Below are 144,179 nucleotides of genomic sequence, written 5' to 3' on the forward strand. Positions count from 1 at the left end.
GTATGACTGATGGTTGACCTAATGTGTCATAGGTTAGTTTTTTCGGAGGATATCTTTGTCGAAAAGGATATTGTCTTGGTGGCTCGTCTGCTTCATCAGATGATGACTCCCGCTCAGAGTTTATCCCGTCTGGGTCATCAGAATTCTCTTGCTCCACCTCTGCCTGCCCATTATCCTCCCATCCTTTCTCCAACCTCATCTGGACAATCCTCTTCCTCACTGCCTTGAATCAGTTCCCTTCGAGCTGCTTGTGGCTGAAATTCCTCAGCATCCACTCTCAGTTGACTTTGGGTCTGTTCAGACAGGTCTGTTGGTTGTGTACTGATGAATATCCAGTTACTCTCATCTTCTGAACTGCTGTCAGGCTCCCTTTCCTTCTGTTTTACCTGACTTTTCCTCTCTCTGTCTCTGTTTTGCTTCCTCTGGTCAGTTTTCTTCTCCTCCTGTTCCTCTCTTTCCACAGGCAGGAAGTCACAGGGCAGCAGAAGGTTCCTATGGAGTGTTTTAGGTTTTCCTGGGCCTGTCTCTGGTTGTACTACGTAGACAGGACTGTCATTGTGCTTCCTTTCAATTACAATGTAGACTCGTTCTTCACAATAAGACCGAAGCTTCCCAGGTCCTCCTCTGTCCCTGAAGTTCCGCACAAGTACTCTGCACCCTGGTTGTAGTTCAGCTCCATAAGTCTTCTGGTCATACTGCCTCTTCGCTCTCTATTGCTCGTTTTGAGATGTCTGTGATGCTAACCTGTATGCTTCCTTCTTCCGTTTTCACCACTTACTGGCAAAGTCACTGTGAGACGCGCTCTGATCACTTGGTGCGAGACCAAACATAATGTCAACAGGCAGCCGGGGATTCCTACCATAGAGGACGTAGTATGGGGCAAATCCTGTCGCTTCACTGCGTGTACAGTTATACGCGTGCACCACTTTGGCTAAGGAGCTCTTCCAATCCGACTTGGCATCCTCTGTCAGATTTCTGAGCATTGACAGGAGCGTTCGATTAAATCTCTCAGCCTGACCGTTTCCAGCCGGATGGTAAGGTGTTGTGCGCAAACCTTGAATGCCACAGTACTTTTCCAGCTTGGAAAACAGCCTATTCTTGAACTCCTTTCCTTGATCGTGGTGCAGCTTTGCCGGAAATCCAAACTTGAGCACAAAGTCTCCGAAGATCTTTTCTGCTGCAGCCTTTGCTGACTTATTGGTGCATGCGTATGCCTGAGCAAATCGCGTAAAATGGTCAATAACGACCAGTATATACTCATATCCTCCTTTACAGCTTTCCAGATGCAAGAAATCTGTTGACACCATCTCAAACGGATATGTGGTTACCACATTCACCAATGGTGCTCTAGTTGGCTTGCTTGGGCGTTTCCGTTTCAGGCAACTACACACCTTGGTCACATAATGATCCACATTTCTCTGCATATGGGGCCAAAAGAATCGATCACGGATCAGACTGAGTGTTCTCTCCGCTCCAAGGTGTCCCATTTCCTCATGAAGCTCCTTGTAGATCAAGTGATGGAACGCCAAAGGTAGCACAAGTTGAGCTCGAGCCACTGACTTCCTATACAGGATACCATCATCTTTGATATACAATTTGTTTCTTTCTCTTGCTAGAATACTGGTATCGTCACGCCAACATTTTCCTCTTAGCTGAGGCCACTGTCCTGTTATGATGTACTCTCGTACCTTGCCCAGGACTGGATCATCCTCTTGCGCTTTCTTTAAGTCCTCATTAGAGATTACTGCCACTGGGGACGTTACCCGTTCCAGTTCATGTTCAGTACATGCTGCAGCGATGGTAGCTGGGCACATCCAGGGTTCATGCACCTCAGATTTGAGTTGGAGTGTCTGTGTGACTGTTGTTATTGTCTCAGGCTCCATTTCCTGTGAACATGTGTGCATGTACTTCTCCATGTCCAGCGGCATTCGGGACAAGCCATCAGCATCTCCATTGACTCTCCCAGGACGATACTTTATTGAAAACTTAAAGTCAGCCAATTCAGCAATCCAACGGTGTGTTGTGGCAATGAGCTTGGCCGTGGTCAAAACATAGGTTAAAGGGTTATTGTCTGTATAGACAGAAATGAGGGGGCGTAGTACAAGTACTCACGAAATCTTTCACAAATTGCCCATTTCATCGCCAAAAACTCCAACTTTCCAGAGTGCAGGTGATAGTTAGCTTCTGGAGCAGTTAGCGTCCTCGACCCATAACCAATGACCACCAGCTTACCTTGTTGTCTTTGATACATTATTGCGCCCAGCCCCTCCTGTGAGGCATCACAATGCAGCACAAACGGTTTCTCAAAGTCAGGGTAACCCAAGATTGGTGGATGCAGCAGATACTCAATGAGCTGGCAGAGCACTTGTCTGTGTTTTTCTGTCCAGGTAATCTTGTGGCTTGAAGATAGCTGATCCGACTTCTTAATTTTCCCTTGCTCTTACTTATTCTTGCCGTTTGGACTTTACTACCAGGAGTCTTTTCTGTGGTGAGTAGACTATACAGGGGCCTGGCAATGCGTACATACCAAAAAAGTTTGGTATGTACTGTCGGTAGTATGACAGGAACCCAATCATTTTCCGCAGGTCTCCTACAGTCTCAGGGTTGCGGCCTTTCAGAGCTTGTACAGGTGCTATTTCTGCAGGGTCCATGCAATAGCCATCCTTGGATACAATTTTGCCCAGAAACTTAACTTTGTCCTTGAACACTTCACACTTTTTGGCAGTCAGTTTTACTCCATGTGCCTGATAACGACGTAACACTTCCCTCAGATCACGCAGATGGTCCTCAAAAGACTTGCTGTGGACAAGATTGTCATCCAAGTAAGGCTGTGAAGTTTCATCTCGCACTCCTGCGAGACACTCTTCCATGCTGCGCTGAAACTCTGCTGGGGCCGAGGACAGGCCAAAGGGGATCCTTACCCACTCATATAAGCCCCAAGGTGTGATAAAGGCTGTGAGTGGTCGGCTACCTTCCTCAAGGAAACCCTGATGGTATGCCTTGCCTTGGTCCAGCACCGAGAACCATGCACTACCACTCAGGCTGTTCAGCATATCCTGCACTCGAGGGATTGGGTGGCGGTCGGAAATGGATTTTTGGTTGAGCTCCCGATAGTCCACACATAGTCGTAAACTTCCATCCTTCTTACGCACACAGACTATTGGTGAAGAGTATGGAGACCGGGACTTTTGAATCCATCCCCTATTCAGGAGGTCCTCCAAATACTCCTTCACCTCCTTGTGGAGAGGCTTGGGTACAGAGATGTAGGTGTGCCTTACTGGGGTTGTGTCACTCAGTCTAATCTTTAACTGAAGCGATGGAATACATCCCACATCACTGTCATCTTTTGAAAACGCAGCACATTCTTCTCTTAGCATTTGCTTTACTTGTATCTGCTGGTCCGGGGTCAGGTGATCAACTGACACTGGAGGTTCCCATAAGTCAGGTGTGCATGTGTCTGACTGGCTTCCCTTTTTATGGTGTTTAGGAGCGCTGGCTGTGCAGACTCGGCCTCCACTAGTGTTGTCTGGCTTTGATGTGTGTTCACTAGCACCGGCTGGTCTCACATCTACAGGGTAAATTGACTTGACCTGCTGTAGTTGACCCAACACTTTGCGTGGGGTGAGAGTAATGTCGTGGTTGCTCTCATTGGTTACTGGAATATTTATTCTCGACCAATTTCCCTTCTGTAGACCAATGACAGTTTCGGCGAGGTTAAGCCCCTCTGGCCCCTTTCGTATCTCATCTGGTTCGAAAAGAACGTCCTGTGTTTTGGAACGTGGACCTGTTCTCACTGTACATTTAACCTCTCTGGTCTGGCCCGCAGAAACCACAGTCTTTAGCCTCCCCACTTTCACTACGCCCTCTTTATCATTCTGATCACGGCTCTGTACTATGTGAATTAACACATCTGCCTTTTTGCAATCGATGGAGAAAGCTTCTCTTACCACTGTAGGTGTAACGTCTGGGTGTTGCTCCATTCCAGTCATCACCAGGTGCTCAATCACATTGTAGCCGATGATTGGTGGTTCTGCTACTCCTGGCTGACTAGAAACAAGCACTGGTACATCAAGCTCTGGCTTTGAGCCCCCTTTTGAGCTCAGCTTGAACTTGAGCTGGACCCAACCCACAAAGGGTATTGGTGTCTGGTTTGCTGCTTTACCAACAAGAGTTTCATCTTCACCCAGATATTCATCAATGCTCCGCAGTCTGATGTGTGGAACGTTAGAATTCCTCCAACTTTCATTGATAATTGTGACTTGCGAGCCTGTGTCCCACAGTGCTTGTGTTGCCACATCCTCAAAGAAACAGTCCACCATACATTTTTTTCCAATGAGTGCTCTCAGCTTGGCTTGGCGATGTAAGGAAAGATGGCTAGAATATGTGGCGCCCACAGTCTGTTCAGCCATCCCCTTCCTCTCTAACCCCACCTCCAGCTGTCTGATACGGTTACAGAGAAGCTCATGCACCTCATCATCTGGTTCTGCCTGGTTTGGAGCTAATGGTTTTGGGGGTGTGACAGTCTGGATTGTGACATTCATGCCATCTGACTTCCCAGTCAGCCCCTTTTGTACTCTAGAGCCTCTTGAAAAGTGTCCAGACTGACCACACTTGAAGCAGTGTTGACATTGCTCACCTGTTCCCTGCTCCTGACATGTTTTACATCCTCTTCTCACACCCATCCGAGCATGACGGGGAGGAGCTGGGGTGTTGGCTATGCTTCTTCTGAGTTCGGCCATTTCTTCTCTCAGCAACCTGACTGTTTCATAAAGTTCTGAATCATTTGAACTGGTGACAGCAGGTGTTTTACGGTTCTTGTGCATCATAACCTCTGCTGACTGTTCTTGAACCCGAATTATGTCTTCACCCGCCCCACGACCCTGCTGACTGGTCTGCATTTCCATCTGTAATTCATTTACTTTTGGGGTTTTATTGTAGACATTTTTCTTTTGCTTGGTTTGTCGTTCTGATTCCACACTAGCGGCCTCGTTCATCCTGTCAATTAGTATTTCATCTGTCACTCTCAGATCATCAAGATACGGCTTAAGCTGAAACTTAATATGGTCACTTGTCAGCCCAGTAGCAATTGACCTCAAGAATTTCTTCAGGACTGTACTGTTCATCTGATTTGCCTTCTCTTGAAGCAAGTAACAGTCTCTCTTTTATTTCAATTGCTCTAAAGAGGAAGTTTTGTGGAGACTCACGACTATCTTGTGTCATATTAACAAGCCTGTGGTATAAGTCGATTGAACTGTCCTCTTTGAAATGTCCTTTTAATATAATCTTCAACTGGGGAAGGGTGAGATCACTTTTTATCTCCAGCATATCACGAATGCTCAAACCTGGGCAGATTGACTTGACCACTGCTTCGGTCACTTCGGCCTCACTATGTCCTTTACTCAGGCCCCTGTCAATTTGATGCATGAGATTTGTGTACGAGAGTCTGTCCTTCTGCCCTCTTTCCCCAATCTGACCACATATCTTGAATTCTCTTCTTATTGTCACTTCAGGAAGCATGTTCACAGCTGTAGGCATCATACTGCCTGGTGGCACAGCTGGATTATTTGAAGGTGTGCTGTTCACTTTTTCACTCAGCCTCTTAACCTCATCATACAGAGCTTGGCTGTTAAGCTGCAGCAATGAGTGTTTTTCTGATAAGCTCATTTCTGTAATGTCTTGTGTTGTGTTTACTGATATTTCTTCGCTAGTCCTTCTCCCAACATTTTCTATTATTTCTTCGACTCTTTTCAGCATAGTTCCTGAATAAAACTTTGAAACTTCATCTTCTTCATAATTTATTACATTGTCCACAGAGTCGGTTATTAGTCTGATTAACGTTCGCCTTGATGAGGCATTTCCATATGGAATTTTCACATCATCACACACCTCTTTAAGCTGATTCAGCTGCAAAAGCCATAGTCTCTGAGACACGGTCTCTGCCAGCTCCTCCAGATCCTGCGTGGGTGATGCAGTCGCGCCCCCGCTGTGCACTCCCGACGTCATCACTCTGGATATGCCGTCCGCTTTTTTTCCACACTGAATGCGACGTTAATCATCCCCGTACGGGCCACCAATTTTGTTGCACACTTGAGCACAAAGGAAGACTCTCAGGCGTGCATAAGTTTAAAATCCTTTACTTCGACTTCCGGTTGCGCAATGGTGGAGTGAGACGTGATTGCGATAGCTCTGACATATTTGTCTTTATTATAACACAAAAGTATGTAAATCCGCTCTAAAGATCCTCGGAACGACGGAAAGAAACACACACAAGAGGAACACTGAGACCGACATAGACAACGATGTCGAAAAAAGGAAGAAATAAGAAATACGGCGAACAAGAACTAGGCCCTGCTCAGTCCTCGGATTTGAGTGACACAGCCCAGCCAACCGATGATATGAATGACGAAGCTGACCCTCCAAACCGTACGGTGCTTGCCGCTATTGCTGCCTTACGAAGTGAAGTTGCCCAGATTAAGGAGGATATATGTACGTCCATAGATGCACGAATACAAACTGTCTGCACTGAACTAAGAGGTGAGCTAGCTACAACTAAAAAAGAGCTTCAGACTTCTGTTACAGAACTTGAAGGGATCACAACCTCGCACGAAAAAACTATTAAAGACCTAGAGAGATCAGCCACATCCCAGTCCGACGATATTACTACTCTTCAGCGTCAAGTAACACGGTTGAATTCTGAAGTGGAGAAATTAGTCAGTAATTGTGAGGACTTAGAAGGGAGGTCAAGACGACATAATATTAGAATTATCGGAATCCCAGAAGGGGCAGAAGGATCATCCACCCCACGCGACTTTGTCGCTAGCCTTCTACAAGAAGTGCTAGCTCTGGAGGCTAAGCCACTTATTGACCGGGCACACAGGACCCTCCGCCGAAGACCTGACCCACAAGAGCCTCCAAGACCCATCGTTCTGAGACTTCACTACTATCATGTGCTAGAAGGCATAATGCGGAAAGCCATTGCGGCAAAACAACTTTTCTATGAAGGCAAAAGAATCCAAATCTTTCCCGACTACCCCCCAGCCATAGCTAAGCGCAGGGCGCTATTCAATCGCGCCAGGGGGCTGCTGCGAGACAAGCCCGGTGTCAAATATGGTCTACTATACCCTGCAAGACTACTGGTTACGGTCAACGGAAGACAAGCTTCCTTCACAGACCCCAAAAAAGCCGAAGACTACGCCGAAGGACTCTTTGCTTCAGGACCGTTGACATCGGCAGAGGATAATATGACATCGCAGGAATAGTTTTCGTCCTGTCGCTGGCTGATGGCTTAGTGGCTAGTGCACAATTGCTTTCCAGACTTGATTAACGTTAGCCTACATGATGGTAAGACTGCACATTTCTAAATTCTACACTCCAAGAAGGGTTCTGCGCCATTTGTAAACTTACAGAAAGACTGTACTTTTTAAATCTGGTGAGAACCTATATGCTAACATAAACGTCATTGTGTTACTTTCTAGTACTTGTTGTGTGTGAGTGCTAGCCTACCTTGTTCCGTTTTGGTTATTGTAAGAAGGCCTTGACTAGGATATTTTCTGTTTAAATCTAAATTGTCATAATATCTTCTTTTGTTCTAAACAAATATGATAAGGAGGGGAGTTTCAGTAATATACCAAGATCTGAATGTTCCTAAATCAGACTCTGTCTAAATGTGTTCCTATGGAAAGTTCTGTTAATTTTGATTGAAATTAATGTTATGTGAATACAGCATACAAATATTTTATGTTTGATTTTGAATCCACGATGGCTTTGGTTCAGAGCAAATAGGTTAATAGACTTGAAACAGAAGAAAATATGTTTAAGTTTATATGCAACCTCTAATAATATATACCCCCCAATTGATTAGCTAATTAGGTGCAGGGAAGTTACACTTGCCTTAATGTTCGTTTGTTTCCCTTTTTCCAAACAAGTTCATTTGGATTAACTCTCAGAGCTATTAGAAGTTAGGTCATGTACACGGAAGCAAGCATGATATACAGTATTTGTTATTTTTTCCTGTTTTATTTTATTTCTGTATTTTTTGTATTATTTGGCTGTGCTAAGACTCGCGCCACTCACTTTGACTTGGCTAGAGCAACTTGGTTTGACTTTTTTTTTATTATTATTATTGTGTGGTTCTGGTTGACATGGGAAGGGAGGGTTGGGATGGGGGAGGTAGCTTCAGTGGCTATTGGATACCGTGGTGTTGGGGGGTGGGAGGGATATGAAGACCCTACAAATAGATTTCAGAGGAAACCAGTACTGCTATGTGTTCAAAATCAAGTAAACAGTGCTTATGCAAGATACTATGAATGACAACACTAGGGCATTAAGAAATCTTAGGTTTTCTAGCTGGAATGTGCGTGGATTGAATCACCCTGTCAAAAGAGGGAAGATTTTATCTCATCTCAAGACGCTTACCTCAGATATTATGTTTCTGCAAGAAACACATTTGACTAATAACTCACACAATAGACTTAGGGCAAAGTGGATAGGAGAGATTTTTCATTCTACATTTCCAAGCAAAGCAAGAGGTGCAGCCATTTTAATTAGAAAGGGTGTACCCTTCTTACATGGGAAAACAGTGTCTGATAAAGAGGGCCGCTTTATCATAGTGATTGGAGAAATTTACAACATCTCACTCACCCTGGTCAATATATATGCTCCTAACATAGACAACCCAGCATTCTTCCAGAAAGTATTTTCACTAATACCGGATATTTCACAAACAAATTTGATTATCGGAGGGGATTTTAACACTGTCCTAGATGCGCATCTTGATCGATCTTCCACAAGAAATTCCCCCAAGAACGCCTGTAGTGAATTTCTAAACTCTTATATAAATAATGCAAATATTTTAGACATATGGAGGATAATGAATCCCTCAGGTAGAGATTACTCATTCTACTCACCTGTGCATAATTCATACAGTAGGATTGACTTCTTTCTAGTGGATGGTAGACTTGCACCTTTTGTACTGGATATACAATATCACAGTATTGTGATTTCAGACCACAGCCCTGTTTCCTTTTCTTTGCATTTAGACAACATGGATAAACCGCATTCCTCTTGGAGGCTAAATCCCCAACTTTTTACAGATAAAAATTTTCGCCAATATCTAAAAGAACAAATCTCCTTGTATTTTGAGAAGAACGACACCCCTGATATCTCCCCTTCCACCCTCTGGGAGGCATTTAAAGCTTTTATTAGGGGTAGCATAATTTCATTTGAGGCAGCAAGGAAAAAAGAAAACATGACCAAATTAAAAGATTTGGAAGAGCAGATCAAGACCTTGGATAATATAAATGCTCACTCCCCGTCTATAGTCCTTCATAGAGAAATAGCAACACTAAAATACAAATACAACCAAATTATGTCTGAGAAAATAAGCCGGGCTTTTTTGTATGCCAGACAGAGGTTCTTTGAATTTGGTGATAAGCCGCATAGACTTTTAGCTCGACAGCTCCGAAAAATGGAAAATGATAAGACTATACACAAAATAAAAGCGAAAGATAACACAATACTTACAAAACCTAAAGATGTTAATAACAGGTTCCTTGAATTTTACACTGATCTGTATACTTCCAAATCCACCTCAAACCCGAGAACAGTTAATGATTTTTTGGATAAGTGCAAACTCCCCAGATTAAATAGTAGAGATTGTGAGTTGTTGAACGATGAGCTTACAGTGGAAGAGGTTCAGGTAGCCATCTCTTCGCTAAAAGGCTGTAAATCTCCGGGCCCTGACGGACTCTCTGGAGAGTTATATAAAGCGTTTAGTGAAGAATTGTCTCCTTATTTACTGAGAGTATTTGAACATGCCCAGACAACAGGTGCTTTGCCCCCAACTCTGACTGAAGCGGTGATCACAGTAATACATAAAAAAGGGAAAGATCCAGAGGAGGCTGGTGCATACCGTCCTATTTCACTCCTCAATGTCGATGGGAAATTATTTGCTAAAATACTAGCTAACAGACTCAATCCCCTACTAGAGAAACTAATTCATTCAGATCAGACCGGTTTTATACCTAAAGGAAACTCCACCTTTAATCTTTGGCGTCTCTTTAATATTCTATACACAAAGAGAGAATTAACCTCTGATCTTGTTGTACTTGCGCTGGATGCCGAAAAAGCGTTCGATCAGATCGAATGGCACTACCTATTTGAAGTCCTTAGAAGATTCAATCTTGGGAACAGATTTCTGTCATTAATTAAACTCCTTTACCAAAACCCCACAGCCAAAATCCTAACCAATCGGACGTTATCTTCCCCAATGAAACTGGACAGGGGGACAAGGCAGGGATGCCCTCTGTCGCCCCTAATTTTTGCCCTTGCTATTGAGCCGCTGGCTCAAAGTATTAGACTTGACCCCCAGGTACATGGATACACAACCAGAGACACAACTAGTAAAATATCACTGTATGCAGATGATATTCTCCTCTACATAACACGCCCACAAATCACTATACCGCTACTTCTGGACAAAATCAGTTTCTTTGGAACCTTCTCAGGCTACCGAATTAACTGGACTAAGAGTGTTTTAATGCCAGTCAACATGAATGATCTGTCACCCCTGAGCAATTTCCCCTTTAAAATTGCCTCAGAAAAATTCACTTATCTGGGGATAGAAGTAACAAAACAATGCACCTCTCTCTTTGAAGAAAACTTTCTCCCTCTCATAGAAAGACTACGCTCCAAATTACTTTTTTGGAATTCTCTTCCAATATCTTTGATTGGGAGAATTAATGCTATAAAGATGGTGTTTCTGCCGCAATTGTTATATCTTCTCCAAAATATTCCAATCTTTCTTAAAAAGTCATTTTTTAAACGGCTGAATTCTTTGATTACTCCTTTTTTGTGGGAGCACAAAATCCCTAGAATAGGCTTGAAATATCTTTGCAAACCTAAACATCTAGGAGGATTAGCACTCCCAAATTTTTTATTCTATTACTGGGCCTCAGCAATTAAGACGTTCACTTTCTCTCTTAATACCTCAACACACCCACCTAATTGGCTACTGATGGAACAGGAGGACTGTCATCCTTATTCATTGTCTGCAATCCTGCTGGCCCCAACTAATATAAGTAAATTATTATACAATAACAATCCTATTATTCACAACATGATCCGTATCTGGAAACAAATCAGATCCCACTTTAGGCTCAAACCTATTTCTCAGGCCTTGGCCATAGATAGAAATCCCACTTTTACCCCTTCCAGAATGGGCGGAGCATTCTCTGTCTGGAGTCAGAAAGGTATTAAATTTGTTGGAGATCTATATATACAAGGTGTTTTTGCCTCATTTTCACAACTACAGCAGAAATACGAATTAGGAAATAACAATTTTTTTCAATATTTGCAAATCAGGGATTATATACGAAAACATGTAAAGGAGTTTCAGATAGAGTCGAGAACATCAATAGATGATTGTTTGAAACTATCATCAAGACTACCAAAATTGATTACACACATTTATCATACTCTCTTATCATTAAGCTCCCCCTCTCCCAACATACATAGATGCAAATGGGAAAAAGAACTTGGTGAACCAATTACAAATGAGCTATGGAACAGCGCCTTGGAAAAGATTAATACCTGCTCTTTCAGTGCAAGACACTGTCTCATTCAATTTAAAGTTATCTATAAGTTACACTTTTCAAAGGAAAAACTACATAACATATACCCAGAAATATCACCTATGTGTGATAAATGCAACTCCTCTGTTGCAACTCACCTTCATAGTTATGCTTTGTGCCCAAAAATTTATTCTTTTTGGTGTGATGTTTTCGGTATAATGTCTGACGTCATGGGAACAATGATTGAGCCAGATCCTATACTCATTGTTCTTGGTGTATCTGAAACTTTCAGGGCATTCTCCAAAGCACAACAGCGTTTTATTTCATATTGCCTCATAATAGCAAAAAAACTGATCCTCACATTATGGAAGAATGTAAACGCACCCACATCAAAGTTGTGGCTAGACAGCCTTACAAATACACTCCATCTAGAAAGGATAAGGCACATCCTGAAAGACAGACTTCAACATTTTGATAAAACCTGGCAACCCTTCACATCATACCTTACACAAACTCAACGCAACAGCCCATCTTATAATATGCAGTAAGCAGCGTTGACGCAGTTTAGAGTAGGGTCTTCGGGGGGTGGGTCCTAGTCAACCTGATATGTCCTTTATGTTACATTGTCTATTTTGTTTGTTTTCTATGTTTTGTTTTGTTTTCTCTGTTGTGTTTTATCAGCATACAATATCCTCTTCGACTTTGTGAGCATACTTATAAGCAAAAAAAAAAGGAGCCTGAAATGTATTAATGATTGTACCTGTATCTTGAATGCTCAATAAAATATATTTGAAAAAAAAAAAAAAAAAAAAAAAAAAAAAAAAAAATCCTTTACTTCTGTAAAACACAGAAACACAAGCACATCAGCGTAATCACATTGTGACATGCAGGCTGGCTGTGGGGTCCTTGTGCTGATTTATTATTACCTAAACTAACCAGTCCTGTTTCCTGCCAAACGAACGCTAAACAAAACATGAGCTTGTGCTCCTACACTTAGTTAACACACTGGTGACATTTAGCACATTCACACAACTTATAACTCAGTAGGTTATTCTTTTGATATTGTAATTCGCGATTAACTCCTGTCAGGTGACACGCATTTTCATCGGACTTCCACTCTGTTTACAAAACGCTGAACATACAACACATTTGCATCACAGTCACATTATTCCACACTCTATATGCTCATGTCATAACTTTATATTCAACATATTCCCATACTTTTAGCTCACCTGTAAAACACAGAAACACAAGCACATCAGCGTAATCACATCGTGACATGCAGGCTGGCTGTGGGGTCCTTGTGCTGATTTATTATTACCTTGCACTTGACTTAAAGGACCCTGTAGCTGCCTCAAAGTGCCTGTGAGAGTTTCACTCATTATATCCACATTTTAACTTACTGCCTATATAAGTTGGTCTCGTGCACAAATGTCAGTTAACAAATAACAAATAAATAAATCAAAATAATGACAACAAAATAATGGGGGGGTGTCCGCTTATATTGCCCACATTACTATGAGTCCCACACATTGCTCAAAAGAGTAGAGAAGAAAAAAAATGGAGCGATTTCACCGGTCAAGTTGCTTCAAACCTCTGGAACATTCCCCCAGGATTCCCCGACCGAGCGACGTCCCTGGAATCCCAAGTCGACCCTGAAGGTTTTTTTTCTTGGTGTGTCCTTTTTCAGGTTTTTCTTTTGGGATTTTTTAAGACTCCAAGCTCTAATCTTAAACTCCTCCATGAAATAAGGTTTCCCATCCAGCCCTGAAATAAGGTTTCAGATTACCCACATGTACAGTGTCAGTATTGTCGGTGTCTTGCCATTTAAGCCTATAATTGAGAGGCCCTAATATTTTCATCACTTGTGCTGGCCCTGTCCACTTTGGTGCTAGCTTTGATGAAAATTTTTCAGAGGCTTTAGACTGAGGGTGTGTTCGGACCCAGACCAGGGTCCTCATGTATAAAAGAGTGCGCAGCTTTCATACTGAAAGAGGGCGTACTCACAAAATTTGGAAAGTACGTACGCAAAGAAATTCTCAGATTTATAAAACCGTGCGTACGCCGAGTCCTACGCACCTTCTCTTTAAACATCCCATCAAACGTGAAACTGAGCGCAGGTGAATGAGTAACACACCACGCCCTCGTTCCACCCAAATTAATATACAAATGACTCTAAAAACACACTCTCTGACGCCTCCTTCCTGAAGAGCAATGACAAATGCGGCAGCAAAGGAGGAAAATAAAATAAAAAGATGGAAAGTTTGCGATCAACGCATCAATTTATGATATATAAATTTGAAAAAAATGTATTAATATTTTTTATTTGGAATTAGATACAAACACAAAGGAAATAAATGTCAGAGTCACCGCGGCTGCTCTCATATTGATGTTGATGTTAAAAAAAAACTGGCTGTGCATTGATAGTTCATCCTGTGGGTGTGTTTCAGGTGTAACATGTTTGTTTAGACATGACTTATCCATGTGAGCTGAATTTACAGATCATTTCAACAATCTATAAATGTGTCAGCGTCACGCGTCATCATCCAGTTACATACACATGCATTACGCACAGAATAAGCAGATAGAGCTCATTGACTTACTGTATAATGATTCATTACTGTCACTGATTGTGTTGTGGAAACTGGGGAGGGAGGAAGAGGGAGGAAGAAGATGCCAGTGTGCCGATGTCTCAGGTGTGCAGGAGTCTCCAGCGGCTGACGAGCGCGCACCTGCATCAGCTGTCTCTTCTGATGAAAGGCGCAGCGGTGGTGGAATAACTTTGTTGCAGTTATTTTGTTATCGTATGGATTAAAACATTGTAGACTGGCGTGTGCCCATGCGTTCACGTCAGCAGCTGTGTGTCTATTAACATAAAGAAAATATACATTTGTGTTAAATCAATGTCAGTTATTTGCTCAAAGTAAGACTTAAAGATAAGTGTGACTCACCTTCTGACTGACTCACGTGTGTGTTTACGCGCGGGATTAGTTTTGTTTTATCCACACATGTTCAAACGTGGTGTATCATTGTTGTTTGTCACAGAATAATTCATGTTAGTCACTGTAGACACATTAATAATATTATTTTGAAAACACTGTGATAAATTTCAGAGCTTAATATTGCAGCGTCTCCATCTGACAAGAGTTTGCGGAGCGCTCCTCAAATTCTCCCGGCAGCTCGAGAGTTTGCGCTGCAGTCCGCAAGGTTCCACGCCATGTACATTTTTATAAATGCCGTCGTGTGCGTGAAAGCAAGCGTATGCCGTCTTTTTGTGTATACGCACGGTTCATACATGAGGCCCCAGATCTCCCACTAGAAATTGCGCAGGTCTCCTATGGGCATTATAGTATCTGGCTTGTCTGTGTCTGGCCACTCCTACTCTACGTCTGACCTCTTGTGTCATTTGGTGTTGTCTTTCCAGTAGGGAGTATTGGGATTCGTGTGGATGTGGAGCTGGAGCTTGATGGATAAGCCTCTCCAGTGGACCTTTAAGGTGTCTTCCAAGGGCAAGTTCTGCTGGAGTCCGCCCTGTTGTTTCATGTTGGTTGTTGTTCATGACGAACCGAAACTCCAGTAACCATTTGTCCCAATCCTCATGATGATCTCCTACATAGGAAGCAATCATAGTCTTCAGATTCCGATTGACCCGTTCAGTCAAGTTAGTCTGTGGATGGTAGCTTGTTGTCAGCTTTTGGGTGATTCCCCACTTCTTGCAAAGGGATTGGAGAAGCTGACTACTGAACTGTGGTCCTCGGTCTGATACTATGTACTTGGGCACACCCCACCTGGTTAGGATCTCATCTCGCAGGAGCTGGCATAAGCGAGGCGTTTTACTGTCCCGCATGGGAAATAGTTCAACCCATCGAGTGTAGTAATCCACTACTACCAGGAGGTAAAGGTTCCCTTTCCTGCTCCGTGGTAATGGTCCCATGAAGTCCATTCCCAGCATGTAACCGGGTTCTTCCACTTCAGTTGACTGTAACCAACCAGCAGGTTTCTTGTTATCTGGTTTGTACTGCTGGCAAGTTATACATTGTTTGATATGTTGCCACACATCTTTCCTGACTGTCGGCCACCAGGCTACTAGGATACGAAGTAAAGTCTTGAGTCTTCCCAAGTGTGCCCCCTAGAGGGCTGTCGTGGAAGTATTGCAGGACCTCACCTTAGAAAACAATTATCAGTTAAAACAATTTGTTGCTACCACAAGTTGTACAAGTGCTGTCCACACCACATTTAAAATAGTTTTTGGAAATCATGGATGTCGTGTTCCTCTGGGTAAAGAGGAAAAGGACCTCCCAAATTGTTATCAGTGCTAAGTTCAAAGGCCAACATCTGTGATGCTATGGGGGTGTATAGTGTCCATGGCATACCCATGCCCTATGACATTCAAAATGAGTGAATCTTTGCAAACAAACAATAAAGCTTTTTGTTTTGAACAATAAATATCTTGTTGTATATTCATTGAATATAGGAAATTCATTGGAATAGGGATTTGTATGATCACCTGGGGCCTAATTTATAAATGTATAAACACATATGAACAAACTGATAATGATGACAGCAATTCACGCTCCCCACAGAATATGAAAGCTGGCTAACTTACACAATATTTTGAGTTGATTATCATTTATTAACAGAAACCAGCATAGGATGTGAATTGTTATGGCCATGTATTTTGATGTGTGTGTGTGTACATACTGAGCTTGTCCATATATACAGTAGACTGAAGTGAATTCTATACAGCTAAAAAATAAGGCACCAAACACCTAGTGGCACATTGTGGCCGAGAATCAGTCACCTTTTTTTTTTCCTAATTTAAATACATTTCTTCATTTAGAGTATTATTCCAGTTTAAGAAGGAGAGACAGATTAGATTAACATGGTTAAGTATACCCTGATTAAATATGAAAAAGAAACTGACTATCAATTAAATCATGATTTATATGCTATTTGAAAATATCAGCAGAATTTACCGCGTTTCTGCTGAGGTGGTTCGTGGGCTGGATGGTAGGGCTGGATGGGAGAAGGACTGGTGGTGGGGGCTGGTTGGGAGGAGGACTGGTGGTGGGCTGGATGGGAGGACTGGTGGTGGGCTGGATGATGGGCTGGATGGGAGGACTGGTGGTGGGCTGGATGGGAGGACGAGTGGTGGGCTGGATGGGAGGACTGGTGCTGGGCTGGATGGGATGACTGGTGGTGGGCTGGATGGGATGACTGGTGGTGGGCTGGATGGGATGACTGGTGGTGGGCTGGATGGGAGGACGAGTGGTGGGCTGGATGGGATGGCTGGTGGTGGGCTGGATGGGAGGAGGACTGGTGGGCTGGATGGGATGGCTGGTGGTGGCTGGATGGGAGGAGGACTGGTGGGCTGGATGGGATGGCTGGTGGTGGCTGGATGGGATGACTGGTGGTGGTCTGGATGGGAGGAGGACTGGTGGGCTGGATGGGATGGCTGGTGGTGGGCTGGATGGGATGACTGGTGGTGGGCTGGATGGGATGACTGGTGGTGGGCTGGATGGGATGACTGGTGGTGGGCTGGATGGGAGGACGAGTGGTGGGCTGGATGGGATGACTGGTGGTGGGCTGGATGGGAGGAGGACTGGTGGGCTGGATGGGATGACTGGTGGTGGGCTGGATGGGATGGCTGGTGGTGGGCTGGCTGGGAGGAGGACTGGTGGGCTGGATGGGATGGCTGGTGGTGGGCTGGATGGGAGGAGGACTGGTGGTGGGCTGCTGGTTAGTACAACCTCAATGGTACAAAAAGAAGAAAGTATTCACCTCCTGTAATAAGAACAAATGTCCCCTTTTTTCTAGCAGTGAGTGTGAGCCAAAAGGAGATGTACCGGTATGTCTTTTATATTCTTCTGTCTATAAATGCTGCTCTATGGAATATATGCTCTCTGTAGAAATGGGGCAAGGCTGATTTTGAACTGATGCAAATTGTAGGCTCCCATTACCTCATGTGAAGGGGAGATGGCAGACAATCAGTGATCTGTGTAGCTCACTGACTAGTAAAAGAAACAACTTCACTTAACTTATGACTCAAACCTATTTAATAAAATATCAAACTTGTTGGTGATTAATTGTATAATTGATTAATAATCTCAAATATCAATGAATTGTTGCACCTCTAAAAGAAATACCTGGATTGGATAAAGCAAAGACCAAATTTGATGAAGCAACAGGTGAATAGCTATTTTTGGCCCACTTTGCCCTGTGACAGCTGTACCAAGAAAATTCCCAAGTGTAATTGTTGTGTCTGTCACATTTATTTTTATGTTGACTGTGGAGTAAGATTTTAAATAATCACACACACTTACCATTTATTAACACTTCGTATAGAGCCTTCATCCTGTCAAGGCATTTTTCAGAATGCTCTGACAACTGCCATTTTGGACGGAGGACTTGTGCGGACCAGGTGTTCTGCTTCTTCCTTTTCTTTCCAAGAAAGACTATGGCCATGTAACCCAACGTGTTTAACTTTTTGACCTGAAAATACAGATTTATATTATATAAAATATACAGAAATATAAGCAATTATAAATGTCGGCAACAAGTTAAACACATACCAAGACAGATACCTCATCAATAACATGAGAGGTGTTTTTTTTTTTTTTTGGTTTTTCAACCACATCTCCTTTCTGGCCTCAAATTTCTGGAGTTTTTTTTGCCAGTCTTTGTTTTTCTGGCTGTACTGACTGGCAATATTTGCAGGTCTTGGTGGCCACACCAATAGCTGCTCTGCAGCTCACACAGGTTGTTGTGGTTGATCCTCGCGGCATCATAAAACTACAATATAAAACAATCAACATTTAATAACCAAAGTGACAAAGGAACACCATTATTTAAGTGTTATCACATTACAAATGTTTGTTATTTGGCCTACTTCAGCATTATCAGTCATGTCAGACATCAACACTTCAGGTAGCACTGTTTCAATGATTTTCACATCACAGCATCACATACAATTAACTGCTATTATCCTTTGCAGCAAATACTAGGCTACAGATTCTATTCAACAATAACCCATACATATCTTTCATATAGCTCCAAGTTGAATTTTGTTTTCATCGATGTATATTATATTTTTTGTGGGTATGAGTTTATCACTTGTCTTGCTTGCTGCAGTGACGTGAATTTGGTACAACATCATTCTGTCCTCGGTGAGCACATTCCCGCCAACTGCAGGTAACGGCGCGGTGAAAAATATAATGCTGGATAAACCCCCTATGTCATTGACCACATACCTATAAATTCATGTTACAAATACATGTAAATAATTATGACCTAGGCAGTGCTAACTAACTTTATTATTCAGGTTCCGTTAGCATGTTGCTATTAGTACGAGTGTTCATTACCTACCTTTGAGGATGCGCAGTATGAATGGTGGTGGCGGGAAGCGCGGACACACCCCTCACTCACTTGTCAATCTGCTGACCTCTGTGCCTCTGTGATAGGGCAACCCACGTGCCAATCAGCGACCTCTCGCAGCGACGTTGCCCACACGTAAAAACTTGATGCCACTTTTGAGACACTGATTTTAGGATATATTGGGCTGAGCATTTTCTACAAAACCTTTGATTTAGAATGTTATTCCCCTCTATACATTCTCTCACTTTGGTGGTCTGAGTTTTATTTTGAACCGTAATTACAACGTGGACAAACACCCTGTAGAACTGTGCACTTTCCATAAGCAGGTCCTTTTAGCATGGTCTCTCATTTATTTTTATTATATCTCATCTCTTATCTCATTTATTAGTTCTTTCTCACCCCGCAAGTATCTAATTTGGAATAACAGAGGGTATCAAAGGTCGACTATCTACTGTAACCTGAACCCAAAGACCACTGTCTCTGTTTTTGGGCATATTATAATCTGTAATTGCAAAATGATAATTTCATTGTAGGCTATATTTCTAGCAGGGTGCCTGGCTGCAGCGGAGGTTATGTCATCCAAAAAGGCATCCTCCTCAAATTCTAGTTAACCATGCCATCCAATAAAGCACTGCACACACTTTTTTGTCAACTAAAATCTAACTATAACATTATGCATTGTGTGACAGAGTAACTTGCTGAAAAAGAGCACAATAGCACACTGTACTGCAGTTATTTTTTAACCAGATAAAAAAAAAAAAAAAAAAAACCTGAAACAGGGGAGGCCTGTTAAGAATGGCAGAAACACAATGCTAAGATATCAAATTAATAGAAAACAAAGTGGAATACTTGTGAATTTGCATGCAGACAACCTAGACTGGATGTAGCCTATTGTTTCCAATTAATAGCCTCTCTATCGAGGCCTACTTTATTAACATAATTAGTATTATTAGTCTACCTAATTGTCACTCTAACTTTGTCTCCTTTGATGTATGTATAGTATATAAATGATTTGAATTATTGTATTAGATCATTCTGGCATACACACACACTTGAAGCACTCAATGTGCTCTCTGAACCTGTTCGGGCTCATGTCCCAAAAGTAAAAAAAATAATCTTTCTCATACATCACTGGAATTGTCTTGACCTTGGGAGTAACATATATCAATTTGAAGGTTCTTTATTATTCCTGCTTTGAGATACTGATCTTTGAACCTTAATCTCAGGGCATATTTGAAGGCTTATTATTACAGGACAAAAAGGGTTACAGCCATTATCAGTGTTATAAAACACAAATATATTTAAGACAAGAGATTTTTAATTTTCCACTTAATGTCCACCGTTTTTGTTTTCCCAACAGGAAGAATCACGTGATTGAGAGACAAAACACAAAACATAAAGCATAAATGTAATAATCACAGTATTTACAAGAGCAGTGACTTTTCCCCTCCAACACTATCTTTTTAACACCAGGCTTGACAGCTGTTATGCCTGCCTTATTCGCCCACTAGTGGCTTGCTATCGTACAGGTAATATTAGTCTGTTAACTGACAAAGGCTAAAAACTAACATACAATTCAAAAGCAAATGGATATATGAAATAATAATATATTACTTAGGATACAATATTAATTTGTATGATATATTATATTCAAATTAAAGAGTGTCTGACCCTAATGGTGTCTGCCTAAAAAAAGTCTGGCCTTTGGACAAGTGTAGTTGAAGACCCGTGCCTTAGAATATAGGCCTAATGCTTACGAAAGACTTACCTGAAAGGAACAACTCACACAATGGGATAAAACAGGAAACTGGCTTAAATGAAAACTATTCATGAAACAAACAAAAGAGACATGACTATAGTTGAAACAACAGTTCACTTTACTGAGTGAAATTAATAAAGCAGTCTTTCTAGAGCTAAGAAAATATGCCCTGTTCAAATATAGACTATATATCGTCTGATAGAGAAGGTGTATGTGAGAGTTAGTGAGTGAGTGAGGGAGAGAGAGAGAGAGAGAGATAATTAATTTACTAACATGTGGAAACAAGTGGAATAGCACGCTGTTGGAGAGAGTAACAGTACAATAGGCTATGTAAATGTAACATGGTGTAAGTGCTGCGTTACTCGGTGACACTGTTATATTCAGAGGATTTAATATTTAAGTTTATTTCTGCGCTTTTTGTCCATTCTCACTGCCCGTAGAATTGATGTGCGTTACGCCGGAGACGCCGTGTTGCGTTCAATGTACGCTGTCTATTCTACAGGTAGGTCACGGCGAATGTTGCTCCTATAAATTATATTGTATTTTGTGTAAAATGTTGTTTAAACTCACTGTAGGAGTTATGTTACGTTCTCTGTGTTGTTAGAGTGTGAGACAGGAGGATATATTTTGTATTACGTTATCCCGAGTAACTTTTATGCTCTTTGTTATTGTTTATGGTTGCTAATTTCGTTAGCTCCCGGGCGCTAGCTGCTGTGAATGTGCGCCGTGTACTCTGCAGCTGATGTGTTGCGTTCAATGTACGCTGTCTATTCTACAGTGCCTGCTGTTGAGAACACTGAGATTGTGCTGAGGAGAATAAACGGTCTCATCACCATCAAATATAAACTCTTCTGCCTCCCGTGGTTCTTTCGTGGGACACACTTCCCCCCGCCGGCGATATTAACAACTCCTAAACACAATGCAGAGTAGCGGCGGGCGGAGTGGCTGCGGAGAGTGTGGGTTACATCTTTGGTGCCGTGACCCGGATGGTGAAGCCCCGAGACCGTTGTCTCGCAGCACGTTTGCGCATCGGACATCGCCGTGAGAAGCGGGCGGTGGTTTCCATATCCTTTACACTGCTGAAAATGTGTTGCAAGACCAGTTGAATGCTGATGATTTAAAAACGCTTTCAGCAAATTGTGCATGTTAAATCTGTTTTGTTTTTTTGTGTTTGCTTTCTGACATACTGGGATTTAATTTAGTTATTTGGTGTTGCTGTGAAATTTAAATGTTTAGTATTTCAAGTTGATTTAGCCATTGATTTATTTTTAATTCATGAGCCTTGCTAGGTAAATGTGTCCAGCCATGGCAAAAGGGTTCACAAGTCTACTTTGGGACATTTGGAGTTATTTACAGGTTCCGAAAGTGTGATTTCTAAGCTTTCCAACAATGTCAAACACATGTCCATGTCCTGATCATTTTTGAAGAAGATGTGGCCATTTGAATGTAGGCACTCCTCAAACTGCTTTAGGGAGAAATTCAGCCTGAAAGATTTCGACCTTCTTGAGGAGCCAGGCCAATAGCTGCTCATTTGCATCACATTAACATGGTCACAACCCCCCACCCAGTCTAGTTGTCAGTGACATCTGATGTCTGTTAGCCCACAGGACAGAAACAGTGTAACAGTTTGAAAACAAAGGAATGAATGTAGTTCATGTCAATGTAGTGTTATTTGCCTTAAGTACTTCAGTGGACTGATAAGAATCAGAATTTACTTTATTGATCCCCAGAGGGAAATTCTTCTGTTACAAAAAGCACTTGAATAAAAATGAGAAACAAGAAAGGTGAAAGATAGATACATACTTCAAATATCAAATAAAATATATCGAAGTGTGTGAAGGAGAGTTCAATATTTTCCAGACCATGGACTATATTATCATCTTCAATACCAGTTCCTCCCCCACAATGTGGCTGTACCCACTCTGTCCATCACAGTTGATATGCGGCTAAATGGTGACATCACAAGTGCACCCTCTTCTGCTTACTCTTCTGTGCTGTAACCTTTGGTGCTGGGCATGTGAAGTCTTTTGCCTCATCAGAACAGAAAGGCCTGATTTTTTCAAAAAGATACGTCTGCCTGTCCATGGTCAGTCCAGGTGGGGCCAGGACGGGAAGACTGTCAACAGGGGGCAGAACTCCTGGGTTGCGCAGTAGTTGAAACTCGATAGGCTCTGCATCACTGTGAGTTGAGCAAGCACCACACCTGGTCTGTTGGCATCAAAGCTGTGACAGAATAGAAGCACACAACAGGATATTTAAAACATGGCTCACTGTTCACATGGAACACTTTTATGTCCATTCGTGATTTTTTTATTCATAAAATGCAGAATTTTGAATATAAATACCTAAAGTTCTGATAACTCTTGATCTGTGGGAGCTTTCGAAAGTAGGGACTCAGATGTGTCTTTCGATGGTCTTTACTATCACTCTGCCATCTGCCGTTCCAACAAGCTGCGGAATATTGAGGGGACTTTCAGGAGAGCTGTGTTCCACTACCTGTTGACAGCAAGAACCACAATGAAAATAATTATTTTACTTTTCCAAAAAAATCGCATTTTACACATTACATATTGCAGTCTATATAAGCATTTGGCTATTGTATAGAAATCAATTTATACACATATCAAGAGCCTTAGCCGACCTCATGTATTGACGCCACACTGAGGCCTTGGACACATGGGTTGGCAGCAACTTCACATGCCAATCCTTATGCCCAGGATTCTGAAAAAAAAAAAAATATGGTTCATGTTAACAGGCATTTAATCACTGAATCAGTATAGATTGATCAGTAGTATTGCTTGAATTATGTGTGAATGCCACACCTTTATGTGCATGAATCGCACGTGTAATTAACACGTTCATCACACATTGTGTTGATCACATGTCTGTTAATCACGTGTGATTCATGCATGCAAAGGTGTGGCATTCACACATCATTCAATGCAATGTTAGGTTTCGAACACGGGAGTTTCGTCTCAAAGCATTTGAATCATCAAACTGAACTTGCGGGTGTACAAAATCTCAAAGAGGGCCGTGACATGCTCCTCTTACGGCTTATAATACGCTCATCTAACGTTTCGATGTGCACATCATTCTCATTGTAATAATACAGTATCGAGCTAGCGAGCTAAGCAAGCACAGCTAATAACAATGTAGCCAAACGGCGTTATGAAACGCACAGTGGATTATTAAAAGACAGCGTCCCTATGTGCGTTGTTATGTGACTTTGAATGAACACTAACATAACATAGATAAACAACGTTAATGAAAACTCACCCCATAAGAAACTGAAGGTATTCCGGCAGACTTCAGTGCCTCCGATCATAAGAGGTCCGGGCGTGCTTCCTTTTCGTCGCAGTTTTAAGTCCGTTCGCCTCCAAATGTCCAATTCGATAGGAATTGGACATTTACTAGGTCATAATTATTTACGTCATCATCTCAGACAACTACTGTGTGTCCTGCTCTCTTTCAGCCGCGGAATTATCCATCTGTTGGTTGTTTTTGTGACGATGAAGTCTGCTAACACGTTAGCATAAAGATCGCTAGCTTAAATGCTAACAGTCCACACACAGCCGTCTCTGTGCTTTCGCTGTCCTTGTGAAGAAGCTGCTCAGCCACAACTGACTTATTGTCCTGTTCTCTTTGCCTTCATTTGTCAAACAAAGCTTTGATGATGACTGCTTTGATGATAATCACGCTTTAATTTCGCACACACACACACACACTGCACACATAAGCGCTGGACATTCGACACACTCTCTCTCCCCCTCCCTCTCTCTCTCTCTCCCTCTCTCTCTCCGTATAATTAGCCATGTGTATTCTCCGTGATCATCAGCTGATTGGCTGAAAAAGCAACAAAGGCTCTGGAATGTGAGATCGCCACACCCAAACTAGGAGTGATTCACAGCGATAAAACAACCTTAATTCAAACACAAAGTTTATGGTTTTAAGACCCACAATACTGTGATTTGAAGGATGTAGTGGCTTCTTCAAAACTTCAACTTGTGTAATTTGGAAAAAAACAGAAATCCCTAATTTTGAAAAAAAAAAAGTTTTCCTGTTTTTCTCGTTTTGCGCTCGGCCGACTTGTTCCCGCTTGGTCCGTGGCGGGTCACAAATGTATTCTATGTGAGTGTATTGCTGATCTGAATTCACTCTGTCCGATACGCTGTGCAGTAAATTATACTATTTATTGCGATAACAAGTACCCAAAGCACTGCAGCACACCTAGTCGAACTACACATTACATAACAGACATAACAAAATGTCCCAAGAGTTTGCTAGGTTACCTGATGGAGCAAGCTGTCCCCCACCCACTCAAGTGCTTGTGATAAGTGACACCCAACCACCCATGGAACAACACTCTCCACTTCCCCAAATGCAGTTGCCATACGCCCAGTATACTACCCCAGTAAATCCTTCAAGGCTACCAGGATCTGGAGTCTCAGGGTGAGTGCCACTGCTCTGTTATGACGCCAGTCCCGACACAAGCACACACCCCAGAGCCAGCCGGTCGGTGGACACCTCCATGCCAAAACACATTGGATATGAGGTCCCTGGGGCACTGCCCCTGCACATCACCCATGCCCATCCAAACTATGCATATGCTCCAACTCTGCCCACGGTACCCAGGCCAAGTTTCCACACACAATCTGCTCCACACATTACCAATTGCCCTGAGGTGCACCTTCTTGAGCCCAACACTAACCCCTCACCCCTGCATACTGCCAATGAATGGGTCTCTTACACAGACCCCCATAACCTCCATGTGTCTTGTGACCGCACAGTGTCTGACCTGCACCCCGAAGCACTGCAACCCCCAACACCAGCTCCAAGCATGTACGTCCCTCCATATGTGCCACTGTTGGGGACCTCAGTTCATGTTATGCCTAGGCAGAACCCACCTATGTCCACCTATGGTGGCCTGATGCAAACCCATCAGGTTAAAAACGTGCAAGTCTTCACTGGAAACCCAGACTGTAAGGTACTAGTAGAAGACTGGGTCTGTGACATGCAGTACCTGTTGGAAGCAGTAGAGCTCCCCACCCATCTTCGATTCTCCACCGTTGTGCGACACCTAGGTGGCGAAGCACGGGAGCTAATCCTTAACCTACCCCCCACTGATCAGACCCCACAGAAGGCGTTCGAAGAACTGAGGGCAGAATACAGTGACACTGTGAGTCCCCTTGCTCCTATACAATAGCGCTGGAGGCAAAGCTGCGAGCTGTGGAGGAGAAGGAAAGAGTAGGTAGACCTTTCCCTGACAGAGACAGCAAACTCACCCGACAGTTCCTGAGAGGACTAATTGATGAGGAAGTGTATATTAGGATTGCACCAATGATACCCAGACTCATGAGTTTCCGCGCGCTACAGGGTGAGCTCCGACACCTGGCTAGAGAAGGTAAGAAGTTCCACAACCCAAACAAAGTAAAAAAAACGTTCACCCAGGTGCATGTCACAGCAGAGGATGGTGGCAATATGAGGAGGGAGAGAAACAAATCCGCAACTGATCTATCTGAGCTGACAGAGATGGTCAAGAAGCTATCCCTTAGCCAGGAGGAACAAATGAGCAAGTTGTTGCACCTAGAACAAAGGATAGCCCCCCCAACCCCACCACCTGTGCAACCAGCGTGGGGAAGGATGAGCCAAAACTTCAGTTTTGAGTGTCATCGTTGTGGAAGGCTCGGACAAATGGCCAGATTCTGCCGAGCAGTGCTACCAGAGCCCAACCTTGTTGAAGCTCCTCAGCCTTACACTCCAGCAGCCAGACATATGCCCCAAGCCCCTCAGCCTTGCACTCTGGCTGTCGGACACACTCCCCATCCCTCTCAGCCTTTAAACGGTTAAAGCCCATGGTAGCTGGGGAAACCATGGGTATGCAGCAAGAGCCCCACCCACTTTTGAAAAAAGTTCACACTGAAGAGGAAACACCCCTTGTGGGTCCCAGGAATGAAGGACATGTGGAGGTAAATGGCGTGGAATGTAGAGCCCTCATTGACTCTGGCTCGCAAATAACCAGCATCACACACAGTTACTGGCAAAACCACCCAGCCCTGAAACAGCAGAATCTACAGCCCTCTAAAATACCCATTGAGGGCGCCGGGGGCCAAGCTGTGCCATATCGTGGTGTGCTGCAGGTGAACCTGAAGGTGCTTGGACAGGAGTATAGAGCTGTACCTACCTTTGTCATTCCTGATTCAGATTACCGCTCTTCTGTACCGCTCCTAATAGGAACCAATGTAATCAGAGCTTCCCGGAGTCACCTGCAGGTGGCTTATGGCCAGCAGTTTCTGCACCGGATTAAAGAGCAACATCCAGAGTGGTATACAGCGTTGCTGGAGGTGGGGCGTGCCGAGAAAAACGAGGTGCAAGACTTCGTGGGCCCTGCTGTGTATACTGGGCGTAAAATACGCGTCCCTGGAGGGAAAGAAATTGACTTAAGATGCAGAATAAAATCTGGTCCCCAGAGGAAGACATATACAGCCTTGATTGAAGGCCAGCCCTCCCTTAAGCTCCCCCAGGACCTCTTGGTCGCCAAAGTCCTTGCAGATGTGAAGAAGGGTTGTGCCCCCGTTAGAGTGATGAATCTGTCCCAACATGACATCACCATCCGACCGCACACACACCTGGCAAATGCGGTCCTAGTGCACAATTTACTGGAGTTCTGTGACAAGGAGCGAGATGGCGCTGGAAACAAAGAGGCATGCCTCAGCCTGGATCAAGTTGTCCCCAGTTGTGGTGTTGACCTAAGTGAGGTGGCAGTGGAGAACGAGGACCAGCGTGCTTGTCTCAAGGAACTGTTGGACAAGAATGCAGGTGTGTTCTCCCAACACTCCACAGATTATGGTCACACAACCACGGTACAGCATGAGATTCCGCTGGTGGATTCCAGGCCCTTTCGCCTGCCATACCTTAAGATACCCCCCTCTCAGTGGCAGGATGTGAGGCGACTGTTGACGGAGATGGAGGCGGAAGGAGTCATCCGTCCCAGTAAAAGCCCTTATGCCTCACCAGTGGTGGTCGTGGTCAAAAAGGATGGGTCGCTGAGACTGTGCATAGACTACAGGAAGCTCAACGCATGCAGCACCAGAGACGCTTTTCCCCTGCCAAGAATAGAGGAGGCGCTTGAGTCATTGGGCCAGGCCAAATACTTTTCCACCCTCGACCTAACCTCAGGTTATTGGCAAGTAGAGGTAGCAGAACAAGACAGGCACAAGACAGCCTTTAGTACACCCATGGGGCTATTTGAGGCAAACAGGATGCCGTTTGGTTTGCAAAACGTACCCTCCACTTTCCAACGCCTAATGACCTGCTGTTTTGGTGACCTGAACTTCACCCATCTCCCTTATTTATCTGGACGACATTATAATATATTCTCCAAGTCATTTGGCGACCATCTGGAGAGGCTACAACTTGTCTTTGACAGGCTTCGGGAACATGGGTTGAAGCTCAAGCCCTCTAAATGCCAGTTCGTACGGAAAGAGGTGAACTACCTGGGTCACTTGGTGTCAGCTAACGGCATCAGGACGGACCCAGAGAAGATCAGCAAGGTGAAGGAGTGGTCTGTGCCCACCGATCGCAAAGAAGTGCTTCAATTTTTAGGGTTTGCAGGCTACAACAGGCGCTATGTGAAGGGGTTCTCCAGCCTGGCAGCTCCCCTGTATCGTCTCACTTCTGGTGACCCCAGGAAAAAAAAAAGAGGGGCCCACAAAAGCCTGGAGCCTGACAAACCCTTTGTGTGGACAGCTGAGTGCGAGGAGGCTTTCCAGTCTCTAAAGGAGATGTTGGTGAGTGCACCAGTGTTGGGATACCCAGACTACACCCTGCCGTTCGTGCTGCAAACGGACGCATCAAGGGCGGGGCTAGGTGCGGTGCTGACACAGGTCCAAGGTGGAATGGAGAGAGTTGTCGCATATGCAAGCAGAGGCTTGCATATGCCCACCTGAAACGAGGTACCCCGCACACAAGCTTGAGTTCCTCGCCCTCAAGTGGGCAGCCACTGACAAGTTCCACGACCATCTCTACGGACGCAAGTTCACTGTGCTCACCGACAACAATCCCCTGAAATATGTCATGACCTCGGCCAAACTCGATGCGACAGGCCAACGCTGGGTCTCTCACCTGTCTATATTTGATTTTGATATCCAGTATAGAAGGGGACAAGACAACTCCAACGCTGACGCTCTCTCGCGGATGTCCAGTCAGGAGGTAACAGAGGTCCTACAAACTTTCCCCCAACGTGTGAGGGCTGGTGGTTCTAGGCGCAGAGAGGCTCCAGAGCCCCAGAAATGGGAAGGGGATGAGGTGGGCCGGGCTGCAGCGGGAGAGCCTGGAAATAGTCAGCTGTCAGAGCCCAGTGAACAGTATGGTGAGGTGGGGATGGAGGCACTGCCGGCTATGACCATTCAGGAGATTCGAGCTGGACAGAAAGAAGACTCCTCCATTGGCCCTGTCTTGCATTTCAGGAGCCGAAACCAAAAACCTGGCCGAAGCTAAAGGATGGAAGTGACTGTTAGTGGGGGCCTTCTTTTAAAAGAGTGGAGGAGGCTAGTGGTCAGAAGAGGCATTCTGTACCGGCGTGTCAGAGATTGTCGCAGAGGAATGGTGGAGCAGCTAATACTGCCAGAAAGGCTGCGGACAGCTGTCAAAACAGCTCTCCACGATGACTTGGGGCATTTAGGATTTGAGAGAACACTACAGACGATAAGAGAGCGATTCTATTGGCCAAGAATGTTTCAGAAGATTAAAGCCTTGTGCGAGCAATGTGAGAGATGCTGCCTTAGGAAGACCCCCACTGCCACTGTCAGAGCTCCCCTTGTCAGTATCCACACCAATGCCCCCATAGAGCTGGTCTGTATTGACTTCTTGTCACTGGAAAAGTCGAAAGGTGGCATTGAAAATGTTCTCATTGTCACTGATCACTTCTCCCGGTTCGCACAAGCTTACCCCACTAAGGACCAGAAGGCAGGCACAGTGGCTCGTATACTGTGGAAGAACTTTTTTTGCCGGTTTGGGTTTCCAGCAAAATTGCATGCAGACCAGGGATGGAACTTTAAAAGTGCAATGGTGAAGGAGCTGCGTAAGTGCACAGGCATTGCGAAAACCCATACGACCCCCTACCACCCACAGGGCAATGGGATCACTGAAAGGTTCAACCGGACCTTAATGAACATGCTGGGGACACTGGAACCACACTTGAAGTCAGGCTGGCATGAACATGTGGACGCCATGACACATGCTTATAACTGCTCACGTCATGACTCCACTGGCTACAGCCCATACTACCTCATGTTTGGCAGACACCCAAGGCTTCCGGTCGATCTGGTCTTCGGATCCCCTACCATTGACAAATCAGGTGATTACACCGAATATGTCCAGACTCTGCATGACTCTCTGACGAAGGCCTATGCCCTGGCCAATCAGTCCTCACAGAATGCTAAAGACCAGCAGAAGAAGTATTACGACAAGAAGGCAAAGAGTGATGTTTTAGGCCCTGGTGATCGAGTTCTGGTCAAAGTCTGTCATGTGGAGGGGAGGCAGAAGTTGGGGGACCGATGGGAGGAACGCCCGTATGTGGTAGTAAAGAAGCAGCCTAGTTTGCCTGTGTATGTGGTGCGGTTGGAGGATGGAGGGGCAGAAAGGGTGGTGCACCGGAACCTCCTCACTCAGTGCATGTTCCTCCCTGTGGAGCGAGGAAATGTAGTGTTGTTGGAAAAGAGCCAATCTGACAATGGGACAAGGAACGCCAGCATGGAGTGGGAATCAGAAGGGGAATCAGGAGATGAAGGTACAGAGAGAAGTGAGAATGGAGATATGGCGGGAACAGTATGTGGAGGGGAGGAGCGCACAGATACTGAGCTAGAAGGGTTGGAAATGAGGAAAGGAGGAGTGTCGGAGACCGGTGGTGGTGTCACTTCTGCACCAAGGGAAAATGTGCCGAGGAGAAATATGCCAAGGAGAAACCCGGAAAGGAAACGGCATCCCCTCGCATTGGCGTCCCACAACACTATGGAAAGCGAAGAACACAAGTTGGAAAGGGGACGAAAGCTTTGGCAGAAAGTGAAAGCAAGACGGACTGCTGGAGACATATAAGACCATATGACATACATACTGACAGACAACTACACACACTGTTCACACGCACCCACCCCGATACCCCCATACACTTGATGTTGCACAAACTTTATTTTTTTTTTACTAGAAATTAAGTATTACTGTTCTGATTACCTCAGGTTCTATTGTAAATGCGTTGCTATTTTTTGGATAGTCTGATGGCAAGGATGCCATCTCTTAAACAAGGGGTGGATGTAACATGGTGTAAGTGCTGCGTTACTCGGTGACACTGTTATATTCAGAGGATTTAATATTTAAGTTTATTTCTGCGCTTTTTGTCCATTCTCACTGCCCGTAGAATTGACGTGCGTTACGCCGGAGACGCCGTGTTGCGTTCAATGTACGCTGTCTATTCTACAGGTAGGTCACGGCGAATGTTGCTCCTATAAATTATATTGTATTTTGTGTAAAATGTTGTTTAAACTCACTGTGGGAGTTATGTTACATTCTCTGTGTTAGAGTGTGAGACAGGAGGATATTTTTTGTATTACGTTAGTTATCCGAGTAACTTTTATGCTCTTTGTTATTGTTTATGGTTGCTAATTTTGTTAGCTCCCGGGCGCTAGCTGCTGTGAATGTGCGCCGTGTACTCTGCAGCTGATGTGTTGCGTTCAATGTACGCTGTCTATTCTACAGTGCCTGCTGTTGAGAACACTGAGATTGTGCTGAGGAGAATAAACGGTCTCATCACCATCAAATATAAACTCTTCTGCCTCCCGTGGTTCTTTCGCGGGACACACTTCCCCCGCTGGCGATATTAACAACTCCTAAACACAACGCAGAGTAGCGGCGGGCGGAGTGGCTGCGGAGAGTGTGGGTAACATAAACCACACAACTACATAGACGCTATATAGGGATGCACAACACTAACATAATTTAAACATTTATAAACATTTACAGTTTCAGAGTAATTTGCAGTACATGCTCTAAACACAAAGAAATCCTACAACAGCAGTAAAATTGCCTCAGGTTTCACATTTATTTTATTTACAGCACTGATGTTTGGGTTCACACAGTGAAGACATCTTCTTATCTCCCTAACCTTCTTAACATCTTCTCATCTCCCTAATAACTAATCTCCCAGTTCCTCATCAGTTGAAGAAGTATTCTCTCAGTCTTCCTCTTCAGAGAAGTCATCTAAGGGCAATGTTTGCAGTCCAAGAATACTTTTGTATGTTGAGCGTGCTGTGGCCAGTTGAGCTTCAACTTCACACAATCTTTTCTTCAGCACACAGAGTAGTCCCTCATGTCCTTTCTCCATCAATCCCTCTGTACTGCCTGAGAATGTGACATTAAAATAAAAACAAATAAGCCAAGTGGTTACCTGAGAGGCAAATTGAAAAAAAGAGAAACCATTTATTGTCCTTGCATTTCCCATTGGTGTCTTCAGTGAGCTGAGAGGTAAGCTCTTCAATGAGTCCAGCAACACTCCTTATGTACTCCATGTGCTGTTTGACTTCAGGAACAACAATCACTTCTTCCTCTTTCAGTCTAGCCAGCAACATTACCTGGTCGAAAACTTTTTTTTTCCGCTCCATATCACCATGACCTGCAATACATTACATGAAGTGTTATTTTACATCTTAACTCTGATAAAAATATTGAGACAGACATGAGACATGAATATTTATTTTGTGATTTTGATGGCTGCAGCAAATTTCAAACAAGCTGGGGAAATTTGTTGAAAACTCCAAACTGTTTGGATCATTCCCCTAAACATATTCATTAGTAACAGGTGATAATCTCATGATCATGCTTTGTCTTATTTATCCACCAACAGCGAACCCACTCATACACAACCCTGCCCTAAACTGCTTACTGCTATGGGTGTACTACTACAATAGAGAAATTAACCCTGACAAAATGTGATAGAACCTCAGTGCTTCGATAACATCCATTTACAAATTACTGCATTCATTTTTTTGGGATATTGCCTAGTGTCTAAAATGTGTTTACATCAGATTCCATATGCACATCAAGATGTGTGCATCAAACAATTGGTATTCAGTGCATTTCAGAGGAAGTACTTACATTCCCATGGCCAGGAGTAGTTGTCTACAGCCAGGAGTTCATTGGGAGTAGGGAGTTTTCCGTCTTCCCCCACAGTAGCATTGTGGTCATTGATGGCAACTTCCAAGGCTTTCTTCTCAAGAGCAATTTTTTTTCTCAGCTGATGCCTTCGCTTATTCCCAGCTACAATGAGAAACACAAAAGGAGGGTGCACTCACACGATGACCACACAAAACCACCATAAAAAAATAAGGCTTCTCAATATGTATGTATGTGTTACGATTATTATGACATATTCTGTGTGATCATGTTTGCATCACAAGTTTCATTATCATTTGAAATATTGTACAATCACTTACGAAAACTATCATATTTTTTTGATATAGAGGACAACATTGGTAGGTCAGGACATCTCTGCACTTTGAAGAAATATTTGGATATTGCACTCTACCTTATTATGATTTTGACAGTTTTTCAGTATGCTGCTCTGACTTGTAGTAACACTACTTAAAAGAAATCATAAATGGCTTTGCTATTTCTACTATGCATAAGTCAGTAGTGAATAAATGTTATCATAAATCTGCATTACTAGTGGCCTTTTCTGCTCTCACCAGACTGACGATACAGCTGAAATGTTCGCTTTTTGGTGCCCAAATATAACCCCTCAATGGTCCTCTGCAGGTCATTTTGGATTGTTGCTCCTTTGGATGACAACAAACAAATTAATTCATGCCCATCTTTGTTTACAATCAGCTTCTTTTCAGATCTGCTGTACAAGAGCAAAGCCAAATGGTTCTTTAAAATATGCCATCAAATACTTTTTTTTAATGTACCTGAGGTTCACTGCTGAACATCAGACACCCACTGCTGGACTATGTCTTGCTGTACAGACAACTCAGCGGTGAGTTTCTCCAGGTCCTTTGTTGCCTCTGTAATCCTTTGTACAGTCTGTCCGAAAGAAATATATGTGTTAACAAATGCTGAAACACAATTTAAAAACAAAAATGTTATTATAAATATTTGCCTTGTTAGTACCTTGATGTATCTTTTGGCCAGTGTCTGGTCAAGGTTTTCTGCCTTTCGCTTGTTCCAGCCACTTGCCTGGATTGTAAGCATGTCTGTGCGAACTTGACACACAATATGCAGTAGTTTAGGTTCACAGTGAGGACCAAAAGTCAGATACTACATTGAGCATTCTCTAATATTATCACATAAACCTGGAAAGAATACACTTAATTAATGTGTCAGAAGTTAAATTATTATAAAGAGAATCTTGATCAGTGTAAAAGTGCTGACAAGACAATTGTTTTCAAAAGGAGCACCTATGCATGGAACTCTAAAATGCAAAGGCTGAGCATCAGTGTTCAAACCCCTTCTAGAAGGGGGACTATGGTGAATATTTAAGTCTGGTGCTGTTTTTCTTCTCTGGACACCTGCAGATATTTGACTCCACCTGACCAAAGGGAGCATTCTATTGTAGGGAGGTGTTACATCTTCTGGTTTGGTCTATGTGGAGAAAGAGTCAAGTGTTTCTGCTCGGACAGAAACACTTGAAGATCAAAGACGATAATAAAATCAAAACAAAAAAAATATGTCGGCTTGTGGTCTCAATTTGGACACAACTAAACATGAAAAATGCTTACCGGCTTTTGACATGTACTTGGAACAGATGGCTGCTCGGGAGAGGAAGCTGTTAACCTGTTCAACCTCCTCCCCGATTGTTGTTCCAGCTCCTTCTTGATTGCGTCCCCCCCATTTTAACTGTACATTCAGATCAATGTTATCATTTGGAAAAGAAAAAGTAGGGGCAGAGGACAGACGATCATAATGTGTGGTACGAATGGTAAGAAATACATCTAATTGTCATTATTACCTCACACATCCAAGAATGCGCTTTTGCATGCATGATGGAGAGAAATGGGCGCATGTTCAGCAAGTCCTCCAACTCTGGACAGTGGTCCACAACTTTCTGCAGATATGGCCAATATTTGCAGACAGAAAAAAACTGGACGGTCTGTGAAGCTAGCTGTTTCTGGAGATATAATGGGTATGCAAATATTTCTCCACGGAACATATTCAGTCCCTTCAGCAAAACCCCATGACGGCAGACAGCAACTTCTACACCTTCCTCGTCTAGTTTGCTTGCAGACTTGTTGGCAGACTCTCGTGCTGCGGTCCACTGACCCGTACCACATCTCCCTTTCCCTGGATTCTTAAACAGATGAGGGCAAATACAGACATTTACAGTTACATTTGACAAAATAAGAAGTCTATTATATATGGGTTACATATAGTTCCACTCTTTTACTTAAATAAACCAAATAATGTTTAAATTTTAAATTGTGGTGTCACACATGAATTTAGCTTACATGTCCAGTTGTTCCATGGATGTAATCAACGAAGGAGGACACTTCAGCATCACTGGCCAAAAATACTCCATCAAAAAACCCATCAGGTCCTGAAAGAAATATATAGATGGGAGTTACATTTACAGTATAAAGGTAATTTGTAGCTCATTAGCATTTCATTGTACATGAATGTTACACACCCTGGTTGGCTTTTGAAACGATATCATTTGCGATTCCCATCTACTGCAACTGCCAACATGGAGGGTGTGCATGCAGGGCACTGAAAATGCTGGACCTGAGACAGCTTGTCAACCTCAAATTTGGAATAGGCCCATTCAAGGAAATCCCTCTGCATTGTGTCCCCTCTTACCACTCTGTGAAAAAACAAAGCAGTAAGCAGTTAGTACACAACTGACGATATGTCGAAGGTTGGCTTCAGACCGTGGTACTGAAATTTAAAGGATTATAAGAACAAGTTCTAACAATGAATCAGTTATTTAAAAGCTGATCCAAACTAAAATGATGAATCCACTCACTCGCCCGAAGAGTTTGGTTCGACACTCAAGCATGCTGACAAAAGCTTGTCGTGACATCCCTGGGGCAGTGATTTTTAGATTCTCATACGTGGTGAACAAGTCCACCATGTACAAGGTCTCAAAATTGACAGTGACTGGCCAGTAACCACTTTCAACCAGATCACTAATATTCACTGGCAAGGTTTTTCCAAAGGAGCAGTTTACTGATGGAAAGAAGAGGTTGTATCTTCCTGTAATTTCAGACAAAAACAATTATCTCTTGTTCACAAGAAACAAAAAACACAATATGAAGAAATAAAAACAAAAATGTTACCATTCATTCCAATCAAAATAACTGGCTTTCCCTTGGAAAAGCTTGTTTGTCCAGTGGAGCAGTCACAGCAGGGAGGAATGATTGGTAACATGCAATCTAAAACACAGAATAAGTTTACATATTAGAGTAAATAAACCAAAAACAGTTAGGGTTGTTTCTATCAAACAAAACTTCATCTCGCATCATTTGTTGGAGGAAACCAGTGTTTGTGTAAAATGTAAAACAGCCTATTTGACCTGAGACTTAAAAATACCTTTTTCATGATAGGAGAATTTCCCTCCCTCATGCTGCTGAACAAAAGTAGATGGTGGCAGGTGTCTGAAGAACCCCTCCACCATGGATGCTCTGTTATGAAGCACCAGAGCCTCATGTGTGGAAAGGTCACAGGCTGTGCAGTAGAGTGATCGCGGTAAACAGTCCCTACACATCACTACTGCAGCCTTGTGTCCACAATGGTGGCAAACCCCTTCCTTGGGCCTCTCAGATGACAACATGTTGTTCACCATGAAGGGCCTCATCACTGTCCAATTTTCAAGAGAGGAAGTTTTTCTGCTCCTCAAGTGCGATGGGAGAGGTTGTTCAGGACCACTTCCCAAGAGGTCTCGGACATCTTGCATGAGGGAATCTGAAAATGAAAAGGGAAGAAGGCAATGGTAAATCTGGGCAATTACCACATAACAAATGAGGAAACAAGTACTAAGGGAAAAAAGGAAAAAATTCTACCTAAATTTTCGATGGTCACATTTTCTCCAATTGTGTCGGGAGACTGGGCACAGGAGGGGTTTACACTTACTGAAGAAACTGCAAAAATAGGAATATCCATTCGAGATTGTTCAATCACTGAATGCAAATATTGACAAAAAAAACTAACAAAAATACCAACCAGTGGCTGAATCTCGCCTTCGTTTCTCCCCAGCTCTACTTCTTTTTGGGAGAGGTTGACCATCTTTGGTCTCATCAAGCCAAACACATGACTTTGTGGATTTTTTTGATCCACCTTTCGTGTGTCCATGCTGATCCACCTAAATAAACAATTAAGCCACAGAATAAACCACCTACCAGCAAGGTTATCACCAACAACAGACGTCTTATTATAAAACCAATGTTATATATTATAATAATAATACATTGTTAAAACTCAGGCTAATGGTTGTGGTCATGTTATGTACTGACGGATCTAGAAAACCCTTTCTACATTGAAAGAAAAAAGTGAAACATTTTGTAAGTATATTGAATAAAACTCTAACTGGCTAAGTGTGAACTCAGCTCAGCACCCTAGCTTGCATGTGAATAAAGACATTGAACCAGGTACTGAATAGTCTTTAGGCCTTAGACCTTATAATTAGCATGTAATTACTATGCTTTTTCCACCAATGAGATGTTATTTACCTTGCACTCATCCAGGAACGCATCAGCCAGGAATATGGCATTTTCGGGGTCAAGGTTATTCATTTCTTCAGCTTGGTCAAGTTATGGCAAAGTAACTTAAAGTATTTAAGTTATTTTTCCACGCTTTCTTTTCCTCCTTGTTTATCCTTCATCGCTTCTTTTCCCTCGTTTCTGTCCTGTTCTTCTTCGTCTTCTTCTACGTCCTGTTCTTCTTTGTCTTCTTCTACGTCCTCTTCTTCATCGTGGGCCCAATGACGCGTCAAAAAAACCCAGCAGTGAGATCGCACCACACAGGAAGTTAAAGGCTCCGGTATATTTCAAAATTAAACACAGCGGGCATCTGATCGTAACTCATCACTTTGTCAAGATTATTTTCTCCCGCTACCGTGAAATAATGTGTTGATCAGTAAATCAACCTCAGACGCAAAGCATGTAGTGGGCGAGGGTTTGATCCGCCAAACGGAGCGAAATCGCAAGGGTGTCCTATGTGTAATCAGGGGCCACAGCTATGCTAAGTGATAGCAGCGTCCAGCAACCAAAACGTTTCATTTTCACGTTTTTCTAATGGGATCTGAATAATCTTTGCAACAACGAGCAAGCGATTATGTACAGTCACTAAGGGAATATTATGAAAATAAAATATATATTTCTTGCTAGAAATGTAATCAAAACGCATTTTTATGCAGAAACGAACTCAAAATATAGATTTATTTCACAAAAAATTAGAGAAATGTCCGCCATGTTTTTGTTCTCAGTTCGTTCGCAAATCATGACTGAGTCAGTGTTTGCCGAAGATTCACGAGTGACTGACGGCGTCGGCGAACGACTTCACGAGTGATTCACAGAACGTGGCAGTTCCACTCCCGGCCGCCACGATCGCTGCTGAGCTCAACTGAACTAAGAAAGGAACGAATCAGTTCATGAAGTGATCCCAGTCAGTTCGTTCACTCAAATGATTTGTACTTTCAAAGTAATCACTCATGACATGACATGAATATCTTACTAGATCAAAGTAAGTGCTCGGCCCTATTCTTTTTACCCTGTACATGCTGCCACTCGGCAACATTATCAGGAAACAAATATACATTTCCATTGTTATGCAGACGACACCAAGCTATATGTCTCTGTACGGCCGGACGATCTAAACCCCTCAATTAAACTCCAGGATTGTCTTATAGACATACAGACGTGGATGACTCAGAACTTTCTGATGCTTAACACAGAAAAAACTGAGGTCATGGTCCTGGCTGCCGCCGGGGGGGAGCCAGCAAGGAGCGCGGGCGGGAGCGCGGGCTTGTTCTTCCTGACCGTGCCGACCATGGTCAGCCCCCTCTCGAGGAGCCGCTGCCTGAGCTCGTAGGACGTGAAAAAAATGTAAAATGTTTAGGTTGCCCATCATTTTTGTAGTAGGTGTGTTCCACCCTCAGTCTGGCTTTAATCAGGCCTTTTAGAACCGCAGCAGGTTCTATACTGCCTGCATTTTGGACCCGTTTTTTCCGCGTTAGCCAGAAGGCTAGTTTTGCAGAGCCAGAAAGATAGTTCATCATACTGTGCAAAGTCTTTTTCTTTGCACAGTATTTTGGACCGAAAATAAACAAAGGAAAAGAGAAGACCTCTCCGAGCCCATGGAACCAAAGTTTTAACAAATCAAATAAAGGTGCCAGTCTGAGACACTGAACAAACAAATGGGCAATTGTCTCACTCTGCGAACAGAAAATACAGCCCTCCCCTGTATCAGGATCAAATCAAGGTGTGCTCTGTATCTGTTTGTAGCTATTGCACCATGCACAATCCTCCACTGGAGGTCTGCTGTCCGTTTTTCAACAGGCAGCTTGTACAGGGACCACCAGCTGCCTTTTGGGGAAGCGACTGGACCAAAAAACTCAGCCCACCTCGACTCCTGTATGCCCGCCAGAGAGTTCAGGTGTAGCGTCTTGACGCAGGTTTGGTAGAGCGTTTTTTTATCCGTGGATTTAATGTTGTCCAGATTTGATGTGGTGAAGGACAGCAGCTGATTTCCTCCCTCCTGTCAATCCCCCACGGCTGGGGTGATTGTTAGAGAAGGGAAGCTGTACTCCGACCCCTCACTCCACTGGTCACATAAGGTGTGATTTTCTGCAAATGCTCTCAGATGGCAGAGCAGCACAAACCTCCTTCACCATCCTGCTGATCAGCCTGAGAGAGGTTAGACATCTTGAAAGGGAATGACAGGTGTTGCCGTCATCCTCATCCTCATCCTCGTCCAAGCTTTGTGCATCCAGCTTCCCTGAGTCGAGCTCTGAGACTAGCAGACTGCAGCGTTTTGGTCTTTACGAACTCATTGAAGAACAGAGGTTCTTCGAACAGCCACAATCCTGGAGTCTAACTGGTCTTCCTGGATACGTTGAACATCTGCCATGCCTGCAGCACTGAGGTGTAGAAGGGCGTCAGCCCGGTGAGGTCCAATTCTGTAGGCTGAAAAAGGAAAAGATGCCTGTCGTATGCACGCCTTCCCACCTCCCTCAGCAGCAGACGAGCTGTGTCACATCACCGGGGACTACAGGTGGAGCAGTTTTTGTGCCGTCTGCAGTCTGAAGGCGGCTACTCTGGATTTAATGTCTATCAGCCCTTGTCCACCTTCAGTGATGGGCAGATAGAGTGCAGGTGCACGGACCCAGTGTTTCCCTGACCAAAAAAAATCCACGATAGTTCTCTGGACTTCTTTGATCAGACCTGCTGGTGCCGTCAGAGCGATCAGTTTATGCCAGAGAGCCGAGGCGATCAAGTTATTGGCGATCAGAACTCTTCCGCCATAGGACAGCTGTGGTCCCTTGTCCGACCCACAGAGCTCTGCTTTTGGTCCAGTTCACTCGTGCAGATGATGCTTTCTCATAAACAGCGAGGAGATCCTGAACATGCTGCACGTCTTGGTGGTTGGACACGAGAATATTCACATCGTCTGCATAAGCAGAGATGGCAGGAACACCCTGGTCTAGACCAAAAGCCCCAGGTACTGAGAACCCACTAAGTCGCTCTCTCAGTTTGCTCAGCAGTGGCTCAATGGCGAGGCTGTACAGCTGACCTGAGAAAGGACATCCCTGTCTCATACCTCGCTTTACTGGTATAGGTCTACTCAGCCCTGCACCCATCTTCAACGAACAATGTGCATTGTTATATAATAAACTAACCCACACCAAAAACCCATCACCAAAACCAAACCCTTTTAATGTGGAAAACAAATACGTGTGATCCACCCTGTCAAACGCCTTCTCTTGGTGTAGAGATAAGACACCAACACATTATCACATTTACACAGATCACATCACGCATGAGGAAAACGTTGTCCATAATAGTTCTGTCCGGTACGCAGTACGTTTGGTCTGGGTGTATTACTACCTCCAGAATGTGGTTGAGTCTGTTTGCCAAGACTCTGGAGAGTAGTTTATAATCCGCCCAAAGAAGAGCGACTGGCCTCCAGTTCTTCAGTAAGGCCAGGTCGCCCTTCTTCGGCAACAGTGAGAGCAATGCTCGTTGGCAGGAGACAGGAAGTGCCCCAGTCCTGAAACACTCCAGAAAGACTGCGTGAAGGTCACTCCCAAGAAGTCTCCAAAAATGTTTAAAGAACTCAGCGGTCAGGCCGTCGATCCCTGGTGCTTTACCGGGCGCCATTTGACTGACAGCAGCCGTCATCTCCTCCAGAGTGAGATCAGAGTCGAGAGCTGCTTTCTCTGCTTGGCTGAGCTGTGGAAGCCCCTCCAGAAGCTCATTACAGCACTCAGTGTTCTGCTCTTCTTCCCCAAAGAGGTTGGAATAGAAGTCGATGACATGGCTTCTCATTTTCTCTGGGTTGGTGGTCACTCTGCCACCCAGGAGCTGAAGGCAGGTCATTTGTTTTCTTTTGGCAACAGATCGTTCGAGGTTGAAGAAGAAGGAGGTAGGGACGTCCATGTCTTTGAGCATCAGGAATCTGGATCTAACCAGAACTCCCTTTATTAACTCCTGCAGGAGAAGAGGTTCAAACCTCTTCTCCTGCAGGAGTTTCCCTGTAGCAGGATTAGAGTTTGTTTGTAGCTCCTCTTCTATTTCATGTTGTTTTCTAATTTGAGGATAGCATCTTTAGCGTTAGCGGTGGAGTGGGATGAGTACTGCAGGCATAACACACGTGATTGTGCCTTTCCTATCTCCCACCATTGTTTTAGAGAACAACAACCTTTCTTAATTGTGACAAGATGGTGGTCAGTGAAACCCACAGGGCTCATTGTGCTGCATGTGAGTCTGGGACAGAGATCTCTAGAGATCAGGATCCGGTCTAGCCTGGCTGCACTCACCATATTATTGTATACTCTCACCCAAGTGAACTGTCTGGACTGAGGATGTTTGATCCTCCATGACTCTATGAGGTCCAGCTGTGAGATGATGTTTTTAAGGCTTTGAGAGGATTGTGGATGAGGTTCCTCACTTGTTCTGTCAACAGTGAAATCAACAGTACAGTTGAAATCCCCAACAATAATGAAAGTGTCCTGATGGTAACTGTTTAAAGTGTTTATCAGTGAGTTAAAGAGAGCGACTCTTTCTTCTCCTTGGTTTGGGGCATAAATATTAATGAAGCAGAAGATGGATTCTTCTATCTCGGCTCTCACAATGATCAGACAGCCCTTGATAACTTCAGTGGTGGAGATGATGTTAGCTCTTGTGGACACCTTGAACAGGACAGCTACACCTGCACTGTTATTGGAGGCGTGGCTAAGAGCACAAGGACCCTCCCACCATAAACCCCAATCTACTTCATCTACTGTGGTAGTGTGTGTTTCCATCTATTTGTTTTTGTGTAGATATTTCTTTGAATAACCCCCTTTTTGCCTGTCCCTCCCACCATTGATGTTTAATGATCCTATTTTAAGTTTCCCCATGGAGATGTCAGAGAAAGGCAAGGCAAGGCAAGGCAAGTTTATTTGTATAGCACCATTCTTACACAAGGCAATTCATAGTGCTTTACAGGCAGGAAATACATTTGAAATTAAAACACAATCAATTAAAAAATCAAGTAAAGAAATAAAAACCATTTAAAACATCAAACAATTTAAAATCAAGCAGAAATGAGTGTAATATATAATCATTTGAAATTTAAGCACAATAAATTCAAAAATCAATTATGAAATTAAAACAATTTAAAACATTAAACAATTTAAGATCAACAATTTAAAACATTTAACAACTTAAAATCATGCAAAAAATGCAATTTAAAATCATTATTTTAAAATTATTAAAATCATTAAAAAGAGAAGTTAAAGTGGTTAAAATTGGTAATATTAGAAAGCTGCAGTAAACAATAATGTTTTTAACCCTGATTTAAACAGTTTGTGCACGCCTCAGGTGTTCAGGGAGCTTGTTCCACAGGTGAGGACCATTGAAGCTAAATGCAGTTATGCCCTGCTTGGTTCTGACCCTGGGGACGCTGAGTAAACCTGTCCCTGATGACCTGAGGGGTCTGGACGCTTCATAATCAATGAGCAGCTCTGACATGTATTTAGGCCCAAGACCATTCAGCGACTTGTAGACTAGTAGCAGGATTTTAAACTCGATCCTTTGACTCACAGGGAGCCAGTGCAATGATTTAAGGACAGGTGTGATATGATCCATTTTCTTACTGTTGGTCAGGACTCTGGCAGCAGCATTCTGGATAAGCTGCAGCTGCTTGATTGATTTTTTACTAAGACCTGTGAAGACACCATTACAATAATCTAACCAACTAAGAATAAATGCATGAACAAGTTTTTCCATGTCTTGTTGAGACAGAAATCCTTTGATTCGTGCAATGTTTTTGAGATGATAATAGGCTGATTTAGTGATGGTCTTTATGTGGCTGTTAAAGTTCAGGTCTGAGGCCATAACTAAACCAATATTTCTGGCTTGGTCAGTGGTTTTTAGTGTCATTGAGTCAAGTTGGTCACTGACCTCAAGCCTCGCATTTTTGGGACCAAAAACAATAACTTCTGTCTTTTCTGCATTGAGCTGGAGAAAATTCTGGCCCATCCACTGATTGACTTGTTGGATACACTCACTCAGCAACTGTAATGGACCGTAATCATGTGGTGACACTGTAATATAGAGTTGTGTGTCATCAGCATATGAATGGTATGAGATGTTATGATATTCCATGATCTGGGCCAGTGGGAGCATGTAGATGTTGAACAAGAGTGGCCCAAGAATGGAGCCTTGAGGGACCCCACATGTCATCTTTGTTCGCTCAGATTCACAATTGCCCAGTGAGACAAAGAAGTCACGATCTTCTAAGTAAGATTTGAGCCAATTTAGCGCCGTACCAGAAATTCCGACCCACTTCTCCAGTCTTTGGAGCAGCATGTTGTGATCAACAGTGTCAAATGCAGCACTGAGATCCAGTAACACCAACACTGAAGTTTTTGATGCATCATTATTAAGACGTATGTCATTTAAGACCTTAATAAGTGCAGTTTCAGTGCTGTGGTGTGGTCGAAAACCTGACTGGAAAGCATTGAAGAGATTGTTTTGGGTCATGAAAGAGTGAATTAGTTGATAAACAACTCGCTCAATGATCTTGGACAAAAATGCAAGGTTTGATATGGGTCTGTAGTTACTTATTAAAGAGGCATCCAGATTAGGCTTTTTCAAAAGAGGTTTGATCAGTGCAGTTTTCAGGGCCTTGGGAAATTGTCCTGATAGAAGAGAAGTGTTAACTATCTTTAATACATCTGGGGCAACACAATTAAAGACATCTTTCAGCAAGCTTGTAGGCAGCACATCAAGACAGCAGGTCGTGGATTTTAGATTCTGAACCGTTTCTGTCAGAGATGTGTGGTCTACGAGTTGAAATGTTTCTAGGTTTCTAGAAGGCTGAGGAGGAACCGGTGACATAACCAAGTTGCCTGCGAAAGAGCCCCATGCTGTTTGTCTTATCCCCTGAATTTTATCTGTAAAAAAAGCTGCAAAGTCATTGCATGACTTGTTGGACAGCAGTTCTGGAGGGACAGATACTGTAGGGTTTGTCAGTCTGTCGACTACAGTGAATAAAGTGCGGGTGTTATTTCTGATAATCTCAGAAAGAGAAAGAGAAAGTGTGATATCTGATCAATGTTTAACCTGAAATGGTGAGAGCTGGCTGGTGGGTCACAGGTCACACATGGCCTTTGGGTAGGATGTGCATTCTTTGACCTCGTAAAATAAGAGGAGTTTAACTACTCTGATTGGAGGAATAGGATTTGGGGTTTTGCATGCTGAATGAAGTGGAAAAGTACTGAGACTGTTTGAGGAAGGGGGTTTGGAGATATATATATTAGATGCGGCTAGATGCAGAGAAGAGTTAGACTCCTCTCGGCTTAGGTAGCGAGTAGACATTCGGTCAAGCTCCCAGAGAGGGTCTCCATATATATTAGTTTTTTGTTATAATAAAGGTGTTAAATGAAGGAAACGTCTCCAGATCATCTCTCCTCATCAACAAACTCGGGGAAGTAGGCGTACTTCAACAATTTGGGGGCTCGTCCGGGATGAGGAAGAGATATGATTGAACACTTCGACTGGACACAAAGGACACTGATGATTAAAGGTTAACCTGAAATAAGGTAAGCAAAGCCTGTTACAACGAAATTTGCATATTCAACCCCGAATCCAAATTAATGAATCAGTGTGTCCTGAGTGTATAAGTCGCTAAATAGGGAGGAGACAGGTTTTGAGGCCCAGGGTTTGAGGCCCAAGGGTTTGAGGCCCAGGGTTTGAGGCCCAGGGTTAGAGTCCCAATCCTAGGAGTGGCGTACCCCACTATTTTTCGACGGGAAAATAGGACTTCAGAAGGTTTGAAGCGCTGGGTTGGAGGCCCGGGGACTTGAGGACCCCCGAAGAAACAGGTTAAAGGCCTGAGGATGGGATCCTCGAATAAATTTTTTTGGGGTTTTAGAAATTCTCCAGGGATAGAAGTGAATCAGTGTCTTCAGCACGAAAAGCATCCCCCTCTATTTCACGGAAACGGTGATAACGGAAGTGAATAGAGGAAGTGGTGTGAGAAGTAGTGCATAGTGAATAGGATCAGTTGCACGGGTGAACTCCATACAAACTGATCGGCTGATTTACTGGAAAAGGCAGGGACAGATAATGGATGGAGAATTTGATAGGGGGAAAAAGTGGGATAAAGATTATGGTAAAATGAAAAAGTAAAAAAAAAAACATGCAGAACTATAAATAATACATTTTCTGAGGGAGCAGAAAATCGACAAAAGTGAACAACACAGTTTGGGGGTAATACTGTGGAATAAGGCTGAATCCCAATTCCACCCCTTCACCGGGTGGCACAGAGCATCTGGAACAACATTAACAGGGTGATCTCCTTACCACGTGACAATGAGGAGCTGCAAGCAGTAGGTCAAGGGTTTGCAGATCTGGCAGGAACCCCTACTTTTGCTAATGTCGTCGGGGCAATAGATGGCAGCCATATTCGTATCAAACCACCGCAACTACATCGCCTAGATTATCTGAATTACAAGAACTTTTATTCAATCAACATGCAGGCTATATGTGATTCGAAAGGGACATTTTTAGACATTTATGTGGGCTATCCAGGATCTGTGCATGACACACGGGTAATGAAGAACAGTACCTTTTATGTGACTGCCAGGTATCCGCCGCCGGGTTACATACTACTAGGTGATGGTGAGTACCCCTGCCTCCAGACCCCGATTTGTCTGTTAACGCCATATAAAGAGCCGGTGATTGGGCGGGTGCAGCAGCGCTTCAATTACCACCAGTCCAGGGCACGCAGTGTTATAGAGCGGGCCTTTGGCATGATGAAGACAAGGTGGAGGTCAACCCTTTTCTGGGCCCTAGAAGTGAAGCCTACCTTTGCCCCCCAGGTCATTGCTTCCTGTGCATTCTTGCACAATGTTTGTCTGAATAATGGGGACACACTGGATCCTGATGAGGACATCACCAGGGATGACCTTGACCCTCATCCCCCTCAAGATCAAATGGCAATCAATGAAAGACCAGGGAATGATGTTCGAGACACACTGGCTGCTCAAGTCTGATGAGAGTTGTACGTTGATTCAGCTGTATATAAATATTGTGTATCTATAGTTACCTGTTGGTTTTTATGTGTCCTTACAATTTTGTACTGATGTTCATATCATATCTGTTATTTATTTTTCCAGGGAAGGGATGAGATTGTTAACAATAAATGTTTTAAAACTATCTGCTTCATGTAGCATTTATCACTCTTAGAAAACTTTTTTTTAACAAGAATATTTAATTATTCAACAGAGTAGAACCTTCAATAACATTAATATGACAAATCAACCGTAATAAATAACAATAGTAAATAAATAATAGATAGCAATAAATATAATAAAAAATAACAATAAATATAATAAAAAATAACAATAAATAAACAATAAACAACTACATCTTTTCTACCATCCTTTCAAAGATGGCCAAAAAACGGGCTGTCTGGGCCTCACTCTCCTCATGGCGTCTCTGCTCCTGAAGGGCCTCTTCAGCCAGTTGTTCTGCAAGGGATCTGAACCTCTTTCTGGGTGGTGGCAGAACAGGGCTGGATGTGGCTGGGGTTGTAGGGTTTGTTGAGGTGCTGGGTGCTGTCGGGGGTGCTGGGGTGGAAGGCTCCACAATCTCCTAAAGAAACAATACACAGTCATGTGTTAGAAGTTATTTCATTAAGTGTCTAGATTAATTAAATGTTTAGCTATTTGCTCCTCATGAAATATGTGTGCATAGCAGTTAGTGATTCATGAAACCTCACCATCAGGATAGTCGTGGGATCTTGGAGAGATGACACGATGACTGGTGGGTCAATTGCTGGCCGGGCACCCAGAACTTCATGCATCAGGTCAAAATATTGCCATGTCGCCACGGTCACCTCTCCACCATCAGTTCCCGACCCAGTTTTGGGGTTCCTCAAATCCTGAAACGTGCGCATGCGCGCTCGCTCGCGCGCACACACACACACCCACCAAAACATTCAATAACAACAAACACAGCAGGCTGGTTGATAAATTCATTTCTGTAATCCTACAAAGCAAGTTAGACATATCTAGGTTATCGAGACATATCGAGGTGACACAAAGCCAATTTGGTGTATTAATATATTAAGTATTATTATTATTATAAATGATAATAATAATAATTATTATAATAATTAGTGAATTATGTATTATTATATATACTATATATAACTATTATTAATAGTAGTATTATTATTATTAATTTTATAATATTGAGTAATATTTACTTGTTTATAATATTTCCAGCCCTTAACACAAATGATATTATTAACCGAGCAGGTTTGGGTTGGCAGCATAAGACACCATGGTGATAGAGCGACGCTCCAACGAGCTTCGTAGGATACCCCACAGGCAATTGATAATCGTTTATTTTTAAGTTTAATCACATACCTTATACTTCTTGAGGTTCTCCCACTTCTTTGAAGCCTGTTGCCCGGTCACTTTCCCCTCCAGCCCCATTTCTTCCAGAAAGATCCTGCATCACAGCACGACACAGCACAGGCATTCATTAGGCGATTTAACACAGATAAATTTAGTAAAAAAGAGGCAAGAATGAAAAGATTGAACAAAGAAAGACTCACTCCCACTGTTTCTTCGCCACCATTTTCGACTTTAAAAAGTCCTTCTCCTTGGCCACCCTGAAACGGATGAGCCGCCTCGTCTCCTCTGGTGTCCCTGCGGTAAAAAAGGGAAAGGAAAATAGCTAACGTCAAGACAGCGAGTCACGTAGCACAGGTATACTAGTTATACCGATATCAAAGTAGTGCGCCGGTATAATCAACCAAGGAGTAGTAGTAGTTACTTCACTGCGCACTAATTTCACTTAGAACCTATACGATAACGATAGCAGCTAGCTAACCACTTACAAAAGAAACACCGGGATATTAGCATCGGCCACGACAAGCTAGTAATTCAAAACAAACTTGACTAGTGATTCAGAAAAAACGCTGACAATACAAAAATGAGCAATAGTATCATTACACATGACTGTCGTAATTAAAATGCTGAAAATACTTACATTTGTGTGAGTCCTTGGCTTGAGCCATCGCTTCCAAAAAGATTTAAAAAACTTCGCTGACAGGTGCCGCGGGGAATGCTGGGAGATTCCTCAAAGTCCTCCGTTTCAAGTGTGGTCCTGAGGAAGCTTCGTTTCGAGGGCTACGTAGCCCTACGGCTTGGCCCTACCCCTTAACCCTTATGAGAAATGAGACAGCCCTACCCCTCACATGAACGCGCAAAAACAAGGGGTAGGGGGAAGGGGGAGGGCTAAGGGTTGGAATTGGGATTCAGCCTAAGTGTGTACAATGTAAAGAAGAAATTGAGAAAGGACAGGAAGAAAACATGCAGGAAATAATAAACTTTATCTTGTTTTGTACTCCAACTGAGATAAACAGGAGGATGGAGATTTGACGAAGATCAGAGCTGCTATAATAGTGGTCAATTTGGACATTGGGCCCACAAATGTAAAGCTCCAAAGGGCAGAGGCCAAGAAGACTGGTGAGGGGAAGGAGGAAGGAGACCCAGACAAATTGATGATTCATCAGCATGACTAAGACAATAAAACAGGTCATGCACCTACACGCACACACGCACCGGAACATAGAAGAGGAGGAGGAAATGTTTTTTTTGCATGAGGTCATTGCAGTTTGTGGAGAGAGAAGGTTTTTAAACTAATGAGCAAATACTGAATTTTATTAGGGAGTTGATTGTTTTTGTGGATGCATTCTTAAACAGAAGGTGTTTTAGTTCTCACTTTGGTTAGCAGACATTGCATGTAGAAAGTTTTTCTTTGTAAAAAAAAAGAAAAAGAGAGGGAATGCCTCTGTGACTTAGTCCATTTAATGTTTGCTCTGCTGCAGGGCAGCTGATATGTATAAAAAAGAAGAGAAGAGAGGTGAAGTGTTAGTTTGTGTGAAGCTGCAGGAAAAGGGGGGTTGCTTTGTGTTTGGATTGTGGATGGTAATCAAGTGTTGTTGGGGGTTTTTGGATGTTGAGGAGACTGGAATAGCATGATAGAAGTTGATGGTGTTTGAGTAAAGGGTGAATGAATGTGGGGAGAGTTTAATCTTCTAAAGGCACAGTGACAGAGAAACAGAGAGAAGGGGGGTTTCAGAAGAAAGGAAAACGTAAGTTGATCAGGAAAGATTGTGGAAAGTAGGAAGAAGTGTATTAGACTCTTTAACACAGCAAATATGTTACCATAATTCTGTGGGTTCACATACTCATACTAAACACATAGGGTTTACAATGCCCTAGGAAGTCTGTAGATTCAAAGTTGTTTCAGAGATTCAATGGCAAAGTTAAATTAAATGTGTACTACCACTACACTGAAATTAATATATGTTTGGTTGCTTACTATGAATCACTGCATGTTAATTCGCACCAGGACTAACTGCATGAAATGCTAACAGGTTGACTTATGCTAACACAGCTGCTGAGAGGACCCATACACTGCATGAAAAGTAGGATTTTCGGCAGTTATCGTCCGAGAATTGCCGTGAAACTCCCAGTCAACTGGGTGTTTCAGTAAGTTGCCGATAACTGCCAGGAATTGCCGTAAACTTGCAGTCTAAGGTGAGAAAGTCACCCCCCCAGCTCCTAGGAGGGGGTAAGGTTTTCACATGTAAATGACCATGCTGTGATCTGTTCAAATGCAAATCAGGAGTGTGTGTCTCCATGGATAAAGCCCAATTTATACTTCTGCGTAAAGTGCTCTGTGTAGGCTACGCAGAGACTTTGCGTCGACGCAGAACCTGTCGAAGAGCCTCTGCGTCGTCTCCGGGTGCACGGAAATATTTTTTAAGTGTCCGTCACTCTGTCAAGGGACTACGGGGAGACGGCAAAGACCTGGGATTGGTCCTCTAAAAACAGCATTTCCAGAATTACTTTTCCGGTTTGACTACTATCACAACGTAAACACTAGCAGCGCCATTTTCGAAACACAGACTGCTAGCACAAAGACGCATTCAAAATGAATCAAGTTGAAGAACGCCTAGCCGAGGAAGTGAGGAAATATCCAAACCTTTATGTTACCTCGTTAAAGGCATATAAGGACGCGCAGATGTCGAACAATTCCTGGTCGGAAATAGCAAAGGCAGTGGACTTGTCCGTTCCGGAGTGTGTAAAGAAGTGGAGGTCGCTCAGGGACAAATTTGTTCGCCTGCGAAGGAAGATGACGAGCAGCAGTGGGGATGCAGGCGGTGAACAAAAGGTCCCAAAGCTCTACACGTTCCTCTCCTGGCTCTTGCCGCACATAAAACATCGGGAGACGTCGTCCAACTACGATGTGAAGGTAATGATTGATAAGTTTCCTTTGTGTTGGCAAACTATCATGCTATCGGTAGGCTACAACCAGGGAAGACACAAACTCGGAATGCACAGACGAATACGCTATTGATGTATGCTACCATTGTTGTACACAATAAAGGTTGAATGGCGGTAAATGTGCCTGTGTTTTGGGTGTAACGCATACGGTTTCTTGTGTAGCTGTGTGTAGCTGCAGGCTGTTTTGATATAGCCATAGTGTGTGCTATAACATAAAAAATCCAGCCATATGTACCATGATGGACGTCTACATTGTTGATGTAGTTCATTTAATTGTGTTACTTTGGTCAATGTTACAGTTGTGTGGGGTTTTGTTAACACAAATAGTTTTTTCTTTACCGTAGGAGCAGGACACGCAGGGGAGTGATAATGGAGAGAGGGAATCACCCGTTGAGTACTACCGGTCGTCCTCAACACCAAGCCCATCCAGAACCACTGTCCCGCCTGAAATTGAGTCACCCTCCACACCTGGTTCAACAACCACTTTCTCCCCTACAAACAATCCACTCTCCATGTTCCGGACGCCTCCAGCCGTCCCATCTTCAGTCTCGCAGACAGAGCCATCTTCTCTGTCCCGCACGGGACGGAAAAGGTAGCGGCTGCAGCAGGAGGACAACATGAACCAGGCATTGGAGGAGTTGAAAGAGAACAGAGCGATACTCCTACGGCAGCTGGAGAAGCCGGAGGACGCCATCACTTGATTCACAAAAACAATAGGCGACATGTTGAGGAAAGTGGCTAATGACGACCAGGATGACACGATGCACGAAGTGTACACATTGCTTTATCGACGTATAAAGCTACAGAATGCCCACCCAACATACTTAGACCTCTAATAAGAGACTGTGACAAATTGCACTAAGGGGCTGTAAAGTTTGTTTTTTAACAATTACATTTTTCACTTTTATTAGACAGACAAGGGAGGTGTGAGAGAGATGGGAGAGAAAAGAGAGGGGGAGGGAGGGAGGGAGAGAGGGGGAGCGAGAGAGAGAGGGAAAGAGAATCACTTGATAGAAATTAGTAGCATAACGCACTAAGGCAGTAATGACAACATTACAACATTAATAACACTGATATGCATTTGTATTACAGTACCATTAGAATTTGTTAACAACCACATATAGATAAGGTGATCTTGTTTATAACGGTTGTATCAGTTTATATTGGTTCTATCATGAACCAGAGTTTGTCTGTGTGTGTATCTGTATGTCTGTGTATTCGCGCATCCATATATATGTATGTGCGGAGGTTGTCACTTGGTGTGGTCGGGAATCCGTGGTGAAACCGTGTCGCCACCCCCCAGCCCCCCGAAAGGAGACCGGCGGTAACCCAGGCACACGGGGCGTCCACCAGCCCCCCGGGCCCGGAGATACCCGCCACCGCCCGACCCAGGGCCAGCCGCGAGTCCACCCCGCACAGGACCAGGGCAGGGCGCCGAGGCAGGTCCTGAGGCCCCAGGTCCTGAGGCCCCAGGTCCCCACACCCGGGACCCACCCAGGCCCCCAGGGCAGCCCAGCCCATCACCAGGGACAGTAGAGCCTCCCCCAGAACGCCCCCCCCAGGAGGCAGGCCGGAGCCCGCCACAGCTATCCCCGACACCTACCCCGGAGCCAACCACACGACTTCCCCCCCAGAGGGGAGCCGGCAGAGGCTCATGTAGGGATCCCAGCCGGGGGCCCCCAAGGAACAGGAGGCAGCAGGGTCCCGGATCCGCCCCGGGCAAGCCCCCTCACACAGGTATGGGTCAGAGGCCGTAAGACCTGTCACAGCGGACCCCACGCCCACCCGGCACAGGGACCCACCGTCCACCCAGGGCAGGACGCCCAAAGTCAGCCCCGCCGAGCGACCAGCTCGCCGCCCACCATCACCCTTCCCAGGAGTCATGGAGAGCCACGGCCAGTCCCCCGGGGCTCCCCCCGACAGACCGACAGCCGACCCAACTACCCGCCGCAGCCGCCAGCGCCCCGGAGCTCCACAACCGCCCCCCAGCCCAAACCACCGACCCCAGCCCAGCCGGGAGGCGGGCGGGACACAGGTACCCGGGAGGTCCCCCCCGCCCCACCAGGATGTGGTGTGGTGTGTATGTATGTGTGCTGTGGGATGTGTGTATGGGGGATGTTGGTATCTAGTATGCATTAAAAATGTGGGGGGGAGGATGGGGTGACAACACCCCGTAGTCGATATGCCCCACCCCCAAGCCCTAGTGTCTAATATGCCATAAAATATTGGGGGAGAGCGGAGACCCCTGGAGGGGAAGATGGGGGATAGGCCCACTACTTGGTGGGCCCGCCCCCCAAACCCCCCAATGGTCTTCCTGTATCTCCCCCAATGCCCTAGTTGTGTGTGTGAGAGTGATATACCAAATCTGGTGGGGGAGCACGGAGGGCAGGCAAGGTTGGCCACCCGGGCCGGCTGCTAGCTTCCTGACTAGCAGAACCGTGTATCCCTGCCCACCCAGCCCAGCAGAGGCCAGCCCGCTCAGACCGGGGCGACGCCGCAGCTCTCCACAGGCACCACCGGTGCGGCAGGGCCAGGTCTGCCCCCGCTCCCCCGGGGGGGGAAGCCAACAGTGAGCGCCGCACCCCGGACGCCAGCAGGACCCGTAGCCAGGTCAGCACGGCATCCGCCACGACAGTCCAGGCTAGGGCTGAACGATATATCGCATTTGCGATAATATCGCGATATGATCAAGTGCAATTTTCTAACCGCAAAGGCTGCGATTATACGCCGTTCACGTGACATGCGCGTGTAAAACATGTGATATAATCGAACGAGATCGTCTAACCACAGACGCTGCCCTCTGGTCACTCTGCTCCCTGCGCTCCCACATGCGCGCATTGAGGAGGACGAGTCACGGCCCGTTTTTGTGAATGGAATAGGTGACGGCGGGTCGGTAAAGTAAATACGGAGCTTCGGCCGCTGTCCGCGGTGCTCAAAGGCTTCTTTGTAGGATGAGTGTGTGTCAGTCACCTGTAACGTTAGCGTACATGCTGACAACAGCTGTTCTCTCCAGTGACTGTGCGTGTCCAAGCGTGTGTGTGTGTGTAGTGCGAACGAGCTTGCGCTAATGTTTAATACGGGGGTGGACATAACAATAAGCCGTCTACACGAATGAAGACGGCATCTCACCCAGTCAAGATCCTGCACTCTGGTGGACACAACAAGCGCAGGTTCAAAAACCTGAGCCGTCTTGCGACACACCTGTGAGACACACCTGTGCCAGCGGAGAGAAAACTCTCTGCTCCGTTTTTTTTTTTGACCCTCATTTTTATTATTGCTGCTTTGATGGTCAATAATGGACATTACACCCATGATTTTGAGCCTAAAACGACGTAGTACACTGTAGAATAGTTTCCACCCCCGCATTGCTGCTGTTGAAGCTGCTTTTGAACACACTTCAAAACAAGTTGTTTTTTTTATTTATTATTATTATTATTATTATCATTATTATTATTTTATTTAATGGCTGTCTAGCAGTTTATAAAGCCACATATTTTTATAAATATGTGTATATATATATATATATATCTGCAATCTGCACTTTGTGTGACTTGTGACTGACTTGTGACTGACGCCGCAGCGAGCGCCCCCCCCCCCCCCCACCTCACTGGGGAGCGACTCTAGCGGGGCCCCCCCGCCACCGGCAGGGGCAAGCCCACCCATAAGGGCCCAGCGAGCCCCAGCATACGGAGGCCTAGGGCCCCCCCCCACCCACGACGCAGGACAGTCCAGCCCACACCCGCAGCCCCCCCGGCCCCAACCCCCCCCCAGCGCCCCCCGCACGAGGGCGGCAGCCGCCCAGCCACCCCCCCCCCCCCCCCAGTCCCCATGGGCCAGGCCCTCAGCCACCAAGAGACAGCCGGAAAGCGGGACCACCAGACACCAAAGGCCACCAAACAGCCCCAGTACCCCGGACCCCCAGCCCCCACCCCAGGAGGCCGGCCAGCAGAGACGCCAGCCCCCCACTGCCCTAAGTAATATAGTTAACTAAAGGTGCCCAGGTAGAATTGAAGTCGGCCAACTGTTTTTTATGTGAGGCAGACATTCTCTCCATAGAGATGTGGTCAAGCAGAAGATTTCTATATTGGCTTATACTTATTTTTTGTTTGTTTTTCCAGTTTAAGAGGATTGTTTTCTTGGCGATGCTTAGGCTAGTAATTAGCATGCGTTCTTTTCCTGTTTCTATATTTATTTGACTTAAATCTCCCAGTATACACAGTGCAGGAGAAGGTGGTATAGTGTGGTCTAGGCATGCTGATAGGTCCTCACATATCTTATACCAGAATGTATGTACAGGTGTGCACATCCATATAGCATGCATGTAATCGGCTTTGTCTTCATTACAGTTTAAGCAGGTGTTTGATTGTGAATACCCCATTCTGAACATTCTTTGTCCTGTGTAGTGTATTCTGTGTAGAACTTTGTATTGTATGAGTTGTAAGTCTGGGGTTTTAATCATTTTGAACATGTTAGCTGATATTTGTCTCCAAAAAGTTTCCCATTTTTTAGTTGGTAAGGAGATTATTGTGTCATTTTCTGTCAGTAGAGCATACATTTTTGATAATCTTCTGGGAGATGTGAGGTTTAGAAATTGATTTATTATTGGAGGTAGATCTAGTTCCCATTTACTAGTTCTAATTACAGATTTCATTTGCAGGTACTCGAGAAACTTACTACTGTGGAGGTTATATTGCTCCATCAGGTTCTGGAACGGGATGAATGTATTATGTTCGAGTATTTGTTCCAGGTGCCTTATTCCTTTTTCGTGCCATGTTGAGAAGTTTAACATAACTTTATTTCGCAGGATGTCAGGATTGTTCCAGATTGGGGTAAGTTTACAGGGTATATGTGAGGACTTAGTGATTTTAATAAATTCCCACCAGGCTGAGAGGGAGGTACTTATAGTTATGCTTTTAAAACATTGGTGCTGTTTAATGGTTGTACTGATGAAAGGTAGATCACAGATTCGGATATCTTTGCAGAATGTTTTTTCTATGTCTAACCATTGATTGTCCAGTGGGTCAGGTTTTATCCATTTTTGGACATACTGTAGTTTATTAGCCAGGAAGTAATTATGAAAGTTTGGAAGTTCTAATCCTCCACAGGTTTTTACTTTTTGAAGGGTTTTTAGACTTATACGTGCTGGTTTATTTTTCCACAGGAATTTTGTGGTAGCTGAATCTAATGATTTAAACCAGGTTGGTGAAGGTTTGGTGGGGATCATAGAGAAGAGGTAATTAATTTTTGGTAAGATCATCATTTTTATAGTGGCGACTCTACCCATAAGTGATATGGGTAGAGAGGTCCATCGTTGGAGGTCATTTTTAATTGTTTTAAGTAGCGGTGTATAATTTAGTTGAGTTAGATCTGAGATCCTAGAGGATAAACTAATTCCCAGGTATTTAATGTTGCCTGATTTCAAAGGAGTCGGTAAAGATGTTTTGAAGTCGGAGTTGATCGGTAGAATAGTTGATTTTGTCCAATTTATTGAGGAATCTGAGACTGCTGAGAATTTATTGATGAGTGAGATAGTACCAGAGAGAGTGTTTTGTGAGTTTTGAAGGAAGAGTAATACATCATCCGCATATAGGCTTATCTTGTGGTGCAGATTTTCTGTTTGAATACCTTTGATATTTCCATTTTCTCGAATTGCAGCTGCAAGCGGTTCTATAAATATGGCAAACAGTGAGGGGGAGAGTGGACAACCTTGTCTGGTGCCTCTCTGGAGCTTGAAGCTTGGAGATGTTTGAGCGTTTGTCCTGACCGAGGCACTGGGTGAACTATAAAGAATTTTGATCCAGGAGACAAAGTTTTGTTTGAATCTGAATTTATCCATTGTGGCAAGAAGGAATTTCCAGTTTACTCTATCAAATGCTTTTTCTGCGTCTAGTGACATAATTGCTGATTTAAGTTTATTGATTGTGCAATCCACATCGAGAGGATCCAGCTGAGGTGGCTCGGGCATCTGAATCGGATGCCCCCTGGACGCCTCCCTCGGGAGGTGTTCCGGGCATGTCCCACCGGGAGGAGACCCAGAGGAAGACCCAGGACACGCTGGAGTGACTACGTCACCCGGCTGGCCTGGGAACGCCTTGGGGTCCCCCTGGAAGAGCTGGAGGAAGTGTCCTGCGAGAGGGAGGTCTGGGCGTCCCTTCTCAGACTGCTGCCCCCGCGACCCGGCCCCGGATAAGCGGTGGAAAATGGATGGATGGATGGATGGATGTGCAATAGTCTACTATATTGATTAACCTGCGCGTATTATTTGTTGAGTGTCTGCCCTTGATAAATCCTGTCTGGTCTGGGTGAATTATGAAGGGGGTGATTTTTTCCAGTCTCCTCGCTAAGGCTTTGCAGATGATTTTAAGATCTGCATTTATGAGTGAGATTGGTCGGTAGCTGGATGGGAGTGAGGGGTCTTTATCTGGTTTGAGGTGGAGGCAGATATGTGCTGTGTTTATGTGTGGGGGGAGAGTGCCACTTTCCTTAATTTCCATTACCATTTTATGAAATATGGGTGCCAGTATGGGCCAAAATGTTTTGTAGAATTCCGCTGGGAATCCGTCTGGTCCTGGGGCTTTCCTGTTTGGCATGTGGTGGAGGGCATCATAGAGTTCTACCGTTGAAATGGGAGATTCTATGGTGCTGATCTGTTCATTGTTAAGTGTTGGCAGATTTATAGAGTTTAGAAATGTGTTTATCTCTGTACTAGATGAGGTATTATTGGAAGAATATAAGTTTTTGTAGAAATCTCTAAAGACGTTATTTATTTCCTCCGGTGTGTGGGTTAAGTTCCCGTCAGGACCTTTTATGGAATGGATAGTTGTTTTTTCCTTATTTATTTTAAGTTGGTAAGCTAAAAACCTACTGGATTTGTTACTATGTTCGAAGTTTTCTAAGCGTAGCCTTTCCAGTTGGAACTGTGTTTTCCTTTCAATTATTTTATTTAATTCAAGTTTTAATTGTCGTATATTGTTCAAAAGGTGTTCGTCTTGTGAGGTGGTGTAAGCAGTCTCCAGTGTTTTAATTTTCTGTTCTAATTCTATTTCTAGTGAATAGTCTTTCTTTTTTTTAAATGAGGAGAAGGAGATTATTCTACCCCTTATTACTGCTTTAGCCATTTCCCACAGGATACATTGCGAAGTTCCTGGTAGGTTATTGAACTCCAGAAAGGTTGCCCACTCGTCCTCGATGTATTTGATGAAGTTTGGGTCATTTAGCAAAGATGTATTAAGTCTCCAGTTTCTGTTTGGTGGGGTAACTGCCTTTATAGTTATGTTTAGTGAGACCGGTGCATGGTCACTGAAAGTGATAGGGTGGATATCGGTGTCTGCGATATTTGCTAAAGTTGAGCTGCTGGTCAGGAAGAAGTCAAGTCGTGAGTATGAGTTGTGTACCGGTGAGAAGAAGGTGTATTTTTTCGTAGCTAGGTTCCGGGAGCGCCAAGCATCACAGAGACCACAATCCTCCATATATTTTTTAAGAATCACTGTCGACTGCCAGTTTCGTGTTGTTTCTGTCATACTGAGCCTGTCTAATTCTGGGTTGAGTGTCATGTTGAAGTCCCCTCCCAATATGACTGTTGTGTCCAGGTGAAAGGAAGGGTCATCAACATTTGGTCCATATATGTTGGCAATGCAGAAGTCTGTACTATTGATTAGTAGGGTAATTATTATAAACCTACCTTCTGGATCTGTAATAGTGTTTTTATGTGTGAAATGTAACTTCTTATTGATCAGAATAGCTACTCCTCTCTGTCTAGAGTTATAGTTTGCTAGGTACATGTGAGGGAATTGTAGTCAAGTTAACTGGCAGTCTGACTTAGGCAGGTGAGTCTCTTGTAGTAAGACAATGTCTGCTTCCAACTTATTAAGGTGATTTAGAACTTTAAGTCTTTTATTTTTAGAGCCGATTCCTCGTACATTCCAAGTGACAAGCTTCAGTGTGGTCATCCTGGCTTATCTAATTGTGTAATGTAGTTGTGTGTATTGTCTGTTTGTGTGTGTGTGTGTGTGTGTGTGTGTATATCTGTGTTATCAGTATTATAATCCTGTATATGGGTGTAGGTCTGGGTGTGCATGTATGTATGTGGAGTGTGTGTCTGTGAGTGTATGTGTAGTGGCCTGACTATCTGTGTGTGTGTGTGTGTGTGTGTGTGTGTGTGTGTGTGTGTGTGTGTGCGCGCGTGCGTGTGCGTGTGCGTGTATGTGTGCGTGCGCGTTCGTGTGCGCGTTCGTGTGTGTGCATGTATTTGTACCGGTATATGCAAGGTCCTTATCGTGATGTGGTTGCTAAGTACAGTCAACATATCATGAATAACAGTGATAGCTAAGTTATACGTCTCAATAGTGAACAAGTGTGTAACAATACAATATGAATAAGATACAAGTTTACATTCAGGGACCGGGAGACACAACAGACAAAATACACAAACGAATAGAAAAAAGTAACACAGAAAGTAAGGCATTTTAACAACAGTGGTGGGGGGGGGGGGGGGGCTGTGCTGAGGTGTGCGACTATAAGATTGGCCGATTATTATTAATCTCTGGATAAATGATGGTAATAATTCGAATTTATATTATGCATACATACATTGTACACATACATACAGACCTGTTTAGAAGAGCCAGGGGGTTACCTCTTTATCCCGGTATAGCTGCCCGTTGACGTACAGTTTATCCACTGCAACAACTGCCCGGGATCCTTCTGCCATGAGCTTCTTTCTCAGTGGAAACAGCCTCTTGCGTCGCTCCAGGATTTCCTTGGGAAACTGGTCGTTGACGCTGAAGTCCGTTCCTCTGAGCTCTCGTCCCCGGCTCTTCACCAGCTCCTTCTGTTTGAAGTGTTCGAAATTTTACGATGATGGGACGCGGGCGCTGGCCGTCCTGCCGCCTTCCTCCTATGCGGTGTGCCCGGTGGAAGGTGATGTTCCCGACGGTGTCAGCCGGGACCTTGAGTTGTTTCTGTAAAAAGTCTCTCAAAAAAAAAATGCCAGATGCGTGATTTTCAATCACGCGTCTGGCTCTTGAAAGACGGTAATTGAAGGTCTGCCTCTGCTTGCCCAGATCTGCCCCTAAACAAATGCAGAGTATCAATGAATAGAACGTATTTGTACAACAACACATGAATTAAATTTTACATTTTGTCAAAGGACTACGTACTATGCAATGATCATGGTCTGGTAATAAAGTATAGTTTATTGTTAGAGCACATTTAACCACAGCTCACACTGAAGTTAAGGAGTAATGAAATAGAATGGAGTAGTAAATAAAAACAATAACAATAATAATAATTTGGGAAAGTGTTATTGTACATACCAGGCAACAATCAGGTGGGGTACATGAGTCCTGGTACCAGGAAGTGCAGCAGAGTGAGGCAGGTTTAGCTTCTGGTCGAGCAGCATCGATCCAAACATGCTTTCTTTGAAAATGCCGCCGTCGCTCTCCCGTCCATATGCACCGACATCCACTGTCGTAAACCGATACCTGGCATCACACGTGGCCATAAGCACAATGGAGTGAGCTCCTTTGTAATTGAAGTAGTCACTCCCTCCGTGCGGCGGTGCCTTGATGTTTACGTGTTTTCCATCGAGGCTTCCAACGCAGTTTGGAAAGTTCCAAAGTCGCCAAAAATCAGCTGCTATGGCTTTCCACTGGCTGGTTGAAGGGCATGGCAGGAAATCTGGCTGTAGAGCCATCCACAAGGCTTTGCAGACCTCTGATACGATCCCCGACACCGTGCAGGACCCCAGTCTGAAGCTCACAGCTACAGTCTGTTGGTTTGCACCAGACGCCAAAATCCTTAACGTTACAGCCAGTCTCTGGGCGGCATCAATGGGCATGCGGTGGGTGCCGTGACGATTAATGTGAGGTAGCACACTACGTAGAAGTTCATCGAATTTGCTAGCCGACATTCAAAAGTACCCGAAATGGGTTTCTTCATCCATGTCCCTCATCGGTCCAATAAGACTGTTAAATTCGCCTGCCATAAGTCTCTGTACATTTAGTGGACGTACATACCACCTCCGGACACGTCTCCTCAGTCTTTCACGTCTCCATTTTTGCATCAGGAGTATCTGTGTTTCAACGTTATTCAGCTGCAACAACAACAACAGTCTTTCTCTCTCGGACGCCATTGCTCACTGTAGCCAGAAGCACAACAACCAACGACGCTACTGAACAGTGGCGTCATGGGACTAGGCCAGTCTTGCGTAGCGACCCCTACTGATCGGGCGGGAAATTGCGGGAAATCGCTGTGCGTATCCGTCACCACGACGCAGAAGTATAAAGGCTCGAGGCATCTCCGTGGTGACGCAGTCGGATAACGCAGACGTAGAAGTAAAATGTGGCCTTTAGATGCACAAGTCTCATCAGGGAGCCATTGAGTTTTGCTCATTAGATGTAAGTTTTGTAGTTTGTTTCCCTGTAGAAGGAATTTCAGTTTACATATTGGAGAGGCATTATATCTTTGAACGATTGGAGTATTATTTATTATATTATGTGGTTGGAACTGGATTATACCACCACACCTTTAAACTTGGTAATGCCATGTATCAACATTGTGTGTAGATTCCCAGCTGTACATGTTATCTCTGATAGAATGATTAACAAATATTGCTAATGTCCATTTGGACCCTGTTCGTTGTTTACTATGAATGATGAGAAAACAAGAAAATAACTTGAAATTTTTGTTAATGGTGCTTGACAGTTTAAAACAGTTTACATGTTCTATATAGCATAAGCATATCTATATAAACAGCCCCCACAAAGAAGAGAAGGTTCTACATATGAAAATATTTACATTTTTACACTTCACAAAGGTTTCCCAAGAAAGGGCCACAAGACTTGAACTGAATTGTTCTAAATTTCAGCCAGCGTGCAGAGTGGTATGACTACTGTCACCTTTTCTCTAGTACAGCTTAACTGCACAGTGGATGTGTTTACAACACATCTTCCAGCAATGTGTTCTACAGGGAGAAACGATTCTGGGTTCCCTGCAAACTCCAAACTTCTACTGGCTTTCCATAGAAATGTCTGTCTGGATGGGAATGAAGCCAAGAAACTCTAGCAAGGACATGTTTGAATGCAGCGGCTTTGGACATGACATTGACAACTAAAAACTGCTTTATAACAGCTGGTCTTGGTTCAGATAGAGGGTCAAATATGGGCTCCTCAAAGCCGTTAGTGTTCGCACACCACTTAGCATATACATATGCTGACCTTTCTGCTCTAGAACCTTCTATGGAGTAAGTTGCATTCAGATATGTTACCCTTTTACATGTACTGACAAAACGGTCAACCTTAATACAGTTATCAGGGTACATCCTATGATACATTGACAACATTCCATGTCTGTCGTGTTCATCCAAAATAATCTGGTGGAATGGATAAAGTGGCACCGCGCTACAGTTTTCCAAGAGAAGTCTTTCTGCTGACACCAAAACATTGTGCTTCACATAAAGCACATCAGTTATGTCATCACGTGAAAAAGTGCCAACCATTTGACCCAAAATACCAGCAAATTCAGCTCCATATTCACATGTCCATGGCATGTTAAGATGCTGACTCTGTTGAAATTTCCTCATAATTTGGACTTCAATTGACCTATTGTTGTTATTGAACTTTCCCAAAATTCCATTGAAACGCTCAAATGAAAAACACCAAAAAGAATAAACTGGTCCATAGTCCAAAATACACTCCTTTAAATGAAGATGTAGATGCATGTTCGGGGTGCAGCGCAATGGGCCAAACAGTTCAACAAATTTTGACAGAAATGTCTGTAAGTGTCTATCTGCTACTTCAAGTCTGGATGGATAGAACTCTGGAGCAGAGGATGATACAGGCCTGCACAAACTCAAACCACGTCATAGTGTCTTTGGCTGATAAGCCCCTTCAGACAAAACAAGGAATAAATGATTGTCCAGTTTTTCCATTGGTCTGCTGTGAAACCTGTAAATCCAGATGAAATCCGTAAGGGAATTCTTCCAATCTCATGTGGCACTTTGACGTTTTCCACCCTTGCTTGCAGTTCATCAAGGCTCTTTGTTGTTAAAATCCCAAGTTCTGTCCACAGTCGGAACACATGTCTTGCTGTACCAAGAAGAAGGTTGTGCATTGGATCAATTACAACAAATCTGATGGCATCATAGTAACTCAGGCGAAAAAGTTCTGACCATCTTGCTCCATTTTCGTGTTCAATTCTTTTCTGTTCTGCCTTTGTCTTTGCCCGCCTGGATAATCCAGCATATCGTTTGTGTTCTTCTGATGTGCGTTACGACCCCGTACAAGGGTAAGATTTTCAGGAAAAAAAACTTGTGTATGACAAACAGCTAGGCAGTATGCGTAGGAGTATAAGTAAATATATCTGACCTGACGCTATTTTTTTTAATTTTCCGACAGACTGAGCTCGCCCCACAATTCGGTGGTGACCTTCTATTTGGTGCAATCTCTCTCCGCAAGCCCGGACATGTGTGGCGTAGATTCTGGAGTCCTTATATGTAAGTAACTAACCCGAACCATGAAAAAATGTCTTGTTGTTTGTGGTGTTTTGTTGTTTAATATTTATGGAGTTGCCTCTCTTTTTGTCAGCGTCATGTAAGACTCACTACGAGACACTCCGGAAGAACTTCCGATACAGTCAGCCGGACCATGCTGCCCAAGCAGGAGCAATGAGAAGTGCAGCCCGGTGCAGACAAAGAAGAAAGAGGGTACGTTTTTCAACATTCAGCTGTGTTCCTTCATACCAACTATAACCTTCTTTATTGACGACAACAACCCTCTGAACCTAATCAAATTTTCATTAGTTTGGTATATTGTGTGATTTATTTCTACAGGAATGTCACTAGTGTTACCAAGGCTGCGAGTAACACCAGTGACATTTTGGAGGAAAAACAAAATGGCTTCCACATGCTTCCGCCATATAACAGAATATCATTTAAACTATTTAGTGTCATCAATTATTATGAAAATAACCCATGTGGCTATAAAATGAACAATGACATATATAACAGCTTCACAAAAAATAAATCATGACATTTTAAATATGATTTCTTTCTTCTGTCTTGAAAGACATCTGACTAATCATATGCTCATGTCATCTGCTCTTCCCCTGGATCCAGAGGAAATCAGTGCATTATTTATTAATGTTTGTAATACCAAGTGTGACATGTGATATACAGCAGCACTGATTTTACTATTTGTGTTTTCAGTTGCTGGAAGCGAGGAAGGCTGTTTTAGCTGATGATGAGAAGGACTTATGGGGGGGCATCACGACCTCATGTCTGATGAGGAGGATGGAGAAGCTGGGTGGATAGTCCGGCCTCCATCCTTCAGGAGCCAGGATCTGTCTGAACTTTGCAATGTACTCCAAGAGAGACTGGAGAGGGACCCAAAATACAGAGCAACCCATCACACAAGGCTGCATAATGGGTCGCCCTCTGCAAGACTTGCTCCGCTTTATGACCCTGAAGCAGCCAAGCGACATTTTTTGTAGGTCATGTGGTTTCTTTTTACAAATAAAGCTTCACTGTCATATGTACCTTTCTAAGTCTCATGTTCTCCATTGTGACATGCAGTTATCACTAAATAATAATAATGGCAACAAGGATAATTAGCAGTATCATTATTAATAATAATAATAATAAAAATAATATTATTATTATTATTATTATTAATAATATTTGCATATTATAATCATTATTAAAAATGGGAGGGGCAAATGACCATATTTTCCGAAGGTGACCAATGAGTGAGGGACTTGCTGTCCAATCACAGAGGATTTTACTGTGGAACTGTGTGTGGTTTCATCCAATGGTTGTTTGTGTCAGTCAGCGCTGGTCTGACGATCGCTACATTGATATGCTAATTTGAGCAGTTAGCACCTAGCGGGGGTTCGCGAGCGGGCGACCCCCGCTTTTTTGCTTTTTTGTGACAATGATGTTTTGGAATATTGACTGTGTTTTATATGACCTATTGGCAAAGGGTCATACAATTAGAGGATAAATAATAATTGTTAATTTTAAAGGAGAGCTCTTATCCTGATTGGCTAGTGGATGAGAATTTCTCCAAGCTAATTTTAGAATGGTCTCTGTTATGATTTACTAGGAGGTGGACCCGGAAGCAGACGGAGATGGTAAGTATATTTCAAAACAAAAGTAATATTTATTTACAAAAGGGAGTTAACATAAAGCGACTTCCAAAACTAGTGAACGAGTGAGTGAGAGATAGAGAGAGAAAGGAGAGTGCAGCTGCGGCAGGATCGGCTTGGCAGAATGGCGGCGTTCCAGCACGGAAAAAACTCACTGGCTTTAAGTCAACAGAGGAGATTCACAGGAGAATAGGGAAAGCAGGACAACGACCAGTGGCTTCTCAGAGGGGCAGGAGACGTGGCGACCTGGAGCGAGGAGAGACGAGTGAGTATCCAACAGAAGGTAAGTTTAAGCGACAGAAGAACTGCATGACGTTTACCGACTGAGAATGAACAACGATCTGACGCCGGTGACGAGAAACGGCTCCGCTTAAGAGTCCTCCTGATTGCTGATCAGGAGCAGGTGAGGCGGAGCCGCGCAGGTGTAGTCAATCACCGGTGTCTGAGGGAATGTAGGTCAACCACGCCCCCTGCAGAGTGAGAAGGAGGAAGGACACGCAGCAGCAGTACACAAAACACAAATAATAAACTAAATAATAAAAATGTGAGGAAGGTGCAGGTGAGATCGTGACAGTTTCCTAGTCTTTTTCCCACCTTTTAGAAGGGGTGGTTTTTCTGATTGGGAGATGACAGCCGATCTGGGATTCCCTTACACCGACACTCAAAGAAGATTTGGTTAACAGAAGTGTGGCTGGAAGAAGATCGACAGATGTGGCTAAGTGTAGCCGAATTCGATTGGGTTAAGATAAATGATTAGTTTATCTAGTCTAAAATAGTTAAAATAATGTGTGAATAGGACATTTAATAGGACATTACTTAAATTAGCTGATCCCAAAATTGAAGTTTTTAAAATTAGATTAATTACTGCTACTATGGAGAAACAAGATAGGGGAGGAAAATCTAACATGATGCCTTTGTTGGTTGCTAATGAGGAAGAAGTCCCTGAATTCCAGCTTTACTCGGAGTTGTGATCTCTTAATAGAGATCAAAAGAGGGAATTGTGATATCTGATCAATGTTTAACCTGAAATGGTGAGAGCTGGCTGGTGGGTCACAGGTCACACATGGCCTTTGGGTAGGATGTGCATTCTTTGACCTCGTAAAATAAGAGGAGTTTAACTAGCCCTCTGATTGGAGGAATAGGATTTGGGGTTTTGCATGCTGAATGAAGTGGAAAAGTACTGAGACTGTTTGAGGAAGGGGGTTTGGAGATATATATATTGGCTAGATGCAGAGAAGAGTTAGACTCCTCTCGGTTTATGGGGCGAGTAGACATTCGGTCAAGCTCCCAGAGAGGGTCTCCAGATATATCAGTTTTTTGTTATAATAAAGGTGTTAAATGAAGGAAACGTCTCCAGATCATCTCTCCTCATCAACAAACTTGGGGAAGTAGGCGTACTTCAACAAAAGAAAGACAGAATCCAGAGACAGTTGTTAGAACACCATGTGCTGCATGATCAAGATGTCTTCTTATTTGCTTTCCTTACAGTTTTATCTTTTCTTAGTGTTGTGATGTGTTTTTTAAGTCAGTAACGTTTCTTTTCGTCGAGTTTGTCGAAGCCCACTTGCCTTTTTAGAACAGCCACAGTTCTGATGAATTTACTTATATTATCAAAGTAACTGCTCACTGTGACTGATTTTCCAAAAGTTTCATCTAGAAAGTTATTTATTTCATCAAGGGAGTAGTATGAGCTATCTCTAGATACTGAACCAGCTGTTATGATTTAAGGAAGGTGGACCCGAAAGCAGACTGAGACGGAAGTTAAGTTTAACAAAACAATAATATTTATTTACAGGTAAAACGTAACATAAAGCGACTTCACAAAACGCGGAAGTGAACGGGAGGTAAAGGGAGAGAAAGAGAGAGAGGGGGCTGACGCTGCTGTGTCAGGCTTGGAGAGTTCGGCGATCATGTGGCGTTCCAACACGGAACAAACTCACTGGTTAAAGGAGTTGACTGGAGGTTTTCCCAGGAGGTTTGGGAAATCAGGCAGCGACCAGTGGTTCACGGACATACAGGAGACGTGGCGACCTGGAGCAAAGAGAGACGGGTAAGTTCCAGCTTAAGCAGCGACTTTAAAGAGACAGCAGGATTACGTGCAACTTTACCACTGAGTGAGAAACAACGATCTGACGCCAGTAACGGGGAACGGCTCCGCTTAAGACTCCTTCCTGATTACCGATCTGGAGCAGGTGAGGCGGAGCCGCGCAGGTGTAGTCAATCACCGGCGTCTTGAGAAAGTGGGTCAACCATGCCCCCTGCAGAGGAAAGGAGAGCACAGAGCAGCAGCAGCAACAGCAGGCAAAATAATAACAATAATAAAAATAGTGGAAGGTGTGGGTGAGATCGTGACACCAGTGGTGGAGACACTGTCCAGGTCTGAGTCGTTCTCCATGTCTTCACCTGACACCTGACTGCTGAGCAGACCCAGTCCCTCACTAGAAGTTTCAGGGTCTGCAGGACATGATGTAGCCTCCTCATCTAAACCAGGCTGATTAAAATGTTCATGATTTCTCTCTCCAGACACACTCTTCTTGGCCTGACTCTGTCCCTCTAGATTACATTTAACACTTTCAGCACTGACTGTTTCTCTGTAAGCAGCACAAACACCCGCCTCTGCGCCCAGCGCTTAGTCACTTAGTAACACCGGAGGAAACACCTGCCGTCTGTGGACGGACGGTGTCCTCCACATTCTCTGGACCAGCGGAGTCACCTGCCGCTGCGCCGTCAGAGCGCTGCTTATGCTGACAGACGACCCGCTTGTGCCCCACATCTCCACACTCGAAACACTTCATGCACTTGCGTAAACCATATAATGTCCGTCACCGTGCCGGACCCTGAATGACACTTCCAGATGTTGGTTTGGTGAAGTCAGGAACATAAAAGCCTATCGGCGCAGGGGCTGGACATGTTTTAGTTTAGCATCTTTACAGCCTAAACTTAACACTTTAAACGCACTCGCGAATTTCCCGAACCTTCGGAGCTCGTTCTCCAGCAGCTCGTTGGGGATAAACGGCGGAACACCTGACACAGTAACCCGTGTCGAAGGGACTGACAGCGGGGAAATTGGCACGTACAAATCTTTAATAAAAACTCCGCTTTCAATGAGCTCGAACACCTTCTGTTCGCTCTTTAAGAACACGACGTCTGCTTTGTTCATCCGTGATGCAAAACTGGTCGTGTCCGACCTGTTCTCCGACAGCCAACAGAAACTCCTCCACTGTGCTGTCACTGTCCAGCGGGACTATCCTCACTCCCCCCATTGATGGAGGCGGCATCTCGGAGGACGCCATTCCTCCAAAAAGCTGATGGGGGGACGAACCCCGGTCCAGATTAACACTCAAAACCACTGAATAAATAAGTGGACTTACCTGATTATACACAGTTAAACAGATGAAGAAAACACCAGGAAATCAAAGACTAAGAAAATCCTTCAAAAACTCTCGACCCCTCGCACTCGCATTCACACTCACGGTCACCGGAAACAGAGGGGAGGAGAGGAGGGGAGAGGAGAAGAAGGAGGAGAGCAGAGCACAGCACAGCACAGCAGAGGACAACAGAGCAGAGGAGAGCACAGCAGAGCAGAGCACAGCAGAGGAGAGCACAGCAGAGCAGCGGAGAGGAGAGCAGAGGACAGCAAAACACAGCAGAGGAGAGCAGAGCAGAGGACAGCAGAGGAGAGGTTTTGGTTAACAAAGTCTCTTTATTGGGTCACTCAGCAGCAGTTGGGCAGTGTCACACCAGCGTGGGCCGCATCTGTAAAGCAGCCTTTGTGCAGTTCTCAGTCTGAAGGAGGCGATCTTTGCCTGTACATTATCAAGTCCCTGCCCTCCTTCGACCACAGGCAGGCTGAGGACAGCTGACCTCACCCAATGTTTGCCAGACCAGAAAAAATCCACAATGACTCTTTAGCTGTTCTCTGCCAGGCCTCTCGGTGGAGTCAGGGCTGTACATTTGTGCCAAAGGGTTGAGGCCACCAAGTTATTAGCAACCAGAACTCTTCCCCTATACGACAGTTGGGGTAGCAACCATTTCCATTTAGACAACCGAGCGCATACTTTGTCCAGGACCCCCTCCCAGTTCTTAGACTGAAACTCCTCACTTCCCAAAAACACTCCCAGAACTCTCAGCCCCTCTTTTCCCCACTCAAGTCCTCCAGGCAGACTTGGTGCTGCCTGATCCTGACCAGTTCACCCGTGCTGATGAGGCTTTTCCATACAGGGACAGAGTATCCTGCAAAACCTCGAAGTCCCTCTGACCGGTCACAAAAATACTGACATCATCAGCATAAGCCGAGAGAACAATGGGACCATGGTCAACATCTAATGAGCCTGGCAGTGACAAACCGATGAGCCGCTCCCTTAACCTGCACAGCAAGGGCTCAATGACCAAAATATACAGCTGCCCTGAAAGTGGACAGCCCTGTCTTATTCCCCACTGAACTGGGATAACCAAACCAATTTGAAAAAGCATCACCAAACCCAAAAGCCGTAAGTGTCGAAAATAAATAAGTGTGATCCACCCGATCAAAAGCCTTCTCTTGATCTAAAGAAACTAAACCCACATCCACATTATACAATTTACAAACATCTACAATATCCCGGAGAAGGAAGATATTATCCATGATTGTCCTGTCAGGCACACAATAAGTCTGGTCAGTGTCTACAACCATTTCCAGGCACTCTTTGAGTCTATTGGATAAGGCTCTGAAAAGCACCTTATAGTCCGTGCAAAGGAGAGCCACTGGCCTCCAGTTCTTGAGTAAGGCCAGATCTCCTTTTTTTGGGTAGTTGTGAGAGCACTGCTCTCTGACAGGACACAGGGAGTGACCCTGTTCTAAAGCACTCCAAAAAAACACTGTGCAGGTCAGGTCCAAGAGTCTTCCAGAAGTGTTTAAGAAAGTCCGTGGAGAGACCATCGATCCCCGGTGCTCGTCCAGAAGTCATCTGGTGAACGGCCACTGTTAATTCAGTGAGTGTGAGCTCTCTGTCCAGAACATGCTTCTCTGCCTGGCTGAACTGAGGAAGACCTTCCAGGAGTTCATACGACTTTCAGTGTCGCATGGTTCAGCTCCAAAAAGGTTGGTGTAAAAAGGTTGGTGTAAAAATCATCTCAGTGGGGTCGGTGCTTATTCTGCCTTCAGGAAGTTTGAGGCAGGTCATTAGCTTCCTTTGAGCTACCGATCTCTCCAGGTTGAAAAAGAAAGAGGTCAGAGCATCCATGTTTTGGAGCTGAAGGAAGCGAGACCTGACGAAGGGCTCCCTTCACTCTTTCCTTCAGGAAGGAGCTCAGAGCTAACCTCTTCTCCTGTAGCAGAGGTCCCACTGAGGTATCTGAGTTCCTGTCTAACCCTGCCTCTAGAGTCCTGATGCTAGCTTCAAGGTTCTGAATGGCTGTTTTAACCTTTTCAGTTGAGTGGGAGGTATATTGTAGACAGAAAACTGTGATCTGAGCTTTACTAACATCCCATCAAGACTTTAAAGAGTTGAACTCAGTTTTTCTGATCCTCCACTGTTGCCATAGGTTTTCAAAGCTCTGGCAAAACAGGTTGTCCTGCAGGAGCTTGTTGTTGAAAAACCAGTGAGACTTGACTCTTTCACCTGGTAAAAGAATCAAGTCTTTGCTGACAAAATGGTGATCCGTGAAGCCAGCTGGACTGATATTGCTGTGTGTTAATCTAGAATTTAGTGTTTGAGAGTATATCCTGTCTAATCTAGCTGCACTGACCCTATTATTTCTGACCCTAACCCATGTGTACTGTCTGGAATGTGGATGTTTAACGCTCCATGTGTCAACCAGATCTAAGTGTGTGGTGGTGCTGTGTAAGATCTGAGCTGACTGTGGGTGGGGTTCTATGGAGGACCATACCTGACATATCAATAAATAAATAAATAAATACAGGAATAAATAAATGCATAAATAAATAAATGCATAAATAAATAAATAAATAAATAAATACACAAATAAATAAATAAAAACATACAGGAATAAATACATAAATGCACCAATAAATGCATAAATAAATAAATACACAAATAAATGCATACATAAATAAATAAATACACAAATAAATAAATAACTAAATATAGAAATGCATAAATGCATAAATAAATGCTTTATATTTATTTATTTATTTCTGTTCACCTACATTTATTTATTTATTTATTTCTGTTCACCTACATTTATTTATCTTTACATTTCTGTTCACCTACATTTATTTATTTCTGTATTTCTGTATCCATATGTTAATGAGGTAGGAGGTCCTAACCTCAGTCAGACAGCATGATTGGTTACAGGAGTGTGCTCGATTCGGGTCTATTACTTCTGCCTTGTGGCGCTGATTTCTGTACGGGAATGTTGTTAGCAAGCAACCCGCCCACAACTGCTCAATCTCTGGTTTAGTGATGGCCGTTTTCGTACGAGCGGTAGCTAATGAAATACGATCATTAGCTACCGATTTAGAGAACCACGCAACAACCAGCGATTATGTTCAGTTTCGTCTGGATCGAATAATTAATGACTTGGCTCAGCTCACCGCCGTTATGGACGTAGATATTGATCCAGCAGTGTTCGACGGTCTTGAAGAAGTCGCCCGACGGTCTTGAAGAAGTCGCCCGCCAACTTTACATCCTGTCAGAGACAGAAGAAGGGACCCTTGGTTGTCCGTCGTACAATATACCCCCCACTTCAATCGAAGCACACCAACTCTCGGGGCACACTGCTGAGGAGATAGCACAGGTGTTCGGAGTGAGCGAGAGAACAATTTATCGGAGGATGGCACAGTACGGAATAAGGTAATTTTTACTACGCTAACGCTACATTGTCTGTTTGTCTGGTTTATGTTCTTTTTGTAACGTTGTTCATTTGCATCACCACTGCTCTGTGATGGTCTTGAGTAAAAATAAATAAGTTTTGTTAGTTTGGCTAGTATATTTTATATTGCATAACACACTCTCAAAAACACTGTAATCTAGTAAAACTAAAGTTTAAAAGTAGGAAAGGATGACCATATAATTATGGTAAATCAATTCCATTCAAACTCAACTTTTCCTCAAGTCCAATATCCAGGATCTATGTTCTCCACATTTGGATGCATAACAATGTATGAACAATACGGCTTTTTAGATGGATTGTTGGCAATAAAATAATTAATATTTGGTCCCACAATAATGAAACATTAGATGTGCTGCTTTGTCATGTTTGCCCTGCACTTTGACATCTATATTTACAATTGTTTAACACACACACACACACACGCACTCAAAATGTTTTACACTCATGGCTGACTACATATGCAGCGTGATTAACAAATGTGATATTTTAGTTCTGTAGACATACCTCATGCATTTCGCTATGAGCTTTTATGTGTGCAAAAGGAAACTCCTCTCCACACCCGACACACTTCTGAGGTGGTCCAATTAGCCCATTACTGCAACCTGGTCGAATTTCCTATAAACAAGATCATTTTAAAATTCAACAAAAGCAATGACTATGTGACTGTCATTCACAGTCTGCATTTTTAAAATGGGAACACCAGTTGAAAAGTGAGGAACTTACAGGGTTCAGATTCAGGTTCCTTTGGAGTGGTCGTATAAAAAGAGTGGCATGACCAATCTGGGTTTGGGGATCTTTCAAGTGTCTTACATGATAACCCTCATTGGGACAGGGGATGAGGATCAGGTGGCGACTGCGTGTTGTTCCAGAGATTTTGAGCAACTCAAATCCACCCCCTAGTCTGAGTTTTGGATAGGCTTCACTCAGAAATTCTTTAAATGCATTTGCATCTGTATGGCTACCTGCAAAGAGAGATAATGATAAAATAAAAGGTCTAACATGGAAATTACTTAATTTAAAAACAAAAAAAACAAAAAAAAACAATTTTGCAGCATTTGGACCATTATTAAAACAAGTTTTTGACAAGCATGTCATGGCTGGTACCAGCAATCTAAATCCAAATTAATTCAGTTTGAATCACAAATGTATACACACTATTAGAAATACACGGACAGGATAAATGTGTGTCAATCATAGACAGTATGGTGTCAGTAGTCATCATGATGTCTGACATACCTCGAAATGTAAGACGTTTTTCCCCTAAACCTGCTGCAGCAAGTCTGTCTTTGACGTTTCGGTTGGGGACTATGTCCACATTTTTGTCCGCAAGACAGCAGAATGAATGTGTGTAGGAATGAAGTTGTGCGGGCCCAGCAACGGATCGCCGTCTTGCTGTCCTTCACCCCCCCATGTATGGCCCAAACAGTCTCGAAACCTCTGCTAGGATCAAGTGAAGAGGACATGCTCAATGTAAGAAAATAATATAGATTGCAGGGGAAATATATTGGCTAATGTTAATGTTAATGTTAATGTTAGCATCGCAAGCTATAGCAATGTGATCTGTAAAATGTGAACGAACAACGCCACTAAATAATTCACTCATCACTGCGATAGTTTTGTCTATAGATGGGATTTACAATCCAAAACTGTTCCCTGCAGAAACCTACCGTCCACTGGGTGTCACGCTATGTGTCTGAGGAGGTGGTGAACGCGGCGCGTTAGCGGTCGTCGGTGCTGTAAAGTTACAAAAAATAACAAAGCAGTGAAAATGACATGGGTGCCAAGTTCAATTATTATTAATGCTCAACAACTGGTGTTTTTAGTTATACTTGTCACAGGCCTAAACAGAAAAAAACTCACAATTTTCAAGCTGGTCGGCCACATCCCGCAGCAGATCTGCCAGTGGCCTCCCGGTCGAGGCCATTGCACTAACTGGAGGCTGTAGCTTATTTGCAACGTTACAGGTAGCACGACTCGGGATGGGAATCGTTTGCTTTTGTCTGGCTCTCTGATTTGACCAATCATGCTGTCTGACTGAGGTTAGGACCTCCTACCTCATTAACATATGGACACAGAAATACAGAAATAAATAAATGGAGGTGAACAGAAATGTAGAAATAAATATATGTCGGTGAACATAAATAAATAAATGTAGGTGAACAGAAATGTAGAAATAAATATAAAGCATTTATTTATGCATTTCTATATTTATGTATGCATTTATTTGTGTATTTATTTATGCATTTATTGGTGCATTTATGTATTTATTCCTGTATTTATTTAATTTATGCATTTATTTATTCCTGTATTTATTTATTTATTGATATGTCAGGTATGGTCCTCCATAGGGTTCTTCACTTGATCTGTCAATTGTGAAATCTAATGTGCAGTTAAAATCTCCACCCATGATAATTGGATCTTGATATTTGATCAGCTCATTATTAAGCTTGGTGAAAAAAGCTGCTCTCTCTGCCCCTGTATTTGGTGCATATATGTTTACCAGGCAGAAAACAGAGTCATCTACCTGAGCTCTGACAACAAGCAGCCGACCCTTCACCACTTCGTCTGAAGACAAAATAACTGCATTAGCAGAGGGTCTAAATAACACAGCTACACCTGCACTAAAGTTAGTGTCATGACTAAGGACCTAAAGTCCATCCCACCATAGACCCCAGTCTGTGTCATCTGCAGGGACAGTGTGAGTCTCCTGCAGGAACAACACATCAGCCCTTTTATTTGTAGACATCTAATTTATGAGTGCCTGTTTCTGTCTATCTCTCCCCCCATTAATATTAAGAGATCCTAGTTTTAGGCTCCTCAGAAACATAAAGTAGAAACAGACAGAAAGAAACCAGAAGAAAACAGTACAGAGAGGAAATCACCATGTGATGCATGATAATGTTCTGAGGTGTTTTGTCCTTTTAACTGTATTACCATTGGCTTCTTTTCTCAGATTTGTGTTGTGTTTTTTTCAGACGGAAACGTTTTTTCTCGTCCAAGAGTTCAAAACCATCTTTTTAGAACATCTACTGATCTTATGAATTTATTGGTATCACTAAAGTAATCACTGACTTTAACTGATTTTTTAAAGGTTTCATCCAGAAAACGGTTTATTTCCTCTAAGGAGTACAGGTTTCTCCCACTGAAGTGGTATCTGACTCATAATCATTGTCCATGTCATCCTCCTCATTTGTCACCTGACTGCTCAAGTCCTCGTTTACGGACACAGTTTGGTTTTTACTGCTGGAAGTTGCAGGTGACAGTGTGTCGCTGGCTACTTCTAGACTATTGATGGAAGTATTACAGTGTTTGACAGTAGTTTCATCCATGCACGCAGCACTGGATGGAGCGACATCGGCCGCGCAACTAACAGCAGGCGCAACGTAAGTCTCAACCAACTCAAACCTTGGCGCGGACCCCGCTGCGCCGCTGGCAGTGGGCACAACATCAGCCGCAGACTCAGTGCCGACCGCCACATCAGCTGCACCGCCGGGAGCGGGCAAAGTATCAGCTGCACCGCCGGGAACGGGCGCAGCATCAGCTGCACCGCCGAGAGCGGGCGCAGCATCAGCTGCACCGCCGAGAGCGGGCGCAGCATCAGCCACGGATCCTACACGAGTAGAGCTGCCCACAGCATCAGCGCGAGCTGTCACCTGTTGCATGTGGTGACATGCAAATCACTCGTGTCTCACGTCTCCACATTCAAAGCATTTAAGTACTCCTGATCTGGCGTAAACCATGTAAGAGCCGTCACCGTGTTTAACTCTGAATGAAACCTCCAGTGTTTGTGTAGGCGAGTCTAGAAACATGAAGACCTGCCGGCGCAGAGACATCACATGCTTCAGTTTGGGATCTTTACATCCCAAACTGACAGTTTTAAAGCTGCTGGCTAATTTGCCATACCTGCGGAGCTCAACTTCTAACAGCTCGTTAGGAATGAAAGGCGGAACCCCAGATACAGTGACTTGTGAGGAGGGGACTGACAGCGGGGACACCTGTACATACATGTCTCTGACGAAAACTCCGCTATCGACACACCAGAACACCATAGTCACGTCATTGACAAACACGACCACCCCTTTGTTCATCCTCGAGGCAAAAACTACTTTGTCGTGACCGACCTGATCCCCGACTGCTAACAGGACTTCCTCCACAGTGACAGAGTTATCCGGCGGGGCTACACGCACACCCTGCCGGATAGACGGAGGCGGCGTCTCGGCGGACGCCATACCTCCAGAAAATACAAGAAACCCTACACTAAACTTACCTATGTACACCTATCATACACCTAAATGAGAAAACCTTACCTGATCACGCACATTAGAAGAATGACAGTTGAAAACCACCGATAACCAACTCAAATCCAGCGCCACTCACACTTCCACCACCACCACCACCACTCACGCTCACCGGAAACGGAAACAGATGGGAGGAGAGGAGTGCACAGCAGAGAAGAGCACAGCAGAGCAGAGGAGAGCAGAGCAAAGCAGAGCAGATGAGAGGTTTTCAAAATCCCTTTATTAATCAGTTAAACTAACACAAATATCTTCTCATCCCCTCAACATTTTGAGGGTCAGAGAGAAAACAAAGAGCTCAAATGTTCACAGTCATCTCACCATCTTCTCCAACAACACAAAGAACTTCCCCAACAGCCCAGAAGTCATTAAAAGTGTTTAGGTTGTCCATCATTTCATAGTAAGTGTGTTCCACCCTCAGTCTGGCTTTAATCAGGCCTTTAAGAACCACAGCAGGTTCTTCACTTCCTGCATTTTGGACCCGGTTTTTCCGCGTTAGCCACATGGCTAGTTTTGCAGAGCCAGACAGATAGTTCATCATTTTTTTTCATTTTGGACCGAAATAAACAATGGAAAAGAGAAGACCTCTCCGAGCCCATGAAACCAAAGTTTTAGCAAATCAAATAAAGGTGTCAGTCTGGGACACTGAACAAACAAATGGACGATTGTCTCACTCTGAGAACAGAAACTACAGCCCTCCCCTGTGTCAGGATCAAGGTGTGCTCTGTATCTGTTTGTGGCTATTGCACCATGCACAATCCTCCACTGGAGGTCTGCTGTCCGTTTGTCAACAGGCAGCTTGTACAGGGACCGCTAGCTGCCTTTTGGGGAAGAGACTGGGCCAAAAAACTCCGCCCACCTCAACTCCTGTACGCCCGCCAGAGAGTTCAGATGTAGCGCCTTGACGCATGTTTGGTAGATCGTTTTTTTATCCATGGATTTAAAAGTGTCCAGATTTGAGGTCGTGAAGGACAGCAGCTGGTTTCCTCCCTCCTGCCAATCCCCCACAGCTGGAGTGATTGTTAGAGAAGGGTAGCTGTACTCCGACCCCTCACTCCACTGGTCACATATGGTGCGGTTTCTGCGAACGCTCTTAGATGTTGTGGCAGAGCAGCACAAACCTCCTTCACCATCCTGCTGATCAGCCTGAGAGAGGTTATGTTGCAGACGTCCTGGAAGGGAATGACAGATGTTGCCGTCATCCTCATTAGGTGTCCAAGCTTAGTGCAACCAGCTTCCCTGAGTCGAGCTCGGAGACTAGCAGACTGCAGCGTTTTAGTCTTTACAAAGTCGTTGAAGAACAGAGGTTCTTCGAACAGCCACAATCCTGGAGTCTCACTGGTCTTCCTGGAGATGTTGAACATCTGCCATGCCTGCAGCACTGAGGTGTAGAATGGCGTCAGCCCGGTGAGGTCCACTTCTGTAGGCCGAAGAAGGAAGAGGTGCCTGTCGTATTCAAGCCTTCCCACCTTCCTCAGCAGCAGACGAGCTGTGTCACACCACCGGGGACCACAGGTGAAGAGCAGTCTTTGTGCCGTCTGGAGTCTGAAGGAGGCAACTCTAGATTTAATGTCTATCAGCCCTTGTCCACCTTCAGTGATGGGCAGATAGAGGGCAGCTGCACGGACCCAGTGTTTCCCTGACCAAAAGAAGTCCACGATGGTTCTCTGGACTTCTTCGATCAGACCTGCTGGTGCCGTCAGAGCGATCAGTTTATGCCAGAGAGCCGACGCCACCAAGTTATTGGCGACCAGGACTCTTCCCCTATAGGACAGCTGAGGTAGCAACCATTTCCATTTAGACAACCGAGCAGACACCTTTTACTTCACATCCTCCCAGTTCTTATTTAAAAATCCCTCAGAACCTAAAAACACTCCCAACACTTTCAAACCCTCCTTTCCCCACTCAAGCCCTCCAGGCAGACTGGGCATCACCTGATCCCTCCCTTGTCTGACCCACAGAGCTCTGCTTTTGGTCCAGTTTACACGTGCAGACGATGCTTTTTCATAGACAGCGAGGAGATCCTGAACCTGATGCACGTCTTGTTGATTGGACACGAGAATATTCACATCGTCTGCATAAGCAGAGATGGCAGGAAAACCCTGGTCCAGACCAAAGGCCCCAGGTACTGAGAACCCACTGAGTCGCTCTCTCAGTTTGCTCAGCAGCGGCTCAATGACGAGGCTGTACAGCTGACCTGAGAGAGGACATCCCTGTCTTATACCTCGCTTCACTGGTATAGGTCTGCTCAGCCCTGCACCCATCTTCAACAAAAACTGTGCATTGTTATACAATAAGCTAACCCACGCCAAAAACCCATCACCAAAACCAAACCCTTTTAATGTGGAAAACAAGTACGTGTGATCCACCCTGTCGAACGCCTTCTCTTGATCTAGAGATAAGACACCAACACATTATCACATTTACACAGATCACATCGCGCATGAGGAAAATGTTGTCCATGATAGTTCTGTCCGGTACGCAGTATGTTTGGTCTGGGTGTATTACTACCTCCAGAATGTGGTTGAGTCTGTTTGCCAAGAGTAGTTTGTAATCCGCACAGAGAAGAGCGACTGGCCTCCAGTTCTTCAGTAAGGCCAGGTCGCCCTTCTTCGGCAACAGTGAGAGCACTGCTCGTTGGCAGGAGACAGGAAGTGCTCCAGTCCTGAAACACTCCAGAAAGACTGCGTGAAGGTCACTCCCAAGAAGTCTCCAAAAGTGTTTCAAAAACTCAGCGGTCAGGCCGTCGATCCCTGGTGCTTTGCCGGACGCCATTTGATTAACAGCAGCCGTCATCTCCTCCAGAGTGAGCTCAGAGTCGAGAGCTGCTTTCTCTACTTGGCTGAGCTGTGGAAGCCCCTCCAGAAGCTCTTTACAGCACTCAGTGTTCTGCTCTTCTTCCCCAAAGAGGTTGGAATAGAAGTGGATGGCATGGCTTCTCATTTCTTCTGGGTTGGTGGTCACTCTGCTTCCCGGGAGCTGAAGGCAGGTCATTTGTTTCCTTTTGGCAACAGATCGTTCCATTTTTTGTAGCTCCTCTTCTAATTCTTTTATGGTGTTTTCTAATTTGAGGATAGCCTTTTTTGCATTAGCGGTGGAGTGGGATGAGTACTGTTGGCATAACACACGTGATTGTGCCTTCCCCATCTCCCACCATTGTTTTAGTGAACAGAAATTTCTTAATTTCCACTGTAGCCAAAAAAGATGAAAGGACTGACAGAAAACTGTGTCCTGCAGGAGCCTGTTATTAAACAACCAGTGAGACTTGATTCTTTTTCCTGGTGAGATGACTATGACTGAAGTGACTAGATGGTGGTCAGTGAAACCCACCGGGCTTATTGTGCTGCAAGTGAGTCTGGGACAGAGATCTCTAGAGATCAGGATCAGGTCTAGCCTGGCTGCACTCACCATGTTATTATATACTCTGACCCAAGTGAACTGTCTGGACTGAGGATGTTTGATCCTCCATGTGTCTATGAGGTCCAGCTGTGAGATGACGTTTTTAAGGCTCTGAGATGATTGTGGATGGGGTTCCTCACTTGTCCTGTCAACAGTGAAGTCAACAGTGCAGTTGAAATCCCCTCCAATAATGAGACAGTCCTGATGGTAAGTGTTTAAAGTGTTTGTCAGTGAGTTAAAGAGAGCCACTCTTTCTGCTCCTTGGTTTGGGGCATAAACATTAACGAAGCAGAAGATGGAATCTTCTATTTCTGCTCTCACAATAATCAGACGGCCCTTAATTACTTCAGTGGTGGAGATGATGTTAGCTCTAGTTGACGCCTTGAACAGAACAGCTACACCTGCACTGATACTGGAGGCGTGGCTAAGAGCACAAGGCCCCTCCCACCATAAACCCCAATCTACTTCATCCACTGTGGTGGTGTGTGTTTCCTGTAGAAACAACACATCTATTTGTTTTTGTGTAGATATTTCTTTTAATAACTCCCTTTTTTGCCTGTCCCTCCCACCATTGATGTTTAATGATCCTATTTTAAGTTTCCCCATGGAGACGTCAGAGAAAGAGAAGAAAGACAGAATCCAGAGACAGTTGTTAGAACACCATGTGCTGCATGATCAAGATGTCTTCTTGTTTGCTTTCTTTACAGTTTTACCTTTTCTTAGTGTTGTGATGTGATTTTTAAGTCGGTAACGTTTTTTTCCATCCAGTGTGTCGAAGCCCACTTGTCTTTTTAAAACAGCCACAGTTCTGATGAATTTACTAATATTATCAAAGTAGCTGCTCACTGTGACTGATTTTCCAAAAGTTTCATCTAGAAAGTTGTTTATTTCTTCAAGGGAGTAATATGAGCTATCTCTGGATACTGAACCAGCGGTGGAGACACTGTCCAGGTCTGAGTCGTTCTCCATGTCTTCACCTGACACCTGACTGCTGAGCAGACCCAGCCCCTCACTGGAGGTTTCAGGGTCTGCAGAACATGATGGAGCCTCCTCATCTGAACCAGGCTGATTACAATGTTCATCATTTCTCTCTCCAGACACATGTGGCTTCTTGGCCTGACTCTCTCCCTCTAGATGACCTTAAACACTTTCAGCACTGACTGTTTCTCTGTCAGCAGCACAAACACCTGCCTCTGCCTCAGTGTCAGCTAAACACTCCGCCTCAGCTTCAGCAGAAGCAGCGAGGCGCTTCACCGCGTCAGCGTTAGCGGAGAGCTTAGTCGCACTGCCCGTCCACGGTGCTGCCCGAGGACGAGTAACACCGGAGGAAACACCTGCCGCCTGTGGACGGACACTGTCCTCCACAGACTCGGGACCAGCGGAGTCACCTGCCACCTTTGGACGGACGCTGTCCTCCAACGACTCTGGAGCAGCGGAGTCACCTGCCCCTGCGCTGTCAGAGTGCTGCTTATGCGGACAGGCGACCCGCTTGTGCCCCACATCTCCACACTCGAAGCACGTCATGCTCCCTGCACTGGCGTAAACCATATAATGTCCGTCTCCGTGTCGGACCCTGAATGACACTTCCAGCTGTTTGTTTGGCGAAGTCAGGAACATAAAAGCCTGTCGGCGCAGGGGCTGGACATGTTTCAGTTTAGCATCTTTACAGCCTAAACTTGACACTTTAAATCCGCTCGCGAATTTCCCGAACCTCCGGATATCGTTCTCCAGCAGCTCGTTGGGGATAAACGGCGGAACACCCGACACAGTAACCCGCGTCGAAGGGACTGACAGCGGGGAAACCTGCACATACAAATCTTTAATAAAAACTCCGCTTTCAATGAGTTCAAACACTTTGTGTTCACTCTTTAAGAACAGGCGACCGCTTTGTTCATCCGTGACGCGAAGCTTAGCTGGTCGTGTCCGACCTGTTCTCCAACAGCCAACAGAACCTCCTCCACTGTGCTGTCACTATCTGGCGGGACTATCCTCACTCCCTGCCGGATTGACGGAGGCGACGTCTCGGAGGACGCCATTCCTCCAAAAAAGCCGACGCGGGGACGAACCCCGGTCCAGATTAACACTCAAACACTGAATAAATAAATGGACTCACCTGATCACACACAGTTAGACAGATGAAGAAAACACCAGGAAATCGAAAACCAGGAAAAGCCTTCAAACATTCGCGCCACTCGCACTTCCACCACCACTCACACTAACGCTCACCGGAAACAGAAACAGAGGAGAGGAGAGAGGAGGAGACGAGAGGAGAGGAGAGCACAGCATAGCAGAGTACAGCAGAGCAGGGAACAGCAGAGGAGAGGCCAGCAGAGCAGAATACAGTAGAACACATCAGAGGAGAGCAGAGGAGAGAAGAGCAGAGGAGAGGAGAGGAGAGGAGAGGAGAGGAGAGGAGAGGAGAGCACAGCAGAGCACAGGAGAGCACAGCAAAGCAGAGCAGAGCAGAGGAGAGGAGAGGAGAGGACAGCACAACAGAGGACAGCAGAGCAGGGAACAGCAGAGGAGAGCAGAGCACAGCAGAGGAGAGCATGACATGGTCTGCCATACTTTTTATTTGTGTTTTTTCCAACACAGTCTCACTCCCAGAACGTCAAATAGCGACTGTGGGTAAGGGCCCTTTAGCATCAGTCACTGACGGGAAAAGTGCCCTTAGCCGTCGTCTGCTGACGGAGAGGGGGTTCAATTCACTACAATGCTATGCCGTCCTCGGCGATATTTGAAGTTCAGAGCAGGTGCTCAATCAGCCCATTCATTCCTGTATTAACCCGACCACGTCTGCAGTGGACGATGTGAGCATCCGTCCTATTGGATAGTTATGAGGAAGCTTTTATGATCAGATTTTTCAATGACGTCAGGTTACTAGGGGTAACGGCTGAAAGACGCCGGAAGTACGTCCTTACCGTACTATTGCTTATGTTGTAATGTCATAATATTGTTGACAATAAAGTTAATTGGGAACTCCAAACTATTCATGTTGTGAACTTACTGATGTGATATGACAGCTTATTTAATTTTTCATTCTGTACCGCAGTGTAAAATGTTTGTATCTTTTTAAATAACGTTTTGTATTCAAAAGTGCGACATCAAACGAAATGCGCGATACACGTATCTCCGGTCCACACTCCAGAGCAGAAGGGGGCGATAATGCACCTACAGATGGATGCCAACCTCATATATATATATAAGAAAAGGAAGAAGATACAAGTCCTCATGGTATGCGACTGGCGTACCTGGCTGCATTTGCAGATTTTCGTCTCAGGTAAGAGCATGCGTGCATGGTTAAGAGAGTAAAAAGCAAAATACAGGCCAAAGCAAAAAAATGATTTTAACAGCCCAAATGTAGCTAGTAGCCCATTTAGAACTGTAGAGTATCAATTTAATTTAATTTGATTAATTTAAGACACTGCGCTGTCATAAATGTGCAGAGACGTTAGCCAGCTAGCTAGTAGGCCTTAAATGGGGGCTTTAAATGTTTAAATGTCTATTTTGTTGTAATTTTATTTGAAGAGCATTTAGACAGCCTACCCAAGAGTCTACCATATCATTTTCCACTCCTCCAACATGTATGCCTACCGCTGTCGATCATAGACCGTATGATTATATCTCGGTAAATTAGCAACATGTTTGCAGAATAAAAATTCTTTAAATAAGTACGGTTCTGTCTGAAAAATCACAAAAAACGCTTTAATCATTGTAATCATTGTTTCCACATTTTTAGGCTAAATTATTACAAGTTGTAGCCTAGGCCTAGTTAAATCTAAAAGTGATATGCTACCACTAGCAGTTCAACAAAGTGATCAGTGAGGGGCAGGGCAAAATCTGTGGGCCTTCACATTTTGTAATGGCTGAAGGCTGTGATTTTTTTGCACAGTGACCTAGCATATACCTAGACTACATATACCTTCAAGTGAAATTGTACCTTTTATTTGTCAATTATGATAATACAATCTGTTCTGTATCTCCTTCAGGTTTGAGTTCCCAATTCTGCTCTCTTTTCTCAACAGATCATCTGTCATCTTACCAATCCTTTCCTGTTTTATTGAAAACAAAACGACCCAAAGGCACTTTTTAGAGCCACGTATTTCTTGTTAACCTGTCCTTGCTGTGTTTTATGTTTCAACTGTTCTCTCCCTCTTCCTCACTCACTCTAACATTCTCTCTCCATCACTGTCACTGTACTTACATTTGTGTTTGTCTTATTTGTCCAACTTTCTGTTGTCTGTCTGTCTGTCTGTCTGTCTTTTATATCTATTTGTCATCATCATGAGCGATTCAGAGCTCCAGGATCTGCTCAAGAGTGCAGATAATCTGGTAGAAAATCTTAGCGATGACCTGCAAGGGGTGGATGACTTGCTTGGTGATCTCCAGAAAGATCTCCAGGAAGAGCAAGCTAGTGCACCTTTGCCAACAATAAAGTGGAAGAAGAGGGACAGTGATGGCAATGTAATCAAAAGGCCACACTCAAGCAGGACCTTGAACGTTTTGATCCAAATGTGAAGCACGCAAACGTGAATGACTACCTCAGGGAGGTTGGCCATTGCTTGGCCGATCTGCCCAACGCTAAAGAAAGAGAAGCGGTGAAACTCATCTGGAAGACCACGTCCAGAAGTGTACATGCCTTCATTGAGACTCTTCCCTTTAGCACTAGGGGCCACTTCGACTCCATCCGAAGGGCCCTGCTGGAGGAATACGCCCCATACTTGGATGAAACGTCTGCTGCGTTGAGCACCATGACGATCACCCAAAAGAACAGCGAGTCCTCCCGAGAGTACTACCAGCGGCTAAGGACCACCTATTTCCAGGGTCGCAATGCCCCTGGACTGGAGGAAGACCGGTCCTTCCGGTCGTTGTTCATGCACAACCTGCAGGAAAGCATCCGCTTTGACTTGACGATGCATTGCAGGGCCCGGCAGATGACAACGTCCGTAGTAAAAAGGTATGCGCAACTTGTGTGGGAGACCCGGACGCGGCCGAGTAAACTCACAGACGGCGACAGAGCGGTTTTCAGCCTCCAGGCTGAGGGCCCTGCTTCATTGGCACTTGAGGGCAATGAAATACCTCAAGCTCAACCTCCTAACCGACCGAGAACTTCAGACCGAATCAGAAACATATCAAGGGAGTGGAGATCGAAGAGTTAAAGGGGGAGATTGAGGATTTGGTTCGGCGGTGTGTGGCAGAGGCAGTCCGAGCCCTGAACGAGCAGCACCTGCCCGGACCCCCAAAGACACCACCGGGACCTGACTCGAGTTCTCCCTCAGCAGGATTAGTCCGGGAAGTGACTCCTCCTCCTCCGGCGAGAGTGTACTCCATTGGATGGAGAAAAGAGGAGAAAGAGGGCGGAACTCCTCTCTCTCCAATGCTCCATGACACTTCCTCTCCTCCACTCCTGACCTTCCTTGGCCACTTGGTCCGCCAAGGTAGCGCCCGCCGCATATACACCTCCGTTACCGCAGGGGGGTGTACCGATATGTTGGCGCTTTTGGATCCTGGCTCGGAAATCAGCCTCATGCACTCTAGCATGTTTGCTGAAGTGGCTCGAGCTATGCTCGCCCGAGGCAAATTACTGAGAACCGAGCCTTGTAGTCTCAGCGTCGTGAGCTACACACAGGATCGGTCCCCAATCACCCACTCTTTTACCTTTTGGCTTTGTTTGTTGCTTCCTGTTTTACTTTGGCTTTGTTTTGTTCACTTCCTGTTACCTGCTGCCAAAGTGACACGCCCCCCCTTTTGACACACACACACACACACACACACACACACACACACACACACACACACACACACACACACACACACACACACACACATTCCTGCACTCAGATCCATACCCCTTTTTATTTTATTTTACTTTCTTTCTTTTATATTGAAACATTTTTTACCAGCAGTTATTTTAGATTAAGGGATTGATGTTTGTTGCTGTTATTGATTAATTTTAATGCTTTAATAAATGTTTAACCTTTACTTTAAAAGTACCGTAACAGTACAGTAACTGATAGTCAAGAGACACTTGAAGGTTGTAAAGTGACAGTTTCTCTGTCATTCTCCACATGCTAAGAGGAGTGGTGCCCCATTTTTAAGAAATTAATAACAAAATTAATTATTAAAATTAATTAATCATTTGTGTTAATATTTTCCCACCAATTACCTAAGTTGAATCACAACAGTAGATATCGTTCAATTGTGGACTGATTTTTATATTTATTTCAATGTCTCTGATTCTTTGTTGACCACAAAAGCTCTTGAGGTTAAGACCAGGTAAGTGGAGTCGATGAAGACCGAGTTGGCAGCGGCCGATGGGCAGTTTGACGATTGGGTCAGGGATGTAAAGGATTGTGCAGAAAGTGAGGAAATTATTACTGGGTTTTTTTCAGCAGAGTTTATGACTCACTTTTATGTACATCATGAGTTAGTTTTTTCTTAGTTTCAGAATTAGTGATATGATACATTGTAGTTATAGCAAATGTTGGGTTAATAGAAAAATGTGTTTTCTGATCTCATTTCAGATTCAAAAATACATGAATCGGCGACCTTGAGTGTCTTGAAAGGCACCTTAAATATAATGCATTATTATTATTATTATAAACTAAGGTTTTCAGTTCATTGCCTTGATAATATGGTATTGGAGAATTAAAAAAAATTGCGACGAAATCTCACTACTATATAAGTTACTCAAAGTGTAACACACTTTTCTTCTCTACAGCAACAACCAACAACACGACAGATGCTGCTGCCTTGGCCAGGAAGATAGAGATGCTGGTTGTGAGTGTGAAGAGACGCTCCCAGCGGCTTTATAAAGACTACGACTCCAACAAAGGTCGCGCAAGGATCCGCCGGAAGATCAGGGAGGAGAAAGGGATCTTGACTGCAGTTGTACAGCAGTACAACAGAATGGTTCCAAGCACAGACGCGTTGTGCTTGGAAACCATTCTGTCTGGAGAGACAGCTTGGCCATGGCAGCTACCTGACAATGGTAGGGACAACGGCTGTTTAATACTTCCAGCAAATGTGGCACACTTTTGATGGATTCAATTGGATTTATTTTTATCTTTCAAACATGAAATTCTTGACCTAAATGCTTCACAGACACTGCCGACCTCTGAACAAAGAGGAGAGTCTTTGACTGTGTCATGGCGGAGCAGCGACTTCGAGAAGAAAAAGAGATCCTTCTGTCAGAGATGAACCGCCACTGGAGGTCCCTAACTGTTCGAGGGGATTCCTTAAAAGAGCTGTCCTCTCTGAATACAAGGACAGCAATGCAAGGTATGTTTTGGGATTTGACATCACATGAATGTACGCATCAATGACTGATGATAAAGTCACTAATACTGGCTTGGTGTTATGTTCAAGATTCACCGTGGGCTTTGACTGAAGATGGGATGAAAGGTCTGCAGAGCATCGCCAAACAGAAGCTACATCGTGTCAGGGAAATGATGGCTTCTGCGAGACAGTGCTACCTTCAAGTTTTGACTGGAACAGAGAACTTCATTCAAAGCTTTTCAGAGGAATATTCTGACAGTGACTCCGACTGACTCTGACCATGAGAATCTGGAGTGAACGCTGCCGCGAACAGGACGTGAATATGGTGGTAATGTTGAGCAATGGAAGCGTGCAGAAATGGGTCCTTTAGTTCCTGGTGCTCCAATGTGCAGGGTAATGTCTGCCTACACCCACCCACAATCATCAAGTTGATTTGGTTAGTTAAACATAATTTGCAGAACTGATTTGTGTAATTTATTTTGTTTAATATTACATTGTTTGAGTGTAAACTGTTAATTATTGTTTCTTTTTTCTGAGTGACCTGCTTGGTGGGGGATGACTCTCTGGGGACAAAAGGCGTGGCCAAGGGCAGCAAGCGCCTGTATACGATCGGCTTCACTGGACCAAACCATCGGATGTGATGTCACAGTGGAATTTGGGATTTCGTTTTGGATACAATAAAACCCTACTTTTCTTTGGAAATTCGACCGTGTCCTGTTCCTTCCTACTTTGTCCCTGACAGTCCAATACCAATAAAGTTCACTATCAACATTGTTGCTATTATAATAAAAAAAAAAAAAAGCCTCAATTAATTCTTACTTTCCTTGGTTACAATAGATACATTATGTGAACTACATTAATACAATAACCATTTTATGACACTGTATGCTATGTGTAGATTAATATGACGATGTCATCTTCAAATATTACCTTCAAAAACCTTACAGGCTGGCTGTTTTGACTGATAGAGGCGCATAGAGGTTCATGGCACATTGCACAAGCATCAAATGGTCCAGATTTTGCTTGGTTGTAATACACATGCATGTAGTAATTAAATAGTGAGATCGCGCTGCTCGACGCAGCCGGCGCTCCAGACGGCCGTGTTCGCGACCATATTACCGTAATACTCGCGCCTTTTCGAAAATCCGTCATTGAACGCACCCGTTCTTTAGGACAAACAGCAGGTGGAAACACGTCTAAAATAAAAGGCTATAAATGTAGCCTATATTATATCTTCACAACAACAATCTCGATACAATATGAACAAAATATGCTCAGGTCCTCTCTTTAAAAAACGGGCAAAACCCTAACCCTAACCAGGGAAATCTATTAAAAAAAAATAAAAAATACAAACGTTCTGAAAATGCAATACACACAAGTGTGCGGCGCCATGTTTTTTGTAGTTCTAAAGTGTTTTCCCTATTATGTGAAAATGTGTCAATTAACTTTGCAAGTGTATTACATGTTTTAGGGACTGGGGAGCACATTTATTTGGTCAGATTGAATTTTTACTATTGTTAATTGGGTGAAATAATGTTTTATCCAGGTTTTGACCCCACCCAGTTACCCCCCTGTTGGTCTGACAGAAGGCCATGATAGAAGAAGTCAAGAGCTTTCCAAAAATGTTTCCCCCATTTGTATCTAACTGTGTTGCTTTTCTATAAGCCTTTAAACGTGCCTTAAGTTCAAGGTTCAAAGGACATTCCTGAGGAGCAGGAAGTGTTCACAGTGGTATATCTGTACTCTGCATACCTTTCAGAGTACAATACCTTTCCAACGATGTCTTCAATGTCATCCTACGATAAAGTTTCATTTTCATCTTGCTCACTGCCAAGGCACTCTGATGTGTACTTTCTCACAGCCTATATAGAGCCAAGATGGATAAAATCAATAAAACATATTTTAAGGGATATTTAGTGGCAAAATGTATTCAACATATTCATAGTGAGCTTATCCTTAGTCATGCTTTACAATTTGGAGCAGTTTAGACCCAGTTTAGCTATTGTGTCCCCTTCCCCAGGGCTGATATGATTGCCCTGGATGAACCAATAGTATATAATATGGTAATGCTAGTGTATTTATGTGTGCAGTTAAGTTATTTATGTAGTAAATGACCAAAATATGTGCTTTTGAAAGACAGTACTAGTAACATGCTGTGCATGGTGAAGGGAGACATATAGGCCTACTTCACAGGACAATTAATGGTTTATATTTAACCAGTCCATCACTTGATATGGATATGTCCCTTTACCCATCTTTCCTCTTTGGGTAATTATTGTTGTATTTGAATAACAAAGGTCTTTCTGGTCTATCCTGATCAGAAAAAGACAGTATATATGGTGGAGAGTAGCTTTAAAGAGTAAGGCTTATTGTGTGTGTTGTTTTGGAGGTCAATATATAGAGCCTATCGGAGGTTTAGGTTAGTAAGACTTAAGTTAAAAAAAATACAAAATTAACATTTTCACTTTTTATTTTCAACAAGACAGACAAAAACATTACATAATGAGGCAATTTAGCATTTCAAAATGCACAAAAAGACAACAAACATACCAGAAACAATACTTATATAAATAAAAATTATAAAATAATATACATGTAAATAAAATAAAATACATACATTTATAACCTAAATATATAGACTGAACTCAACAGGATGTATTTTTGTACTGCTCCGCTGGCTCCCACGTGTCCTCCCCGTCCTTGCCACTGCCAGGAATTGAAAGAGAAAACTTACCTTAAAGGATGACCGTCATTCTGACATAATACATTTTTTTTTACACTTTGCTTATTAAAAATGTCTTGCTTATTAGTTTGTCATGCGATAGTACATCTTAAAAGCAATTAAAGTGTTTGTGTGCACTGTGACGGCCCTCTGCTGTGTTATGGCCTGCGTTGTGTGTGTTTGTGTGTCCCTCCCTTTCTGTCTGCAGGTATCTCAGTGGGCGGGGCTTGAAACCAGGAGCACCTGGCCAGTCTCCTGGAAGTTTTAAAAGCAGACCGTCTCAGTCGCTCTCGCTCTCTCACACCAGAAGGACCTGGTTATCCTCCGGGGTCATTGTATTGTTTTGTTCGCTGCGGCCTGGTTTTTACACCTTACAACACCCTGCATTCATTACTCACACGCATCCATCGGCAGACACACTGATAACCAAACATTCACACTTCATGGCATTATTTGATTTGTGCACTTTATTTAAATAAATATTGTTAATTGTTACTTTACCCGCGTCTCACTATCTTTTGTCATGGCTTTTTGAGCCGGTCGTGACAAAGTGGGGGCTCGTCCATACGCGATTTAACTCGTGTTTTCATTCATGCTTGTATGAGCGGTAGATTTATCAATGGACTCGTCAGCTGTTGCTGAGCGAGTGACGTCAGCGTTGGTAGTACTACGAGGCTTTTAGGTTCACTTCCGGCGCTGTGTCGAGCGGCAGCCAGCAACAGTTGCTCTCTCTTTTTTTCCGCACTTTTAGCTATTTTTCTTATTTTATTTTATTTGTATTGGTGTTTTTTCCCAGTAAGTTGTTGTGCTAACCCTAGCCAACCATGTTTGTGAACTTTTTTCCATGTTTTTTGTCCGTGTGTCTCATTCTTGGGACAATTTTTCCCGACCGCATCTCCGGTTTGTCGCAGCAATGCGGCGAGTCTATTGTTTACACCCGAGACCAGCTGTTGTCGCTAACACCATCGGCGCTAATGCGGGAGAGGCCTGAAATCCCCAAAGAACTGAGGAGAAAGTACAGGGGATGTAAGGCTGGACGTAAACACCGGGAAAAGAAGAGGAGATACAAACCTTCTCTCCCTTCCATCACCATGGGGAACGTGAGGTCGCTGGCTAATAAGATGGACGAGCTGGCGGGCCTGGTGAGGACTCAGCGGGTGTATCGTGAGAGCAGTGTGCTGTGTTTCACGGAGACGTGGCTCCACGAGGACATCCCGGACTCGAATGCAACTGTGGACGGCTTTCAGACTGTTCGGGCGGACAGGAGTCACCGGGAGAGTGGCAAGAGGAAAGGTGGAGGACTTGCTATTCTTATTAACAACAAGTGGTGTCATCCTGGTCACGTTACTGTGAAGGAGCGTGTGTGCAGCCCGGACATTGAACTGCTTGCCGTGAGTCTGCGGCCATACTATCTGCCGAGGGAGTTCTCACACGTTATCGTCCTCGTTGTTTACATTCCTCCCACCGCAAACGCGGCGCGCGCATTGACGTCATACACACCGTCGTCGCGGATCTTCAGACACGTCACCCAGACGCATTCATTGCAATATCTGGGGACTTTAACCACATCACTCTGGCTGCCACACTGCCCACTTTCAAGCAGTTTGTGGACTGTCCCACCAGGGAAAACAAGACACTGGACCTGCTGTATGCCAATGTTAAGGAGGCTTACAGCTCCACTGCCCTTCCTCCTCTTGGAAGATCGGACCACAACCTCATCCACCTGCAGCCCCTGTATAAGCCCCAAGTCCAGCGGCTTCCTGTGACCACCAGGACTGTGAGGAGATGGTCACAGGAGACTGATGAAGCTTTACAGGGCTGCTTCGAACTAACAGACTGGGAGCTGCTCTGTGATTCACATGGAGAGGACCTTGATGATCTCACGGACTGCATAACGGGGTACATCAATTTCTGTGTGGACAGCGTTGTTCCTAAAGTGACTGTACGCTGTTTCCCCAACAACAAGCCGTGGGTCACCAGAGACATCAAGGTCCTGCTGAATGAGAAGAAGAGGGCCTTCAGAGATGGGGACAGAGAGCAGATGAGGCAGGTACAGGGGGAGCTTAAGGAGAGGATTAAACAGGGCAAAGACAACTACAGGAGGAAGCTGGAGCACAAACTCCAGCAGAACAATGTTAAGGACGTGTGGAGTGGTATGAGGAGCATCACTGGCTACAAACCATCTGGTAGCCAGACAATAGGAGGTGGTACTGAACGAGCCAACGAGCTGAATTTGTTCTTCAACAGATTTGATGAAAGGGCTCCGGACTACCCCTCCCCCAGCTCCTCTACAACCATTCACCTCCAAACCTCCAGCCCTGCTGACACCCCTCCCCCTCAACTCCTTCCTGACTTTACCCAACCTGTCCCACCAACCCCCACCCCCCCGCCATCACCTTCCCCCCCCCCCCATCAACACACACAGCAGACAGACCTTCACTGCAGAGCAGGTGAGGAAGGAGCTCTACAGACTCCGCCCGGGCAAGGCAGCTGGTCCCGACGGTGTCAGCTCGAGGGTCCTCAAAACATGTGCGACCCAGCTGAGCGGAGTCCTGCAGTACATCTTCAACCTCAGCATGAGTCTGGAGAGGGTCCCGGTGCTGTGGAAGACATCCTGCCTGGTACCAGTACCGAAGAAGGTGCGTCCCAGCACCTCCGAAGACTACAGACCGGTGGCGCTGACGTCACACTTGATGAAGTCCCTGGAGAGGCTGGTCCTGTCACTTCTTCGGCCCCTGGTCAGCTCATCACTGGACCCTCTACAGTTTGCCTACCAGCCGAGACTGGGTGTGGAGGACGCCATCATCTTCCTGCTCCACCGTGCCTGCGCCCACCTGGACAGACCGGGATGCACTGTGAGAATCATGTTCATGGACTTCTCCAGTGCGTTCAATACCATCCGGCCTGCTCTGCTGGGGAGTAAGCTGACGGCGATGCAGGTGGACCCTCCCCTGGTTTCCTGGATTACGGACTATTTGACGGGTCGACCACAGTATGTCAGACTGCAGGATGGTGTGTCTGATACTGTGGTCAGCAGCACTGGGGCTCCACAGGGAACTGTTCTTTCCCCCTTTCTGTTCACCCTGTACACCTCAGACTTTCAGTTCCTCTCTGAGTCCTGCCACCTGCAGAAGTTTGCTGAGGGCAGCAGACGCCAACAAGATCAGCAGGATCATCAGGAAGGCTGGCTCCGTCCTGGGGGTCCAGCTGGACTCTTTGGTGGTGGTGTCTGAGAGGAGGATTCTGTGTAAACTGCACAGTATCCTGGACAACAACTCTCACCCTCTCCACCAGCTGCTGACTTCGAGCAGAAGCACCTTCAGCAACAGACTCATTCTCCCCCGGTGTAACACAGAACGCCAGAGGAAGTCTTTTCTTCCTGTGGCCATCAGGCTGTTTAATTTAGCTACTTCTGGCCGCATTAGGAACAGTGGAGACACTGTGTCCTGATCCAAATGTCACTTTACCCATATCACTTCATCACTTTACTTTGTTTGCACTATGCTGATAACATTATTCACCTTATCACTGTTTATCACTTTCAACATTTGCTCACCATATTTTAGTTGTACTTATTTTATTTCCGTGCGTACTGCTGTATATTATATATACCTACGTTGACTGTGATTCTTTTTTGATTCTATTTGTGGCATTGTTGCATTTAAGTTACTGTTGTAAGTTACTGTTTTTCCTTCTGTTTGGCACTTTGTTGCATTTGTCTTACTTGTTTATTTTACTTTATTTTTTTTGTTTTATTTTTATTTTTATTTTATTTTATTTTATTTTATGTATCTTTTAACTCTTGTACATCTACACTTTTACCTCCCAATTGTTGCACAATAATTTCCCTCGGGATAAATAAAGCATCTTGAATCTTGAATCTTGAATCTTTTGTGTAGCGATCTGCGCTTTGAGTAGCAACGTTTTGGGTCTGTTTCATCGAGTGAGATGTGTGTAAGTTGTTTGTATTAAATTGTTGGTAAAGTTATTAGTGAAACTGACGGTGAAGTGAATGTCGGCTGGTGTATTGATAAGCGGTGCGCAACCTCTTGGCTTAGCCAAGGCGGAGAGTTTGGCTCCACCGGTGGTTACGGTTGGTGGGCCGAGTAATCTCACATTTGAGCAACAGAGAGAATTGTTGTTGTTGCAGTTGGATCATGATAAAATGATAAAAGAGGCTGAGAGGCAGATGGCATTGGACAGGCTCCGCTTCCAAACGGAGCAAACGAAGCTGTCTTTGGAGCAGTCCCGGCTTGAGTTGTTAAAAGGTGGAAGCCCTGTTTCTGGCGCTTCGGGAGAACAGGAGAATTCCTCTATTAATCCCGGGGGCGGGGGTGTCTGTTTTGATATGCTTGGCAACTTGAGGCTGCTTCCGAAATTTAATGAAAAGGATCCGGAAACATTTTTTTCTCTATTTGAACGTGTGGCTGAATCGAGAAAGTGGCCGGAGTCTGCGCGCACAGTAATGTTACAATGTGTTTTAACTGGGAAAGCTCAGGAGGCCTATTCATCTCTGTCCTTTGTTGACAGCCAGAGTTATTCGGTGGTGAAGTCTGCTGTTCTCAAGGTCTATGAGCGGGTCCCCGAAGCTTACCGTCAACGTTTTCGGATGTGGCGGAAAGCTGAGAATCAGACGCACCTGGAGTTTACGCGCGACCTGTCGGTTAATTTTACTCGCTGGTGCTCTGCCCTGGAGGTAAAGACTTTTGAAGATTTATGTGATCTGATAGTGTTGGAGCAATTTAAGAATTCTATTCCTGATAATATTGCGACCCACATTGGCGATCAAAAGGTGAAGACTGCCATGAGAGCGGCTGCGCTGGCAGATGACTATGTCCTGACGCACAGGCGTGCGTTTGGAGAAGGGCGCGCTCGTGGCTCTGGTTCTATTGAGAGTGCCGGGGTGAGTGATGCGTTTTCTTCTGTTTATCCGTCTAGAGCTGATGGGAGGTTTCGGGGCCTAAGAGGTCCTGAGAAGATATGTAACTTCTGTCATAAGAAAGGTCACTGGAAAGCTGATTGTTATATTTTAAAAGCTAAAGCCAAACAGCCCGTGACGCATGTGAAAGATGCTTGTGTAGCGATGTCGGCACCCAAGGTGCATGGAGTTCATTTGAATAAGGGGATATTGCAGCGAGATGTTGCAGCTGGTGAGCTAGATGCTTTTTTACCTTTTGTGTCTAGTGGATTTGTCTCTTTACTGGGAAGTGAGGAGAAGGTGCCAGTTAAAATCCTGCGTGACACTGCTTCATTTGATTCTTTTATTCAGGCTTCCGTGTTGCCTTTTTCAGACAAGAGTGATACAGGATTCACTGTTCCTGTGCGGGGGGTTGGCATGCGGGTGTTGCAGGTTCCGCTGCATAACATCCAGTTATTCTCAGAACTCGTTCAGGGTCAGGTGGCGGTTGGCTTACGTCCAGCACTGCCGATTGAGGGCATTACGCTCATTTTGGGTAATGGTGTAGCGGGGTCCCGCGTTTGGGCTAATGGTTCACCGCCGCCTCTTGTTGTCTCCTCTCTACCCTTGATCAGTAAACATCCAGACGAATGTGAACTGAATTTTCCGGAGGTTTTCACAGCCTGCGCGGTGACGCGCGCCATGGCGCATACTGATGCTGCTGCTCACGTCCACAATTCGAAAGGTGCAAAGCATGACGCGTCGGAGCTGATTGCATTTTCTATGTCTGATGTTCCCCTCTCAGTTTCGTTGGAGGACCTGAAGACAGAACAGCGAGCTGATTCTTCCTTAGCTGCTCTTTTTGAGCAGGTGCTTCCGCCAGAAGACGTGAGTGAGAATTCTCGGGGCTATGTAGTTGATAACAATATTCTTTTGCGAAAATGGGTTTCCCACTGTGATGATTTTGTTGCTGACCCGGTTTTCCAGGTCGTGGTGCCATTTAAGTTTCGGGACGCTGTACTGAGGTTGGCGCATAATGATGCTGGCCATTGGGGGGTCAGGAAAACTTATGACCAGGTCTTGCGACATTTTTTCTGGCCGCGTCTGAAGCGGGATGTTGCGGAATACATCAAAACCTGTCATACGTGCCAACTTACAGGTAAACCTAACCAGGGAATAGCGCCCGCACCTTTGTTCCCTATTCCAGCCGTCAGTCAGCCTTTTGAACACTTGATTATCGATTGTGTGGGGCCGTTGCCTCCTTCCCGGTCTGGTGCTGTGTATCTTCTCACTGTAATGTGTCAGACGACGCGCTATCTATCTATATTTCAGACGCTGAAATCACTGCTGCGTTCATACTGTACTGAGATGGAGGGGGATTGGGAAGAGGGTCTGCCCTGGTTGTTGTTGGCTGCTCGGGGGGTTACACAGGAAAGTACCAGTTTTAGTCCAAATGATTTAGTGTTTGGACACACAGTGCGCGGGCCGCTGTCTCTGCTTGGGGATCAGTGGAAGGAAACGGAGATTCCAAAAAACTTGATTGATTATGTAAACGGGTTTCGCCATCGACTATATGCATCGGGCGTGCTAGCCAATCAGAACTTGTCGTCTGCACAGTACAAAATTAAGCGAGTGTTTGATCGGCGTGCTGAGAAAAAAGTGTTTAGTGTGGGGGACCTGGTTTTAGCTTTGTTGCCAATAATCACTTCTCCATTGCAAGCTAAGTTTTTAGGTCCCTATGAGGTGGTGAAACAGGTGTCGGAGCTGAACTACATCATTTCCACCCCTGAGCGCAGAAAAAAGACTCAGATGTGTCATGTAAATCTGCTGAAGCCTTATTATGCTCGTGATTCCCCTGACTCTCATACCATGCAGGCTCCGGTCTCGTCGGAGGGCTCACAGCCGTTTTGTTCAGCAGGTAGGGTGTCCACTGTCCATGCCCCTCAGATTGTAGCAGCTGAGGTGGAGGATGGTTTGCCAGTTTTGGACCCCACTCTAGTGCAGGGTCGTCTGAAGAATTCAGAGTCCTTGTGTAATTTACCTGTGTTGCTTGGTCATCTGTCAGAGTCCCAACAGGCAGATTTATCAGAGGCGATTGAAATGTATCCTTGTTTGTTTGGTGACACACCCACACGGACACATTTAATAGAGCACGATATAGATGTTGGGGATGCCCAGCCAATAACAGAGGTTTTATCGTGTTAACCCTGAAAAGTGTAAATGCCTGGAAACTGAAGTACAGTACATGTTGGATCATGGAATTGCTGAGCCCTCCTCCTCAAGTTGGGCTTCGCCTTGCATCCTAGTTCCTAAGCCCGATAACACATTTAGGTTCTGTACTGACTTTCGTAAAGTTAATGCTGTCACCCGGCCTGACTCCTTTCCGCTTCCTCGTATGGAAGATTGTATCGATCTGGTGGGACAGGCAACATTTGTCAGTAAGTTTGATTTGTTAAAAGGTTACTGGCAGGTTCCTTTGTCTCAGCGGGCACGTGACATTTCAGCGTTCATAACATCAAATGGTCTGTTTTCATACCAAGTCATGCCTTTTGGGTTGCGGAATGCTCCTGCAACCTTTCAGAGGTTGATGACAAACGTTTTAGGTGACCTAGAGGGGTGTGCTGTGTATCTCGATGACGTGGTTGTGTTCTCTGACACATGGTCTCAACATCTGCCTCCGCCTTTAAGCCCCGCTGATTACTCATCTGGAGCAGGTGAGGCGGAGCCGCGCAGGTGTAGTTGATCACCGGTGTCTTGGAGGAACTGGGTCAGCCACGCCCCCTGCAGAGTCAGAGCAGGGAAGGAAAGGCAGCAGCAAAACAAAGACAACACTAATAATAAAATTGAGGAGAAGGTGCAGATGAGATCGTAACAAAAAGTAACATTTGTCTGGTCCCCTATGTGTCAGCAGGCTTTTGATCGAGTGAAAATGTTGATGTGTGATGCTCCGGTTCTTGCAGCCCCACGGTTCGATCGTCTGTTCTCCTTGCAGGTGGACGCCAGCCATGTCGGGGCAGGAGCTGTTCTCCTGCAGGAGGACGACGTTGGTGTTGCAAAGCCTTTAAGTTTCTTTTCGAAAAAGTTCAATTCTTATCAGCTCAATTACTCGACCATAGAAAAGGAAGCACTGGCCTTGGTGTGGGCTTTAAAACACTTTGATGTCTATGTGGGTTCTGGTGTTGTGCCTTTGGTGGTCTATACCGACCACAATCCCTTAACCTTTCTCAATTCACTTAAAGGTCCCAACCATAGATTAATCCGGTGGTCTCTGTTATTACAGTCTTACTGGTTAGACATTCGGCACATTAAAGGCTCTGACAATGTGGTTGCAGACGCGTTGTCCAGAGCACCTTGTCAGTAAAATTTCCAGTGTTTAACTTAAGCTGGAGGTGTGTTTGCCTCTTGGTGTCCCTGTCTCTCCTTTCCTCTCTTAAAATTGCTTCCTTGGTACCAGGTTGCGGAAGGGTATGGTGATGGTGAGGAGCACCAGAGGTGAATAGCATACAGCAGGTAAAACAAAACGTAGTTCACTGGTGAAGCGTTAAGCCCAATATGGTAATATATATATGTATAAATTATATGCACTGATTGTTTGAAATGTGTTGCACTATTATTCAAGATGGTGAAAGATGGGTATTAGTGTGTTTTATTAATGTAGTCTTTGTGGCGCTGAGGTCGGGCCACCTTCTTATGGAGGGGGGTGTGACGGCCCTCTGCTGTGTTATGGCCTGCGTTGTGTGTGTGTTTGTGTGTCCCTCCCTTTCTGTCTGCAGGTATCTCAGTGGGCGGGGCTTGAAACCAGGTATCACCTGGCCAGTCTCCTGGAAGTTTTAAAAGCAGACCGTCTCAGTCGTTCTCGCTCTCTCACACCAGAAGGACCTGGTTATCCTCCGGGGTCATTGTATTGTTTTGTTGGCTGCGGCCTGGTTTTTACACCTTACAACACCCTGCATTCATCACTCACACGCATCCATCGGCAGACACACTGATAACCAAACATTCACACTTCATGGCATTATTTGATTTGTGCACTTTATTTAAATAAATATTGTTAATTGTTACTTTACCCGCGTCTCACTATCTTTTGTCATGGCTTTTTGAGCCGGTCGTGACAGCACTTATGCCGGTGTCGAACTAGACTACACAAAGTTTTTGTATGTTACAATGGGCGGACTACAAGTTGGTCACCAGTCAATAACCTCCCACTGTACTCCACAGTGTTCGGATGAGATCAGGAAAGAGTTGCTACTACACTAGTGTAAATAGACATTGTCGTTTGAAGCGGTATGTATGTTGTTGTCTTGTGCTCCAAAAATATAAAAACAACAAATAAGAAAATACTGTAACTACTGCTCAAGAACATTCCTCCCGTTTGTCAAAAATCAATTGGACCCCCTAGATCAGCCTCTAGGGCAAAAAAGGGCACAAAGGACACTGTCGTCTGCCTGCTGCATCTCTGTCCTCCAGCACCTAGAATCCTCAGGCATTCTCACCAGGATCCTCTTTGTCAACTTCAACTCGGCTTTTAACAACATCCAAAGGAAAATACATGACCTCAACACTCCACCCATCCTGATCCATCTCTTGCACAACTTCCTCTCAGACAGACGGCAAGGTGTTCGGGTTGACACAACAACATCACCGACACTGCCATCCACACTCTCCCATCGGACAATAATTCTGTATTAGTCTACCACAACACTGTCGCACTGCATGAAATAAAACAATCAACTGTAATCAGCCAAAAGAGTGCATTTAAAATGGAAGGATATCTGCTGTAGCACTGTATAAATACTTTTTTCCCGTCCAGCACACCTGTTTGTTGTAAATTAGGAAGAACTTACCATTTAGAGCATGGTTGCCACCTCACTTTCACCTCTTTTTTTCCCTGAAAGGCATGACATTCGAAAAAAAATTATTAATAAATAACATAAAGTAGTTATGAGGGAAAATTGCAATTCAGACAGAGACAGTTCTTAAATATATCTGTACTAACAAATCACTTAATATATTTAATAATTGATCCATTTCCAAAAAGCACCTATGACAGCAAAGCTGAAAAAACATGCCCAACGGTGTTGGTGGAGACAGCTGCATAGATTAGATAGATAGAGATAGATGGATAGATAGATACTTTATTCATCTCACAGAGAAATTCACAGATTAACATGAGAGTGTTTGTGTGCCGTTACAAGCACGAGTAAAAAAAAAACATATGAACGCATTTGGTCTTGACAGGTGATAAGCCCAACATCAGAATTGGCTACGTTCAGCCTAGTGATAAATACAGCTAAAACTGCAACCAGTTACAGGAAACCCTACATTTTGCATGCTCAGCTTCTTCTTATAATGACAGGGGGGCAGCCCCGCTGTAAAATTAATATTGGAGAAACTGAAAGAATCTCTCATTATTACTTCAGCCTGAACGCCTGCTGATGTAACCTGTATGTCAGACTTTACATTTTGTAATTTTTCTCACCAATCTTGTGCCCTAAAATCTTTAAATGGTCCCCTTGGAAATAACTCAGGACATATCACTTTACATCTACATTTGACCTGAACATGAGTAGAATAGGTAATCTTTAAATGACTTCTATTGTTTCAAGCCTTGTCTTATGACTGAGTGTCTGTCTTGGTGCAACCGATCCCAGGACAGAGAGGCTCTGCAGTAGGCGAAAAACAAATGAAACTTTCCAGAACATCATAGGACATCACCATCTACACTCATCAAAAGTTTAGATGATGGTAGAGGGTTCCAGGTGGAGTGCTACAACAAGGGTAGCAGTGTTTATAATCTATTGCGGTTTATAACCACATTGTCTTGTGTCATCACAGCGCGCATAATTCTGTACGGGGCACTCCTCACTCTCCAGCCGCCCGACAGTGCTCTGTGGTGATGCCTTGCCCATCAACACCTTCCACCAGCTGTTTTCCAGAGTGGATCATGGCACAGCACTGCCGACAGCTAGAGTCACAGGCCGCCCTCTCACAAACAATTGGACAGCCAGCACATTATCAGGAGTATTACCGCTGATCAGGTGTAGAGGCCTTTTGTTTGTTTTTGATTGTGCAATTAAAAATCATCATGATTTGACAATCAGTTTAGTATAGGAAAGACATGACAAATCAGATTTGACTCTGTAAATTCTTAGTCGGGGACAGCCCTTCACTACACTATTTGTTTTATTGTCTTTTGAAACAAAGGACTACAATTTTCATTTTGTAATATAATCCTCATACAACACTGTGTAGAATGAACAATAAATTGATTGTGAACCTGTTTTTTCATTGTATTTTACCAGAAAACCAAAAGGAAGAACGGAGAACAACAACTCTTCTGTCAACAATTTCTTCAAAAAAGAAGGTCTTCTGGGTCCGGTGTTTTCTGCATTCTAAAGAAAGAAAGAAAGTAAAAAAAATACAAAACAAATTAGAAACCCAAGTATTAAGAGCTCTAAAGCAACAACTCTAACAATTTTATTTTAAATTAGGGTAGTTTACTTCTACCAGTGAAACAGTTTAAAATAAACCTACAATATGTTATGCGTGTCGATCAACTAATATGGCGTGTCCACACTGAAAACAAACCACATGTGCAGGTTGAACTTTTGTATTTAGAAAGTTTTGGCTTTTTACTTGCAAAGTTGTTATTGCTCTAACTACAAGCATAGTGTGTGTCTGTGCGTATGTGTTTGTGCTGTATAATATACTGTTCCTTTAAAAAAAAAAATTGTCCTCTCTAGAATAAATGAACTTGAATAAAACCGCAAAACATAATAACAGTAACACATTATTATATTGTTTCATAACAATATTCAGGGACAAGCCTTGCACACAACTGCATGGAGTAAAATGGGTGAGTTTGCTGTTGCATGGCAAAAACCTTATTTCACTATAGATGCACAAATATACCACAAATGCATATTTTATTAGAAATATGTTGGGATAGGAATTCCCAAATACTTTCCCTGTGATGTATTTTGGTAATATTGAAGATGTCGTGATGAGAGAAGATATATATTTAACTACATTTCTTATAAAGGACAAGATGTTACCAAAAATGGCTTGTAAATGCCATGTATATGCAATACGGGACATACTAATATTTAAATGTGTGTATATTCTGTACATGTGTGTGTATGTATGAATACATTTGGCTTTGTTTGTGTATTTGTATGAGGTTATTAGGCATGAAGAACAGAGTAAATCTAACCTTTCACCAGTCTTTTTTTCAAGGGAGGAGAGGAGCTGGAGGTTGGGGGGGCAGGCAGAGAGGAGGTGAAGGCTGGAGAGGGAGTAGGCAGTGTAGTGGTGAAGGTTGGAGAGGGAGGAGGCAGAGTAGAGGTCAATATTTGGGGGGGAGGGGGCAGAGTAGAGTTGATGGTTGGAGAGGGAGGAGGCAGAGTGGAGGTCGAGGTTGGGGGGGACGGTGAAACAGGCACCAGGTGAAGAACAAATTCCTCTTCTTGTGCTGGTGCTTGTGCTTGTTCTTCCACTTGTGCCTCTGCTTGTGCTGGGCCTGATCCTGCTCCTGTTTTCCCAGCTACTTGTGGAAGAAGCAACTCTGCAAATATAAGGAAAAATAACTAATTAGTTTTTAGGGCTACAGTAGAGGATTTATTCTCATAAAAGCTCAGGTAGTTAAGGTGGAAGATGAGGTTTCAATGCCGCAAAGGGTTAGATATATTTTAGGGATGGGCACGTTTAGTGAATACCAAGAGTCAAGTCATAAATGCAAATAAAAATGAAATAGGATGATCTTACTTCTCAGGAGGTGCTCATAAAGCGCCCCCATTTTCTTAAGGATTTCACGCACAAGTCCATCTTCAGAGATGTGGTGGATCATACCAGCTTTGATGTCCCCCTTTCGGCCACGTTGTGCCACAAAAAGCAGTGGGTGGTAGCCAAGTGCATTTAGTTTAGAGACCTGCAAGATATAGGGTGAATAAAAAGTATATGGAATTACACTGTGACTAAGTATAACGGGGAGGTGTGTGTGTGTGTGTGTGTGTGTGTGTGTGTGTGTGTGTGTGTGTGTGTGTGTGAGGGGAGGGGGGGGGGCCTTTCAGCCGTAACCCCGAGTAACCTGACGTCATTGAAAAATCTGATCATAAAAGCTTCCTCATAACTATCCAATAGGACGGATGCTCACATCGTCCACTACAGACGTGGTCGGGTTAATACAGGAATGAATGGGCTGATTCAGCACCCGCTCTGAACGTCAAATATCGCCGAGGACGGCATAGCATTGTAGTGAATTGAACCCCCTCTCCGTCAGCAGACGACGGCTCAGGGCACTTTTCCCGTCAGTGACTGACGCTAAAGGGCCCTTACCCACAGTCGCTCTTTGACGTTCTGGGAGTGAGACTGTGTTGGTTTTTTCTGTTAACTTTGACGCTAAGAAGCAATAATTGGAGGGTCTGCTCTGCTGGAAATATCGCAAAAAAAAATTGTGGCCATTTTAGTGTATGCACCCTTTATTTTTTTATCAGAAAAATGTTTTTTTCCCTCAAATCCTCAGTGGGTTGGGTAGGCTGTCTAAACATGCATTCCAGATACAGAGTGTGCTGACAACACATGTGCTGACAACATCCACTGAAAAAATAACTATTTTAAGAAAAAAACACATTTCTACATGATTTTGGCTCAATTTAATGCCAAAAAATTAGGCGTTTTTCTCACTTTTTTCAATATTTTCATCTTTACTTCATTCGTAGGTAACTATTCCCCCGAGTTATGACATGAGTCAATATGCCATTCTTTTCACCACACAGTATACTCATTCCACAGAAAAAATTATAAAAATCCAACCTAAATCAATGGATCTGTGGTGATTTCACTATTAGTTGGCAATCAACAGGCCCAGAACCTCAGAATTTTAGGCCATTCTAAAAATTCCGAAAGACATGCTGGATATTTAATATGGTTGTTAATGTCCATATTATTAAACATCATGGCCTAGGCATGTTTTTAATTTCAACATAACCCTGTTCTCCCAATGGAAATATGTGACACAAGCATTGTTGGGGAGTAACGAATTACGTGTAACGACGTTACGTAATTTAATTACAAAATGTATGTAATTGTAATCAGTAACATTACTGGGAGAAAATATGTAATTAAATTACAGTTGCCTTTGGAAATTTCAATGATTACAACTTAAGTTACATTTGAAAAAAAAATCGCCACAAAAGCTCGGATTTATCAGTTTTTTCTTCCCCGTGGATTCATGTTTGTTTTTAGTTTTTTTCAAGTCAACATCCTCCTTCCAAAACTGACACTTGTGATTGGCTCTCTCTGGTCATGTGCCATTCGACTCAACCGACAAACCGGAGCGATAATGTCAGCAGCGATAATGTCAGCAGCGCACAAGATGTTCCTGGGCTGGAAATACAAAAAACACTTCATACAGACAGACCAGAACCTGGTCCCGACCAGTTTAATCATAACATCGGCTATAAAAGCGCTGCTGTTTCACTATTTAACTCATTTACAGCTGGCGTCACCTTTACTTTAAAAGTCCAGTGGAGCTGGATCAGAACGGAGCATTTGTACAGAGGGAGAGATCGCGCTGATCCGCTGCAGTTTACTTTCTCTGTGAGCGTGTCCGTCTACAGATGTTCAGCTGAGGGGATACGCTGCTCAGCGTCAGGAGGTCATTTATTAGGCTCTAGCCTATTTACCTTTATATACAGTCACCACTGAAAGAAGTCATGTGCTTGCAGCAGACCAGATAATTTAACTTAATGTGGCCATGAATAAATTAATTGTTTTGCCTGTTATGTGTTGCCCAAACACAAATCTTGAGTAGGTCTACTCTGTTTTCTCACATTTAAAAAGGTCTTTGTACAGAGACAACATGAGATTTGTTTGTAGCTACAGCACCTAAAAACCCACCGTAACCTATTTTCATACGCACACCCAGCCTCGCTTTCAATAAAACACATACTGGCATTTTATAATTGTGATCAGTGAAATATATGAAAACAATATAAAACACAGTTTAAAACAACAGTTGTTGTTGCTCTAAAGGTTCATATTTAAAAGCAGCTCAATGTAGAGCTGTCAGAAATTAAAATCAGCCTCTTGTCATATTTGCAGCAACACTGTTGCTTCAGGCTTTTTTGTATCGCTCATACTCTCTCCATTAAAACAACCTGCTCCTCTTGGCTGATATCAGTCCATTGTCGCTCCATTTAGTGAGGAAGTGAGCCTCCTTCACAGTACAGACCTTATGTCAGACTCATAACATATGGTTAAAAAAGAGTCTTTTATTATGTTGTTTTTATATAGTCTTAAGTACTGCTGAAACGTTTATCACACTATAGGTCTTAAAATGTGAAAATGGTTAACAGTTAAGAGATTTCATTCGAAATTAAGAAAAGTAATCAAAATGTAATCAAATGTAATTAGTTACATTACTTTGAGAAAGTAATTGAAATAGTTACACTACTATTACATTTTCAACAGGGTAACTTGTAATTGTAACCAACATTTCCAAAGTAATCTTCCCAACACTGGACACAAGGCATATAATACAGCAAAATGGCTTTCATTATTTTATTGCCTCTGATGACAACAATTACAACTTTTACAACGGAACAAAATAATTTAACATAACTTAATTAACTGGTGCAGGTCCCTATGAAGTGGGATAATCAGGAGGGTGGCACACTGCAGATACCGCTCTGGGACAAACCTTCACCCCTCACCACCTGAGGAGACAGCAAAAAAGTCCGGCAGGATGGTTATACAGCAGTGTGAGAAAAAACACACACACACACATGCATGCGTGCGGCTTACTCACGTGTCCCTGTCTTCAAGCGCAAGTTCAATCCAGTCCCCAGTGCACAGACATGCAATGCCACACTTCACATTGGCCCTTGCACAGGAGCATACTCGGGCGCACATGCTTTTCTTGCACTTACAGTATTTGCTGTGCTTGAGTTCGGGGGGTTTGGCCTCTTTCAGCATCATGGTTGCCACCAATTTGCCATTGACAAGTTGTCTCCCAAAATCAGTGGCAGCTGGGTAGGTTGACTGAACCATGTGTGCTCGCTTATACACAGCCAACTGATGCAGAGCTCGTCGAAGGTGTAATAGGAAATCTTCAGTTGGTGGAAGGCAACACATGTCTCCTTTGATGCTCACAAAGAGATGGGCTCTCAGTGCATCTAAAGAACCACAAAAGTCCCTTCTGTCATAGTGACACCATGTATTGCCGTGCCGCTGTTATAACTTCTTCCTGAAGATCCAGGCTTTCCTCAGGTTCACCATACCTGCACAGTGGCAAAAGGTATGTCATGTGTTTAATGGCAGTTGTGTAGGCCCGCATTGAATGAATGCCATGGCATCTACTACTATTACAACAGGCTTGTCTGACAGCGGTAGTTTGTCCACTTCCCCCCATGAGCTGCCAAGAGCTGTCTTGATTGCAGCAAGGTAGTCTGCCTTGTTTCCTTTACGCATTGTGTAACCTTGGTCAAGGGACGGATCTGGCTCAAACAGGGAGGCTGGGCAACTTGTCCATTCATGGCCAAACACTTCCACCTTCCTGTCTTCCTCCAAGTCCTGAACAAAGTACAGGTTCCGCACAACTGCACTTTCCTCCTCATATAATTTTTTGGCTTTGAATGCCATGCACATTGACTTCTTTGGCTTTGTTGCGAAGGTTGACAGTTTAATTTGGGCTACTTTCTCACTGTCTGTTGTTCTTGCTACAGCCAGTGCCTCCAGTCCTTTTTCACGAGCGCAGATCAAGTCAGCAGATGTGGCTTTGTGGCCTGTTGAAATGTTGATCAACTCCTGTTCTTCACATGTGAAAGGATTGATTATCTGGTTGTTGATGACATCCGTTATTTTTCCTTACTCCTTCTGCCTCCTTTTCACCCCGACTGTCCTTGTCATTGTGGTGTTTGGTGTCATCTGTATCCAGGTGAGCCATAGCCTTTGTCTGCTCTGACACAGCTGTCAGAACTGGAAGAGCTTTCAAGTATTTCTCCATGGTCACTGGCTGCTGACTGATGCCAGTGAAAAGTTTTGTCTTGGCATCACGGTTGTAGGTTTTTTCAAGTGCCATGTCTGTCCAGACGCCATTGAAATGTGTCCTTCTGTTTGACGCACAGTGAACTTCCCATCCTTGAATTCCCTATAGATGTTTGGAGCCAGTGTAGGCAAGCCTCTCATAGCTTGTAGGTAGTGGGGGCAGGCAGGATACATACTTGTAGTGGCCAGCAGCTACAAGGTAAGGTAACATCTTTTCCACTTCAGCCAGGTGTTCCTCTCACAGACCTGCACGCTCAGCATGGATGAACCATCTAAGAATCATCACCATATCCATGTACATTAGCCATAGCTTTGTGGTAGGTGAGGTATGTGCTTCATCAAACTCAGCCATCAAACATGGGTTTGTTGGTGACTTGGGGAAGAAGGGACCATAGCTGATCACAGTTGCAGGGGTGGTATCTGAGATGAAAAATGCTTGGAATGAATTCCATGTTGGAGCAGGGCAACTTGGTTTCAAGTCCTCCAATAGTACAGTAGGGCAGCTATGCACCAAATGCCAGAGGATGCTTAGGTGCTCAAGAGGTTCTGCTAGACACACCGGAAGCTTAGGTTCTGTTTCAACTCCAACCAGCGAGTGACTCCTTTGACGATCTTTTAGACTGAGGTGGCTTTCCTTGGTTTGAAAAGGCTGAGAAGATTCCAGGGCTGTTTTGCGGGTTTTCAGAAGAGGTAAACTAACCGTTGGTGTCGGGTCTTCATTTGGATTCTTGCACTGGAATATGACATGTGTTGTGCCATGCAGTGTTCGTCCATCCTTTGTGTACTCTTGGAAGTCAAGGTTATCGAATGCAAACTGTGTGAATCGTCCAACCTTCAGGTTCGTTGGTATGAAGGCACCATCCCTAGTTGTCTGCTCTTCAACTGCCATTGCCATTGATGTAATATATCTCTGTGCTTCTTTGTAGCTGATGCTGTTCCCAAATCTAATTAGGAGTGACACAGTCGACTTGCTTCTGGTGTCCTTAAGGATGTGCAAAGCTGTCCCAATGTGTTTCGGTGTTGGGATCTTGGCAACTGCTTGGCAGACATCCTGGGCAAGGTTGAGAACTTGTTCTTGCTGCTTAGGACTGACTTTTACCCGGCCATCCTCACCTAACTCTGGAGATGCATCTGTTATCATCCATGCAAGGTGGTTATACAGGTTAGAGCTCACTCTTCGGGATGCCTCCAGGTATGATATCTCTAGCTGAAGTGACTGGTCTTCAGTCATACTTCCAGGCATCTGGTGACTTCCACTGACTTGAGCTGTTCTGGCTTCTCTTGCATCCTTCAAGGCCTGCTTACGTTGGTCCTGGAGCTCCTTCCGTATTCTCTTTGCAGTGTTGTAGGAAGAGACTATGGTGTCACCTGGTGTCAACTCATCATCACTTTCTTCTTCATATTCTGCCTCTTCAGTTTTCTCCTTAAGTTCCTTCAACTTTGAGAGCATGCAGCCAACATTCATTTCTGCTGAGCAAATCAGGCTAGAACATCCTTTCTGTGGCACAACCATTATTTTACAATTACCACCTACTTCATAGTGCCTTCTAATGTGGGCAATCAAAGACTGTGATCTGTATGAGGTAACATTGTGAACTCCATGGCTTTCCAAGTATTTATGAAATTCATCCCTCAAAGCTGTAACGAAGAATATGGCATTGTCTTTGAAAAGGGGCTCATCTATCCGAGATATGAGTTGGTTCAGTGCAGCATCATATGGAGTAGTGGCAGTACTAGTCTTTTCCTGTGAATGAAGACGCTTTGTCAGGTAGTTGGTCATGCATTCCTTGTGGTACCTGAAGTCCTTAGCAATCATATCAGTACACTTGTTTCCATCAGAACCACAAATCTTTAGTAGCATCTCTTCATCGTCAAGTTCAGTTGCCTTTGCCCATACTGCATTCTGTCTGTCATAAGTTGCAATTAAAATGAGGGATCTATCCCCCCTGGTTGTGCGTGCTCTTCCACAAATGAAGCACTCTACCTTGTGTTTGATGGGCTGTGACACTGACATCCTCATTCTTTTAGTAGGCCTGCTTTTGTCTGGCTCAGGATTAAGTCCTGCCTCAAATGAAGTGCCTTCTGACTTTTCAACTTTTTTCCTCTTCTGGTCAACAGTTTTACGATTTGTGTACTTCCCACGACATCGTGTGTGCCACAAAGGATTCTTCCCCAGAAAGTCATATTGTGGTTGCAGCTCATTGTCTAGTCTGTATGAGACATCATCCTTTCTGTTGGTTACAGCATATAGGAGGGAAGGGTAGCCTTCATTTGTCATTTTCTGAAGAGAACCAGCATAACTGTCTGTTTTCTGACATATTATGCAAGCCGTATAGTTGGTACTGAGCAGCTTTCTCTCCAGCTGCTTGGTTGAGAATGCAGGCTCCATCCTGTACTCTATACTGTCTCCTCTCCAATCCACTCCACTCCGCTTCTCTCCACTATTCTCCTCTGAGGGAATTAAATACCAATTTAACATTTTGGTCAATTGTAGGTACATTATTAAGTGCTTTATAAGTAAATTTGATGATGTTTTATTTGGTACCATAGACTTCCATTAATATGACATTAGCCTACTCTGTCAAACTAGGCATTGCAAACACATAGAGGAGAATGCTATGCATTTTCCTGTCTAACTAGGGGTAGACTACAAACAAGCAATTTCTCAAAATACGGTGGCGTGTTCCTTTAAGCTACCTAACTAGTGACATAGCTGTTATAGCATTAGGTAATTAGCTTGCTAATTAACAGATAAGGCTAGGTAGCTCAGATATTGATAATATGTATGCAAATAACATAAATATGTAAATAAAAGGACTTAAATTAGATCTTATCACATACAGTTGGTATGCTTTATAACTCTTAAAGTGATAGTTCGGAATTTTGGACATAAGACCTATTTTCCAACTCAGCCGGTGTGATGGAGACGTCTGGAGACGTTTTCAAGAAATTTCATTCAGTTCTTCTAGTTGCCGAGTTCGCTGATGCTGTGGCTAGCGCAAGTCAATGATACAAGTTAGCATGGCATTAAAAACACTCATACCGACTCCACAGTGCACCCGAGGCAAATTGATTGTAACGGCAGACTATCGATGTAAATATCTGTGTCGATAGAATGTTTGAAATAAAACCAATCTTGCAATTTGAAGGATTTATGTCTCAGCAGCAGCAGCAGCGCGTCATACTTCCGGCAGCGGCGGACTGATTCCGCTGCCGGAAGTATGGTGCTGAGAAAGAAGTCCCTCAAAAATTCATCGATGCAACGTTAGTTTTATTTCAAACATTCTATCAACACAGATATGTACATCGATAGTCTGCCGTTACAATCGATTTGCCTCGGGTGCACTGTGGAGTCGGTATGAGTGTTTTTAATGCCATGCTAACTTGTATCATTGACTTGCGCTAGCCATAGCACCAGCAAACTCTGCAACTAGAAGAACTGAATGAAATTTCTTGAAAACGTCTCCATCACACCGGTTAAGTTGGAAAATAGGTCTTATGTTCAAAATTCCGAACTATCCCTTTAAGCTGTAGACATTAACAAAGATAGTGAGTTGAAAGTAAGACAAAATATAACTTAACTCAGATAAAATTAACATCAGCGACAATCACTTCCAGGAGCGCAATTACCGATCTCTTAAAGAAACGGTACTTTCCAATTTGGAGTAACAACAGCAACAGGCAGCAAATTCATGTTATATGAATGTTATACAATGTTATTAATCATTCTTTTTCTTTTTTCAAATTAAATTGCACCTACAATTCCTGAGAAATATTAATGTCTATTTATAATTGAATGACTTCCATTTTGCGTGTGTGTGTGTGTGTGTGCCATGATGCTAAATATCCAGCATTTTTTTTTCTAATAATTTTGAGAGTAGTCTATAAAGTTCTGGGCCTGTTGATCACCAACTAATAGTGAAATCACCACAGATCCATTGATTTAGGTTGGATTTTTATATTTTTTTCTGTGGAATGAGTATACTGTGTGGTGAAGAGAATGGCATATTGACTCATGTAATAACTTGGGGGAATATTTACCTACCAATGAAGTAAAGATGAAAATATTGAAAAAAATGAGAAAAACGCCTAATTTTTTGGCATTAAATTGAGCCAAAATCATGTAGAAATGTGTTTTAAGAGTTATTTTTTCAGTGGATGTTGTCAGCACATGTGTTCTCTGTATCTGGAATGCATGTATTGAAAGCCTACCCAACCCACTGAGGATTTGAGGAAAAAAATCATTTTTCTTATAAAAAATAAAGGGTGCATACACTAAAATGGCCACAATTTTTTTCTGCGATATTACCGGCAGAGCAGACCCTCCAATTATTGCTTCTTAGCGTCAAAGTTAACAGAAAAAACACAAATAAAAAGTATGGCAGACCATGTCAGGTCCAACCCATTTTATTGAGCTTTTGAGACTTTGGTTCCCCGACTAACAGCACAGGACAGGAGAGGAGAGCAGAGCAGAGGAGAGCAGAGCACAGCACAGCAGAGGAGAGGAGAGCACAGCAGAGGTTTGGTTTGGTTTGGTTGAAAGTCCCTTTATTGGGTCACTTCATGGAAAAACTAAAAAGTTACTCAACACATGATGCAGAAAATCAAAAACATAATAAAACACAAACTTAGAAATTAAGAATCAACTCCCCTTCCCTCCCCACATTACATAAAACCCCACCCACTGCCCAGGTATGACAGAAAAAAATCGACATTGTCTGTCATTAAATAATAAGAGTGTTCCACTCTCAGTCTGGCTTTAACAAGTCCTTCTAGAACCGCCACTGGATCAACAGTGCCAACACGCTGTTCCTGGTTCTTCCTTGTCAGCCAGATGGCCATCTTGGCTGTGCCAGATAGAAAGTTAATAAGAGTCTGAACCGCTTTTTTCCTTGGACAGTATTTAGGTCCATACACAAACAGAAAATGAGAAAAAACCCCTAGTCCATGGAACCACCTTTTCAACACCTCAAAAAGGGATTTTAAGCGGGAGCATTGAACAAATAAATGAGGAAGAGTCTCAGTCTGTAAACAGAACCCACACTCCTCCCTCAGCCCTGGATTCAGATGTGCTCTGTATCTGTTCGTAGCTATTGCACCGTGCACAATCCTCCATTGGAGGTCTGCTGTCCGCTTTTCAAAAGGCAGCTTGTACAGGGACCGCCATCTGCCTTTCGAAGAAGAGTTTGGGCCAAAAACTCAGTCCACTTGGACTCCTTTAGCCCTGCCAAAGAGTTTATGTTCAACACCTTCACACAGACCTGGTAGATGGCTTTCTTCCCTTCAGCATGAAATTTATCCAGGTGAGGAGTTGTGAAGGACAGAAGCTGAGCTCCTCCCTCCTGCCACTCCCCCACAGCTGGGGTGATTGACAGGGAGGGAAAACTGTACTCACTGCCCTCTGTCCATTGGTCGCAGAAGTCATTGTCCCTTGCAGCTGCTTGAAGTGTTTGTGGCAAGGAAGCACAGACTTCCTCCACCACTCTAGTAATGAGTCTGGCAGAGGTGATGTTACTGGTCTGTCTCAGGGTCTCCACAGATGTTGCCGTCATCCTGATCAAATGGCCCAGCTTGATGCAACCAGCCACTCTGAGGTTAGCTCTTAATAAATAATAATAATAATAAATTTTATTTGTAAAGCACTTTTCATAAAGTTATCTCAAAGTGCTACAGAAACCAAAAAACAAAATAAACAAAAGACTAAGAGAAAAATCAGACACGATTAAAATCAGACACGATTAAAATCAGCAGAAGAAAGAATAGCTAAAGGAGGAGAAGAAAGTGCAGAAAAGAGAATAAAAACATCTAGGAACGACCTAGGAAAGCCTGTTCGAATAGAAACGTTTTAAGCCCTTTTTTAAAGGCATCGACAGACTGGGGTTGTCGTAAGTGTTCAGGGAGGGAGTTCCAGATGTGGGGGGCTCTTAGACTGGCAGACTGTAGTGATTGAGATCGGATGAAGTTACTGAAGTACAGCGGTTCCTCAAATAACCACATCCCAGGAGACTCAGTGATGTTCTGTTTAGCCTGTAGAATGGGCCATGCCTGCAGTACCGAGCTGTAGAAATGTGTGAGGCTGGAAAAGTCCAAACGCTCTGGTTGTAGGAGGAAAAGCTGTTTGTCATATCCCAACCTCCCAGCTCTTCTCAGCAGCAGTTGGGCAGTGTCACACCAGTGTGGGCCGCAGCTGTAAAGCAGCCTTTGTGCAGTTCTCAGTCTGAAGGAGGCGATCTTTGCCTGTACATTATCAAGTCCCTGCCCTCCTTCGACCACAGGCAGGCTGAGGACAGCTGACCTCATCCAATGTTTGCTAGACCAGAAAACATCCACGATGACTCTTTGGATGTTCTCTGCCAGGCTGCTTGGTGGAGTCAGGGCTGTAAATTTGTGCCAAAGGGTTGAGGCAACCAAGTTATTCGCAACCAGAACTCTTCCCCTATATGACAGTTGGGGTAGCAACCATTTCCATTTAGACAACCGAGCACGTACTTTGTCCAGGACCCCCTCCCAGTTCTTAGACTGAAACCCTCACTTCTCAAAAACACTCCCAGAACTCTCAGCCCCTCTTTTCCCCACTCAAGTCCTCCAGGCAGACTTGGTGCTGCCTGATCCTGCCACTGACCTAAAAGCAGTGCTTCACTTTTTGACCAGTTCACCCATGCTGATGAGGCTTTTCCATACAGGGACAGAGTATCCTGCAAAACCTCGACGTCCCTCTGACTGGTCACAAAAATACTGACACCATCAGCATAAGCCGAGAGAACAATGGGACCATGGTCAACATCTAATGACCCTGGCAGTGACAAACTGATGAGCCGCTCCCTTAGCCTGCACAGCTAGGGCTCAATGACCAAAATATACAGCTGCCCTGAAAGTGGACAGTCTTGTCTTATGCCCCGCTGAACTGGGATAGGCCGACTTAACCCTACACCCATTTTTATCATACAGTGAGCCCCCTTATACAATAAACCAACCCAATTTGAAAAAGCATCACCAAATTTAAAAGCCTTAAGTGTCAAAAACAAATAAGTGTGATCCACCCGATCAAAAGCCTTCTCTTGATCTAAAGAAACTAAACCCACTATAGTGACTATTTTGTCCTGAGTTTCTTTCTTTGTCACAATGGTGTTTGACTGGAGGAATCTTTGACGCTTGTGTTTGTTCCAGAAAATCAAAAAAGGTATCCAAAGGAGTAGTTGAAAAATAGATGGTCTTTGGGTCTATTGTAACCAAAATTATTAGTACAGAGTTTAACTGATAAATAAAGTATAAGGCAGACTGGATATTTGTTAAATCCTAAGAGCACAAAAAAGTCGATCCAGCAGGTAGCAAGCAAGCAGCAAGCAGCAAGGTCAAAAAGCTGTGTGCTCCCAGTCAGCCACACCTCCACCACGTCACCTTCCTATTTAATGGCCTTTTGAGCTGTAGAGGGCACAGATTCTCCAAAATAGGACATAGAGCATACATTATTATAATTAATTCATTATTGAAATGAAAAGGTTAAAAATGGCTCCTACACAACCGGCCCCTAATTGTATTAATAAAACAATTATAGATTAAATCAAAATAGGAGCCTTAAATTAATTATTTTGCTTTTGTCTTAAATATGAAATAGAAAACAAAGAATACTAGACCATAGTCATCAGGATTCTTTAGATGTCATCTTCGTCTCCTTCGAACATCAGGCATAACTTTGTGATTGGCCTCTCTAAGATGTTGTTCTGGGTCTTGAGTTTCACTGAGCGCACTAGTCCTTTTTGGTCAGCGAAAACCCAGAATCCAAGAACCTCTTGGGGAAGTTGGATCGACCACCGATACAATATCTCCACATTGAAAGTTCCTTCTTTTGGTGTTCCACTTTTGATGCTCCTAGAGCAGCGGCAGGTATTCTAGTGTCCAACGTCTCCAAAAGAGGTTTGCCAAGTATTGAACCTGCCTCCAGCGGCGTCTGGTGTACTGGTCGTTCTTATCAAATACACCAGGTGGAAGAGTTGCTTTGGATTTGAGTAGCAGGAGATCATTCTGTGTGAGTGGGTGCAAGTCTTGAGGGTCGGTAGTGACTGTTGTTATAGGGCGACTTCACACAAGACTGTCAGGAGCCCCTCGTCATCTAGGGTTTGCTGTTTAAGAACAGAACGGAGGACTTGTCTGGTGGATCTTATCAGCCTTTCCCATATGCCTCCATGATGGAATGCACCTGGTGGGTTAAACGTCCACTTTATACCTTTTTCTCTGAGTGTTTTCTGTATTTTGTCCTGGTTTACTGCAGCGAAGGCCTTCTGCAGTTGATTTTGGCTGAACATTAAAGGTGAAGTTGTCACTCTCAATGCACCATTGCAGACCTAAAGCCCTTTCAGTTGGAAGTTTGTCTTTGTCAAGATTGAGATCCATCATTTCTTTGGCTCTATCCTCCACAGGAATGAGAGACACCACTTCTCTGCTGTTTGTGGCCCACTTTGAAAGGTGAAAGCCTCCTCTACATAAAATCTACATAAGATCATCTACATAAAAGTTATGCAGAACTGTATCGATTACCTCGAGTTTGAAGTGCTCTCTGTTGTACTCTGCTGTTCTCCTAAGAGCATAACTCGCTTAGCTCGGGGAGGATGTAGCCCCAAACAGATGGACAGTCATCCTGTGTTCCACAGGAGGTTCGGACACATCTCCCTCTGGCCACCACAGAAACCTCAGGAAGTTAGTATCACTGTCTGGGACCTTCACTGGGTGGAACATGGCAGTGATGTCTGCCATCAGTGCTATTGGCTCCTGGCGGAATCTGTTGAGCACATCTATGAGGCTATTGGTTAAATCAGGTCCTTTACGCAACTCTGCGTTCAATGCTTTTCCAAAGAAAGACGCTGCACAATCAAAAACTACTCTTAATTTCCCTTTCTTTGGGTGATAAACCCCATGGTGAGGTAGGTACCACACCTTCTCGTCTTTTCTTGTCAGCTGCCCCTCTGGCACCCTTTCTGCATATCCATTACTGATCATGCCAGTCATGAATGTGACATATTCTCCTTTGAATGAAGGGTTCCTATAGAATTCCTTTTTCAGGCTCTGCAAACGTTGCTCTGCAATGCAACGTTTGTTGGGAAGCACAGCATTATCTTTTCTGAAAGGTAACTTAAGACTGTAATGTCCATTCACAAGTGTGGCCGATTCATCTGCTATTTTCAGAAAACGCCTGTCCTCAATGGACATTTCCTTCACTTCCTCAGACAACCTTTCACTGAAATCAGTGTTATACTGGGCAATCAGCATCTCATGCAGGTTATGCACTAATATTCTGACTATTGACTGTATGAGAGGGAATGACATTGCTAGAATCTGTTCCTAACGGGCCATTCACTACCCATCCAAGCAATGTTCTCATAGCATGTGGGGCGTCTCCCTCACTGTTCACAATTTGCCATTTTGGTTTGGTTGAAAGTCCCTTTATTGGGTCACTTCATGGAAAAACTAAAAAGTTACTCAACACAAGATGCAGAAAATCAAAAACATAATAAAACACAAACTTAGAAATTAAGAATCAACTCCCCTTCCCTCCCCACATTACATAAAACCCCACCCACTGCCCAGGTATGACAGAAAAAATCGACAATGTCTGTCATTAAATAATAAGAGTGTTCCACTCTCAGTCTGGCTTTAACAAGTCCTTCTAGAACCGCCACTGGATCAACAGTGCCAACACGCTGTTCCTGGTTCTTCCTTGTCAGCCAGATGGCCATCTTGGCTGTGCCAGATAGAAAGTTAATAAGAGTCTGAACCGCTTTTTTCCTTGGACAGTATTTAGGTCCATACACAAACAGAAAATGAGAAAAAACCCCTAGTCCATGGAACCACCTTTTCAACACCTCAAAAAGGGATTTTAAGCGGGAGCATTGAACAAATAAATGAGGAAGAGTCTCAGTCTGTAAACAGAACCCACACTCCTCCCTCAGCCCTGGATTCAGATGTGCTCTGTATCTGTTCGTAGCTATTGCACCGTGCACAATCCTCTCAATTGGAGGTCTGCTGTCCGCTTTTCAAAAGGCAGCTTGTACAGGGACCGCCATCTGCCTTTCGAAGAAGAGTTTGGGCCAAAAACTCAGTCCACTTGGACTCCTTTAGCCCTGCCAAAGAGTTTATGTTCAACACCTTCACACAGTAGATGAATGAAGGGTTCCTATAGAATTCCTTTTTCAGGCTCTGCAAACGTTGCTCTGCAATGCAACGTTTGTTGGGAAGCACAGCATTATCTTTTCTGAAAGGTAACTTAAGACTGTAATGTCCATTCACAAGTGTGGCCGATTCATCTGCTATTTTCAGAAAACACCTGTCCTCAATGGACATTTCCTTCACTTCCTCAGACAACCTTTCACTGAAATCAGTGTTATACTGGGCAATCAGCATCTCATGCAGGTTATGCACTAATATTCTGACTATTGACTGTATGAGAGGGAATGACATTGCTAGAATCTGTTCCTAACGGGCCATTCACTACCCATCCAAGCAATGTTCTCATAGCATATGGGGCGTCTCCCTCACTGTTCACAATTTGCCACGGCTCTATGGCTTTAGGTGCATTTGTGCCAATCAGCAAATCAATGCCTGCATCAATGGTGGAAATGTGGACATCTCTAAGGTAAGGCCACTTTGACAGAGTTCTCTGGTTGGGTATGTTACTCTTTTACACAGGAATCTTTGCGTGTGTATGTCTCTGGCAGCGTTATGAACACATTGGTGTGAAGTCCACTTACTTCAAGTCCAGTGATGACATTGGTAGACACAGTTCTCTCCTGGCCCATTGTGCGCAACAAGATGTTGGTTCTTTTCCCTTGTACATTTAGTTGGTGCAATTTATCTGTACAAAATGTGGCAGAACTGCCAGGGTCAAGAAATGCATAAGTCTGTATTATTGTGTTGCCTTTGCTTGATTTTACCTTCACAGGCACAATAGACATTAGACACTGTTCTTTACGGGCCCAGTATGGCTGCACTCTTTAAGAGAGACCTGTCCTGTGTTCACCTTTCTTGGTTCTTCATTGGCCACTCCTCTAGTTGTTTCTGCTCCTTTGTTCTACTCCACTTTTCCTATGTACAGTACTGTAGGATGTGGTCTCTTGCAAATAGTGCATGAGTGATGCTGGGTGCACTCCTTGCTCATATGGCCTGTTACATGACACGCAAAGCAAATTCCTCTTTCTTTCAAAAATGAGATTTGGTCAGTGTGACGTTTCCTTTTGAACCACGAACAGCTTCCCAGTAGATGTTCTTCTGAGCAAAAAAGACAGAATGGCTTCTGTTGGACTGTTCAAGCACTATTCCTCTGTTTGAGAGAAGTAGGACTGACCTGATCAACGGTTGTTGCGTTAGTTGTGAAGCTTTTGTCAGTGAATTTGGTTTTCACAGATATTGATCATGTGGGCCTTGGTCTTGGTGAAGGATCTTGTATATCACCAAAGAAAGGATCCATCAGGATTTTGATTTGCCTTACAATTAATTCAACTGAGGCTCTGAATGTGACTCTGAGCTTGGTTGTTTCTTGAAATTGGCACACTTCAAGTCGCCATCTCTCCCTTAATCTGTAAGGCAATTTGCTGACAAATAGTTTCAGATTGGAGGACAGATTTAATTCATCCATATATGCAATCTCATCTATGGCATTCAAACAACCTCTGAGATACAGAGCATAGGACTTCAGAGTTTGGGAATCTTCAGCTCTAATTGGGTTCCGTGACAATGCTTTATTAATATATGCACTGGATATCTGATACTCATTTCCAAAGTGCTCTTGGAGCAATTCTTTGGCCTTTGCAAAGCCTCTATCTAAGAAGAGACGAGTTTTAACCAGCTCTCTAGACTGACCAGACGTATATTGCTCTAGAAAGTAGTGTTGTGTCGGTCAGGAGTGATTCGTTCGAAAGTACGAATCATTTGAGTGAACAAACTGACTGGGATCACTTCATGAACTGATTCGTTCCATTTTTAGTTCAGTTGAGCTCAGCAGCGAGCGTGGCGGCCGGGAATGGAGCTGCCGGGTACTGTGAATCACTCGTGAAGTCATTCGCAGACGCCGTCGCCGCCACTCACTCGTGAATCTTCGGCAAACTACGCCAGCCAACGTGCGCCGAGCGAGAGACATAATCGGAAGATAGTTAAAATTGGTGCGCTGCTGGAGTTTTATCCCATTGTTTGATAAAAACCGGACCAATAAAACACCTGGTTACCGTTGTCATGGCCGAGTGGTTAAGGCGATGGAGTTGAAATGCATTGGGGTATCGCCGCGCAGGTTCAAATCCTGCTGACAACGTGCAAGGTTTTCGTGTGCTTGATACATCTGGAAAATCACTTTGCATTTAAAAACTGTTTTTCACGTGCTACGCTAAACATTGGTGCTATCCACCTGTACCATCAAATCCTGCCTGCATTTACATGTGCTCTATGAAAACTAACATTGCATTTAAAAAACGTCTTAGACCTGCTATGCTTTCAAGTCCGTGACAGTAATTCTGTTCACTCTCAACGTTCTGTGCTGGTTCACGTTCCTGCTCGCAACACACACTTTGATGTGCTTGCGACATGGAGTACTTGAAAACCCAAGTTTCTCCGACTTGCCTGCCAACAGTATTTGTGAAAATTCTAACTTACCCTGTTCATCCTAGTTGTGCAGAGTTAGGACCGTGGGCATGGATCTTCATATGTGGTACTTACAAGAAGGAACAAAGTCTGGGCTCAACAAATTGCGCTGGACATGAGCTTTGATTTGTCCAGCTTTGCATTGTTGGAATCTGCACATATAACTTATTGTGTACACATCGTCCTTAAGCTGGGCGTGTTTTGACTTTGGTAAACTGGTCCCTGGTAGATCTACCTAAGAAGGGTTTGCCTGTCTGTTGTCTCATTAGAATCCTTTACCAGGAGCAGAGTGGCGCAGCAGAAGCGTGCTGGGCCCATAACACACTCTTTGATGTGCTTGCGACATGGAGTACTTGAATACCACGTTTGCATCTAAGAAAGACGACAGAGCTGATTGGCTACAACCACCCTCAACACACATGGTAGCAGTTTCCCCGACTTGCCTGCCAACAGTATCTGTGAAAATGCTAACTTACCCTGTTCATCATAGCCTTGTGAGTGTAGACTCGGGCAAGTAACACACTCTATGATTAATTCACTTCTCATTGTGCTTCACCAAGACTTGATGTTTGATGGAACCTGAAAATAAAGACATAATCGGAAGATAGTTTAAATTGGTGTGCTGCTGGAGTTTTATCCCATTGTTTGCCAAACACCGGACCAATAAAACACCTGGTAACCGTTGTCATGGCCGAGTGGTTAAGGCGATGGAGTTGAAATGCATTGGGGTATCCCTGCGCAGGTTCAAATCCTGCTGACATAGTGCAAGGTTTTCGTTTGCTTGATACATCTGAAAACTCACTTTGCATTTAAAAACTGTTATTCACGTGCTGCACTAAACATTGGTGCTATCCACCTGTACCATCAAATCCTGCCTGCATTTACAAATGCTCTCTGAAAACTAACATTGCGTTTAAAAAAATGTCTTAGACCTGCTATGCTTTCAAGTCCGTGACAGTGATGCTGTTCACTCTCAACGTTCTGTGCTGGTTCACGTTCCTGCTCGCAACACACACTTTGATGTGCTTGCGACATGGAGTACTTGAAAACCACCTTTGCGTCTAAGAAAGACGACAGAGCTGATGGGCTAAAACCACCCTCAACACACATTGTAGCAGTTTCTCCGACTTGCCTGCCAACAGTATTTGTGAAAATCTAACTTACCCTGTTCATCCTAGCCTTGTGCAGAGTTAGGACTGTGGGCATGGATCTTCATATGTGGTACTTACAAGAAAGCACAAAGTCTGGGCTCAACAAATTGCACTGGACATGAGCTTTGATTTGTCCAGCTTTGCATTGTTGGAATCTGCACATATAACTAATTGTGTACACATCGTCCTTAAGTTGGGCATGTTTTGACTTTGGTAAACTGGTCCCTGGTAGACCTACCTAAGAAGAGTTTACCTGTCTGTTGTCTCATTAGAATTCTTTGCCAGGAGCAGAGTGGCGCAGCGGAAGCGTGCTGGGCCCATAACCCAGAGGTCGATTGATCAAAACCATCCTCTGCTAAGCTAATGCCATGTCTTTTCTCTGCCTCGTCTGTGGAAAATAGATTATCTGGTGAAGGCAGAGAAGAGACCGGGGGCAGCCGTTTGATGAAACCGAAAGTCAACAGTCCATGCACACAATACAAGTGATGTTGGTCATACCTTACCATGCTCTCCTCAGGTGGATTGAATTTCTCCGTTGTCCTGCTAGCTTCTGGGCAAACAGCAGAGTGAAACATTTCTTTAGGGTAAACATTCTACTTCCTGTGCATGTCATTGGTCTGCCTTTTCAGTGAAGCATCTTACCTGACGACGTCATACTGATTTGCGGTATCTTCGATAAACAAAACCAAAAAATCTCACTCTGCAGAAGGTAGTGTGGCCGAGGGGTCTATGGCGCTGGATTAAGGCTCCAGTCTGGAAACTCACTTTGCATTTAAAAACAGTGATTCACGTGCTACACTAAACATTGGTGCTATGCACCTATACCATCAAATCCTGCCTACATTTACATGTGCTCTCTGTAAAACTAACATTGCCTTTAAAAAAACGTCTTAGACCTGCTATGCTTTCAAGTCCGTGACAGTGATGCTGTTCACTCTCAACGTTCTGTGCTGGTTCATGTTCCTCCTTGCGACATGGAGTACTTGAAAACCACCTTTGCATCTAAGAAAGACGACAGAGCTGATGGGCTACAACCACCCTCAACACACATGGTAGCAGTTTCTCCGACTTGCCTGCCAACAGTATTTGTGAAAATTCTAACTTACCCTGTTCATCCTAGCCTTGTGCAGAGTTAGGACCGTGGGCATGGATCTTCATATGTGGTACTTACAAGAAGGCACAAAGTCTGGGCTCAACAAATTGCACTGGACATAAGCTTTGATTTGTCCAGCTTTGCATTGTTGGAATCTGCACATATAACTAATTGTGTACACATCGTCCTTAAGTTGGGCATGTTTCGACTTTGGTAAACTGGTCCCTGGTAGACCTACCTAAGAAGAGTTTGCGTGTCTGTTGTCTCATTAGAATTCTTTGCCAGGAACAGAGTGGCGCAGTGGAAGCGTGCTGGGCCCATAACCCAGAGGTCGATGGATCAAAACCATCCTCTGCTAAGCTAAATGCCATGTCTTTTCTCTGCCTCTTCTGTGGAAAACAGATTACCTGGTGAAGGCAGAGAAGAGACCGGGGGCAGCCGTTTGATGAAACCGAAAGTCAACAGTCCATGCACACAATACAAGTGATGTTGGTCATACCTTACCATGCTCTCCTCAGGTGGATTGAATTTCTCCGTTGTCCTGCTAGCTTCTGGGCAAACAGCAGAGTGAAACACTTCTTCAGGGTAAACATTCTACTTCCTGTGCATGTCATTGGTCTGCCTTTTCAGTGAAGCATCTTACCTGACGACGTCATACTGATTTGCAGTATCTTCGATAAACAAAACCAAAAAATCTCACTCTGCAGATGGTAGTGTGGCCGAGGGGTCTATGGCGCTGGATTAAGGCTCCAGTCTGGAAACTCACTTTGCATTTAAAAACTGTTATTCACGTGCTACACTAAACATTGGTGCTATGCACCTATACCATCAAATCCTGCCTACATTTACATGTGCTCTCTGAAAACTAACATTGCCTTTAAAAAAACGTCTTAGACCTGCTATGCTTTCAAGTCCGTGACAGTGATGCTGTTCACTCTCAACGTTCTGTGCTGGTTCATGTTCCTCCTTGCAACACACACTTTGATGTGCTTGCGACATGGAGTACTTGAAAACCACCTTTGCGTCTAAGAAAGACGACAGAGCTGATGGGCTAAAACCACCCTCAACACACATGGTAGCAGTTTCTCCGACTTGCCTGCCAACAGTATTTGTGAAAATTCTAACTTACCCTGTTCATCCTAGCCTTGTGCAGAGTTAGGACTGTGGGCATGGATCTTCATATGTGGTACTTACAAGAAGGCACAAAGTCTGGGCTCAACAAATTGCACTGGACATGAGCTTTGATTTGTCCAGCTTTGCATTGTTGGAATCTGCACATATAACTAATTGTGTACACATCGTCCTTAAGTTGGGCATGTTTCGACTTTGGTAAATTGGTCCCTGGTAGACCTACCTAAGAAGAGTTTGCCTGTCTGTTGTCTCATAAGAATCCTTTACCAGGAGCAGAGTGGCGCAGCAGAAGCGTGCTGGGCCCATAACACACACTTTGATGTGCTTGCGACACACTCAACGTTCTGTGCTGGTTCATGTTCCTCCTTGCAACACACACTTTGATGTGCTTGCGACATGGAGTACTTGAAAACCACCTTTGCATCTAAGAAAGGCGACAGAGCTGATTGGCTACAACCACCCTCAACACACATGGTAGCAGTTTCCCCGACTTGCCTGCCAACAGTATCTGTGAAAATGCTAACTTACCCTGTTCATCATAGCCTTGTGAGTGTTGACTCGGGCAAGTAACACGCTCTATGATTAATTCACTTCTCATTGTGCTTCACCAAGACTTGATGTTTGATGGAACCTGAAAATAAAGACATAATCGGAAGATAGTTTAAATTGGTGTGCTGCTAGAGTTTTATTCCATTGTTTGCCAAAAACCGGACCAATAAAACACCTGGTTACCGTTGTCATGGCCGAGTGGTTAAGGCGATGGAGTTGAAATGCATTGGGGTATCCCCGCGCAGGTTCAAATCCTGCTGACAAAGTGCAAGGTTTTCGTTTGCTTGATACATCTGAAAACTCACTTTGCATTTAAAAACTGTTAATCACGTGCTACACTAAACATTGGTGCTATCAACCTGTACCATCAAATCCTGCCTGCATTTACATGTGCTCTCTGAAAACTAACATTGCGTTTAAAAAAACGTCTTAGACCTGCTATGCTTTCAAGTCCGTGACAGTGATGCTGTTCACTCTCAACGTTCTGTGCTGGTTCACGTTCCTGCTCGCAACACACACTTTGATGTGCTTGCGACATGGAGTACTTGAAAACCACCTTTTCATCTAAGAAAGACGACAGAGCTGATGGGCTAAAACCACCCTCAACACACATGGTAGCAGTTTCTCCGACTTGCCTGCCAACAGTATTTGTGAAAATTCTAACTTACCCTGTTCATGCTAGCCTTGTGCAGAGTTAGGACTGTGGGCATGGATCTTCATATGTGGTACTTACAAGAAGGAACAAAGTCTGGGCTCAACAAATTGCGCTGGACATGAGCTTTGATTTGTCCAGCTTTGCATTGTTGGAATCTGCACATATAACTTATTGTGTACACATCGTCCTTAAGCTGGGCGTGTTTTGACTTTGGTAAACTGGTCCCTGGTAGACCTACCTAAGAAGGGTTTGCCTGTCAGTTGTCTTATTAGAATCCTTCACCAGGAGCAGAGTGGCGCAGCAGAAGCGTGCTGGGCCCATAACACACACTTTGATGTGCTTGCGACATGGAGTACTTGAATACCACGTTTGCATCTAAGAAAGACGACAGAGCTGATTGGCTACAACCACCCTCAACACACATGGTAGCAGTTTCCCCGACTTGCCTGCCAACAGTATCTGTGAAAATGCTAACTTACCCTGTTCATCATAGCCTTGTGAGTGTAGACTCGGGCAAGTAACACACTCTATGATTAATTCACTTCTCATTGTGCTTCACCAAGACTTGATGTTTGATGGAACCTGAAAATAAAGACATAATCGGAAGATAGTTTAAATTGGTGTGCTGCTGGAGTTTTATCCCATTGTTTGCCAAAAACCGGACCAATAAAACACCTGGTTACCGTTGTCATGGCCAAGTGGTTAAGGCGATGTAGTTTAAATCCATTGGGGTATCCCCACGCAGGTTCAAATCCTGCTGACAACGTGCAAAATTTTCGTTTGCTTGATACATTAGAAAACTCACTCTGCATTTAAAAACTGTTATTCACGTGCTACGCTAAACATTGGTGCTATCCACCTGTACCATCAAATCCTGCCTGCATTTACATGTGCTCTCTGAAAACTAACATTGCGTTTAAAAAAACGTCTTAGACCTGCTATGCTTTCAAGTCCGTGACAGTGATGCTGTTCACTCTCAACGTTCTGTGCTGGTTCACGTTCCTGCTCGCAACACACACTTTGATGTGCTTGCGACATGGAGTACTTGAAAACCACCTTTGCATCTAAGAAAGACGACAGAGCTGATGGGCTACAACCACCCTCAACACATGGTAGCAGTTTCTCCGACTTGCCTGCCAACAGTATTTGTGAAAATTCTAACTTACCCTGTTCATCCTAGCCTTGTGCAGAGTTAGGACCGTGGGCATGGATCTTCATATGTGGTACTTACAAGAAGGAACAAAGTCTGGGCTCAACAAATTGCGCTGGACTGGAAGGCAGAGAAGAGACCGGGGGCAGCCGTTTGATGAAACCTAAAGTCAACAGTCCATGCACACAATACAAGTGATGTTGGTCAAAACTTACCATGCTCTACTCAGGTGGATTGAATTTCTCCGTTTCTCCTCAATTGCACTTGTATAGTCATATTTCCATCATCTGTTTTTGATGTCTGTTACGACCCCAGCTCGTTGGGGAAGGGGAAATAACATAAAATAACCTGATGTTGTCAGTTTAGCTAACTTAAGGTTCTTTTAATAAGGTAAGGTAAATTTAAACACAAATCAAACATTATAAACTAAAGGGGGAGGAGGCTATTCCCAAACAAAATACAAAAACCACAAACCAAAATACAAAAAGGGAATAGCTCCCCTATATCAGGCTCAGGGCCTTCAACGAGAGTGACACACAAACAAAAGGAACAACTCAAAAATCTGGCACGCAGGCCAAACTAAAATACAGCTAACAACCAGACTAGTGCACCAACTAACAAACGAGTACACACAAATGCTCACAATACACAACACAAGTCAAGATACGAATGCTTAAGCTGTTGAGACAGCGCGACAATGGGGCAACTGCTCATGTGAAGCACGGTGCCCGCAGGTGACTGTCTGCTGCTGATTTTTATGCAGGTGTGAGGATGACGAGTGAAGAAGAGGATTGGGCAGCCGAGCAGGAGCAGGGCAACCCAATCACGGCGCAGAAGAGCAGGTAGACCGTGGCAGGCAGGTGATTGGTGGACGAAGACCAAGCAGGAACCAGAAGAACCAATCAGAAGCAAGGGCTGGCACACATACTAATATATGTGATTGACACCGGGGCAGTGGTAACAGCCAAGGGCTGTGACAATGTTGTTTCTTTTCTCTTTGAAATAACAATTTGAAGTGCAGTTGCAGTAAATACCGTTTCATTGTTGCATATAGTCCATTTTACTCAGGAAGCTACTTTTAGTTGTAATGTTTAATTTTTAGATTGTATATCCTGTCAATGCATATGTCATTGCATTTGTCTGTTTCAAAGATGTAAGCCCCCTAACCCCTGTCCTGAAGGCCTCAAAATCTGCCACCAACCGATACGACACACAATCATAACCCAGCATGTTAACAATATGTCACCCATGCAGTTATGTCTTCCAATGCTTTATTGGATCAGAGCCCATGTAGTTTTGGCAAAACACTGACATACACAAACTGTAAATTAGCAACCGAGCACTATTGGGAGTGTGCTCATACATGAGCTCCTATTTAAAATAGTAATTAAAAAATCTATTATTTATTGAAATATATAGGCATATATATTATTTTTTACCTGCGATTATTCAGTCGGATAAAAAGGACTGTGCAAAGGCTGTGTTTGCCTTTATTCTTGAATGTTCCCTTAAAATGTACTGTGTGAGAGAGAAATAATTTATTAATTAGCAAGTATTGCCTACATTTAGAGCTATTGATTTAGTATGGCATGGGTATAGTCATGTTATTATTAACTTGATGGTAATTTTGCTCATGTGAACTAAACTGGCAAATCGCACACTGATAATTTGATACATTCTGAATGGCTTCTGGTGAAGAAGGCAGACTGTTGAATAAAGCGACAGTCACAATTCCTGGAACATGACCAGAAGGCTTTCCACTCACACATTCACTTTTTTTGGACCTCGCATTCACATAAAAACGCTTCACACACACACACACACACACACACACACACACACACACACACACACACACACACACAATGTAGAGAGGTGTGTTTTGTGTATGTGCAAAGCAAAAGAGAGTATGTGAGAGGTAAAAAAAAATGTATGCGAAAGGTAAAAAAAATTGTATGTGAGAGGTAAAAAAAAATTGTATGTGAGAGGTAAAACAAAATATGTGAGAGGTAAAAACATCTTTATGTGCGAGGTAAAATTGTGTGTGTGAGAGGTAAAATTGTGTACTTGTGAGGTAAAAAGGAATTATGGCCTACACGGCCCCCCATATTCACTTCTGACTCTTCATCGTGCAACATCCATTCACCTGTCAAACAGCGACCCCATGTGGTCAAAGGATGATTTTGTCATCTGCAGAAATTTAAGACCACTCGAGATGTGCGCTCCATTTAGTTTTTTTAGCTCCAGGTTTGTGTTTCATACCAAATTCAAACATGTGTTAACGTCATTTACCATATTATGGTAGAAAATGTATGCATAATTGTCCAAAATCAGTCTAAGGAAAGTTATATAATATTTTCTTCATTTCATGATTCACTTTCAATATACAGTACCGTGGTGTCTGTGCAAAGGTTTTCAGCCCGGACTAGGTTTGTTGATATGCAAAAGGATTAGGGCCACACATTAATATTTTTGGTTAAACTAAAGAAACTAACACAAATGTTTTGTGACTTTAAATGACTTTAATCCCGAATTTGGAAGACGGGATCATCCTCTTTCTTTGGTATTTTCTTCTAAACCTATATTTATCTTTGAGAGTGGCCTATTACTGATGCACAATATAGATTTAATGTCTTTGGAATGTTGAACTTGAAATTATGTTAATGAAAGTTAATCTTATATCAGCAAGTTTTCAATGAGTTGTACAACATGTGAAATAATATAAGTATATTATACCCCCACAGCATGATCATGAAATAGTTGTAGGACAGATACATGAGTTTAAAAGAGCCAGAGTCTATCATTCTAGGATATTCTTCAAGTGTAGGAAAATCAGATTTTTACACTGCATACACATTTCCCGTATCTTCTGTGTAGTGGCAAAACCTAAACTTAATTTCAAGGCAACTCAAAGTTATTAGCTATAGGCAGGTTTCAATGGTCTTAACTGTACGTACTGTTTCTATTCCTCAGTCACCAAAGCACTGTATTTCCATTTGCCTTACATCCAGGTTATAGTTACATCCACCAAGTTGCAGATGATGGTTATTGCTTCAACAGGAATGAAGGATGCAGGAAAAATCTATATTTAATGAGCAAATTAAGCCACTCTAAACTAAACAATCCCTGTCAGTTGAGAGAAGCTTGGGTGGAAGTTACCTGGCTGAAGAAGAGGGAGTTTACAGCGATATAATGGTGGAGGATGGCGGATTCAAATTCCTTTAAAGATAACATTTGAAACTTTATAATGAAAAAAGAGAATTATTAATAATAGTAATGATGATAATAATAATAATAATAATAATAATAAGAAGAAGAATACCAACTTCTGTTTAATTTTACAGCAATATTGGGCCTTTTAAAGGAATCCGTTGAACAGCATGGCCATAAACAAAGCAAACAAACTCAACATTAGACCAGTTTGAGATGAGAAGTGGAGAACTGAGGTGTGACCTGAGAAAGAGGCAAAATCATGTCAAATACAAAGAAATGTTGTAACTGCAGTGAATTCAAATGACAGAGGCGATAGAAAGCTCACTCACCGTTATAGGCTGCAGTTTTGTACATTGTGATGTTGGTCACAGGGTGTCTCGCCTTACATGTGTAGTTCCCTTCATTCTCTTTAGTGGCAGAAAAAGTGAGAACTGAGCCAGTCTGTAAAACTGCTGATGTGTCATTGTTGAAGAACCAGGAGAAGTCACAGTATGGTTGAGAATCAGCAGAACACATCAGTGACACACTGCTGGAGTCTGAGTTCACTGAATCAGGACCAGTGATGTTGACACTTAGAGGGCCGTCTACAAACACACACACACACACACACACACACACACACACAAACCAAACCAACAATTAATAAAACACACACATGAAAAGATTTTGCATGGGCACTGCACTAGTAATAACAATAATATTAATAATAATAATAATTATTATTATTATTATTCAGTATGTCTCACCTTGTTCTAACATAGATACTCAAAGACAAGCTGCATGATTCACAATGTTGATGTATGTATGCCTTGAGCTATTTGATTAGCTTTGATTTGACTGTACTTTGGAGCTTAAATGATACATACATAAAGTTGATTAATATTTATTATTTACACAGTAATTCAACAATTCTAATTTAATTTAAATATATATGTATATATGTATATATATATATATATAATTCAAATGTATGTTAAAATAATTTTGAAATACATTCTCCTATCGACGGTGTGATTAATGCATAGTTACATTTTTGGTTTAATATAGTCTCCTCTCAACATGAAATGTTGATGGCAGCTGTTATCCCCACCAACAGTTTTCCCATTTTCTTTGTTATACATATGCAATATAGGTTTTTTTTCTTCATCACCCATAACACTCACAGTTGACCAGGAGCTTGTATTTTTGGCTTCCATGATGAGCAGCCTTATTGGTAGCGAAACACTGATATGTGCCATCATTGTCAGTGGTCACTGGAGTGAAGAGAAGTGTGTTGTTGACACTGTGGTCGCTCATGTGTGAACTTCTGTCAGAGGCAGAAGTGTTCATGTTGAGGAGTTTGTCATCTTTTGTCCAGTAGATGGCGTCATATGGTCCAGTAACTTCACAGCTGAGGGTGAAGTTTTCAGAATCGATTGGAAGTGTGTAGTTGTGGATCATCACTGACTCTATGGCCTCTAGAGAAACAAATCACAGTCAACTTAGACAATTGAGTACAGTAAAGACAGTAAATGATGTCAAAAGTTCAGAAGCAATGCTCGTTGACCTTATGGTAAATGGTTTGTATTAATTTATGGTAACTCTTTCTTTTACAGTCCCCTAATTACCTGGTATTTAGCTGGTAAATTCATGGTAACACTAAAGTGTTGCTAGGTAATTACCAAGGGTAATAAGATAAGTAAATACAGTGAAACCGTTGCCAAAATACTGGGTAATACACGGTAATGTACTCGGTAAGTAAAGTAAAACTGTACTGTAAAAGAAAGCCAAGCTTGTTTCCATGTAATTACACACATTTTTAGGGTTAGGTTTGTTAGATTACCCCTTGGGTAAATAGCTAGTAATTAGGGGACTGTAGGTACCTGCTTATTACCAGTTTATAACCCAATAATACACTTACATTTACCATAGTTTTGCCATAGTTTAGCTGTACATACCTTCTTATTAACAGCAGTAATAACACGCTATAATTAAATATATAGTTACCAGGTAAATGCCCAGTATTTTGGCAACAGTTTCACTGTATTTACTTTCTTATTACCATTGGTAATTACCTAGTAACACTTTGGTGTTACCATGAATTTACCAGGTAAATACCTGGTAATTAGGGGACTGTAAAAGAAAGCGTTACCTAATTTATTTTTCTTCCCCATGGACACAATTGCATGTAGACTATTGGAGCTAGGAATCAAAACCACAACCTTTGAGTTCAAAGACAACTCACTCTACCTCAGAGCTACTGCTGCCCTAATGCAACTGAAGGGCAGCACCTCCATGTTTGTGACCACGCAGAGCAAACAGTACATGATGACAGTGCACACTCCGTAGCACAACAGTCTTTATGCTGCATTATGTTTGCAGTCAGAACGAGGAATTCCTAAAGTCAGAGGGTGTTCCCTTCTTGACTTCAGAGTTCAAGTTTGAGTTAGGATTCCAAGATGGCTGCCCCAAACAAACACTGCTACTTTTACCATTATAGCACTTCTGTTGTATTTGTTTCACAGTAAATCAGTTGTTCAAAACGTACTGTTTAATTTTGAACCATAAACATGTTGCTACACAGTTTGCATGCACCAGATACCAGCAGAGGTTCTTATTGACTGGTATTACTACCAATAACTAGCCCAGGATATGTTTGCATCCATGGTTTTTGTTTTCTCTCAGGAACATGGAGGTGACATCACTCCCAGCTCCAACTTCTGATTCAAATGGAACACAACATCAGTCCAACTGGGGGCATGCTCTTGTTTTTTTCAAAAGTGATAATGAAGAAGATAGCAAACATGGAGACATGCATGGATTTACTGGGGAGTTCTATAGTTGCAGTCTGATGCAGTCTGAACTTCTGAGTTGCGGGAACGCCCCCTTAACTCAAAAAGTCAGAGCAACCTCACCAACCCTGACATGGTATTCCAAGATGGCTGCCACCATTACTTTTACTGTTAACTGCACTTTTGTCATATTTGTACAAAGTATGGTATGATGCTACACTTTTTGATGTGTGTGCAAAATACATATTTTTGGTATAGCTGGTATCGGTACTGGTATTACTAGCCCAAAATAAGTTGAATGAGTCCATCTTTTTCTGTGACTTCTCAGAACGAGATAATCTCAGAGGTGATGTCACAACCAGTTCTTATGTTAGTGTAATGCAGCCTATTCTAGGAGGTCTGCTGGTATCCAAACATGTACAACCCATTGGTCAAAAAAAGAATGTCATACAGGACAAAGGTAAAAATGTAAACCTCACAAAAAATTCCACTAATGCAATAGAACCCTGGCTATTTGTGTTCAAGACGAAATTGAGGGGCTTTTTGCATGTGGAAAGTATGAACTTGGCCTAAGACTTCACTATTTTCCTGGGATGGATTATAAGGCAGTGGATCCCTGGGCACAGATGGGAAAATCAAACAAAGCTACATTTACTAAAATCTCATCAATGCTTTACATTCTTGAGTTTTCTTACCAATAACTGTGACCATCTTAGTATTTGTGCTGTTCTTTGTCATCACATGATTGTATGCCATACAAGTGTATTCTCCACTCATGTTGAAGGTAAAAGGTTTGGTTTTAAATACTGATGTATCGGCCACCTCAGTTCCATTGAACCACCAGCTGAACTGACTGGGAGGCACTGACATGGCAGAACAGTTGAAGGTTGAAAATTGTCCTCTCTCAACAAACGCTGGTCCATGGAAGACAGGAGTGTCTGGTCCAACTGGAACAACAAATGAGACAAAGCATTACAGGAATTTCAAGAGAGTTTGGGGGCCCTGGGCAATAAGGATCACACCCCCATGCCAACCTAAAATGCAGTAATAGTTTAGACAGAAGTTAATGACAAACCATAACATTTTCCAGCCATTTTTGGACACAAATATTTTCATATTAGAAAACTTTTGATTTTGTTTCAAATAGTGAATGATTGTCTGGATCAAATGTGTTCACAACTGCAGACGGATGTATGGCACACAAGTGCAACAGCTGCTGCAGCAACATCCTGCTGTATCATTTCTAATATTAATACAGCTAATATTGTACATGCCCTAGCTAAGGAGCCCCCGAAGTGACATGAGAAAAAAAACAAAAACATTTGAAATCTCGAGTTTTAAAGTCGAGATCTCGAGTTTCCCAAAAAATCTGAAAAAAATAAAAACATTTGAAACATTTTTTTTAAATTTTTTTTAGGAAACTCGAGATCTCGACTTTGAAACGACTGAAATTTTCTTTTGACTTGCAGGCGCTCAAACATTTTCAATTGCACCATGTTCATGGCTTCTTTGTTTCAGCACCGTGCACAGTGGTGACAGCGAGAGAGAGAGAGCTGCTCCTCATTAGCAAAAAGAAGTTTGCTTATGCAAAGAAATTAATCTGTTTATGTTTAAACACAAAATAATTTTGTGAACTGAAAAGGAATTACAATGCTGCTTGCTTGCGTATGTGCGGGGTCCTCCGTTGTGATAGCGGCGTGGAGAGCCAGCAGCTGGATTTACAGCCGAGGTCAGTGTTAGTGTGTGTATAGGCACACAAACAACAACCACAACGACCGTTACTCATTGCGTTATCACAACATTACAATATTGAAAGTTGAAAGCGCGTTTCGTTTGCAGGAGGCAGTGGCTAATAATTTTCTTGAAAATGTATTACGTTTGTGGTATTGTGCCCACTTGTGATTGTCACAGCCGTATGGACAGTGCTCAAAGTGCAGACATTTTTCTTTGTTTTGTCCTGATACACGGCGAGTGATGCGCTGTCACTTTTCAGCACCTGTGTTGTGAACAGCGGCATTTGCGTCTTAGCGCGCAGGGGAAGCTCTTCTTATTTTATCCACTGTGCCAACCTGGCTTTTTTGCAAACTCAAGTGAAGTAAACAACTTATCTGTGGTGATGTTCCCGCCCTATACCTTGATTGTGATAATACCGTTGTTTACTAATGAATCTGAATCGCTGTCAGAACTGACGTCAGACGATCCCACGGACCACTCACTCCCTGAAGCCGCATCTCTGTCAGACTCAGCCTGATTCATGCTCTGAAGTAGAGCTAATGCCTCTAACCAAGCTAGCAGTAGTCGTGGTGCCGTTTACAGTTTAGCAGGATACTTTTTACAACTGTACTAGTGTGTTTATCTGTTTGTGTGTATACAGATACGTGTGTTGCAATAATCCCACAAACGTAATACATTTTCAAGAAATGTAATAGCCACTGCCTACTACAAACGAAACGCGCTTTCAACTTTCAATATTGTAATTTTGTGATAACGCAATGAGTAACGGTCGTTGTGGTTGTTGTTTGTTTGCCTATACACATACTAACACTGACCTCGGCTGTAAATCCAGCTGCTGGCTCTCTACGCCGCTATCACAACGGAGGACCCCGCACATACGCAAGCAAGCAGCATTGTAATTCCTTTTCAGTTCACAAAATTATTTTGTGTTTAAACATAAACAGATTAATTTCTTTGCATAAGCAAACTGCTTTTTGCTAATGAGGAGCAGCTCTCTCTCTCTCGCTGTCACCACTGTGCACGGTGCTGAAACAAAGAAGCCATGAACATGGTGCAATTGAAAATGTTTGAGCGGCTGCCAGTCAAAAGAAACTTTCAAAGTCGAGATTGCGAGTTTCCAAAATATTGTGAAAAAAAAATAAAAATAAAATGAAAAAAATTATTATTATTTTTTTTTTTGGAAACTCGAGATCTCGACTTTGAAACTCGAGATTTCAAGTTTTTTATTTTTTTCTCATGTCACTTCGGGGGCTCCGTACCTAGCACACGTGAAAAGGTTGAGAAAAAATATAAATTATAAACTGCAACATAAAAAAACAGATACTCAAACTCTGTGAAAACAAGGCATTAAAAACATAGCAATATTGGCAGGAGTGCAGGTCTAGCAGCTTAAGGTCCTCAGCTGTTTTAGGGGCCCCAAGTTGAGAGAAGCTCCATAAAATGTTAATGCCTGGTCTATAATCTGTCACAACGCACCTGATCTGCATGATGCACAATAAAACTGTTAATTATGAAATGAAAATTATGTGTCACAAATGTAAATGCTATACATATTATACTTACAGTTCACATGGAGCTTGTCAGTCAGGCTGGTCATATTTCCAAGAGGATTCGCAGCCATGCACTTATAGTGTCCAGTATCACCGCGTTTCAATGGGTTGAAGGTGATTGTCTGGTTATTCATGTCGAAAACTCCTCCTATATCACTGTACTTCTGTACTTCCATACTGGTTTTTATCCAGTAAATAATTTCAGGGAATCCGGTCATTTTGCAGGTTAGCATGTACGGATAACCTTCCCTGGGAGGATTCATTGATGATTCTATACGGACGTCTTTGATCGGCTCTGGAAGGAAGCAGATGTTAGTTTTATAGTCATATAGTCGTCTCCTGAGTCACATCATCTCCCTGGGGCTATAGGTTTGTTCTGTTCTGGTAGTGAAGTGGAATAACTGTCAAGAACTGTCTTTATTCCAGTGATTATACTTATAGATGTGATCAAAGAAAGATCAGGATTTAACATTTAAACATTCTAAATAGAGTTTCTGTAATGTTAATTATTTCAATACAACCTGAGTAAAAAGGAAATATATAATGTGTGTGTATATATATATATATATGTATATATATTGTCACTTCCACTGGTGTGTGTTTCTCGTGCTCTCTACCGACTATCTCTGTGATTATTTATCTACTGTTACAATCAGTTCAACGAACAACTCGTTTTGTAAATTGATAAATACTTTGTGATGTAATAAACCATAGCTACACCATAGTTGCTGTTGTTTTTTTTATCATTGCCACTATGAAGCACTCACCATAGACTTTGAGAGTGATCCTCCCCAGTATCTGCTGTCCCTCTGGTATGATGGTGAGAGTGTACTCCCCGCTGTCCTCCAGTTCCAGGTCTCTGAGCTCCAGGCCTCCTGTGGCACGGTCCAGTGAGATCCTTTTGGTATATCCGTGTTCTGTGTAGTTGTTTGACATGGTGGAGGTGATGATATTAACTAAAACAACTGATGAAGTGTTGCTGAAACTCCAGCTGACGGTGGAGAACGGCATCTCAGAGGGCGACAAGTTTGTGGTGAATCTCACAGAGCCACCCACAGCTCCATGAATGGGCCCCTGAGGTAAGACACCTTCACCCATGCACATACCTATGCAAGCTGAAGAGGAGAATAAGAGTGACTTAGTTGTTCTGCAAAAATTGCTGAGTCTGGAGTCATATTAAAAGCAAAATAGAGAACATGATGGTTGCTGTGGATCATTAAATCAGCTGACACACATTTTTCTTTACGAAAGGTCATCATAATTGAACTGACTAACCTGACAAAACAAGCATCACTGCTGCTCTGAGCATCATCTTAACTAATGCTGTGTCTCACAGTCCTCTACCCAAAACTAAACCAAATAGAGTCACAGGTGCTTGTGCTCTTTTATTCTTCCACACACACTGGATACGCCCATTTGTCCAAACAGTGTTTATGATGCCACTGTGTACACATACATGTCTTCACATATCATGTTCAGTCAGTGACTTAACCTGGAGTTGACAGACTCTGTTTTTGTTGACATGGTTCTTGATCAGAGGTGTTTCAAGGAATACTTGGGGCCTGAGGCTAAAGGGGATCTGGGTGACTCATCTAACCAGCAAATCAGGCCCAAAATGTGTAGGAAATGTCTCCTTCATGAAGGTGAATATTTCTTTGCTGCTACAGATACAATCCTTAAAAAAAAAGAAGAAAAAAAGAAGGTGTATTTAACCATGTATGCTGTCATTTTTGGTTCCTAAACACCTGACGAAGCAACAAACAAATGATACAAGTTTTAATGCAGACTACTTGGGAAGTTACATATTTAAGGCTTGGTAATGCATGTGAGTAGTGTAGCAGAGGTCTGAGTCATGGTGGGGGTTTTTTTTTTAGCAGGGAAGTGCTGTGTGTCAGCTTTATGAGCTTCTCAGTGAGTGGTTTTGGTCTTTATAGGATTGTGTTTGAGATGCAGCAGTGAGCCATATAATTCCTCAAGGAGGTGGATCAAAGAGATCCAGGAGACAATTTGGCTTCTTCACACAAATTCACAACAGGTGTACAACTTCATTGACTGAATCTTCAAATTCAAAAAAGAGAGGATAAAATAACAATAAAAAAAACAGCACTCAGATACAGCTTTACTGAGGTTTATTGTATGAGTGGACAACTCATTTCATCTGAGGCTTCCTCAGGTTCAATCAGCTCAATTGGACTAAAGGGTTCAGAGCTGAATGCCTGAAAGAATATTCTCTCGAAAGACATCTCTTATCCCCTGGTGTGTAGCTCAGATGGCAGTAAGATGCGGTGCCACTGATGACAGCTCTGTGCATGGAGTTTCGCCCCCAACTGGGGCGAAAGGGCGGAAGATTGCCACCATAATTCCTGTGTCCGGTGTGCCTGCCGTACCCGGTTTCGTGGGAATTATGATTATTTTTTTCCCATGTCATGTCTAGGGCTCCCAAGGGTCATGCATCGTCATGATAAACAAATAGCATGGACTCCCATAGTTGTTGTCTTTGTATATATACATATACATAAAGTAACAAGAAACACAAACGCACACAGAAGCGATGTGTGAGCCCAGAGCAGTGCGCATATACATATCACGAACACTATTTTCTCAAAGTAGAAAATAAAACCAAACTTAGCACTTGAGCTAACTGAGACAACGAGTGAGACAGACTTGGACAAATGGTTTTCTCTGGAAGCATAAACTACGCACTGGCACATGATTGGGGGAACACTATATAGGGGAAGAGGGAATCAAGGGCAGGTGTAAGTGATTACTGAGGATTGAAGTGCAAGAGGGAATTAGGGGAGGTGTGTGAAGGCAGATGAAGTGCCAGCACGAGAGGAACACATCAAGACAACAACTTTTACCAAAATAAAAGGGGAAGTGAAAACAAACCCAACACCAAAATGTCACATGAAACATAAACTTAACCAGAGAAAACAAAAAACACTTAACAAATCTGGCGCCTCGTAACACAACACTGCAAACAGAAAACAGGAACCACTGGGAAACCAGGAACATCAAGAAACTATAAAATGTGCACTAAAATTAACAAATTAAGATTTGTTGATCTTTCTGAACAACTGTTCATATATATTAGAGAAGAATAGGGAATATACCTTCTGTCAAAATTTTGATGGATGACCCCGATGACCCCCCTCAGGCCCCAGTCCCCCCTCCCTCACCCCTCCCCTCCCTGTTAGCCCATCACCCCTCCCCTCCCTCAGGCCCCCCCTCCCTCACCCCTCCCCTCCCTGTTAGCCCATCACCCCTCCCCTCCCTGTTAGCCCCCCCCCCCCTCACCCCTCCCCTCTCTGTTAGCCCATCACCCCTCCCTCCCCTAAGCAACTGTGACGTCACCACGTGCCCCCGCCCCTCCCTCACCCCTCCCCTCTCTGTTAGCCCATCACCCCTCCCTCCCCTAAGCAACTGTGACGTCACCACATGCCCCCAGCCAAGACGTCACCACGTCACCACGTGCCCCTACGTCCATATTATCAAGCGTTATTGTTGACGAATAAAGACGAGACTAAAACGGAGATAAGACAAAAAAAATCTCTTCATTTTGCTATATTTAAAGAATCAAGAATGGAGGCCTGCCAGCAGCATATTGTTGATGACTTCCAACTCTGTTACCCCTACTTCCAGTAGCACAATGGTGCCATAGAAGCACAGTGACTGTAATGTGGACATCAGAGTGACCACTTCTCGCCCCCCAGCAATACGATAATCCACTTTATCAATGGTGAGTGGACTTTGGGTATCAAAGTGACCCCTTCTCACCCCCCCTGCCAGGACGTGAAAAAAAAAAAATCCTATATTGATTGTCTCTTGTCCCACACACCAATTGACAACATATGTCTCTCCCCCACGTGCCTCTCTGTTCTCTGTTACCTATACTTCCGGGGTTAATGAATTATTTGCTATGTGGAGCAAAGAAACAAAGATATTTATTTCATTTAATCATGAAAATGCTTCAAACTGATTAATTGACGACGGTTAATTTAGTGGGGTTTTTTTTGTTTTTACCCGGCTTTAACAACACTCTGGCAATAAGAAACAACAGCTTTCAAAGACACCTCACACGTAATCCATGGTGCAATCAGCACTAAATTACACGCATCCTTTGCCTGAGAGACAAGAATAATCCTAAAGTCTGAATTCTTTACTTGAAAAAAACAGTGTTCATTTTGTCACCCGAGACAATATATATATATTCGTCAGTGACGAATGCTGACGATGAGGAGATGATGATGATGAGACTGCACATATGTTCAAAAAACACTGACTACGTCCATATTATCAAGCGTTATTGTTGACGAATAAAGACGAGACTAAAACGGAGATAAGACAAAAAAAATCTCTTCATTTTGCTATATTTAAAGAATCAAGAATGGAGGCCTGCCAGCAGCATATTGTTGATGACTTCCAACTCTGTTACCCCTACTTCCAGTAGCACAATGGTGCCATAGAAGCACAGTGACTGTAATGTGGACATCAGAGTGACCACTTCTCGCCCCCCAGCAATACGATAATCCACTTTATCAATGGTGAGTGGACTTTGGGTATCAAAGTGACCCCTTCTCACCCCCCCTGCCAGGACGTGAAAAAAAAAATCCTATATTGATTGTCTCTTGTCCCACACACCAATTGACAACATATGTCTCTCCCCCACGTGCCTCTCTGTTCTCTGTTACCTATACTTCCGGGGTTAAACAATGGCGACGAAGAAGCACATCAGACTGACCCCCTGCCATGACGTGTAAAAAAAATACCCGCGAAAAACACATATATTGGAACTCTAGCCCCACACTCACCACTGATCAGTAGGCCAGACTTGCGAGGACTGAAGAGGACTGAGACATCGCTACTGATCAGTCGGCCAGACTTAGACACGAAAATGTACGGTAAGACAAAATGCTTTTTTTTTGTTTGTTTTTGTTATTTAACAAAATGTAATCTTTGGTATTTTTTAAATATGCTTTTTTTTTTAAATTTTAACGTTTTTTATTATTCCATTGTAGATGACTTTGAGCCTTTTGAACTGACGGAAGAAGACTATGGTAAGTCACTATATATTATATATTATTGTTCATTGCTATATTGAGGTTTTTAAACATTTCTTTTTCTCATCTCAGATATGCTAGAGCGATCAGACGTTCAGGCCAGACACAACCCAGCTGTGTATTTTGGTGAAGATTTTGAGATTTCAGAATTCCGACAAACGTCCTCATCAGATAGAGAGAAAAACCAATCGTATATGTTGGTAGATAATTCAAATAAAAAGAGGGAGCAACAGCAGAAACAGGAGCACATGGTAATCATTGAGCCCGAACCATATAATCCCTGCCTTCTCTCTGACATCCCTGATGAAATTGGACCCAACATCTTTGGTGAATTCTGCGAACAACTCCCAAATGATTTAGGTGAGTTTTATTTTTGTCTCAACATGTTGTCAATGTTTAACTGAATGATGAATTGATTTGTTTTATTGTTTTATAGATTTACAACCCCAGTGGCAAACCGGAAATCAGCTGTATCAAATCGTACAGGATCAACCTCCTCCTCCTCCTCCTCCTCCTCCTGCTGCATCCCCTGCTGCATCTCCTGCTGCTTCTCCTGCTGCTTCTCCTCACCCAGATCCGAGTCCCCTCACTGAGATCGGAGATCTGACCGCATCTGAACGGTGTCAACTACGTACTATCGTAAATATTTTTGGAGCTCTTCTTAAGCTTCTGATTTTTGTGTTTAAACTGTTGGATACAAATGTGTAATGTAAATGAAAACTAAAAATGGGTGAAAATAGTGAAGGCCTCCCAGCTCTTTTGTCACTCGTGCAAACAGTCACTGCAGCCCTTCATAGAGACATAAATCAGGAAACAAACTCAAGCGTTCAAGTAAATTCAGGAAATGCAGTATCAGACCCATTGTTACTATTAGAACAAGCTTTAGCGCAACTTAATCCACCTCCAAATGCAGAATTACAAACGGATGAAAATACAGAGATAAATTCAGGAAATGCAGTATCAGACCCATTGTTACTATTACAACGAGCTTTAGCGCAACTTAATCCAAATGCAGAATTACAAACGGATGAAAATGATGAAATAAACTCAAATGAGGAGATAAATTCAGGAAATGCAGTATCAGACCCATTGTTACTATTACAACAAGCATTAGCGCAACTTAATCTACCTCCAAAAGCAGAATTACAAACGGATGAAAATACAGAGACAAATGAGGAAATAAACTCAAATGAGGAGATAAATGCAGTATCAGATCCATTGTTACTATTACAACAAGCATTAGCGCAACTTAATCTACCTCCAAATGTCGAATTAGATACGGATGAAAATACAGACCTAAACTCAAATGTTCCATCGATCCAAGTTGGTGCAGGGGTACCCTCGTCTCAGGACGTAACGTCCGAGGGTGTTAGAGAAATACGACGCGAGCGATTTAACAACCTTGAAATAAGACGTCTGCTGAACTTTCCTCAGCCCCAAACAGCCCCTGATTATGCAGATTTTTATCATAATGTCATGGAGGGGTTTCAAGAGACAATCGAGAGAGCTCTCTCAATGACTAATCGAGGTGATGTTATTCAGTTTGAAATAATTGGAGAAAACTTGCGAAACCATACGCTGGTTACCCTCGATGATAACCAAAATGCCATGGAGGTTTTCCAAGATACACTCGATAGATTAGTGCAGTCAGGAAGGGAAATAATGACTGACGGTTCCCTGGAATTAATAGTCCAGGTGATTCAAAACCCCAGAGGCGGTGGTAAACGAAAACTTGAAAAAACAATAGATGTAGAGATTGTGACGAAAAAATTACGTCATTTGTATGTAGTACACAACAGACGGGATCAGCTCTGTTTTGCCACCAGTATCGCTCACCTGCTCCATCCTACATACAACAGTCATCAGGCGGCACAGTATGGGAGGGAGCTACAGCATCAGGCAGGTCTAAATGATCAAACACCCGTGACCTTCAGTGATATAGACAAATTTGAACAAATTATCAAACGTAAAATAGTAGTGTTTTACAGGGTGGCGGAAGACAAAGCGCTCTCTCATTTTGAAACAAACTATCCAAAACCGTCTGAAACCCTTTTCCTCTTTCTATTGAATGAGCATTATTATGGCGTAAAAAACACCAAGGGCTTTATAGGAAGCAGTTACTTTTGTGACTTTTGTTTCAAAGGGTACAATTCCCCCAACAAACATTACTGTCAGGGTTTCTGCCCCATCTGCCAAAATGCGGCCTGTCCCCTTAAAAAGTTTCAACCAACAATGTGCAGCGATTGTCACAGGATCTGTCGCTCTCCTCTCTGCCTGACGTGGCACAAACAACCTCAATTCAGGCCCGTGGCTAAGGAGTATGCTAGTAACTGCGACTTGGTTAAAAAATGTCTAAAATGCAAAAACACATACTATGTTGCCATAAAGGGAGAAGGCAAAGCTCACCAGTGTCTAAAACCAAAATGTAGGATATGCGGGGAAAACACTGACAATCTGACAAACAGTCATCTCTGCTATATGCAACCTCGCATGGCAACTGAGGAGTACAACGACAAAATTATTTTCTATGATTTTGAAACGTTTGTGAATCGCGCTGGCGTGCACATTGCCTTCCTGGTCTGCACTAAAACTTTGCAAGGTTTAGAGTGGGCATCTTTTGGCCAGAAATGCGTCAAAGATTTTCTTTTAAAGTACAGGAGACCTCGGTACAGAGGCACCGTGTTCATAGCTCACAATTCAAAAGGTTTTGATGCCTACATTGTTCTCAACAGCATGCTTGAGTTGGGTTTAAAACCCTCCATTCTCATGCAAGGCAGTAAACTCCTCTGTTTAGAAGAACACGATTATAGTCTAAAATTCATAGACTCGCTGTCTTTTCTCCCTATGCGTCTGAGTGCCATGCCTGTGGCCTTAGGTTTCTCTGAGCAAAGCAAGGGCTATTTCCCTCATCTCTTTAGCTCTGACCAGCACCTCCAATACGAGGGGTCATTCCCCTCGGCTCATTATTACGGCGTAGAGCGGATGTCACAGAAAGAACAGGAGCGGTTCTATGTCTGGTACCAAAAAGCGGCCTTGGGTCGTTTTAACTTTGAAACAGAAGCTAGACGTTATTGTAAAAATGACGTTGATATTCTGCTTCAGGGCTGTGTTACGTTCAGAAAACAATTTCTCAGTGATACTAAAGTAGACCCCTTTAGCTGCATCACCATAGCCTCAGCCTGCACAAAAGTGTTTGTCACAAATTTTCTGCCTGCCAACTCTCTGGCCATTCCTTCGCCAGACGATTACAGACGACAATTTAAACGCTACTCCAATGCATCTATCCAGTGGTTAGAATGGGAGGCGCGCAACAAAAACATCTTTATCCAACATGCCTTAAACAGGGGAGAGAAACAAATTGGCCAATATTTTGTAGATGGTTATGCTGAGACAGAGGATGGCAAGTGTGTGTGGGAATTTCACGGGTGTTTCTATCACGGGTGTCCCACATGTTTCCAGCCCCATGAAACTAATCCATTAACCGGTGGAAGTTTTGGTGAGCTGCATGCTGCGAGCGAGGAAAGAATAAGGACGTTAAAGTCTGTTTACGGTCTCAACGTCCTCGTCATGACAGAACACGATTGGTGTGAAATGACTAAATCTCATCCAGGGGTGATAGAGTTTCTGAAGGAATTTCAGGCACCCACCCCACTTAGCCCGCGTCAGGCGCTTTTCGGCGGAAGGACAAATGCGTTTAGACTGAGATACACAGCTGCTCCAAACGAAAAGGTGCATTATGTCGATGTCACGTCGCTCTATCCTTATGTCAATTGCAGCTTTCCCTACCCACTGGGGCATCCTACCATCATCTACAGAGATTTTGACCATCCACAAAACTACTTTGGCCTCGTCAGCTGCGTAGTCTATCCTCCTCGAGGCCTCTATTTCCCTGTTTTACCTCATAAAACCTCACGCGGTAAACTAGTGTTTGCGCTCTGCCGCACATGTGCCGAAATCAATCATCAGAGCTCTCCATGCCACCACGATGATGAGGCCAGAGCCTTGACGGGGGTCTGGGTGAGTGTTGAACTGCAAAAGGCCCTCAAACTTGGCTACAGATTGGGTAAAATCACAGAGGTCTGGCACTTTGATAAGCAAAGCGATGCGATATTCGTAGACTATATACACACATTTCTGAAAGGTAAGCAGGAAGCCTCAGGTTACCCGCCTGAAGCGAGGGATCAAGAGAGCAGAGATAGGTACATCAGGGACTATCAGACTCATCAAGGCATTCTGCTGGATGCTGATAAAATTGAAAGCAACCCGGCCAAGAGACAAGTGGCTAAACTATGTCTCAACAGCTTCTGGGGAAAATTTGCACAGAGAAGCAACCTCACACAGACCACACTCATGAATGACCCACAAAAATTTCTCCACATGATGTTTTCAGGACTGTATGACATCAAGTATTTCCACTTTATCAATGACCACACGGCGATGGTGCAGTGGAATCATCACAAACGATGCGTGGTGCCCCCGGGTAAAACCAACAACGTGTTTATAGCCGCATTTACCACCGCCTACGCACGTCTGACCATGTACAGTTATCTAGAACGTTTACAGGAAAAGGTCCTTTACACCGACACAGACAGCCTCGTTTATGTCGTGAAAGAAGGGGAGACGCCTTTAGAACTCGGTGACTACTTGGGTCAGCTTACAGACGAGCTGGGAGGCGACAGCATTCAAGACTTTGTTGCGGCGGGGCCAAAGAGTTATGCGTATCAGACCAGAGATAAAAAAAAGACGGTGCTCCGCGCTAAAGGCATCACGCAAACGAGTGAAACCAGTCAAAGGGTCAACTTTGACAGTGTGAAAGAGCTGGTGGAAGGTTACATCAACAACAACGTGCAGGATGTAATAGAAATACCCCAACAACAGATTGTGAGGGATAAAAAGAGCATTGAACTAAAAAATGTATCATTTCAGAAAAAGTTTAGAGTGGTGTATGACAAAAGACGTCTCTTAAAAGAGGGAAAAAGTTTGCCTTTTGGTTTTTAGAATGGAGGAGGTTGATTTTGACCCCAGATTAAAAATGCCTTTTTCCTGTTTGATTGTGGGGCCGAGTGGGTGTGGGAAATCCTACTTTGTAAAAAGTGTATTAGAAAACTGTGAACATGTCATGAATGGTTTA

Source organism: Microchirus variegatus (genome assembly GCF_963457635.1).
Source record: "Microchirus variegatus genome assembly, chromosome: 1".
Classification (NCBI taxonomy): Eukaryota; Metazoa; Chordata; class Actinopteri; order Pleuronectiformes; family Soleidae; genus Microchirus; species Microchirus variegatus.